Source organism: Anguilla rostrata, chromosome 11 (genome assembly GCF_018555375.3).
Source record: "Anguilla rostrata isolate EN2019 chromosome 11, ASM1855537v3, whole genome shotgun sequence".
NCBI classification, from domain to species: Eukaryota; Metazoa; Chordata; class Actinopteri; order Anguilliformes; family Anguillidae; genus Anguilla; species Anguilla rostrata.
Genome location: NC_057943.1, coordinates 60,238 through 204,416, shown reverse-complemented (window position 1 = coordinate 204,416; position 144,179 = coordinate 60,238). Strand labels below are relative to the sequence as shown.

Genomic DNA, 144,179 nt, shown 5'->3' with positions numbered 1-144,179 from the left:
GTGTGGTACAGGTGAGAGGTATGTACAGGTAGGGGGTGTGGTAAAGGTGAGAGGTGTGTACAGGTGGGGGTGTGGTACAGGTAGGAGAGTGGTTAAGGTGAGAGGTGGGTACAGGTAGGAGAGTGGTTAAGGTAGGAGGTGTGTACAGGTAGGGGGTGTGGTACAGGTGAGGGGTGTGGTACAGGTGAGAGGTGTGTACAGGTGGGGGTGTGGTACAGGTAGGAGTGTGGTTAAGGTGAGAGGTGGGTACAGGTAGGGGATGTGGTAAAGGTAGGAGGTGTGTACAGGTAGGGGGTGTGGTACAGGTGAGAGGTATGTACAGGTAGGGGGTGTGGTAAAGGTGGGAGGTGTCTACAGGTGGAGGGTGTGGTACAGGTAGGAGAGTGGTTAAGGTGAGAGGTGGGTACAGGTAGGGATTGGTAAGGCAGGAGTGTGTACAGGTAGGGGTGTGTACAGTGAAGGTGTGTACAGGTAGGGGTGTGGTACAGTTAGAGGTTGTACAGGTAGGGGGTGTGGTAAAGGTTGGAGGTGAGTACAGGTAGGGGTGAGAACGTGAAAGGAGTGTACAGGTGGAGGTTGGTACAGGTAGGGGTGGTACAGGAAGGGTGTACAGGTAGGGATGTAAGGTAGGAGTGTGTACAGGTAGGGGGTGTGGTACAGGTGAGAGGTGAGTACAGGTAGGGGGGTGAGGAACAGGTGAAAGGAGTGTACAGGTGGAGGGTGTGGTACAGGTAGGGGGTGTGGTACCTATCAGGTTGGTGCCTTGCTCGCGGGTGGTGATCAGCACACGAGATTCACTTCCCTCCTTCACTACCGCAGCATGAGCCATGACAGAGGTCCTGGAGGCCACACCCACAACCACCTGCACACATCGGTGTCATTACAATCAGAGACATCAAAATCAGTGACATTAATGCGTAGACTGCAGATGAGGTTCGGTTAACTGACAGGTGCGAGGGAAAGTGAAGGGTGACTGGGAGGTGACTGATGTCCTGATTTACTGTAGGTGATGTGATAATTATGGCTGGGTTTTTGTCATGGTAGTCGCGGGTTAGGGTTAGGGAAACTGTAAAGGGCCTTTCTGTTGGGAAAGCACAGAATGGTCTAGAATGTACTTGTATGATGTAGCATTAAGATTTGTCTTCACTGGAACTAAGGGGCCAAGCCGCAAACCATGACAAACAGCCCCAGACCAAGGGGTGTCCAGATACTTTTGGTCACATAGTGTCTGTCCTATTCATGAGTGCTGCAGAATCATCAGACACAGATGCGTTTACAGGCTGGGGCCCTGTGGCCTCACCTGAAACTCACCTCTCTGTAGGTGGTCTGCTGTCCAGGGATTTCATAGAACACAGTGACAGCGCCAGCATCGCGAGCCACGCCCACTCCTGTGCGAGGGTCCAACTCCAGCACCCCCCCCACTGAGGAACTCCAGGTGCCTGTGAGCCCTGCAGAGAAAAACAACCTTACAACCTGTACCTGCCCCCACCTGCACCTGTGCCCCATCAAATCACCTTACAACCTGCACCTGTGCCCCAACCAATCACCTTACAACCTGCACCTGTGCCCCAACCAATCACCTTACAACCTGCACTTAAACCGCCCAGTTTCAATAAGGATGTGACCAGCCACCTTCTTGATTGACGAGTTGTGTGTTGAAGCAGATGACATCACCCACGACCAGGCTCTGTGCTTCGCTGGGGTGGATGGCGTGTTGCACTGGCAACGCAAGGAAGTCGGCCACGCTTGTCTGCTCCGTGTCCCACACCCCCAGCAGCGTCACACCCACGCTCACCGTCCGCACCGTCAGCGTAGTGTTGTCAGGCCCTCTGCCGACCAGAACCAGGTCATCCCTGAACAGGAATTGAGAAACAGCACACCCTCAGAACTGAGGAGGCAAAGCTTAATCCAACCCCAAACCCAACCTTGAACTCAACTCCAAACTCAACCCCGGACACAACCCTGAACCCAACCCTGAACCCAATCCCGAACCCAATCCTGAACCCAACCCTGAACCCAACCATGAACCCAACCTTGAACCCAACCCTGAACCCAATCCCAAACCCAACCCCTAACCCAACCCCGAACTCAACCTTGAACCCAACCCCGAACTCAACCCCGAACGCAAACCCCAAACCCAACCCCACTCTGTCAAATCTGCTGGAACAGGTACTCTTCACGCCACAAAAGCAGAGCAGAGCCCGCAACCTCACAGCTACTGTGTAGTGCACCTGATGCTGATTGGTCAGTGTGTGGGGCACCTGATGCTGACTGGTCAGTGTGTCGGGTCCTGATGCTGATGGGTCAGTGTGTGGGTCTCTTGATGTTGACTGGTCTGTGTGTGGGTCTCCTGATGCTGACTGGTCTGTGTGTGGGGCTTCTGGTGCAGACTGGTCAGTGTGTGGGGCTCCTGATGCTGATTGGTCAGTGTGTGGGGCTCCTGAGGCTGATTTTTCAGGGTGTGGGGCTCCGGATGCTGACCAACTAAAATAAATTTTCTTGCATATTCTCATGTTTGTAGTTCTTTCATCACATTCTGATGCCTAAGATACAAATGGGTTATAAAGTAAAATTTAAAAAAAGGAAAAACCAATATAAAGTGTCTGTATGAAATCTGCATGGAATGGCATGGATCTTCATTTGTTATGTTTCTCCACTCAGTTATTCATGTTTTTCCTTTAACTTCCTGTCTGTCTGTGAATGGTAGAGTACTTGACATTCACTGAGATTTCAGAAACGAGCATGTTCTCTCAGATGTCTAGACAACCACAACTTGGAAAAACACGATTTTCTTTAACTTGGAGCTGTAAATAAAACAATAACACTGAATCTTCCCCTGGAGTTCTGAGCAGGGTTCTCTCCATTCGCAACAGGGAGGGAAAACACACTTTTCACAGGGAGAAACCGTACTTCAACCAGACAGGGATGCAGCTTCAAAACGGGTCTCAGAGCTGCAAGGACATCAAAGCACATGCCCTCAGACCACAGCTGTGACCGCTGCAAGGACTCCATCCTCTTCATAAACATCTCAGACCACAGCTGTGATCACTGCAAGGACTCCATCTCTTATAACATCTCAGACCCTTGACACTGCAGGACTCACCTCTATACTCTCAGACCACAGCTGTGACACTGCAAGGACTCCATCCTCTTCATAAACATCTCAGACCACAGCTGTGAACACTGCAAGGACTCCATCCTCTTAATAAACATCTCAGACCACAGCTGTGACCACTGCAAGGACTCCATCCTCTTCATAAACATCTCAGACCACTGTGACCACTGCAAGGACTCCATGCTCTTAATAAACATCTCAGACCACTGTGACCACTGCAAGGACTCCATGCTCTTAATAAACATCTCAGACCACTGTGACCACTGCAAGGACTCCATGCTCTTAATAAACATCTCAGACCACTGTGACCACTGCAAGGACTCCATGCTCTTCATAAACATCTCAGACCATGGCTGTGACCACTGCAAGGACTCCATCCTCTTCATAAACATCTCAGACCACAGCTGTGACCCCTGCAAGGACTCCATGCTCTTAATAAACATCTCAGACCACTGTGACCACTGCAAGGACTCCATCCTCTTCATAAACATCTCAGACCACAGCTGTGACCACTGCAAGGACTCCATCCTCTTCATAAACATCTCAGACCACTGTGACTGCTGCAAGGACTCCATGCTCTTAATAAACATCTCAGACCACTGTGACCACTGCAAGGACTCCATCCTCTTCATAAACATCTCAGACCATGGCTGTGACCACTGCAAAAACTCCATGCTCTTAATAAACATCTCAGACCACAGCTGTGACCACTGCAAGGACTCCATCCTCTTCATAAACATCTCAGACCACTGTGACCACTGCAAGGACTCCATGCTCTTCATAAACATCTCAGACCATGGCTGTGACCACTGCAAGGACTCCATGCTCTTAATAAACATCTCAGACCATGGCTGTGACCACTGCAAGGACTCCATGCTCTTAATAAACATCTCAGACCATAGCTGTGACCACTGCAAGGACTCTATCCTCTTAATAAACATCTCAGACCACAGCTGTGACCACTGCAAGGACTCCATGCTCTTAATAAACATCTCAGACCACAGCTGTGACCACTGCAAGGACTCCATGCTCTTAATAAACATCTCAGACCATGGCTGTGACCACTGCAAGGACTCCATGCTCTTAATAAACATCTCAGACCACAGCTGTGACCACTGCAAGGACTCCATCCTCTTAATAAACATCTCAGACCACAGCTGTGACCACTGCAAGGACTCCATCATAAACATGTACGCCAGACTTGGACCTTTCCCAGAAAACGCACTCGACCTGCCTGTTGATGCGAAGGTGAGGGCGGAGGTGTTCGCTCTACCTGTTGGTGGCAAAGGTGAGGGCGGAGGAGTGGGCGTGGAGAATGTGGCCAGTGCTGTCGTGGCAACACACACTGAAGGTGAGCACGGTTCCCAGGGGAACGGCAGAGAGGGTCTCTCTGTTGGCCGTGTGCAGAACCGGGCTGGGACTGAACCGCACGTACGCTACCGGAACCACCTGAAACACACAGTGTGATTGGACAAGTAAACATTCACAGTCCTGTGATTGGACAGGTAAACACACAAGCTGGGTGATTGGACAGGTAAACACACACAGCCAGGTGATTGGACAGGTAAACACACACAGCCGTGTGACTGGACAGGTAAACACACACAGCCGTGCGATTGGACAGGTAAACACACACAGCTGTGCGATTGGATGGGTAAACACACAGCCGGGCAATTGGACAGGTCTGGTTTGATAACATGAAGAATGGGGAAGCCTGTTCCATCTTCTATGCTAACACTCGGGTGAACATGAGGAATTATTTATCTTCCATATGCAACATGCAGAAACTGCAGTTTCAGTTCTGATTGGTGCATGTTATAATGTAACATTCCCCACTATAAGTGTAACCCCCACCTATAAGGACACACCCTCTCTGTTAAAACTGAGTAGTGATACACACCTTCACAGCAAGGATCAGGGTTTGATTGATGCCAAAAGGCTCCTGAGAGGTGACTTGTAGAGAGGCGGAGCCAGTGAGAGAGCCAGATGACAGGTGGCCAGCTTCATCCACCTGTACCAACCCCCCCTTATCAGGACAATCCAGCACAAGGTATGACAGCTTGCCCACTCCGTCCCTGCAACAGAACAGTCAAAGGACACCAGGAAGTTCAGGGCCCAGTCATTACCCAACAGGAAGTACAGGGCCCTGTCATTACCCAACAGGAAATACAGGGCTCTGTCATTACCCAACAGGAAATACAGGGCTCTGCCTTCACTCACAATTCCAGGAAGTACGAAGCACAGAGACAACACAAATGTCCCCAGATGGTCATTCTTGGTTCTCTTTATCAATGTGGTTGGGCAACTGTCAAATCTACTCAGAAATGCATAAAACCTGTGTATTTTACCTGTTAGTCTGAAGCTTTAGTACAGAATTTGGGGACATCCGAATATCCTCCACCTCCACTTCTGGATTCACTAAATGCAGTCTGTCGTACACCTGCACACGACACAACATATCACACACCTGCACAGTACACGAGATGTCACACACCTGCACACGACACTACACATCACACATGACACTACATCACACACCTGCACACACTACACATCACACACCAGCACACAACACTACATCACACACCTGCACACGACACATCACACACCTGCACACAACACTGCATCACACACCAGCACAGTACACCACACATCACACACCTGCACACAACACTACACATCACACACCTGCACATGACACTACATCACACACTGCACACGACACTACATCACACACCTGCACACGACACTACACATCACACACCTGCACACGAACTAACACCTACATCACACACCTGCACACACATACCAACACTGCACACAACACTACATCACACACCTGCACACGACCTACACACACACCTGCACACACCATCACACACCTGCACACACACTGCATCACAACCGCACAGTACACCAATCACACACCTGCACACAACACTACACATCACACACCTGCACACGACACTACATCACACACTGCACACAACACTACATCACACACCTGCACACAACACTACACATCACACACTGCACACAACACTACATCACACACCTGCACACAACACTACATCACACACCTGCACACAACACTACATCACACACCAGCACAGTACACCACACATCACACACCTGCACACAACACTACACATCACACACCTGCACACGACACTACATCACACACCTGCACACGACACTACATCACACACCTGCACACGACACTACACATCACACACCTGCACACGACACTACACATCACACATGACACTACATCACACACCTGCACACAACACTACATCACACACCTGCACACAACACTACATCACACACCTGCACACGACACTATACTACACACACCTGCACACGACACATCACACACCTGCACACAACACTGCATCACACACCAGCACAGTACACCACACATCACACACCTGCACACAACACTACACATCACACACCTGCACACGACACTACATCACACACTTGCACACAACACTACATCAGACACCTGCACACAACACTACACATCACACACCTGCACACAACACTACATCACACACCTGCACACAACACTACATCACACACCTGCACACAACACTACACATCACACACCTGCACACAACACGACATCACACACATGCACACGACACTACATCACACACCTGCACATGACACTACACATCACACACCTGCACACAAGACTACACATCACACACCTGCACATGACACTACATCACACACCTGCACACGACACTACACATCACACACCTGCACACAACACTACACATCACACACCTGCACATGACACTACATCACACACCTGCACATGACACTACACATCACACACCTGCACACAACACTACGCATCACACACCTGCACACACTACGCATCACACACCTGCACACAACACTACATCACACACCTTGCACACAACACTACATCACACACCTGCACACGACACTACACATCACACACCTGCACACAACACTACACATCACACACATGCACATAACACTACAACACACACCTTGCACACAACACTACATCACACACCTGTGCAGAAGACTGATCTGAGAGTTGTGATCTGTACCTGGATCTGGATCTCATCTGAGAGTTCTGCTCCGTTTCCCAGCAGGTGTCCAGCCTGTGGATCTGAGGCTCGGACCGTCACCTTCAGAGCCGTGCGGCCCTTCGATCGCCCGTGGACACTCATGGAGAAGCTGTGCTCCGGCTGCAGCTGCACAGACACCTGAAGGAGAAAAGCAGAGCTGTGCTAAAACAGAGCTGCGCTAACACAGATCTGCGCTAACACAGAGCTGTGCTAACATAGAGCGACACTAATACAGAGCTGCTATAACAGACAGAGTGGCGCTAACACAGGGCTGCATTAAAACACAGGCTGTGATGTATGGTAAATCAAAAACTGCTAGCAGAAAAACAGAGATATTGAAATTTAAACTTCAGAAGCCTGGTTCCACTGCACAGGGTCTAATGCAGTGAGGAGAAGCAGCTCAGGCAGGAGACAGGAGGACCTCCTCACCTCTGATTGGCGGGTGTGCAGCTGCAGGACGTCCCGCTTGGAGACTGACCAATGGAAGCTTAGCCCCGGCAGCGCAGAACCAAAGGAGAAGGGCGTCTGGCTGCTGGTCATCCCCATCACATACACAGGCATCTACAAGCACAGAGATCAACACCATCACTAGCACAGGTACTGCACAGGGATAAACCATATCACTAGCACAGGTACAGCACAGCACAGAGATCAACACCATCACTAACACAGGCATCTACAAGCACAGAGATCAACACCATCACTAACACAGGCATCTACAAGCACTGAGATCAACACCATCACATACACAGGCATCTACAAGCACAGAGGTCAACAACATCACTAACACAGGCATCTACAAGCACAGAGATCAACACCATCACTAACACAGGCATCTACAAACACAGAGATCAACAACATCACTAACACAGGCATCTACAAGCACAGAGATCAACAACATCACTAACACAGGCATCTACAAGCACAGAGATCAAGACCATCACTAACACAGGCATCTACAAGCACAGAGATCAACACCATCAGTAGCACAGGCATCTACAAGCACAGAGATCAACACCATCACTAGCACAGTTACTGCACAGGGATAAACCATATCACTAGCACAGGTACAGCACAGGTAACAGAATTACCTGGGTCCCAGTCTGCATCCTTGTGATGGGCGCTCGGATTCTGATTCCCCTCAACTGCACAACTTCCACTTCCACCTGATCCTGTTCAGAGAGAGAGAGAGAAAAAATACAAGTCATAAATACCCATAAGTCATAAGTACTTCAATCCCCTTAAATGCACGCAAGCATGAAAATTTACATCCACACGAAAAAAACGAAACAAACCCGAACAACCAGTTTTACGCACACAGAAACACACACTACGCACACATGTACACACACTACGCACACAGAAACACACAGTATGCACACATGTACACACACACTACGCACACATGCACACACACACTCTCCAGGCTGGACTTGTGTTAAGTGTCCTGTTCTGTTAGAGTAAACTAGTTGAGGAAGCACACTGTGCAGAGTGCAGTGTGTGTGGGGCCGTTACTGTGAACTCTGAGCTGGCCGAACCTTCAGGTGTAAAACATTACCTGAGAAACCACCACCTGCTTCCCACTCTCCACATCCACCGCCTGCACCAAGCCGGTCACCGTCACATTGCCCACGGCCACGCCCCTCACGTGACCCATGCGGTTGACCGTGGCGATGCTCCCGTCGCCAATGGAGAACAGGATATTGGACTGCGGTGGCCCCCCCTCTGATGTAATCTAGTAGAAAGCCATAACATGACAAAGCATTTATAAATCACAGCTATTTCCATCGCTGAGCCAACGCTCTTATCCAGACGAATACACAGAACATCAGTGCAATACAATTCCACCAATACCACCCAACTGCATCATGTTACACACACACACACACACACCTGGATCACGTTACCCACACACACACACACACACCTGGATCACGTTACCCACACACACACCTGGATCACGTTACCCACACACACACACACACACACCTGGATCACGTTACCCACACATACACACACCTGGATCACATTACCTACACACACACACCTGCATCATGTCACCTACACACACACACCTGCATGTCACCTACACACAGACACACACCTGCATCAAGTCATCCACACACACACACACACACACCTGCATCACGTTACTTACACACACACACACACAACTGCATTATGTCACCTACACACAGACACCTGCATGTCACCTACACACATAAACATACACACACACCTGCATCATGGCCCCTACAATCACACACAACCTCCGAGGCAGCAGTCTGAAGGGAGGGAACACCTGAAAACAGAAGCGCCTGTCAGAAACACAACCACAGCAGCATCACGCTACAGCTAAGCGCTAGGCTAAACACTGCAGCTAAGTGCTATTATAAACGCTACAGCTAAACGCTATTCTAAACGCTACAGCTAAGCGTTAGGCTAAACGCTACAGCTAAGCGCTATTATAAACGCTACAGCATCACGCTAGGCTAAACGTTGCAGCTAAGTGCTATTATAAACGCTACAGCTAAACGCTATTATAAAGGCTACAGCTAAGCGCTAGGCTAAACGCAACAGCTAAGCGCTATTATAAATGCTACAGCTAAGCGCTATTATAAACGCTACAGCATCACGCTAGGCTAAACGTTGCAGCTAAGTGCTATTATAAACACTATCGCTAATTGCTATTCTAACCGCTACAGCTAATCGCTATTCTAAACGCTACAGCTAAGCGCTATTCTAAACGCTACAGCTAAGCGCTATTCAAAATGCTACAGCTAAGCGCTATTCTAAATGCTACAGCTAAGCGCTATTCTACTTTAAATAATGTTCTATAATTGTATGTTTTTGAATTTATTTTTCTTATTAAAAGCCTAACTAGGGACATGAGTTGGAAACTAGCAATAGCTATAATCTCTGTATGCGGTACATCAGTTACATCAGCTTGTTTGTAATGAGTTGAAGTGGTACTATGTTAACTTGCATTGTCCCTACCAAATAAACTATATGAAATTAAATGAAATAAGTGCTACAGCTAAGTGCTATTCTAAATGCTGCATCTAAGTGCTATTATAAACGCCACAGCTAAGCACTATTCTAAACGCTACAGCTAAGCGCTATTCTAAATGCTACAGAAAAGTGCTATTCTAAATGCTACATCTAAGCACTATTCTAAATGCTACAGCTAAGCACTATTCTAAATGCTACAGCTAAGCGCTATTCTAAATGCTACAGAAAAGTGCTATTCTAAATGCTACAGCTAAGCTTTTGTATAAAAACCCCACCTGCCTAAACATGGCTATAGCTAGTGTTTCCACTAAGAAATCCCTGACAGGAAGTGCAGAGCCTTACTTCCATTTGCTGCGGAGCAGACATGACTCTTCTCCCACTCTTATCCAACACCACGGCAGAGAGAGTGGTCTGGCCGACAGCCGCACCCTGGACCAGGAACACGGCTGTGTCCGGCTCGGATGACTCCGCCAGGTGCCTGCCAGGGAGAGACCTGCTCAGCACCTGCCCACAAACCTCCCTCAACCAATCAGTACTCTGCAGCTCAGGGACAAGGGGCGGGGTCAGTGAGGGACTGAGGACTGAGGGGCGGGGTCAATGTGGGACTGAAGGGCGGAGTCAGTGTGGGACAGAGGGGCGAGGTCAGTGCAGGACTGAGGGACGGAGTCAGTGTGGGACTGAGAGGCAAGGTCAGTATGGGACTGAGGGGCGGGGTCAGTGTGGGACTGAGGGACGGGGTCAGTGTGGGACTGAGAGGCGGGGTCAGTGTGGGACTGAGGGGCGGAGTCAGTGTGGGACTGAGCGGCGGGGTCAGTATGGGACTGAGCGGCGGGGTCAGTGTGGGACTGAGGGGCGGGGTCAGTGTGGGACTGAGGGGCGGGGTCAGTGTGGGACTGAGGGGCGGGGTCAGTGTGGGACTGAGGGGCGGAGTCAGTGTGGGACTGAGGGGCGGGGTCAGTGTAAGACTGAGGGGCGGGGTCAGTGTGGGACTGAGGGGCGGAGTCAGTGTGGGACTGAGAGGCAAGGTCAGTATGGGACTGAGGGGCGTGGTCTTTGCACTCACGAGAGAGACACAATTGCAGAAGCTGCCTTCAGCTTCAGGTTCATCAGAGGAAAGTATTTGGACAGAAAGGGCTGCTTGTGGTCATCCAGCACACGCACATAAGCTCTCACAGTCTTCCCAATTTCCACCTGCAATGCAGTAAATTCCACATCACTGCAGAGACCAGTCAGCACCCCGGGATTTTGCAATTGAAATAATATTAAATTCAATCAATCCCCGCAATAACTGCAAAATCCTGCTCACACACTGACACATGCACTATGTGACACTGCAATCATTGACACATTCACTGACTATGGGACACCGCAATCACTGACACATGCACTGACTATGTGACACTCTCTACTGTGGAAGTATTCATGGATTTCCTGCAGCAGAATGAAAGCCAGTGTCTAAAGATGATACTTTCATACAGTCATATTTTCATCTTATAAAATGAGCATAATGAGAACCAGCTGACACTGCTGCCGCTGCTCGGCCCCGCCCACTCCAAACTCACCTTGTCCACCACTCGGATGTACACCTCAGCGATGTCCGAAATGCGCACAGTGGCTGTGGCAGGAGCGGGGAAGGCCAAGCAGAGGTCGTGCACCATCACCGCCACCTGGCCGGGCTGCAGGGGGCGCACCTGAAACACACGGCATGTCCCATCACCTGCACACCTGCGCTAACCTGCTGTCACGTGCAGACACACGCAGACACACACGCAGACACAAACGCAGACACACGCAGGCACACGCAGACACAGACACACACGCAGACGCACATGCAGGCACACACAGACATACGCAGACACACAAGCAAGCACATGCAGACACACAAGCAGACGCATGCAGACACACGCAGGCACACACACAGACACACAAAGACACACACGCAGACACACGCAGACACAGACACAGCAGCACCAGACACAGCAGCACACACAGACACACGCAGACAACAAGCAGCACAGCAGCAACACACAGCACAGACGCAGCAGCACACACAGCAAGCAACAGACACACAACAGACACACGACACGCAGACACACAGCAGACACACAGACACAGCGCAGACCCACACACAGGCACAGGCACACACACAGGCACACGCACAGGCACACACAGACTGGTTTAGAAACAGGCAGACACACATACATATATAGCTAATTCACCTCTGCAGTTCCTTGGGATTCCCGGTAAACCAAATCTGCTATTCCCCCTGCGCTTGTGTTGACAAAGAAGTACCCAGAACCTTCTTTTAGAGTCAATTCAGCCTGTAGAACAAAAATAGTAATCAATGAGCTGCAAGTTACACGGAGGAACAAAAACTTAGAAGGAACCCACAATGAATCGAGCGCTTTAGAGAAGGGACCCACAATGAATCAGCGCTTTAGAGAGGGGACCCACAATGAATCAGCGCTTTAGAGAGGGGACCCACAATGAATCAGCGCTTTAGAGAAGGGACCCACAATGAATCAGCGCTTTAGAGAGGGGACCCACAATGAATCGAGCGCTTTAGAGAGGGGACCCACAATGAATCGAGCGCTTTAGAGAAGGGACCCACAATGAATCGAGCGCTTTAGAGAGGGGACCCCCAATGAATCAGCGCTTTAGAGAGGGGACCCACAATGAATCAGCGCTTTAGAGAGGGGACCCACTTGTGTTCTAGAGAAGGGACCCTTATGAATCGAGCGCTTTAGAGAGGGGACCCTTATGAATCGAGCGCTTTAGAGAGGGGACCCACAATGAATCAGCGCTTTAGAGAGGGGACCCACAATGAATCAGCGCTTTAGAGAGGGGACCCACAATGAATCGAGCGCTTTAGAGAAGGGACCCACAATGAATCAGCGCTTTAGAGAGGGGACCCACAATGAATGAGCGCTTTAGAGAGGGGTCCCACTTGTGTTCTAGAAAGGAAACCTCAAACGGAACAAGTGCTTTATACACTGCCTGGCCAAAAAAAAATTCGCTGTTTGGATTTTTTTGGACAGTGCCCACAGCCTCTGGAGGCAGTGTTATGATCTGGGGTTGCTTTTAGTCAGGTCTAGACTCAGCAACTTTATGCGGCAATAAAATGAAGTCAGCTGAGTACCTGAATGTACTGAATGACCAGGTTATCCAACCAATGGATTTTTTCTTCCCTGACGGCACGGGCATATTCCAGGACGACAAAGCCAAGATTCATTGGGCTCAAATTGTGAAAGAGTGGTTCTGGGAGCATGAGGAATCATTTTCACACATGAACTGGCCACCACAGAGTCCTGACCTTAACCGCATTGAAACTCTTTGGGATGTGCTGGAGAAGACTTTATGGAGTGGTTTGACTTTCCCGTCGTCAATACAAGATAATGCAATTCTGGATGGAAATAAATGTTTTGACGTTGCATAAGGTTGTCGAAACAATGCCACGATGAATGCGTGCCGTAATCAAAGCTAAAGGCAGTCCACGAAATATTAGAGTGTGCGACTTTTTTTGGGCCAGGCAGTGCAGAAGGTGACTTACAAAGGAGCTAGAAGCAGAGAGTGTATGTACAAAAGGCGGAGGGGCTTTAAGTTCCTCACCTGCACGTCGGGATGGTTGTATATGGTGAGGGCCTGAGGGCTCACCCTCACGTCCTCCACCAGCAGCAGCTCTAACGTGGCGGAAACGGGGGTCAGGGGGTCATACTGCCAACAAGAGGAAGTGACATCACATTCAGGTACAATGTGAACCAGGATACTGTGTGTCCACAGCCACACCTGTACACACCTGCCACTACATAACCCTATCACACTTCGAACCCCACACCCAAAACTGTGACCATATTTCCATTTCAAATTCACATCTCAAAACATGAGAATGGTGGTGCAGGCATAATAAAGAATGTTCTTAACCTCTTCAGTTCATTCAGCATTTTACTACTCCCATGAATTTTGTATTTGAGTGTCGGTGTGCACTTCTGTTTCTCATAACATTGGAAGAAAATGATAGGAAATAACCTTTTCTTATCTGATGTATGTAAGTGTAATGACTGTATGGGTGTGCATTACTGTAGATGTGCAGCACATGCCGCAGTATTCATGCTTCAGTAAACCTGCGCAGCCAGAGAGCAAATCCCACCCAGCCTTCCTTTCACTTCCTGCATCTCTGCTGTTTTTCATAGCAACCTCCATAACAACAGCCCCCATAACAACAATCCCCATAGCAACACCCACAACAACAGCTCCCATAACAACCCCCATAACAGCCCCCATAGCAACCTCCACAACAACAGCCCCCAAAGCTATCCCTATAACAACAGCCCTGACTGCTGTACTATCATAGTAACCCTCCACAGCAATGCCTCCTATATTGGTTCTACCATAGAAAGCACTGTAACAGCCGCCCTAATGTTGGTTCTACCATAGAAAGCGCTGTAACAGCAGCCCTAATGTTGGTTCTACCATAGAAAGCGCTGTAACAGCAGCCCTAATGTTGGTTCTACCATAAAAAACCTCATAACAGCAGCCCCAATGTTGGTTCTACCATAGAAGAGTGATGTAAAGAAGTGTCCCTGTGACATGGCTGCTTACAGCAGTGTGTTCAGTGTGCCCACACTACAGCTTCCTGTTCTGACAGCTTGAACAGGAAGTGACTAATTCTCAGGCTTCCATGTAAAGACAGTGAAATGGCAACAGATGACAGAGCATGTGCATTCAGCAGCACTCTTACCGGGGTCTGCACCCGGGCGGCCTCCATGTGGGGGCGCTGGTACCCCACGGCACTCACGGTGATGGCGGCCACGCCCGACTCCCGGTGCACCACCACCGTCTGCAGGCCTGAGAGAAACAGAGTTACTCTTTAACCACCAAGAAACAGCCCACTCAGCATCAACGGCAGAACCAGTCAAACAAGACTGGAAATGGGGCTGCAATGCTAATTCTGACTAAATCTTGTAGAAAACTAACAAAGCATCTTTTGCCTTTCAAAAGATGAGCTCTAAGCAGAAGTTATATAAATATACTTTATATACATATTTGCGGGGGTTAGGACTAATAAGGGTCAAATAATGTGTCCAACCACAGCTGCACATTCAGGTCATTCTCATTTCTGAAAGACTTCACTGCATCACAGAGACTAGCACAAATGGAGTACCACAGAGTTTCCTCTACTGCATCACAGAGATGAACACAAATGGAGTACCACAGAGTTTCCTCTACTGCATCACAGAGATGAACACAAATGGAGTACCACAGCGTTTCCTCTACTGCATCACAGAGATGAGCACAAATGGAGTACCACGGAGTTTCCTCTGCCCGTTGCGGTCTTGGGTGACGGACAGTGTGATGGGCTGGGTGGGCAGGATGCTGGCCAGCGCCTCTCTGCTGGACTCCCATGCGATGCTCAGAGAGCTGAAGTTATCAAAACGGCGCCCCTGCTGGTCATAGGCCGCTAGGTCCAATATGGGGTTTCGATAATTTGAAACAGGCACCTGAAATTGAGCAAAACAGTATGAATGAAATGCGCCCAAAAGAAAATGTGAAGGGGGGATTATCCCCATGGGATGGGCTGATTACCTCCATGTTATAGGGGGATTACCCCCATGGGAAGGTCTGATTACCCCAATGTTATAGGGGGTTTACCTGCATGTCATAGGAGGGTTACCTGTATGTTATAGGGGGATTATCTGCATGTTATATGGGGGTTATCTGCATGTTATAGGGGGATTATCTGCATGTTAAAGGGGGATTATCTGCATGTTACAGGAGGGTTATCTGTATGTTAGAGGGGGATTATCTGCATGTCACAGGAGGGTTATCTGTATGTTATATGGGGGTTATCTGCATGTTATAGGGGGATTATCTGCATGTTATAGGGGGATTATCTGCATGTTATGGGGGATTATATCTGCATGTTATGGGGGATTATCTGTATGTTATAGGGGGAATATCTGCATGTTATGGGGGATTATCTGCATGTTATAGGGGGATTATCTGCATGTTATGGGGGATTATCTGTATGTTATAGGGGGAATATCTGCATGTTATGGGGGATTATCTGCATGTTATAGGGGGATTATCTGCATGTTATGGGGATTATCTGTATGTTATGGGGGAATATCTGCAGTTATAGGGGTATTATCTGCATGTTCTAGGGGGATTATCTGCATGTTATAGGGGGATTATCTGCATGTTATAGGGGGATTATCTGCATGTTATAGGGGGATTATCTGTCTGTTATGGGGGATTATCTGCATGTTATAGGGGGGAATATGGGTTATGTACATGTTAAAGGGTGGTTAAACTGTGCCCCGCCTCACCATTTGCTTGTTCTGCTGCAGCAGGGGGCAGGACAGGTCCAGGTGGGGGCTGCCGTAAACGGGCACGAGCGTGAGGCGTGAGGGAGGAGCGCACACCAGCTTCACCACAGCTGGCTCCGCCGCCGGGAAGGGGTTAGTCACACTGGCCATGTTCCCCACCGTTATAGCCAGCACCTGCAGGACAGGGCCACGCCTTTACAAACCCTTACACGCCTTTACACACCTTTACAAAGCCTTACACACCGTTACACGCCTTTACACACCTTTACACGCCTTTACACGCCCTTACACACCGTTACACGCCTTTACACACCGTTACACGCCCTTACACACCGTTACACACCTTTACAAACCCTTACACACCGTTACACGCCTTTACAAACCCTTACACGCCTTTACACACCTTTACAACGCCTACACCTTACACACTTACACCTTACACTACACACTTACACGCCTTACACCTTCACCTTACACCCTTATTACACACCTTACCGTTACACGCCTTTACACACCGTTACACCCTTTACACACCTTTACACCTACACCCTTACAGCCTTTACACCACCCGTTACACGCCTTACACACGTACACGCCTTACACACCGTTACACACCTTTACACACCCTTACACGCCGTTACACGCCGTTACACGCCTTTACACACCTTTACACACCGTTACTACACGCCTTACACCCTTTACACACCTTACACGCCTTACACCACACTCTTACACAAACCCTTTACACACCTTTACACACCCTTACACACCTTTACACGCCTTTACACACCGTTACACGCCTTTACACGCCATTACACGCCCTTACACGCCTTTACAAACCCTTACACACTGTTACACGCCCTTACACACGTTACACGCCTTTACACACCGTTACACACGTTACACGCCTTTACACACAGTTACACGCCTTTACGCGCCCTTACACACCTTTACACGCCTTTACACACCGTTACACGCCTTTACAAAGCCTTACACGCCTTTACACACCGTTACACGCCTTTACACACCTTTACATGCCCTTACACACCTTTACACTCCGTTACACGCCTTTACACACCTTTACAAAGCCTTACACACCGTTACACGGCTTTACACACCTTTACACACCCTTACACATCGTTACACGCCTTTACACACCGTTACACGCCCTTACACACCGTTACACGCCTTTACACACCGTTACACACCTTTACACACTTTTACAAAGCCTTACACACCGTTACACGGCTTTACATACCTTTACAAATCCTTACACACCCTTACACGCCTTTACACGCCTTTACACGCCGTTACATGGCTTTACAAACCTTTAAACGCCCTTACACACCTTTAAAAACATTTACACACCTTTACATGCCTTTACACACCTCTACACACGCCTAAACATAACCCTATCATACACGCACATAACTAACCATAACCCTACCACACACACACACCCCTAACCATAACCCTACCATAGACACAGTAATCCTAACACACACACACACACTCAGCTGTACTAGCGCTCTGTGTTTAACACCTTTATACGGGCACACACTCACCTGTTCCCCTAGAGCCCTGCATGTGGCTCGGACCCAGTGCTGGCCATAGTTGCGTGAGGTGGGGCCACACAGCTCAAGGCTAATGCTCTGCGCATCTTCAGCCGTCAGATTTCTGAAGAATTTGGATGGTTCCAAAATCCAGGGTTTAGGACCCCCTTCAAACAGCATGTCTTTGGAGGAGCCCAAGGTTACCACAGCAACAGACACAGGATCAACAGCCTGTTAAAATTGAAAATTTGTGCCTTAAGTATAAAGATATACATCAAGCCTACTGTGTTCTGATTAGACAAGGCACCTGACAACAAAGACCAATAAAGTTTGCTGTAATTTAAAAACCTGAGATTCAAAAGAGAACAGTTGTGTGATTCCTGGAGTAGGAATAAAAAACCAGATACCCTGTCCTGTCTCTCAGTGCTAGCCTAGCGCTCCTGCAGTCCTGTCTCTCAGTGCTAGCCTAGCGCTCCTGCAGTCCTGTCTCTCAGTGCTAGCCTAGCGCTCCTGCAGTCCTGTCTCTCAGTGCTAGCCTAGCGCTCCAGCAGTCCTGTCTCTCAGTGCTAGCCTAGCGCTCCTGCAGTCCTGTCTCTCAGTGCTAGCCTAGCGCTCCTGCAGTCCTGTCTCTCAGTGCTAGCCTAGCGCTCCTGCAGTCCTGTCTCTCAGTGCTAGCCTAGCGCTCCCTCCAGTCCTGCTCCTCAGTTGCTCAGTGCCTAGCGCTCCAGCAGTCCTGTCTCATCAGTGCCATTCCTAGGCGCTCCCTGCAGTCCTGTCTCTCAGTGCTAGCCTAGCGCCTCCTGCAGATCCCGTCGTCTCTCAGTGCATAGGCCTAGCAGCATCCAGTGCCAGTCCTGTCTCTCAGTGCTAGCCTAGCGCTCCTGCAGTCCTGTCTCTCAGTGCTAGCCTAGCACTCCTGCAGTCCTGTCTCTCAGTGCTAGCCTAGCACTCCTGCAGTCCTGTCTCCCAGTGCTAGCCTAGCACTCCTGCAGTCCTGTCTCTCAGTGCTAGCCTAGCACTCCTGCAGTCCTGTCTCCCAGTGCTAGCCTAGCGCTCCAGCAGTCCTGTCTCTCAGTGCTAGCCTAGCGCTCCTGCAGTCCTGTCTCCCAGTGCTAGCCTAGCACTCCTGCAGTCCTGTCTCTTAGAATTGCAATACCAGAAATGTTCCATCAAATGTTTCCCCCAACCCTAAATGAGAGGGGTCTCACTTTGAGAGGCTTGTAGGCAGCGATGGTGATCTTGGCACTGAGGTGCACGGCGCCGTGGGCGTAGGTGACCTGCAGGGTGGTGTGACCCGGCGCAAGAGCCTCCACTCGCACTCCACTGCAGTGCCCCTGGCCAGGGGCCAGTCTTCCTGTAAACACATCAATCAGCCAATCAGAGTTACAAAGCCACCAAATACCTTCCCTCTCTCGAAACAGCAGGAGAGGAGAATCAAGCACATGCTGTTTACCCTGGAGCATAAAACACAGCAAGACACTGAGCAGTGAAAGGCGCTGCAGAGACAGGATCAGACCGTTCACAGAGATCGCCCAGACGGATGTCTAGTTTATAGATTATCCTCTTTGGAAGACAGACAATATAATTTGACGGGGCAAACTTGCTCATAGTCCAAGCAGTGTCACTTGTAACTGAGCAGCTTGCTCTGTTTTGATCACAGGAATGCTCTCTCTCTGTCCCTGTCGTTAGAAGTAAACTTCCAGTTTTCCAAGGTATTCCATTGCTGAGCAACACCTCACCCATTCAGCGTAGCCAGGCTTCCCTCTCATCATTAAGTGCGCATAGGCCAGGAGAAGAGGGGGTGCCCCCCCTCTAGCCACTACATAAAATTGGGGTCTTTCTTTATTATTTTTTTGGGGCTTAACATCAGCCAGTTAGCATCTGTTGCAGTGGACATTTGGGGGGTTGCTATCTGCTGCATGAGGAGAGTCTGACCCTGGGCCCAGTGTGTCTCAGCGTGTGGTGTGCGCAGTCTGATGTCTTTGCTCATCTTTCATTTTTGCATTTTCACCCCTGGTTTTTTGTCACAATCGGCTGCCTTTTGGTTTTTGAAATTTGATCTTGGTACTCCTGGGACTTGAGAGAAACTGGCTGTGGTTTGGTATTTTCCTTCCTTCATTTCTTTTACAACCGTAACTGTAACATCTGTAACTTAATGAATTTCTTCATTTTAATCTAGTTGTGTATTGTACAATTTGACGCAGGTTGCAACAGGTTGCTCTGCCTATCAACAAATATGATGATATAGTTGATGTTTTATAATAATTACCAAAATATATCAAATAAAAATATATTTAATATGTTCGACAAGTGAGGTTTTATTTAACTGTTGATGCACAAGGGTTCAGTATTTAGAGTGCACAACCTTAAACTAGGGTGTTAGCGATAAAAACAGCTGGAATCAGAACATAAACATTTTACTCAATTCTCCAATTCTCACAGTCCCAACAAGCCCAATCAGAGTGGAGAGATCAGCCCGTTCGCAGAGTGAAGAGATCAGCCCAGAGGGGTGAGATCAGCCATTCATAGAGTGGAGAGATCAGCCTAATCAGAGAGGAGATATCAGTCCAACCAGAGTGGAGAGATCAGCCCATTCAGAGAGGAGAGATCAGCCTATTCAGAGTGGAGAGATCAGCCCAGAGGGGAGAAATCAGCCATTCACAGAGTGGAGAGATCAGCCATTAACACAATGGAGAGATCAGCCATTCACAGAGTGGAGAGATCAGCCTAATCAGAGTAGAGAGATCAGCCCAGAGTGGACAGAGCAGCCGGCCTCACCCTGCAGAAGCTGGAATACACCCTGTGTCTCCATCTGCACCTGTAACTGGAAGTGGGAGCAGTCGCTGAGCATGACGCGCTCCTCACTGTCCGCACTCAGCAGCCCAAAGATGCGCAGAGGCAGGTCCAACACCAGGCCCTGCCGCACCTCCACCTGGCATGGGGCAAAGTCCATCCCCACGGGCTCCACCACATACACCTGCATGAGAGGGGAGGGGAGGGGAGGAGGAGAGGGGAGGAGAGGGTAGGGGAGGAGGAGAGGGGAAGAGAGGGGAGGGGAGGGGGAGAGGGAGGAGAGAGGGAGGGGATGGGAGAGGGAAGGAAAGGGTAGGGGAGGAGAGGGGAGGGAGGGAGAGGGAGGAGAGAGGGAGGGGATGGGAGAGGGAGGAAAGGGTAGGGGAGGGGGAGAGGGGAGGAGAGAGGGAGGGAGGAGAGGATAGGGAAAAGGGGAGGAGAGGATAGAGGGAGGGTAGGGTAGGGTAGGGGAGGGGAGGGGAGAGGGAGGGGAGAGGGGAGGGGAGGAGAGGGTAGGGAGAGGGAGAGGAAGGAGAGAGGAGGGTAAGGTAGGGAGAGGGAGAGGAGGAGAGGATAGGGAAAGGGGAGGAGAGAGGGAGGGTAGGGTAGGGGAGGGGAGAGGGAGAGGAGAAGAGGTAGGGGAGAGGGAGAGGGGAGGAGAGAGGGAGGAGAGGATAGGGAAAGGGGAGGAGAGGAGAGAGAGAGGGGAGGGTAGGGTAGGGAGGGAGGGGAGAGGGAGGGGGGAGTAGAGGGTAGGGAGAGGAGGAGAGGATAGGGAAAGGGGAGGAGAGGAGAGGAGAGGAGAGGAGAGAGGGGAGGGTAGGGTAGGTAGAGGAGGGAGGGGGAGTAGAGGGTAGGGGAGAGGGAGAGGGAGGAGAGAGGGAGGGTAGGGTAGGGGAGAGGGGAGGAGAGGGGGATGGGAGGAGAAGACAGAGAAGGGCGGTTATACACAGTTCCAGCACTCCCTTATCCCTGGCAGGTAAACGCAGTGTTACCTTCATCTCTCCGTAGTGCAGAAGGTTCTGCACATCGCGGGCCTGGATCACACTGACTCCAATATCACTGCCAGTGGTCATCACCCCTTTAACCGTAACCGTGGCCACAGCCGGGCTGGAGGAAGACCATGTGAAGTTTCCACTTCCTCCTGTGGCCTACAAAACGCAACATAATTACAAAAACAACTCTACACAAACCCCACCCATCTATGAGTAAGCCCCACCTCATCTCTATCAAGCTCCGTCCATCTATGTGTAAGTCCCACCTCATCACTATCAAGCTCCGCCCATCTATGTGTAAGCCCCACCTCTTCTCTATCAAGCTCCGTCCATCTATGTGTAAGTCCCACCTCATCACTATCAAGCTCCGCCCATCTATGAGTAAGCCCCACCTCTTCTCTATCAAGCTCCGCCCATCTATGTGTAAGTCCCACCTCATCACTATCAAGCTCCGCCCATCTATGTGTAAGCCCCACCTCATCTCTATCAAGCTCCGTCCATCTATGTGTAAGTCCCACCTCATCTCTATCAAGCTCCGTCCATCTATGTGTAAGTCCCACCTCATCACTATCAAGCTCCGCCCATCTATGTGTAAGTCCCACCTCATCTCCATCACCATCTCTTTATGGTGTACTGGTATGCTGTAATATAGCATAATGTATACCTTTATGGAGTACTGGTATGCTGTAATATAGCATAATGTATACCTTTATGGTGTACTGGTATACTGTAATATAGCGTAATGCATACCTTTATGGTGTACTGGTACGCTCCTACTTTTGGTTGCCATGGAAATGTGAGAATCCTGGGACTGAGGATTATGGGATTGTATATTTCCACTTCCTGTTGACTGCGCACTGGGACAGGAATCATATGCACTCCCCCATTCTGAAACACAATCAGATGCATGAGCGTGAGCCAGTTTCCGGCTCAAAATCACACGCAGGGCCAAGCAACCGCGCAGAAACCACAGACCACAGACCACAGACCTGATCGACCACAGACCGAAGCGCGGCATCGATCCCCGTCTGTCCCGCCTTCCGGGTCCTCACGCGGTGGTACGAGCCGTTCAGAGACGATTCCAGGACCTGAAAGTACTCTTTCTGGAAGGCAGCGTCAATCCGTATGTTCTGAAAAGTGTTCACATAAAGGGCATGATTATGGGAGATCTAACCGTGTTCAGAGAGGATGTGATCTAACCGTGTTCAGAGAGGATGTGATCTAACCGTGTTCAGAGAGGATGTGATCTAACCGTGTTCAGAGAGGATGTGATCTAACCGTGTTCAGAGAGGATGTGATCTAACCGTGTTCAGAGAGGATGTGATCTAACCGTGTTCAGAGAGGATGTGATCTAACCGTGTTCAGAGAGCATGTGATCTAACCGTGTTCAGAGAGGATGTGATCTAACCGTGTTCAGAGAGGATGTGATCTAACCGTGTTCAGAGAGCATGTGATCATGTGAGATGCAACAGAAAAGTGCTTAAGTTCCGAAAGACTTCTGAACACCAGACCTGAGAGTATCAAAGATGATTTACAACGTATGGGTGAGTCAGAATTTAAAAGACACATTCATCCTAAATCCTACTCTAAAGACACATTCATCCTAAAACCTACTCTAAAGACACATTCATCCTAAATCCTACTCTAAAGACACATTCATCCTAAATCATACTCTAAAGACACATTCATCCTAAATCCTACTCTAAAGACACATTCATCCTAAATCATACTCTAAAGACACATTCATCCTAAATCCTACTCTAAAGACACATTCATCCTAAATCCTACTCTAAAGACACATTCATCCTAAATCAAAGCTGTAAGATTCTCACAGATTCCTGGACCACATCCAGAGGAACCAAAAGTGGCCAAATTTACACTGGGAAGTTTTTAGTAGACAGCAGAATGGTAAAATTCACAGGATGAAAACGTCGTCCGGATAAAACTCCAGAAAGAAAAGAGAATGGGCCGCTCCGCTGCACTCACATTAGCCAAGTGAACCCTGTTACTGGACTTATCGAACACGAGCACGGTGACCTCATACACCGCCTCCACCTGCAGGGCCCAACGGTCACCCGGCTGAATTTTAAACCCTGCACGAGAGGAATAAATAAAAAGAGTTAAAGCTCAATGTTTAACCTGAACACGGTGTTTAGCTGAACACATTGTTTAAGGTGGTACATTTAGGGTTAGTCGACAGCAACATCTGAGCAAACTAGCTGGTAGGGTTAGTGCACACACTATAGTATTACTTTTTTTAAAATGTCTTAGTTAATTTCAGCTTGAATAATCACTATATCTGAAAAAATAAGTATGTTATGTTACATACTTATATGCAAAAGGACAACATAAAAATGCAATATCAGTTAAATTTTGCAGAAGCTTACCCAGGTATCCTGGCTCTACCACATACAGTGTGCTGTTGGGCAGCCGCGATGCCCCCTGCAGGCCAAGGCCTGAACAGCTTTGGTCAAGGAAAAGGACTGAGAGAGTCTGTTTATATTACCAGCCACACGCGGCTCTTCCCCATCTACCCCCTCAGCGTCCTACCCCCACACGTCCCACCCCCACAGCGTCCTACCCGTCAGCTCCTACCCCACAGCGTCCTACCCGCTCAGCATCCTACCCCCACACGTCCCACCCCCCTCAGCGTCCTACCCCCACACGTCCCACCCCCTCAGCATCCTACCCCCACATCCCACCCCCACGCACCTACCCCACATCCCACCCCCACAGCGTCCTACCCCACACGTCCCACCCCTCAGCATCCTACCCCTCACGTCCCACCCCTCAGCATCCTACCCCCACACGTCCCCCCCCTCAGCGTCCTACCCCACACGTCCCACCCCCTCAGCCTCCCATACCCCCACACGTCCCACCCCACAGCATCCTACCCACATCCACCCCACAGCGTCCTACCCATCACCCCAGTCCTCCACGTCCTACCCCACTCAGCGTCCTACCCCACACGTCCCACCCACAGTCCTACCCCAGCGTCCTACCCGCTCAGTCTACAACGTCCCACCCTCAGCATCCTAGTCCACCCTCAGCGTCCTAACGTCCACCCTCACGTCACCCTAGCGTCCTCCCAGCGCCTACCAGTACTAGCTCCTCCCACAGTCACAGGTCCTTGATGACCTATAGTACCTCAGTTGATGAGAGCGCTGTGTGTAATGTCATCAGCATCTCAGATGGAGTCTGATGGTACACGTCTCCCATCAGTTATGGCAGCGTCATCTGTAATGTTCAGACTGATGCCCCCGCCTCGTTAGTCTAAGCGTCTTCAGTTGATCACCCGATGTTGTAATGTTCAGTTGATGGGTGTGTGTAATGTTCAGTGATGGGAGTGTGTGTAATGTTCAGCTGATGGGTCTGTGGTAATGTTCAGTTGATGGGAGTGTGTGTAATGTTCAGCTGATGGGAGTGTGTGTAATGTTCAGCTGATGGGAGTGTGTGTAATGTTCATCTGATGGGTGTGTGTGTAATGTTCAGTTGATGGGAGTGTGTGTAATGTTCAGTTGATGGGTCTTGATGGTAATGTTCAGCTGATGGGCGTGTGTGTAATGTTCAGCTGATGGGAGTGTGTGTAATGTTCAGTTGATGGGAGTGTGTGTAATGTTCAGTTGATGGGAGTGTGTGTAATGTTCAGTTGATGGGCGTGTGTGTAATGTTCAGTTGATGGGAGTGTGTGTAATGTTCAGTTGATGGGAGTGTGTGTAATGTTCAGTTGATGGGAATGTGTGTAATGTTCAGTTGATGGGCGTGTGTAATGTTCAGTGATGGGTGTGTGTAATGTTCAGTTGATGGGTCGTGTGTAATGTTCAGTTGATGGGCGTGTGTGTAATGTTCAGTTGATGGGCTGTGTGTAATGTTCAGCTGATGGGTCGTGTGGTAATGTTCATCTGATGGGCTGTGTGTAATGTTCAGTTGATGGGCGTGTGTGTAATGTTCAGTTGATGGGAGTGTGTGTAATGTTCAGTTGATGGGCGTGTGTGTAATGTTCATCTGATGGGAGTGTGTGTAATGTTCAGTTGATGGGCGTGTGTGTAATGTTCAGTTGATGGGAATGTGTGTAATGTTCAGTTGATGGGAGTGTGTGTAATGTTCAGCTGATGGGAGTGTGTGTAATGTTCAGCTGATGGGTCTGATGTTGTCGTGATGGATGTGTGTAATGTTCAGTTGATGGGCGTGTGTGTAATGTTCAGTTGATGGGAGTGTGTGTAATGTTCAGCTGATGGGTCTTGATGGTAATGTTCAGTTGATGGGTCTTGATGGTAATGTTCAGTTGATGGGAATGTGTGTAATGTTCAGTTGATGGGAGTGTGTGTAATGTTCAGCTGATGGGAGTGTGTGTAATGTTCAGCTGATGGGTCTTGATGGTAATGTTCATCTGATGGGCGTGTGTGTAATGTTCAGTTGATGGGCGTGTGTGTAATGTTCAGTTGATGGGAGTGTGTGTAATGTTCAGTTGCAGTTGGAAGGATATTGTGGTGGTCCAGCACCACGTTGGTGTGACCGTGCTGAAGGGCATGGACCGTGGAGGTGGCTGGGTCCAGCTGGGCCACGCCCAGAGTGGGGTCTGCTTCGGGATGGATCACACTGTTCTGGAGCTGCAACTCGTACTGTTCACAGGGCATGGAGAGTTCTGGAAGGGTCCGACACATTCAGAGATCACTGCCAGGGACACAATCAGCCACAGTCCTCTAATGCACCCTAACCCCCTGGCACTTTGGAGCACAGTTACAGGAAACACAGCCGAAATAAAGCTGTGCTTAGCTGTGTTTACAGGGACCAGGGGAAAGATACACATTTACTAAAGACGCGTACCCATCCATGACAAAGAACTATAGTACACACAATGCTCAGTACTACTGACTTAGAAATGAACGCATGCAACAAAAGGTTATTAAATATGTACAGGCCTGCACTGCATGATACTTGCTTTTATGCAGTTTCATTGACAGAGGTACAAATATTTGATGCTATGAAACCAACTCGCTTTACTGCGTTAATCCTCATTCAGTTCAGGGCACTTCTAAACCACTTACATTGACTAAAGAGCACAGGCTAACACTGGTTAACTGATCTGTCTGCAGCCATATGGTTCTGCTCCTGTTCCCTTATCCCCACAGCACTGGGGCTGTGCATGATTCTGCTCCTGTTCCCTTATCCCCACTGTGCTGGGCTGTGCATGATTCTGGTCCTGTTCCCTTATCCCCACAGTGCTGGGCTGTGCATGATTCTGCTCCTGTTCCCTTATCCCCACAGCACTGGGGCTGTGCATGATTCTGTTCCTGTTCCCTTATCCCCACAGCACTGGGGCTGTGCATGATTCTGCTCCTGTTCCCTTATCCCCACAGCACTGGGGCTGTGCATGATTCTGCTCCTGTTCCCTTACCCCACAGCACTGGGGCTGTGCATGATTCTGCTCTGTTCCTTATCCCCACAGCACTGGGGCTGTGCTGATTCTGTTCCTGTTCCTTATCCCACAGCACTGGGGCTGTGCATGATTCTGCCTGTTCCCTTATCCCCACAGCACTGGGGCTGTGCATGATTACTCTCATGTTCCCTTATCCCACAGCACTGGGGCTGTGCATGATTCTGCTCCTGTTCCCTTTATCCCCACAGCACTGGGGCTGTGCATGATCTGCTCCTGTTCCCTTATCCCCACAGTGCTGGGCTGTGCATGATTCTGCTCCTGTCCTTATCCCCACAGCACTGGGGCTGTGCATGATTCTGCTCTGTTCCCTTATCCCCACTGTGGGCTGTGCATGATTTGGTCCTGTTCCCTTATCCCACAGCACTGGGGCTGGCATGATTCTGCTCCTGTTCCCTTATCCCCACAGTGCTGGGCTGTGCATGATTCTGCTCCTGTTCCCTTATCCCCACAGCACTGGGGCTGTGCATGATTCTGCTCCTGTTCCCTTATCCCCACAGTGCTGGGCTGTGCATGATTCTGCTCCTGTTCCCTTATCCCCACAGTGCTGGGCTGTGCATGATTCTGCTCCTGTTCCCTTATCCCCACAGCACTGGGGCTGTGCATGATTCTGCTCCTGGGAAGCCGGTGAGGGTATGAGTCCTGATCGTTGCATTAGCGACTCCTACTGGTTGGTCGGGGCGCCTGTTCAGCAGGGAGGGGATTTGGGGGAGATAGCGAGAACCTTCGCGGACGTTGCGCTCTCCCAGTGAAACTCCTCGCTGTCAGGTGAAAAGAAGCGGCTGGCGACTTCACATGTATCGGAGGAGGCATGCGGTAGTCTACACCCTCCCCAGACCAACAGAGGATAGCACATCGACCAGGACTGTGATACACACAGGGAATTGGTATAACAACTAAATTGGGGAGAAAATAGGAGAAAATGGCCACAAAAAAAAAAAACATTTTTTAATGAAATTAAATGAATGGAGATCAGACAGGCGTCTCTATGGAGAACGGGAGTGAAGTGCAGCTCACCGGTCATCTTGCCCTGCCGGATCTTGTGGACGGAGTACCGGATGGAGGTACCCACCAGCAGGTACACGTCTGAGGCAGGGTTCAGGAGAATGTTCTCCAGGATCAGCAGCCTGACCTCCGCAGGAGGCACGTCCTGCAGATAAACAGTTACTGACCGCATCCACAATCACTGACCACACCCACTGACCACAAACATAGTCACTGACCATACCCAAAATGACTGACACTATGAGTCAGACTCAATGACAGAAACCATAATCACACGCACTGACTAATCCCATATACCACCAGAACAGAAGCACAGAATAACATCGCATTAGATTTGAACAATGTTTGTGCCTGCATCAACCATACCAATGCTAGGAGCTTATCACATTACAGGAATGCAAAAAGGCCATAAATGCCTGACAGTCACATTGTAAAAGAAATAAATATGAATATTGTACAACCTTGTAGATCACTTCCTGGATTCTGGCTTTGAGTTTGGCATTTCCTGTTTTGATCCCAGACACCAGAATAATGTCTCCTTGCTTTCCAACTCTCTCCATGACAGAGATGTAGCCTGGTGGAGTGTATGTTGACTCTGAGAATTTGAGGACTCTGAAAAGGACAGATGTCACTCAGAGGATGCACAAGCTTTTGGAAACGAACCAGCGCAAAATGCAGGCTTTTACAATAACTGACTTTAGACCAATTTCATCTGTGCTTTAAACTGATTATTAAGAGTCATCTATTAATAATTCAAAACCTGACAAAGAAAAACCTGACAAAGAGTTTAATATGCATTTTTATAAACAAATTTGATAAATACAAAAGTAAATTGACTTGGGTAGGTAGTTCATTAAAAACAGATATTTTCACTGATACCTTTATAAAGCTTTAAAGGCTTGAGACACAAATACCTATGAATAGAAAAACGTGATGAACTGATGTGTTGATTGCCACATTAGCACTAACAGCGCTAAGCGCTAATGTGGCAAACAAGCTTCATTAGCACTGGGCTCCTAACTGCTGTTTCTGCTCGCTACAGATTTCACCCTCACATAATCAAACTCCCCCGGACATGTCCAAATGTCCAGCTCTTACCTGGGCGTTAGTTTTATTTTCATATTCATTCAGAACTGAAAAGCATAGCCTACAATTTAAATTTCGCTTGTTAATCCACATCAATAAAACAGGTTTTCTTCTTTCACACACTTATTTGATTTCATACATTATTGTGCAAAAGTCTCAGGCACACAAAAACATTCAGTGAAGTGAAGATGCTTTGTGGAAAGATGCTATTATAGCAGCACACAAGTTTCACAGCAACAGGAGAACAAATCCTGATGATGGACAGCCGTCTGTCAAACAGGAGTCCATAGACTCCCAGTACCCTCACCGCAGTGCATTGTGGGAGTCTGAGAACCGGGCTGTCTCTGCATCTTTCACAATCGTCCAATCGAAAGCCAGCCCTGCCAGAGTACTGAAGGTGTTTCCTGTACAAAGCAAAACAAAGACAGACTCAGACACACGCGCGAGACACAGTCAGCGCAACAGAAACAGTATCTACACACCGGTCTCCCTGTGCAGAGCATACACACACTCTAAAACACACAGGCTATACACACACACTCTAAAACACACAGGCTACACACTATAAAACACACAGGCTACACACACACTCTAAAACACACACTCTAAAACACACAGGCTACACACACACTCTAAAACACACAGGCTACACACTCTAAAACACACAGGCTACACACACACTCTAAAACACACAGGCTACACACTCTAAAACACACAGGCTACACACACTAAAACACACAGGCTACACACACACTCTAAAACACACAGGCTACACACTCTAAAAAACACACTCTAAAACACACAGGCTACACACACACTCTAAAAAACACACAGGCTACACACTCTAAAACACACAGGCTACACACTCTAAAACACACAGGCTACACACACACTCTAAAACACACAGGCCACACTCACACAGTCTACACACACACAGGCTACACACACACTCTAAAACACAGAGGCTACACACACAGGCCACATACACACAGTCTACACACACACACAGGCTATACGTGCACAGTCTACACACACACAGGCTACATGCACACAGTCTACACACACACAGGCTACACACACTCTAAAACACACAGGCTACACACACACACACATTCTAAAACACAGAGGCTACACACACACTCTAAAACACACTGGCTACACACACACAGGCCACACTCACACAGTCTACACACACATTCTAAAACACAGAGGCTACACACACTAAAACACACAAGCTACACACACAGGCCACACACACACACAGGCTACACGCACACAGGCTACATGCACACAGGCTACACACACACAGGCTACTTGCACACAGTCTACACGCACACAGTTTACACACACACACAGGCTATACATAAACACATCTGCAAATGGCAGTTTGCCTACACATGCAGAAAGCTTTCAGTTGGATCATTGTAAGGATCAATACTCTATTTAACAACAAACCCTTAACAGCCATTTCACCATGAGGAAGAGGAGCAGAGATCATGGCAACAAAAGTAGAGCTGCTCTACCATTTTAGAAGAATAACAGGAGACCAAGAGCAGAAAATGATCTCATAGTTTTATTGGCCATATCAGTCGTTAGTATGTATTTGACAGGAGCCAAGGAAAGTCTGTCTGTAGAATAAAAGCTTCATTACAGCAGTGCAGGAGCTGCACACATCAGAACCCCTTCTGTTTGTCACGTTATTCATTATTAATGCTAATGCTTAACGTAGCTGTGTCACGTTACTCATTATTACTGCCACTGTTCAATGTATCAGTGATTAATATTTAATGTTTCCCTGGAGCTCCACCTCAGCCTTACTGGTTTTGTGAGTTTCAAACTGAAACCAACTCAACATCATTTAAGCAATATAACCAGTTCCACAACATAAAAGCTCACTGAACTCCCGCCACCTACATCTAATGCTACAAAAAAACTGAACTGAAAAAAATATTCAAGTTTCACTGATAATAGGTTTGATTTGATCATTTTAGTTTGTTTTTATTGGTTGTGGGATTCATATAGATTTTCGAATATATTGTGAGCAACTACTTACAAAATAAAAAATTAATGAATTAATAAAAGGAACGACAAGCCAAGTTGGGCCGAATGACCTGTTCAGTCATAATTTCTCTTATATTTTACTGCCCCACATCTAGAGGTTTCTAGAGCTAAATCTGTAACAAACACCATCCATATTTACTCTCCAAAGTTATCTTGCTGTTGATGTCCTATTGTATCTACCTTCTACAAAATCTCTTTTGGCCTGTAAATGCCATTACAGTCATTAGGATAATTAAAGCTGCAAGCGGCGTTGGGACGGATCCAAGCATTGGCACTATTGCGCCCGCTATGGAGCGATTTTAAAATGGTTTTGTCCTCATGATCATATACCTTAATATATGATCATATATCTACTGAATATCATGATGATTGTATAAAATATTGATGACTCATGGCCAATTTTGTGCTAAGAGACGCGCTTAGAATACTTTATATTCATAATTTTGGAAGAAATAAAGTGCCACAAATGCAATTGTCTAGGCATAAAATCTAAAATGAATTTTCTCTTTTTTAGTTCGCAATGAAATACTGGGAGATTGCATATATACAGCAGGTTAAAATATACATGTCCTGGATCAAAAACTTCTTGACCACAAGTTCATAAAATCTAAGGGTGGATGTGTAGAACTACTAAAGATCTATGAAGCAAAAACTAAGCAGTGTACCCAGCGTATAGCAAGCCGTTTTAGCTTTAATTCATTTCTAGATGATATCAGAAATTCAATTGTAACTCGTTATAATTCAAGCATATTCCCCATTAATGGGACCTTTCATTTTTGATATCAATAATTAAATTTTAACTAGTTAAAATAGGTATTCTTGATATCAAGAATTGTATTTTAACTAGTTAAAATTGGACATTCTAATCAAAACTAGTTTAAATTCTATTATTGATATCAAGAATTCCAATTTTAAATAGTTAAAATTGAATTCATGATATCAAATGGTAAATGGACTGCATTTATATAGCGCTTTTATCCAAAGCGCTTTACAACTGATGGCTCTCATTCACCAGAGCAGCTAGGGGTTAGGTGTCTTGCTCAGGGACACTTCGACACGCCCAGGGCGGGGTTCGAACCGGCAACCCTCCGACTGCCAGACAACCGCTCTTACCTCCTGAGCTATGTTGCCCCATATCAGAAATAGGTATTTTAACTCGTTGAAATTATTTTGATGATTGATTTTCTGATATCAGAAATTGGCATTTTAACTGGGTCAAGTTCCAACTCCCATTGAAATGAATGAGAAAAACGTTTTCAATCTGACTAGTTAAAACAGAATTTCCGATATCAAGAACTGGCATTTTAACTAGTTAAAATTTAATTTCTGATATCAATAATATGCATTTTAACTAGTTGAAATCTAACTTCTGATATCAGAAATACACATAACTAGTTACAATTGAATTTCTGATAAAGAATTTGCATTCTAACTAGTTAGAAATTGAATTTGCGATATCCTCTAGAAATTAATTAAAGCTAAAACGGCTTGCCATACCAGCGTCTCCAAATCTATCCAAAATGTCTAAATTATGCATTGCTGTAAATCACAACAAGTTCATGTATTTCACTACAAATCAACTGTTTTTACTCAAGAAATGTACTGTTGCATCATTTTCAAATGGTAATTACAAGCTTTCTGTCAGTACAGTGGTGTAAAATAGCTAGGGGTCCAGAAACATACCCAAAATCTCTCCAAAAAGGAATATAATGATTTTTGTCCATTGTACAGCATATAAATGAGCCCCATATGAAGGTTTAAGATGAAACATTGATATCAGATTTTAAAATAATGCAAAAATATTGTCACATACTCCTGTATGTATTTCTCTACTCTGTACTCTCGTATGTTTTCTTGTATGGGGATGGGATGATATGAAAACAATTTTCAACCATCCACCACGTTTTGGCAACCTTCCAACACTCTCATCATCACTGTTGCATGCATCACAACTATTCATATAACAAGTACATATGTAATATCCACTTTATAACACTACCTATGTAAATACTCCAATATTAATGCTCCACCATGTACCCTAAAAACACCATGTTGCTGCCACCATGTTACCCTAACCCCACACACCATGCTGCTGCCACCATGTTACCCTAACCCCACACACTGTGCTGTTTCCACCATGTTACCCTAACCCCACACACTGTGCTGTTGCCACCATGTTACCCTAACCCCACACCATGCTGCTGCCACCATGTTACCCTAACCCCAAACACCATGCTGCTGCCACCATGTTACTCTAACCCCACACCATGCTGCTGCCACCATGTTACTCTAACCCCACACCATGCTGCTGCCACCATGTTACCCTAACCCCACACACATGTGCTGTCCACCATGTTACCCTAACCCCACACACCATGCTGTGCCACCATGTTACCTAACCCACACTGGCTGCCATCATGTTACCCTAACCCCACACACCATGCTGCTGCCACCATGTTACCCTAACCCACACCATGCTGTTGCCACCATGTTACCCTAACCCCACACACCATGCTGCTGCCACCATGTTACCCTAACCCCACACCATGCTGCTGCCACCATGTTACTCTAACCCCACACCATGCTGCTGCCACCATGTTACCCTAACCCCACACACTGTGCTGTTGCCACCATGTTACCCTAACCCCACACACCATGCTGCTGCCACCATGTTACCCTAACCCCACACACCATGCTGCTGCCACCATGTTACCCTAACCCCACACCATGCTGTTGCCACCATGTTACCCTAACCCCACACACCATGCTGCTGCCACCATGTTACCCTAACCCCACACACCATGCTGCTGCCACCATGTTACCCTAACCCCACACACCATGCTGCTGCCACCATGTTACCCTAACCCCACACACTGTGCTGTTGCCATCATGCTCGAATAACTCTTCATTATTTCATTTGAATTTGCAATGCTGCCCTATATGGCGAGCTGAACAGCACCTCAGGAAGACAGAATTCAGCTTGTTTCACAGGTAAACTTCACTAAGAAGCTGGTTCTGTTTGACAGGTAAGACTGACCTTCAGAGTCCAGCGCCTGGATCTTCAGCTCAAGGGGAGAGTCCTCCAGGTGCAGCTCTCGCGTGGTGGAGACCACCTGGATCTCACTGATGATGTCAACAATCGCATCACACCTCAAAACCTGTCCCGTTACTGCACACCATACAGCGTCCAATATGGGGAGGAGGGAGGGAGAAAGAGAGGGAGAGAGGGAGGGACAGAGAGAGAAAGAGAGAGAGAGAGAGAGGGAGGGAGGGAGGGAGGGACAGAGAGAGAGAGAGAGGATGAGGCCTGATGTGTGAGGGAAACTAACCACATATTGCCTGTCATCTGTATTTTTCCTCAACTTTAAACATAATAATAATAATAACAAACACAAAATGTGTTTCACTTTGGCGTTTAGCATCTTGGATGCCAAATGATTAGCATACTTAACTACTCAGAATTACTGATACATACTGGCTATTTCATTTATATTTTATACATTAACAAAGGTGTTAAACAGAGCAGAAACAGCCGCAGGTGCAGCTGCTCCGGCTCTATACTAACTAAACCCAGTAAAAGAAGCTGAATTTGAACTTGAAATGAAGAGCGCTTACAGACGTCCTCCGCCAGGATGATGCTCGTGAGTCGGACTGGCTGGGAGGAGCGTGCCTGCAGCACGGCCTTCTGGGAACACAGCCGATCGTCCACATCTACTGCCTCAACGCTGGCCACTTCAGGCCTGGTGGAGGACCTGGGGAGAAGACACAGCCAATATAACCTAATCCTAACCATGCTCTAATACACAGCTAACGCACATAACACACAGCTAACACACAGCTAATGCACAGAGTACACAGCTAATACACAATGCACAGCTAACGCACAACACACAACTAACACAAAACGCACAGCTAACACACAGCTATCACACAACACACAGCTAACACGCAGAGTACACAGCTAGCACACAGCTAACAAAAAATACACAGCTAACACACAGAATACACAGCTAACACACAGCTAACACACAGAATACACAGCTAATACACAGCTAACAAAAAATACACAGCTAACACACAGCTAACACACAAAATACACAGCTAACACACAGCTAACAAAAAATACACAGCTAACACACAGAATAGACAGCTAACACACAGCTAACAAAAATACACAGCTAACACACAGCTAACACACAGAATACACAGCTACCACAAAACGCACAGTTAACAGTGAGTGCACTGCTAATACACAGCTAATCCACAAAATACACAGCTAACACACAGCTAACCCACAGAACGCACAGCTAACAGTGAGTGCACAGCTAATACACAGCTATCACACAACGCACAGCTAACACACAGCTAACAAGTGCACAGCTAACACACAACGCACAGCTAACACACAGCTAATACAGAGTGCACAACTAAGGAACAGCTATCACACAATGCACAGCTCACACAGAATACACGTCTAAAACACAGCTAACGCACAGAACGCACAGCTAATGCACAGGTTACACAGAATACACAGCTAACACAACTAACACACAGCTAACACACAGAGTGCACAGCTAGCACACAGCTAACACACAAAATACACAGCTAACACACAGCTAACATACAGCTAACACATAGAATGCACCAGTAAATACACACAGGGAACTTAACACAGTAAACAAACACAGGAAATGCACTTAGCACAGTAAAGCATACATGGAATGCAGTTAACACAGTAAATACATACAGGGAATGCACTTCACACAGAAAACACACACAGGAAATGCACTTAGCACAGTAAACGTACACAGGGGATCCACTTAACACAGAAAACACACACACAGGAAGTGAAAAGCAAAGAGCTGCCAAACTGTCCAGCCAAAAGCGCACAGATTAAATTCCTAAATTCAGTTTCGTTGAAAATCGCTGGCGGCGATCCTCCCACAGCTCCTGTGACCCAATACACATATGCGCGTCCTTATTTAACCTCAAGCCCCCTCCAGCTAAAACAACAGATGTGCGAAGACCACGGAGGGAAAAAACAAGCTGTTTAACGGAATACTCGCATTAAAGGCACATAGGCAATTTTACCCTGCTGTATGGAGTAAACAAGCACAAATTATACGGAGTAAAACGGATTTACACTCACAATCTCACAACTGCACGGACACGGTATCGCAAACAACAGCATTGCGCTCACTACTTAACACGCTGCATGTTGGTTAATGATATTTTAAGAGATACACTGCAAAAAAGGTGTTCCGTTTGTACCGGATAAGGGAACATTACAGGACCCATTCACACGAATATCATGCAGGCCTGCTCAAAACAGCATTCGGTTACGATAAAAACCAAACGTCTTGCATTATCACCAACAATTCTTCAAGGTTGTTTGTGAAGTTCACTTGATTTCAGGTAAAGAAAGGGTCTTAAGAACTGAACACACTCAATTCGCTGAATTTCTCCGTTAGAATGCTAATATATCGAAGAACCGTGCCCGTTGGGTCTAAATGAGGCTTCCTAAACCGGTAAGGCCGGGGGGTGTGTGTAGCTAGTTAGATTACCCGAGGGCGTAGGACACAAGGGAGGGGACCGTCTAGACGCATGGAGCGTGATTTTACAAGTTACCTTGTGTACCAGAAATACACCGCTATACATTGTCAAATAGCAGATGCGGTGCAGCTGTTGTTATAAAACTTAGTTATGTCGCCAGTAAGCGTTTCATTCACTCTATCCACAATTACGTTAGCTAAGTTAATAATATAATGACAGGAAATGAAAGTTATGACTGATACACCTGTCCTACCCGCTCTAATGTTAAAACTCGCGCTGTGCTCCGCACTAGTGATCAAGGCCATTCCATCCCCTTACTTACCACCTGTAGCAGCCGTCGGTTGCTTCCAACGTGAAGTTAATCCTGGTGCCCCTGGCCAAGGGCAGTAAGACTTTGGGGATGCTGAGTTTGGAGGCGCTTGAGGTATATACTGTACAGCGTATCATCGACAAAACAACAACTACGAACACTGGATAATGAGCGTTTATCGCCATTTCCCTGAGCGAACACAAAGTCTAAAATTAGATAAATGAAAAGCTTGCGTGTATTTACGAGTAATTGTTAATCCCTGGCCGTAGGCTATTCTTTTCACAATTATAGTATGCTAGGTGGAGTTAGTTAATTAAATTTGACAAGAAAACATTCGCTAAATCACTAGATGCTTGCACCTTCTCTTGTGCCCCCGTTTTTGCTGAATATTATTACGTAGAAAGTTATGAATACCGTTTCCAGAATAATCAAATAGCCGCCGGCGTTAGCTAGCTACCCAGCCGGCTGTGTAGAAAGTTTCCGCGCATCGGCAGCATGGAACCCGGCACCGCGCTTGTCATGCCGTTCCTGTTATTAAGCACTTGACGTTAGCTGCCACTGATTTATGAGTAAATTCACACGAACCTTAAAACGCTAGCTGTCGACGAAACAAAAACACACCAAACTGTATTCTAGGTATCAGAATACGTTTTAAAAAATCTCATTATGATTTTAAACTCAGGATTTACGGAGAACCCGCCATTCACAATTATTGAAGCATGCAAGGAACGCTGGGAGATAAGCGACGTCACAACAGACGCACAGCTACCAGGGCTCCGGAAATGGTTTGCCCCCAATGGCCAATCGCGGATGAATTTAATCTACAGCAATATAAAATGATTAAATCCGTAATTCAAAACAGCTCAAAATGTTTCGAATTCAGATGCAACGAAATGAAGTCCACGATGACGTTTCGGTTAAATAAAACTTCAGTGACCATGTCCATAAGCATCTCCTCAGAGCACGCGCTGTGTGACTTTAGGTCGGGTCAGGATGGTGCCAGATCCCTGTGAGATCGTACTGGCACCAGACCCTGTACCCTGTATTTTTCTATGGAATTAATAATGTGCAATGTAGGGGTTTACTGCCCTATAGTGTTCTGTAATTGACAGACTGCCGGTTCATAGCCGTTGACAGAGACCTCTGGATAAATAATTCTGAATAACGTTAAGATCCGTTTACAAAGTTATACCATAATGTACAGCAGTTATACAGAACCAGATATCTTGGAATAAGGTTGTCGCATTCACTTTAATGGTCGCATTAATGTTCCCTTTATACGCAGCCTGCGGGTGTTGATTTTTTAGATTGTCTTACAATATTTCATCGTTTGCTTGTGAAGCAGAAAAAAATAAGTTGATACTGCCACCCGCTGGTAAAAATATGCACGTTCAGTTGACTTCCATTTAGAATATATTACAAATGCTATTTTCAGCAGTTATTGTGCCAAAATCTTCTCATGCTATAGACTCATTGTTAAAATCAGAATTAAGCTGAGTTCCTACTGATAACAATTATGTGATCAATAGAGCATCAAAGATCTGTGGAATTTAAATACACATTTAAAAGCTGGGATTTTAGAAGAATCTGGGAACTGTGCACATGACAGCCTCCAGGTCTCCCCTGCTGGTGAAGGGCTGTATTTGTTAGGAAGGCTGGGGTTGGCCACAGCGTGACGCCAGAGTCTAGCTCAGAGCTGCTCCTCTCCAGGTCCTGCAGGACACAGTGTCTGCCAGTATGTGCTGCAGCCATGCACCTTACCACCTGATCTGACAAAACCAAGCAGATAAATTAACTTGTGAAACCATGTGATGCAATGCATGGTTGGAGCATAGACCTGCAGACCTGTGGGGCCTGAACCTGGACCTGTGTGTGAGTCCAACTGCGCACCCCTGTGTGTGAGTCTCACCTCACACCTCCTCGTGTGAGTCTCACCTCACACCTCTGCGTGAGTCTAACTGCACACCCCTGCGTGTAAGTCTAACCTCACACCCCTATGTGTGGGTCTTACCGCACACCCCTGTGTGTGAGTCTAATTGCACACCTGTGTGTGTGAGTCTCTGTGTGGGTCTCACCGCACACCTATGTGTGTGGGTCTAACCGCAGACCTGTGTGTGTGAGTCTCTGTGTGTGAGTCTCACCTCACACCCTGTGTGGGTCTAACTGCACACCTCTGTATGTGAGTCTCACCGCACACCTCTGTATGTGAGTCTCACCGCACACCCGTGTGTGTGGGTCTAACTGCACACCTCTGTATGTGAGTCTCACCGCACACCCGTGTGTGTGAGTTCAGACTCAGTCAGCAGTGGATAATGAAAAACATCCAAAGCAAGTGTGAAGATTCACCTGAGAAAGAACTGATGGTTTTCTTATCTTTTATTCCACAGGATGAGTGCATGCCTTTCTGACCCATTTTCTTCTTTTATTTCACCAGAAGTAGAAAGATAACCTCAAAGGGGTTTCTTAATAACACACCTCAGCAGTTTCTCATCTTTCTGTCTGAAGTGCATTTCTGCAAATTTGCTGCTAATTAACAGGTTAAAAGTATGATTGTGAGTGTTGTCATTTAAATGATTTACAATGTTGTTCTAAAGCCTTTTGTGCACTTAAACAATGCATCCAGAGTCTGTGCTGCAATGTGTATTTAAAAATCTGATTGTAAATCTTTGCCCTTTGTCACTTAATCCATTACAAAGTCCCTTTAGAGAGATACAAAGCTCCACGATCAAATCCATATTTCAACAGGATCAAAGAAAACAAAGTTTAATAAACAGAGTGTAAAACCTTTAATTTTCCCATGTGTCTATTTTTGTGTCCAATCTAATCCAGCTGCTTTGTACTGTTATTTCAGGAAGTGAGAGCAATGATTCAATACAATGAATAATAAAGGCAATGTTTCTGACACATTGCAATATATACTAAATATGAACGTTTATGTGCATAATAAGAAGACATTTCAATAGAGACAGGCCACATGCAAACTACTTACGTTCGGTAGTGTTCTTCAGACTGTTCTCATTTCTGCTGAAACAGTTCAAGTTCAGTATACAGGTTGGATGTACATTATTTTGACTCCAGGCATACACAGTACATGGTACTTTTGATTGACTGACATAATTAAAATACATTGAAATCACGATCCTAAAGGTTCCAGCACAAACATATCCTCTTACAGATACATTAATCCTAAAGGTTCCAGCACAGGCATATCCTCTTACAGATACATGGATCCTAAAGATTCCAGCACAGATATATTCTCTTATAGATACATAGATCCTAAAGATTCCAGCACAGATATATTCTCTTATAGATACATGGATCCTAAAGGTTCCAGCACAGACATATCCTCTTACAGATACATGGATCCTAAAGATTCCAGCACAGATATATTATCTTATAGATACATGGATCCTAAAGATTCCAGCGCAGATATATTCTCTTATAGATACATGGATCCTAAAGAATCCAGCACAGACATATCCTCTTACAGATACATTAATCCTAAAGGTTCCAGCACAGGCATATCCTCTTACAGATACATGGATCCTAAAGATTCCAGCACAGATATATTCTCTTATAGATACATAGATCCTAAAGATTCCAGCACAGATATATTCTCTTATAGATACATGGATCCTAAAGATTCCAGCACAGATATATTCTCTTACAGATACATGGATCTTAAAGATTCCAGCACAGGCATATTCTCTTACAGATACATGGATCCTAAAGATTCCAGGACAGATATATTCTCTTATAGATACAGGGATCCTAAAGACACAATTTGGGGAAGTCAGCAGTGTTTGATATTAAGAAGAGACCAATATTCTGCCTCATAGCACAGGAGATGGCTCCCCTGTGGATTCTTTATTGGTTAACTGACCTAGAAGAGTACAAACTGAGAGTGGCTTAAGAGGCCAGGCTGCTTCAATATAAGTATATTCCCATTAAAAACAATTCTAGACTCAAGGTCAAGGTCAAGGTCAAGGTGAACTTTAATATCCCACAAGCGGAAATTCATGTGGTCTTACATGTCCCATTTAAAACACAGAGGTACACTGTACATATACTAAAAAACACGCACATGCACGCACACACACACACACACACACACACACACACATATCCGCACACGTCAACAGAATATCCTGTGAAATGGTAGCAGTATAAAATATACATCATATACAATCTAAATATACAGTATACACAATCAAAATACCCAAACCTTGTAATATAGGTGCACATCTATCTATCATTTAGTAATCTAATTGCTGCAGGCACAAATTATTTGCTGTACCTTATTGTTCTAATTTTCTGCTGCAGGATTCTGCCATTTGATTTGCTACTCCTTCGGAATTTCAGGTGGAGAGGATGAGTCGGATCATTAAGGATCTGATCAGCCTTTTTTAAAATAAGGTAATTGTACAGCTGTGGTGCAGACACCTGATCAACCCCAATGATCCCACTTGCTGTCTTGATCATGCGCTGCAGTTTGGCATGATCTTGAACACACATGTTTTCAAAGGTGCAGATCAGGCCGTAGTACAGAACACTCTGCAAAACAGATTTGTAGAACATATGGAGGATACGACGGTCTACTCTAAAGTGATTCAATTTCCTAAGAAAGAACAGCCTCTGTTGTAGTTTCTTAGACTTCATTCATGCGCATTCATTGAATCTTAAGTGATCCTCAATCTGACATGTGTGAAGCTGGTATGAGACTGAAGCTGGTGTAATGTGTGAAGCTGGTATGAGACTGAAGCTGGTGCAATGTGTGAAACTGGTATGAGACTGAAGCTGGTGTAATGTGTGAAGCTGGTATGAGACTGAAGCTGGTGTAATGTGTGAAGCGGGTGTAATGATTGAAGCTGGTGTGATGTGTGAAGCTGGTTAAATGAGTGAAGCTGGTATGAGACTTCAGCTGGTGTAATGTGTGAAGCTGGTGTGAGACTGAAGCTGATGTAATGAGTGAAGCTGGTATGAGACTGAAGCTGGTGTAATGTGTGAAGCTGGTATGAGCCTGCAGCTGGTGCAATGAGTGAAGCTGGTGTATTGTGTGAAGCTGGTGTAATGTGTGAAGCTGGTGTATTGACTGAAGCTGGTGTAATGTGTGAAGCTAGTGTATTGAGTGAAGCTAGTGTAATGAGTGAAGCTGGTATGAGATTGTAAAGTTGGTGTAATGTGTGAAGCTGGTGGGATGAGTGAAGCTGGTATGAGATTGTGAAGCTTGTGTAATGAGTAAAGCTGGTATGAGATTGTGAAGCTGGTGTAATGTGTGAAGCTGGTGTATTGAGTGAAGCTGGTTTAATGTCTGAAGCTGGTGTATTATGTGAAGCTGGTGTAATGTGTGAAGCTGGTATGAGATTGTGAAGCTGGTGTATTGAGTGAAGCTGGTATGAGATTGTGAAGCTGGTGTATTGAGTGAAGCTGGTATGAGATTGTGATGCTGGTGTGAGACTGCAGCTGGTGGGATGAGTGAAGCTGGTATGAGATTGTGAAGCTTGTGTAATGAGTGAAGCTGGTATGAGATTGTGAAGCTGGTGTAATGTGTGAAGCTAGTGTATTGAGTGAAGCTGGTTTAATGTCTGAAGCTGGTATATTATGTGAAGCTGGTGTAATGTGTGAAGCTGGTATGAGATTGTGAAGCTGGTGTATTGAGTGAAGCTGGTATGAGATTGTGAAGCTGGTGTATTGAGTGAAGCTGGTATGAGATTGTGATGCTGGTGTGAGACTGCAGCTGGTGTAATGAGTGAAGCTGGTATGAGACTGCAGCTGATGTAATGAGTGAAGCTGGTGAAATGAGTGAAGCTAGTTTAATGAGTGAAGCTGGTATGAGATTGTGATGCTGGTGTGAGACTGAAGCTGGTGTAATGTGTGAAGCTGGTATGAGACTGCGGCTGGTGTAATGAGTGAAGCTGGTATGAGATTGTGATGCTGGTGTGAGACTGAAGCTGGTGTAATGTGTGAAGCTGGTATGAGACTGCGGCTGGTGTAATGAGTGAAGCTGGTACAAGACTGCAGCTGATGTAATGAGTGAAGCTGGTTTAATGAGTGAAGCTGGTATGAGATTGTGAAGCTGGTATGAAACTGCAGCTGATGTAATGAGTGAAGCTGGTTTAATGAGTGAAGCTGGTATAAGATTGTGATGCTGGTGTGAGACTGGAGCTGGTCTAATGTGTGAAGCTGGAGTGAGACTGCAGCTGATGTAATGAGTGAAGCTGGTTAAATGAGTGAAGCTGGTATGAGATTGTGAAGCTGGTATGAGACTGCAGCTGATGTAATGAGTGAAGCTGGTGGGATGAGTGAAGCTGGTTAAATGAGTGAAGCTGGTTTAATGATTGAAGCTGGTTAAATGAGTGAAGCTGGTATGAGATTGTGAAGCTGGTATGAGATTGTGAAGCTGGTATGAGACTGCAGCTGGTGTAATGAGTGAAGCTGGTGGGATGAGTGAAGCTGGTATGAGATTGTGATGCTGGTGTGAGACTGAATCTGGTGTAATGTGTGAAGCTGGTGTGAGACTGAAGCTGGTGTAATGTGTGAAGCTGGTAAGAGACTGCAGCTGGTCTAATGTGTGAAGCTGGTTTAATGAGTGAAGCTGGTATGAGATTGTGAAGCTGGTATGAGACTGCAGCTGGTGTGAGACTGAAGCTGGTGTAATGTGTGAAGCTGGAGTGAGACTGAAGCTGGTGTAATGTATGAAGCTGGTATGAAACTGCAGCTGGTGTAATGAGTGAAGCTGGTGGGATGAGTGAAGCTGGTTTAATGAGTGAAGCTGGTATGAGATTGTGATGCTGGTGTGAGACTGAAGCTGGTGTAATGAGTGAAGCTGGTGGGATGAGTGAAGCTGGTTTAATGAGTGAAGCTGGTATGAGATTGTGATGCTGGTGTGAGACTGAAGCTGGTGTAATGTGTGAAGCTGGAGCGAGACTGAAGCTGGTGTAATGAGTGAGGCTGGAGTGAGACTGCAGCTGATGTAATGTGTGAGACTGTAGGCGGTGCATGGTGCTACAGGCAGCTCCTGTCAGGTTGTCTGCATTCCGTACTGGCCGCAGTCTCCAGCTCTGCTCATCTGCTCGCCCGCAGGGGCAGCAGTAATAACCCTCCCTGTGTTCTCTTTCCAAAACCCTCTTCTTATCTGGAACACGTAGGTGCGCTTCTTGTGTTTACCCCCACAGCAATTTCCGTTTAAGCAACATCTTCTGATAAACTGGCACATCTGCCAAGTTTAAGAGTGAACACCCAGTGCAAATTTATGTTCTAAATAAAAGAGAAGCTTCAATTTGATATATTCTGTGAATTACATGATGATTTGTGCATCATTCATGTACATTAGATGATGTAGAATTGATTGAGAACCTTAGCTGATTATTATAACTTCTAGATGAATACTATTTTCCTGTTGACACTTGTGAGGTTCTTTTTCATAAAGGTGTGTTTATTTGTGAAATGTTAGCATATGGCGTACGTCTTCAATAGTACCAGTACTTTCAGGTGAATTGTGTGAGTCTGTTTGATCGATGATCACATCACTGGTTATGTTTACATTAAAGTGACTTCACTTGGACACACTACTGTACATATATTTAGAAAATCCACTCTGACTTTATCTGGGAAAACACAATACAGGAAGGAAAAACATGGAGCACATTTGTTTCTCTTGAGCGTGGTGTGCAGCATTAACAAACTTACTGTCCATAGTGGACTTTAGCACCTCAGATAGAGACACGTTATCAGACTGTCGGTCCTGTAGGAGCTCAGGTCCCAGCAGGACTATGGCAGAAGCACAGAAAGGAAGTGCATCTCAAGGAAAAGCACACAAACAGAGCTCTGATCTGAGTAAAGCACACACACAGAGCTCTGATCTGAGTAAAGCACACACAGAGCTCCGATCTGAGTAAAGCACACACACACACAGAACTCTGATCTGAGTAAAGCACACACAGAGAGCTCTGATCTGAGTAAAGCACACACACACACACACACACACACAGCTCTGATCTGAGTAAAGCACACACACAGAGCTCTAATCTGAGTAAAGCACACACACAGAGCTCTGATCTGAGTAAAGCACACACACAGAGCTCTGATCTGAGTAAAGCACACACACACACACACAGAACTCTGATCTGAGTAAAGCACACACACACACACACAGAGCTCTGATCTGAGTAAAGCACACACACACAGAGCTCTGATCTGAGTAAAGCACACACACACAGAGCTCTGATCTGAGTAAAGCAACAAGGTCAGAAGGGATGCATATTAAAGCAGACATGATAAAACAATGCTGCACGAGGAGGCAGGAGAGGACATTATACCATTAAATCTCAGAAAAACTGGTTTTGCGGTGGTGATTACTGAGTACTTATCATTTTGGGTTATTCTGTTGAAGTTGCCACTACATTGCCATAAGTGTTTCTGTTCCTTTTTATTGACTGTCTTTACATGCTTCATACAGCTACACATGGTCTTGGGCATGACAGGATTATTGGTGCCTGTGAGATGCACTGTCGAGTCTATTCACAGTTCTCAATAAACATTCCCATTTTAAAAGCGATTAACAGAGGGGATTATGTAGGGTATATTATGCTTAGTTGTCGGTACAACAGAGAGCATAGGAATAAATGAATTCATAGCCAGTTTTTTGCTGATGCCAGATGTCATGCTTTTCCATACAGAAATCTCTTATGTACAGCACAGCTCACTAGAGGATCTGTAGTTGAAACAGACTGTTGGAGCGTTCAAGACCAGGCTTGACATGGAGCTAGATACTCCGTAGACAGTAGGTAAGATTACAAGCCCAGATGTGCCCTTGTTGCCATCAACACTTGTATGTTCTTACGGTTGGAAAATACCTTTATATGAACAAATATTTGAATTCTTTTGATTTGTGCAGTAAGAGTGCCTCTGCCAGGACAGCGGGTTTCAGCAGTGAGATTTATGAGTGCGCTGCCTCTCCAGACAGCAGGATTGCTGCACTCGTGGTCCTGCAGGCGACGGCAGCCTGGCTGAGCTTCGGCAGGAATGCGGCCCGCAGCCTGGAGGCCCGAGCTAGCTCCGCTTCCAGAACATTCTGAGGGGGATAGCAGATGCACAGAGAAGCTAGTGCTGACTGCATTCTGGAAACATAAACATTCCTGAAATACATACTGTGGATTTCTAGATGTGTCATTAACTACTTTCATTGATTAAAGATTTCAGGACAAACAACAGAAGCTGAAGTCCTCACAATCTGTGTTTAAGGTTTAATTTTTTTTAAAATATTAAAATATGATAATAATTATTATTTTCACTGTTTTTAAACATTGGCACCATTATTATTATTATTATTATCGACACCAATTAATTGAACCCAAAATCATGAATCGGAAAATACATAGACAAGACAGTAACAATCATAAATGCTACATGTTCAATAAAAATAAACTCCTCTCAAGTACAGAAAAATAAATCTGGCCTAAAAGATGAACAGATGAAAACTGGAAGATGCTCCTGAATTTTCTTTAAAAATCTAGTTTGAATCCTCCAGCAAAAAAAAACTTTAATTCAAACCTGACCTCCCTTTTAAAGCCTGCACATATCCTTGATCCCCCTTCATTTTGCTCTGAAGCTTAGATAGCGACGCCGCCAGTGAAATGGACGGGTAGCAGCTTGTCTGTGCTCATGAGTGTAGTCCTTAAGGGCAGTGTTTGCCCAGCTCGTCTGCGGTACCTGCTCATGAGTGTAGCCCTTCAGGACGATGTTTGGCCAGCTGGGCTGCAGGACTGCAGAAGCTGATGACTCAGGTTGTGGAGGGTGGCACATTGCTGTCTGCTGCATGACTCCTTGCTGCATGGCTGTCTGCTGCATGGAAATGAAGGAGCAAAGCACAGAGGAATAAGTTAATATAAATTACAGCCTTAATTAAATTGTATTACATTAGGACGTATTATAAATAATGAGGTCATACATTATTGTTATATTGCCTTGTACTGAACGCATTACCATGTAATTATACACATAAATATATAATGTCTATTCCAGTAAATATATTATTACTTTCAGATAGGTGTTACTTAAAGAAAAAAGCGATTTCAGGATACTGTGGCATTTTTGTTGAGGGGAGTTCAGTAATCTCCCCCTGAGGACAGCAGCCATAGAGCAATGATCTGCTGAGATTAAAGTATTCATGTAGAAACACATTATGATTACGGACCCACTGCCAAAATAATTACTGCAGGAATCCACCTTCTACAAATTAGGGAGAGCCCCAGAGCTACTGAGGGGGGGGGGGGAGAAAAAGAGGGGAGAAGAAGAAAGGACAGAGAGAGAGGGATATGTGGAGAAGGGCAGAGACAGGGGGAAAGAGATATGGAAGGGGTATTTATGTGTTGTGACTGGTTGAATGGGTGAATGTAATTAAACTGATCTGAAATATAGACAGATGGAAAAGGGGGCGGAGACAGAATGATTGTTGTCATGACTTGAGCTGAGAGGCAAAGCGAGGGAGGGAGGCTGGGAAAGAGAGAAAGAATGAGAAAAGGAGGAGTTTGGGAAAATTTAAGATAGCAGGAAATTGATGAACAGCTAAAGCTTACCTGGGTCAGCACATGTAGAGACAAACACCAAGATATAAAATGTTTGCATAGATTAGACCAGCATCTCTCCAGGAGAAATTAAAAATCAGACTACTTGTGAACATATTTCTCACATATTTAAAGGTTTGTTTCTGTATATGGATCTTCAGATATTGATAATGATAAATGGACAGCTGGATACAACCTGGCCGATAGTAATGGTGTGATTGCATCTTTTTAATGAATAAATAAAGATACATGTTCTACAAAACATACCGTAAAACAACAAATTAAATTAATTGCTTATTCTGACAATAAGCATGTGCTTTGTGGTTTTAGATGCACTCAAGGACATAAACATTTTTCAGGTTCTTTGATTTATTTTGTGTTTATGTTAAAATCTTCAGTTGATGACACTTCCCTCTGCTGAGAGGCAGGAATAACAGCATCTGTCTGTTTGGATTTTTACATTTAACCCCTGAACACAACAGACATGGAAAGTCCAGGGGAAAGTAAAACGTTCTGCCCTGTGTTTCTAACACCCCTGAACTCAGCCAGCTAATTTCATGAATTAGATCTACCGCCTGGCTGAATAATTGTGCTAATTAGCAAACCCAGGTGATTGGAAAAAATACTGGGAGGACTTTCTGAACCTGGATTTTCCACCTCCGGAAAACAGTTAGGGATCTATGAACATACAAGTAGTGTTTCAGTGAACAATTTCCCCATAAAATTACTTTTATTTTAAAAGCTGCAAAGAGAAATCTTTTACTACATATATTTACATTGCTGTAAATTCACAATTCCAGGTTTTGTTTTGTCAGCATAACCTGACATGACAAATGCATCCTATACATATACTAAATACAGAGGCTGATTTATTGATATAAAAAAGTTTTTTTTAATAAGAAATCCTATAAAAAAGTAAATTAATCTTTTTTAAAACATATTGAATGTAATTGTTGATATTATATCTGTGTTTTACACGTTTATTTAAAACATCCCGTCCCTTCATTTCACAGGTCTTGTCGCATTCGCCTTAACAGTAACACTGAAGATTTTTACTGTGCCCATGTCTAGCTCTAGTGCTGCTTTCTTACCATGTAAAATGAACTCTGGTACGTACCTTTGGGAAAACGTGTCCACAAAATGACTGAATGTAAGTTTTTATACCTGATAGGTGCATGTTCTTGCATGAAGGACAATTATCTGGCTAATTTGGGGAAGGGTTGCATCCTTGTTCTTATTGGGAGTAATCATAAATGTATGATTTTTTTTTCACAGTCCATTCTAAGGTGTATGTGATATGATGTGTCTTGCTTTCCAGCAATGTACTATGGAGCAGTTTCTTAATAAGCCTGTTACACTAAGTAAACTGTATTTGATTTATTTTGACTCATTATATAAATAATGACTAAGTTGTCAGAAGGCCAGACAGTGAGTTTTGATTGAAAACCAGCTGGTCTGGGACAAAGATAATGGAGTTTCATTACTCAAACTGATCCTGCCAGCAGAATATTAGTTCAAGGGGAAGGGTGCAGCATACGCACAGACACACACACACATACACATACACACAACACAAGCACACATGCACACACATACACACACAAGAGCACGTTCACACGCACACAGACACACACATGCACACACACACACACACACAAGCGCACATGCACACACCTGTGACAGTGCCAATAATATAACTTGGCACCGGTCTGTCTCCCTGGAAGTCTAGTTTTAGCTTGTTAGAATCTGTCTCTGAAACAAGCCCCTCAGTAGTACTGACAGACGTCTGCTGCTAACGTACAGCAGTGGAAACACAAGCCACACCAAACACAGCCTCAATCTCCACACCAAACACAGCCTCAATCTCCACACCAAACACAACCTCAATCTCCACACCAAACACATCCCCAATCTTCACATCAAACACATCCTCAATCTCCATACCAAACACCTCAATCTCCACACCAAAAACAGCCATAATTTCCACACCAAACACAATCTCAATCTCCACATCAAACACAACCTCAATCTCCACACCAAACACCACCTCAATCTTCACTCCAACACGACCTCAATTCACATCAAACCAACCTCATCCCACACCAAACACAATCTCAACACCAAACACACCAATCCACACCAAACACAACCTCAATCTCACACCAAACACAACCTCAATCTCCACACCAAACACAACCAATCTTCACACCAACACAACCTCAATCTCCACAAACACAACCTCAATCTCCACCAAACACAGCCTCATCTCACACCAACACAACCTAAACTCACATCAACACACCTCAATCTCCACACCAAAACAGCCTAATATCCACACCAACACAATTCAATCTCCACACCAACACAACTCAATCTCCACACCAACACAATCCAATCTCCACATCAAACACAACCTCAATCTCCACACCAAACACCACCTCAATCTTCACTCCAAACACGACCTCACTCACACAAACACAACCTCAATATCAACAACACAACCTCAATCTCCACACCAACACATTCAACACCAACACAACTCAATCTCCACACCAACACAACCTCATCTCACACCAAACACAACCTCAATCTTCACTCCAAACACAACCTCAATCTCCACACCAAACACAATCTCAATCTCCACATCAAACACAACCTCAATCTCCACACCAAACACCACCTCAATCTTCACTCCAAACACGACCTCAATATTCACATCAAACACAACCTCAATCTCCACACCAAACACAATCTCAACACCAAACACAACCTCAATCTCCACACCAAACACAACCTCAATCTCCACCAACACAACCTCAATCTCCACACCAAACACAACCTCAATCTTCACACCAAACACAACCTCAATCTCCACACCAAACACAACCTCAATCTCCACACCAAACACAGCCTCAATCTTCACACCAAACACAACCTCAATCTTCACATCAAACACACCCTCAATCTCCACACCAAACACAGCCTTAATATCCACACCAAACACAATTTCAATCTCCACACCAAACACAACCTCAATCTCCACACCAAACACAATCTCAATCTCCACATCAAACACAACCTCAATCTCCACACCAAACACCACCTCAATCTTCACTCCAAACACGACCTCAATCTTCACACCAAACACAACCTCAATATTCACATCAAACACAACCTCAATCTCCACACCAAACACAATCTCAACACCAAACACAACCTCAATCTCCACACCAAACACAACCTCAATCTTCACACCAAACACAACCTCAATCTCCACACCAAACACAACCTCAATCTTCACACCAAACACAACCTCAATCTCCACACCAAACACAACCTCAATCTCCACACCAAACACAGCCTCAATCTTCACACAACACACCCAATCTTCACATAAACACCCTCAATCTCCACACCAAACACAGCCTTAATATCCACACCAAACACAATCTCAATCTCCACACCAAACACCTCAATCTCCACACCAAACACAGCCTTAATCTCCACACCAAACACAATTTCAATCTCCACACCAAACACAACCTCAATCTCCACACCAAACACAATCTCAACACCAAACACAACCTCAATCTCCACACCAAACACAACCTCAATCTTCACAAACACACCCTCAATCTCAACACCAAACACAACCTCAATCTCCACACCAAACACAACCTCAATCTTCACAAACACACCCTCAATCTCCACACCAAACACAATTTCAATCTCCACACCAAACACCTCAATCTCCACACCAAACACAGCCTTAATCTCCACACCAAACACAATCTCAATCTTCACTCCAAACACAACCTCAATCTCCACACCAAACACAACCTCAATCTTCACACCAAACACAACCTCAATCTTCACATCAAACACAACCTCAATCTCCACACCAAACACAACCTCAATCTCCACATCAAACACAATCTCAACACCAAACACAACCTCAATCTTCACTCCAAACACAACCTCAATCTTCACACCAAACACAACCTCAATCTCCACACCAAACACAACCTCAATCTTCACACCAAACACAACCTCAATCTTCACATCAAACACAACCTCAATCTCCGCACAAAACACAATCTCAATCTCCACACCAAACACAACCTCAATCTTCACTCCAAACACAACTTCAATCTCCACACCAAACACAACCTCAATCTTCACTCCAAACAGAATCTTCAGAAAGACGGGCGGACTATCTGAACTCTATTGCTCCAATAGATCTTATGGAGTTTAATGCCATAGTTAATTCCTCAAAATCTTCTACTTGTCTTCTAGACACTAATCCTACAAAGCTTTTCAAGGAGCTACTACCAGTGATTGGAACACCAATGTTACATATTGTCAATGCATCTTCAGCATCTGGACACATACCACAGACTCTGCAGTCATCAAACCCCTTCTTAAGAAGCCAAACTTGGATGTGAATGACCTGTCTAACGACAGGCCTATCTCAAATCTCCCGTTCCTTTCTAAAATACTAGAAAAGGCCATTTCAAAACAACCTGGTTCATTTTTGCACTCCAATCATATATTGGAAGTTTTTCAATCTGGTTTTAGACCCTCTCCCAGCACTGAAACAGCCCTGGTCAAAGTACTCAATCACTTACTCCTCGCTTCAGACAATGGCTGCATCTCTGTACTTGTGCTTTTAGACTTAAGTGCAGCATTTGACACAGTTGATCACCTCATCCTTCTGGATAGACTTGAAAATCTTGTAGGCCTCCGTGGACAGGTACTCTCTTGGTTCAGATCATACCTATCAGACTGATATCAATTGGTGCATTTTAATAATGATTCCTCTTATCAATCCAGGGTTAGATATGGAGTACCACAAGGATCTGTGCTTGGGCCTTTGCTCTTCTCTCTTTATATGCTCCCCCTGGGACAAGTTATTCGCAAACATGGCGTTAGTTTCCACTGCTATGCAGATGGCACCCAGTTGTATATATCAGTTAAACCTGATGTACTTGTCCAGCTGTCAAAGATCAAAGCCTGTCTTATAGACATAAAGGAATGGATGACCCAAAATTTTCTCTTGCTAAACTCTGATAAGACCGAGATAATGGTAGTAGGGCCCAAGTCCCTGAGATGCAAACTATCTGACTATATGCTTAACATTGATGGAATCTCCATTACTTCAAGTGCTGTAATCAAAAATCTTGGTGTTACCTTTGATCCAGATCTTGCATTTGATATACATAATAAAAACATCTCTAGGGTTGCTTTTTATCACTTGAGAAATATCTCAAATATTCGGAAAATACTGTCCTTACATGATGCAGAAAAGCTAGTTCATGCTTTTGTTACTTCAAGATTAGATTACTGCAATGCTCTTTTGTCTGGATGTGCAAATTCCTCTCTGAAAGGGCTCCAGCTAATTCAAAATGCAGCAGCTCGTATTCTCACTAGAACAAGGAGATTCGAGCACATCAGCCCAGTATTAGCATCGCTTCACTGGTTGCCAGTTAAATTCCGAATAGACTATAAGATACTACTTCTTACCTTTAAAGCCTTAAATGGGCTTGCCTTTGTACTTAAATGATTTACTTCTTCCTTATATTCCCCCACAAACGCTCCGTTCACAGGGTGCAGACCTCCTTGTTATTCCTAGAATAGCTAAAAGTACCATAGGTGGTAGAGCCTTCTCCTATCGTGCTCCCCTCCTGTGGAACAAGTTGCCTGTCCATGTTCGGGGCAAAGACACCATCACCTTTTTTAAAGCTAGGCTCAAAACATATCTTTTTAGTCTCTCCTATATTTGAGAGGCAGGAGTGGGTGGCAGGCATAGCTATAGTCTCTGGCAGACTGAGTGGTTAGTGCTGTCACTGGATCATCATTGGGAGTGCTGTGTTAAGCTGAACCGGTCATGGTCTGGTGATGACTGTCCCAAGCCTGCCCTCATGGCTGCGTTGGCCCCTGCCTCTGTTTCCCTTAGCTATGCTGCCATAGCCTTATTCTGCCGGGGTTTTCCTTATCGCACGCAGGCACCTCTGTCTCTTCTGCTCTGCTTGCTAATCTACCTTTTGAACCCCCAACAATGTTTTTTTCTCGTTTTCCTTGGCTCTGGGCACCTGCCCGGAGCTCTAGCCCAAGTTTGCTGAGCACCCCCCCGGCCCAGAGCTCCAGCCCTAGACCAGCTAGACCAGCTGGGCATCCCGCCTCCTGCCACTACTGACTTTCCATAACAAACCGGTGCCTGCCCGCAGCAGATGGGTTCCCCCTCTGAGTCCGGTTCTGCTCAAGGTTTCTTCCTGTTTTCCTTGCTACTGTTGCCGTAGGCTTACTCTTTGGGGGCCGGTTCTCTGTAAAGCTGCTTTGTTAAAAGCGCTATACAAATAAAATTGATGAACCCCTGTGGATCTGCTGGGCGTACTCCTGTTCTAGGGCTCAAATTCAGGAGAATGAAACCCTTCCAGTCTGTCTAGGGTTTATAATTTTTAATACTCTCTAATAGTCTACACTGAATAGAAAATCACATTCATGTTAGGTGTCTCAGAATTTCTGAGAACAATAAAAATGAGAGTTAACCTTTTGACCGAATGGGTGCTCTCCTTGTTCAAAAACCAGTTGCATCTGGGACAGCACTGTTGCCTCACAGCACGAAGGTCTTTGGTTTCCTCCCACAGTCCAAAGACATCCAGGATGCGTTTTGTACAAGGAATGCATTCCATTGGAGGAAGGATTAGGGTTAGGGTCAGCAATCAACATTGCACAGGGTTGCCCTTAGTAGGGTTTGCCTGTACAAGAAAGTACGATGAAACCTAACCAGCTGTCCCCAGGGACACATATTTAGCCCTTTGAGTTCCTGTCCCCAGGGACACATATATAGCCCTTTGAGTTCCTGTCCTCAGGGACACATATTTAGCCCTTTGAGTTCCTGTCCTCAGGGACACATATTTAGCCCTTTGAGTGAATCTGGGTATCACTTCTTTTATATTCTGAGCACAACCTAATCCATTACCACATACTTTTTGCTGTGATTTGTAGTTAAACAGAGTATATTATTCCAAGGTGTTTTGTTTCTTTTCATATATGTGTATTTGTATTTCATCTGCATTCACAACAATCAATCAAAATATTCTGCAAGCAAAGCTACAATGGTGCCATCACAAAACAAATCGACAGTTGGTTCAAATAAATTACTTTCAATAAAATTAAATAACTACGTTACACCACTAATTATGCCAAAAGCACAATTCATTTTCGTCCCATGACTGAGTCTGTATATATAAACATAGCATACATACATATATATATATATATATATATATATAGCAATCTCTCCTATACCAATGTTTCTGCTCGAGTGTATGTGCTGGATCACTGTGCTGTAACCATTGTGTTTATGCTGCATTCACTGTGTCTGTGATATATGCACTGTGTCTGTGCTCTACACACTGTGTCTGTGATGTATGCGCTGTGTCTGTGGTCTACACACTGTGTCTGTACTGTATGCGCTGTGTCTGTGGTCTACACACTGTGTCTGTGCTGTACACGCTGTGTCAGTATTGGCAGTACTGCAGGCCCTGTGATAGGGACAGTGCCCCTGAGGGGATGCGAGGCACTACTGCAGAGTCAACTGGGTTCATGCCCATTCTCCCTTCCATCCACATGAGCAAATGAGCCCGCCAGTTTGTGAAGAGTTCCCTAAAGTCATTTACAGGTGTGCACCTCTGTCCTCTCACTGCAGGTGTTACACCTGACATAGCAGCACCACAGGAACTTGCAGTTGCACTGCCACACGTGGGAGTACTGGTGCGTGTTGTAACCCCGCCCACAGCACATGAGGTCACAGCTGTTGGTCTGCTGGGCCGTCCTGTTGCAGACCCGCCCCTGAGTGCCTACACTGCCTGTCCTCCAGTCCTCCTCGCAGTAGTTGGGTGATTTCTCGATGTAAACCAAGTCCGTGGCCGAGGGCTTCCTGTAGGAGTGCGGCCTCCTGATCTTCAGGAATGTGGGCCGCCTGGTCCGGCGCGCCCTCACCGCCTCCACCTGCACTGCCTGGATGTACTTCTCCTTCAGGAGGAAGCCCAGCTGCCGGAACTTGGGCAGCGTGGTCCAGCAGGTCCGGGTGGTGCAGGATCCCGACACGCCATGGCACTTGCACTCCAGGCGCATGTTCTTCTCCAGGACCTGCCCAAACCAGGCGAGAGAAACCTTAACCTGTCATCCCCTCCCAGGACCTGCCTAAACCAGGTGAGAGAAAACTTAACCTGTCATCCCCTCCCAGGACCTGCCCAAACCAGATGAGAGAAACCTTAACCTGTCATCCCCTCCCAGGACCTGCCTAAACCAGGCGAGAGAAACCTTAACCTACCCTCCTAGGACCTCAAAAAGGTGAGGGTCCCCTAGTCTTCAACAACAACATAGATTTGGATAAAACACTTTGCTAAAAAAAGGTTATGTAAACCTTTTGTAATCTTCACAATTTGCACATTTTACTAAACATTAAGTTGGAGTTTGTTGTGCTAGCATGCTGAAGGATTGTGTGGGGGGGGTTAGCGTACCTTGCGTCCCACCTCATTGTTGTGCAGATTCATCAGGGTCCTGGCGTTCTGTTTGACCTCTCTGGCGTCCATGAAGACTTTGGAGAAGCCCAGGCCGTAGTGGATGTCTGCAGAGCAGCCCCCCCACCTCCAGCCGTCCAGCGGGGAGTACTGACCCTGCTTCTCCTGATCGCAGCCACAGCTGCTGAGGCTGCCCTGCGTGCAGGCCGCAGTGAGGGCATGGGCCACGCCTGCTGTGATGACGGCGTAGGAGAACGCCGCCTCCTTACTGCCTGAAATTCACAAGTCACTATCAGAGACTCTTTGACATAATGCCACCTTTTATACCCAACATAGCTTTGAAATGTCATGAAGCAAATGTGAAATGGAATGTGAATATCACTAATATCATTACACACCACACTGCGATTATTACACGCCACACTGCGATTATTACACGCCACACTGCGATTATTACACACCACACTGAGATTATTACACACCACACTGAGATTATTACACGCCACACTGAGATTATTACACGCCACACTGCGATTATTACACACCACACTGCGATTATTACACACCACACTGAGATTATTACATGCCACACTGCGATTATTACACGCCACACTGCGATTATTGCACAGTTCACTGCGATTATTACACGCCACACTGCGATTATTACACGCCACACTGCGATTATTACACAACACACTGTGATTATTACACACCACACTGAGATTATTACACACCACACTGCAATTATTGCACAGTTCACTGCGATTATTACACACCACACTGAGATTATTACACACCACACTGAGATTATTACACACCACACTGTGATTATTACACGCCACACTGTGATTATTACACACCACACTGAGATTATTACACGCCACACTGAGATTATTACACACCACACTGCGATTATTGCACAGTTCACTGCGATTATTACACGCCACACTGTGATTATTACACACCACACTGAGATTATTACACGCCACACTGCGATTATTGCACAGTTCACTGCGATTATTACACGCCACACTGTGATTATTACACACCACACTGAGATTATTACACGCCACACTGCGATTATTGCACAGTTCACTGCGATTATTACACGCCACACTGTGATTATTACACACCACACTGCGATTATTACACGCCACACTGCGATTATTGCACAGTTCACTGAGATTATTACACACCACACTGCGATTATTACACACCACACTGTGATTATTACACACCACACTGAGATTATTACACACCTCACTGAGATTATTACACGCCACACTGTGATTATTACACACCACACTGAGATTATTACACGCCACACTGCGATTATTACACGCCACACTGCGGTTATTACACACCACACTGCGATTATTACACACCACACTGAGATTATTGCATAGCACACTGCGATTATTACACACCACACTGAGATTATTACACGCCACACTGCGATTATTACACGCCACACTGCGATTATTACACGCCACACTGTGGTTATTACACGCCACACTGCGATTATTACACACCACACTGAGATTATTACACGCCACACTGCGATTATTACACACCACACTGCGATTATTACACACCACACTGAGATTATTACACGCCACACTGTGATTATTACACGCCACACTGCGATTATTACACACCACACTGAGATTATTACACGCCACACTGTGGTTATTACACACCACACTGCGATTATTACACGCCACACTGCGATTATTACACGCCACACTGCGATTATTACACGCCACACTGCGATTATTACACGCCACACTGCGATTATTACACGCCACACTGCGTGTAATGGAATGTGCATCTACACAACAGTGAAGAGACAGTTGTAAACAAAATGGTTTGGATCTGAATTTTTTTTTTTTTTTTTTTACTATGTTCATAAGGACAGGCTGTATGATATATAGTTCAGATAACATGTTCACATACACCTAGGCTAAAGACATTCAAACTCAATTTTTCCTCAACTCCACACATTTAATGTTACCAGTCATTACCTGTGTTAAGTCAGTTAGGGTATCTACTTTATTTCCATAAGAGGTCATTTCAAAATAACAGCTAAGAGACATATTTATTTCAGCTTTTATGTACTATATCAGATTTTCAGTGGGTCAAAAGTTTACATACACTTTGTTAGTATTTGGTGGTATTGCCTTTTAATTGTTTAACTTGATTCAAATGCTTGGGGTAGCCTCCCACAAACTTCTCACAATACTTTGCCGGAATTTTTGCCCATTCCTACAGACAGAACTGGTGTAACTCAGTCAGGTTTGTGGGCCTCCTTGCTCGGAAGCGCTTTTTCAGTTCAGTGCACAAATTTTCTATGGGATAGGTCAGGGCTTTGTGATGGCCACTCCAATACTTTCACTTTGTTGTCTTTAAGCCATTTTGTTACAACTTTGGAGGTATGCTTAGGACCATTGTCCCGCTGGAAGACCCAATTGGGACCAAGTTTTAACTTTCTAGCTGATGTCTTGAGTTGTTGCTTCAGTATTTCTAGATAATCCTCCTTCCTCATGATGCCATCTATTTTCTGAATTGCACCTCTTCCAGCAAAACACCCCCACAACATGATGCTGCCACCCCCATGCTTCACAGTTGGGATGGTGTTCTTCGAATGAAAAACCTCACCCTTTTTCCGCCATACATAGCGCTGATCATTATGGCCCAACAGTTCAATTTTTGTTTAATCTGACCTGAGATAACTCCTCCAAAAGGCTAGGTCTTCATCCTGGTGATCACCTGCAAACTTCATTCTGGCTTTTTAATACTGATCTTGGAGTAGGGGCTTCTTCCTTGTGTGACAGCCTTTCAGGACATGGCGGTGTAGGATTCTCTTAATGGTGGATGTAGAGAATCTGGTACCTGATGCCTCCAACTCCTTCACAAGTTCCTTTGTTGTTGTCTTGTGGTTCAGTTGAACCTTTCGGACCAAAGTTCGTTCAGCCCTGGGAGTTTATTTTTGCCTCCTTCCTGAATGATGAAGTGTCTGTGTGGTCCCAAGATTTTTATATTTGCATACAATTGTTTGTACAGATTCTCAGTTGTTTGGAAATTGCTCCTAAGGAGGAACCGGACTTGTGGAGGTCCACAATTTTTTTTCTGAGGTCTTGGCTGAGTTGCTTGGATTTTCCCATGGTATCAAGGGCAAAAAGGCAGTAGCTCTAAAGGTAGGCCCTTAAATACAGCCACAGGTGGCAATTAACTCCTAATTATGACAATTGGCCAATCCGAAGCTTCTAATAAGTTATTACATCAATTTCTGGAATCTTCCAGACTGTTTAAAGAGACAGTCAACTTGGTGTATGTAAACTTTTTACCCACTGTAATTCTAATATAGTGAATTAAAGCTGAAATAAATCTGTTTCTAATCGATTGTTTTAAAATGACCTCTGATATGAACAAAGTTAGATGCCCTAATTGATATGCCAAATGAAATGTATGGTGACATGAAATGTTCAGAGTTGTGAAAAATATATTTAGCCTAGGTGTATATGAATATAGCATACATGCATATAAACACAGCGTACAGTACAAGGATACACACAGCTACAGAGTACAGCATATACAGACCTTTTTGGTATTTTCTAAGATATGTGCCAACATGTTTTGATGAACATCTTGGATCTCTGTATGCCCAATTCTAACAAGAGTCAATTATGTGGAAGTTTCATTGATTTAATGGGCTCGTTGCCAAAGGTGTGTCTTCCAAAGTGTTTGTGGTTTGTCTTTGTTATGAAAACTAAAGAAAAATATTTCTGGAATAGTGGCAGTATACTGTGTCAGATGAGATGCAGTAGGAGTCTAAATAGGACCAGGACATCTATAAAGGAGTACGGTACTCTTTAAGAATACTGACACCTCTCTTTAGGGGTACTGACACCTCTATTCAAGAGCACTGACACCTCTCTTTAGGGGTACTGACACCGCTCTTTAAGAGTACTGACACCTCTCTTTAGGGGTACTGACACCTCTATTTAAGAGCACTGACACCTCTCTTTATGAGCACCGACACCCCTATTTAGGGGTACTGACACCTCTCTTTAAGGGTACTGACACCTCTATTTAAGAGCACTGACACCTCTCTTTATGAGCACCGACACCCCTATTTAGGGGTACTGACACCTCTCTTTAAGGGTACTGACACCCCTATTTAGGGGTACTGACACCTCTATTTAAGAGCACTGACACCTCTCTTTATGAGTACTGACACCTCTCTTTAGGGGTACTGACACCTCTATTTAAGAGCACTGACACCTCTCTTTAGGGGTACTGACATCTCTCTTTAAGAGCACTGACACCTCTATTTAAGAGTACTGACACCTCTCTTTAGAGATACTGACACTCCTTCGGAGTACTGACACCTCTCTTTAGGAATACTGACACTCCTTCGGAGTACTGACACCCCTATTTAAGGGTACTGACACCTCTCTTTAAGAGCACTAACACCTCTCTTTAGGGAGTAATTCCAACTCTTCAATCAAAATCATTACATTACAAAGAAATACATTGCATCACTTTGCAGACACTCTTTTCCAGAGTGACTTGCAGAAGTGGAGATATCAGTGATGCAGTCAGCAATGTGACAGGCACAAATGGACCATTTATAATCAATAAAGTGTAACATTAACCAAACAAACCATGTGCTATAGAACATCAGAATAAATAGGATTCCCTTTCTGTTGTGCTGAATAAAATCACAAAAACCAAAAGTGAATAGCACTCATCGTAGTTCCCCAATAAACCATGTTACAATGGATTTAAATTTTACATCGCACATGCATGCTCTGTGGAAAAGAGAAGAGTTCCCTGATAGATTTGTAACATACCCACTTTCAGTTCTTTTCCAAAGACGGTTCTCTGTCCAAGAGCAGAGCAGTTCCACCGCCCGTTCCTAAACTGGAACTGGCACTCTTTAATGCCCATCTGCACCCCCTGTGCCATCACCACGATGGCGTCCGGCCGGCTCTGGCAGATGGTGCGCTGCCGGGGCGCTAACCCAGGAATCCTGTTGCAGATTATGCCCGCTCCGAGCGCCCACACCGAAGACAGGCCGCTGCGGAAAGCAGAGAGAAACACTCAATATTAAATGAAGCCAAATGTCCAAAATCTTCCCAAACAAGCAAGTCTAGGATTATTCTTTACTTACAGTATTCAAGTCTAACTTAACATACAAGTGATCTCATTATTCCATCTGTGCTGTAATGAGGCAGTACAGTCACTCAAAGGTTTAACTTTGGTTGCCAATAGCACTGTAGACTTTTCCATCTCTAATATTGGAGATTTCGCATCCTCTCACAAACACTGTCCAGGAAGTCAGGCAATGCAGCCACGAGGCAGTAGAGCTGCTTATGCGCTTGCAGTTTAACTCCTCCTTTGGAAGCTTTGGCACTGGAAAGGGCACACTTTTCACTGGGATTTTTTTGACTCAATAATCTGGGTGAGGGAGTTTTACTGCTTTGTGAGTCCTGGTATTCACAGAGCTGAATTCCCAGATGGATCACTGTAAATCCAACGTTCAATCCTTTAAACAAAAAAATAACGATGGTTGGCAGACCCACCTATTCAGAAACTGTGTGCAAACTGAGCAATCCCCAGCATCCAGCACAGCACCCCTGCTGCAACTTAGCACTAGTACAGCAATCATTAAGCGCTTGTTCATATGTGTTGTATTGCTAGCATAGCATTAGCAGTCTTATCCAGCGACTCACCGTTCTAGATCTCAATCTGAATATCAACCAATCAAAAACAATCTCGAAAATTCGGTTACAGCGCAGTTAACATCTGCGCACTCGTCCTTGTTAGTCCAGGCCTAGATTTTACTGAAATTCTAAACATGAAGAGGCTGAAAACCTCTATTTTACTTGCTAGCTCATATTGGTTGACCTGTACCGCTGTGCTAGCTAGCTAACTGATGCATTGGGTAGCACTGCACATTTCTAACTTCTGCGAGGTGGAATAAATGTAGCTCGCTAACTACCGTTACAGAACTGTCTTAATGTCTTAGACAATCAAGACAGAAAGTGTTCATGCGGGTCAATAATTTTACATTACATTACATTTTTAAATGGCAAGACATTTTTAAGAGAACACAGCTAATAGTTCCAAATGTAATGGATTATTACTGCTCTCCCCCCCACCACTAAGGTGGAGAATGAACAGCTCAAAGTGAGTATACATGTTTGTATGCGGCGTACTGTTTGACTGTGGTTTGATTTTGGCCAAATTCACCTTCATACCAAGTATACTGCCACCTTCAGCATTGCACTGTAGCATGAAGGTAAAAAGTCTGCTACATGCTTCATGGACACGCTTGTTTTTTTGTAAATTCAATTTATTGCACATATTTCAGGAATACATGCAGTACAGGGGTCACTACCTGTTCCTCTGGAGGCTGTTCTGGGGTTTGGTGGTGCTTAGCACCGACCTGCTAAATACTTTCAGACAAAACCCGCATCTGCTGGTTTCTTGAAGATATTTGTGAGTGATTTAATTGTAATTAATATAATATATAATGAATGATTCCATCTTTTAAGGCTTCCAGGAAATTTACAGTAAACCGATGCATTACTACCTAAGCACAGTTTATCTGGAATTTATTTAAATGCTAAGAAATGGTCACACCCAGTATGAACCTTGTTGAAATGTAATATTGAGCTTTATAGCAGAATCATAGAGATTTTCATCAGTAGTTGACTGCCTGGCAGATTATATGTATATACATATATGCATACACACACATTTAAAAAGTGTAATATATAAAGTAACAAAGTGTAAAGTTTTCAGTGTTCACATAAGAACACAAATACGTTTATCAGATGGGGTCTTTTGACACCTTTTGTTAATTCAGCTTTAACTGTTAATTTGAGTGGAAAGGGGTAAATATGCACCATAGCTTCAAATAAAACCGTTTAAACGCTGAACATTCTGCTGGGGGGGAATTTGAACAGTGCTGGTTTGCATTATATGTGCCAAAGGCTTTATTTAAAAACACATGGTAAGATATTAACCTGTTTAAATGTCTAATACATTTGTATTAGTGAGCGTTTTATCCCGAAGAAAAGATTACATCTTGTCTGATTCAGGGGTCAGTATTATGCAGGCGTGTATGTTAAGTGTAGAAGATGCAAAAATGTCTTTTATGATTTTAATATCCTTCAGTGTAACCTTTCTGTTCTGTCAGAGGGAAAAGTAGAAAAAAGCATCAGGTCTGAACACGTTGGAATTAAACTTACCCAATTTTTAAATACACAATCCCAAGGCAGAGAAAGATGTGAAAAATCCACAGTCGTGTTTTCTTGGTCATGCTGTCCACCTCGTTATCTTAATGGATAATTGGAAATGCAGTTTTCCAGATGGGTCAGTTAGTCACAGTGCATTCAGACACCGTAAGGGCCCTCAGCGAATGCTGCAGACTCCATGCTTCCCTCCCCAGGCTGATGAACGGCTCTGCCACAGTGCTGCAGTTCTCTCCAGGTGTTCCTGCCGCACCACAGGTTCTATATCTACCTCACCTGTCTACCTCACCTGTCAGGGCGTGTTCTGGAAAGAAGCCCCATTTGTGCAATCACACACACATGGTCCCGTGTGCTGCATTCACCTGTTTATTAAGGAGAATATGCAGTCAGATTTGGTGACTGAACCGAGAGAATTTAAATGTATGCATAAATTTGGATGTTGGATAATAGTGTGGTCTTTTGCATAGATATCCTTTATGCAAGCATAGCTAGCCTGAACAGTGGGGGTTCTGGAGGGTCGTGTGAGAGGTTCTGGGGAGGGTGTCCTGTGGGGGAGGCGTGTCTGTGTAGGGGCTTCTGTTGGAAGGCGTCGTGTGGAGCTTACGAAGGGCCGGTGAGGAGGTGTCCGGTGAAGGTCCTGTGAGGGCGCTGTGAGGAGTCTTGGGAGCGGTCTTGGGGGGCGGCTGGGAGGCTGTCCTTTGTGAAGCGTCCTACAACAGTCCGTGGTGGGTTATAGGAGAGGCGTGTCCTGTGTGGGGGAGGCGTGTCCTGTGTGGAGAGGCGTGTCCTGTGTGAGGAGGCGTGTCCTGTGTGGGGAGAGGCGTGTCCTGTGTGAGGAGAGGCGTGTCCTGTGTGAGGAGGCATGTCCTGTGTGGGGAGAGGCGTGTCCTGTGTGAGGAGGCGTGTCCTGTGTGGGGAGAGGCGTGTCCTGTGTGAGGAGGCGTGTCCTGTGTGGGGAGAGGCGTGTCCTGTGTGAGTAGAGGCGTGTCCTGTGTGAGGAGAGGCGTGTCCTGTGTGAGTAGAGGCGTGTCCTGTGTGGGGAGAGGCGTGTCCTGTGTGAGTAGAGGCGTGTCTGTGTGAGGAGGCGTGTCCTGTGTGGAGAGGCGTGTCCTGTGTGAGGAGAGGCGTGTCCTGTGTGAGGAGAGGCGTGTCCTGTGTGGGAAGAGGCGTGTCCTGTGTGAGTAGAGGCGTGTCCTGTGTGAGGAGGCGTGTCCTGTGTGGGGAGAGGCGTGTCCTGTGTGGGGTGAGGTGTGTCCTGTGTGGGGAGGGCATGTCCTGTGTGGGGAGGGGTGTTTTGTGTGGGGAGAGGCGTGTCCTGTGTGGGGTGAGGCGTGTCCTGTGTGAGGAGAGGGGTGTCCTGTGTGAGGAGAGGCGTGTCTTGTGTGGGGAGGCGTGTCCTGTGTGGGGAGATGCGTGTCCTGTGAGGAGGCGTGTCCTGTGTGGGGAGAGGCGTGTCCTGTGTGGGGTGAGGCGTGTCCTGTGGAGAGGTTTCTGTTGAGCTGCTGGAGCGTGTCTTGAGCCCCACCTTCAATTTTTGGATTTCTTAAGCTCATTTCACTTATGCAGCATCATCATGTGAATTTTCTTCAATAAAATAATAAACAATGCAGAAAATATTGGGTTAGGGTTATAAAAAATTCTAAGAGAAGCAACAGGGACAGCAACTACCTTGGGGTTTGACGACACCTTTCCGCCAGCCAAGTCGTTACCCAGTATAACCGACACACCTTTAACAGGGAGGCCAGGCCGCACGCCGACAACAACACATCCAGTCACTAAAGTAGAGCTCAGATAAATCTGATGCAGAGGGACGTTTACAAACCCCATCTCCAAACCCTGGGCAAGGACACTGGAGCCCAATGAAGTGTCTTCCGGGGACTAAGGGACGACGCAGCACCTGTATCACACAGTATCCTCACTGGATACTGAACACTGGGCTCATCAGCCACAGACACAAAACCATCCGTAATGAACGGTTTAAAAGTTTGATCACTAACTTCATGATCTTTACTAAGTGACACATCAAATTTAGGCACAGTCTGTGAAAATATCTCCACAAAAGCCACAGACTTAAAAGACTGGTCTTTCTTTTTTAAAGAGAAACAATCAGCTAAAACATGTCCTCGCTTCTTACAATAAAAACAAACCAAAGGACCCCCTTTTGCTGGAGCGTCTGTATGTGTGTTTTTGACTGAGGACGGCTTGGACTTAGGAGGAGCAGACATACCACTAGACAGACTGGAAGCGCAGGTGGATTGGAAGCGCAGGTGGATTGGAGGCGCAGGTGAATTGGCGGAGGTGGATTGGAGGCGCAGGTGGATTGGAAGCGCAGGTGGTTTGGAAGTGCAGGTGAATTGGAAGCACAGGTGGATTGGCGCAGGTGGATTGGAGGCGCAGGTAGATTGGAAGCAGCTGCAGGAGGTTCCTGGAACCTCTGCAGGGCTTCCAACACACTGAAGCCTTAGCATCCAAACACCGCAAATCTCGCCCATGACTCCTGCTACAACAGTGACATTCAGCCCCGCAACTGCGTCTACACTCTGCTGCCCACCTGCGTCTACACTCTGCTCACCCCCAGCCTGGCTCTACACCTGCTCACCCAAACGCGCTGACTTGCGCCCTCCCAACTGCACTCTGCATTGCTCCACCCCAACTGGTCTACACTCTGCTGCCCCAACCTGTGTTACCTTGCCCACCCAACGCGCCACACTGCCCGTGTGTTGGTCACCTCTGTGAGGCTGGTCATCTCTCCGACTCCACTTTTCTCCTCTGACCCAATGGAAGAAACGCCGCCCCTGTGATTGGCGCAACCCCTTTCTTCACTTGCACTCACTGAGCATCTCTGAGCGTCAGCAAAAAGGCTAAAATGTAAACACAAAGAAAATTAATTGTGAAAGACCCCCCCCCAAAAAAAACCAGCTAGGTAAATGTCACAATTTGTTAAATGCTGTCTTTCTATGGTGAAAAAGTCTCCTTGTCACCATTAGCGAACTACTGCATTTGCTTAAAAAAATGTTCCAGGACACGATATTGCATTTATTTGCTTCATTTGGTCATTGAGACACGTGTACCGGAAAGCCCGTCACTTGGATGAGCTATTCTGTGTTAGGCCTGTCTTGCTCATCCAGTCTCAGAGTCGCCAGATTTCCATGGATTTTGAGAAAATGGTGCCTTCTGCTTTACAATACTGCCACCTGCAGTATCCATGGTTTAATGCGTATTAATATAGATAAATTAGAAGATGCATCACTCTTACAATCTCCCGACCACGGTTATTCTCTATGAATGCATGTAATAATATGATAATTCTCATATATTGTTGTAAGAGTGGATATACAAAAAATTAAATAAAATAATGAAAGTTTGTAACAAACTTTCTGTTATTTCAAGAAAGTTTTACAAGAAATGGTCTTGCCAGTAAAGTATCAGAACTTCATTTTACTAGCCAGGAACTTTATTGAGGTTGTTCTCTATCTGATAAAACAAAATAAATCGCGAGAAGAACACAATACTCTAGCTATATTGATAACATAGACAATACTTCTCTATGGCAAAGGAGTGTTTCAGGAATGTTTAGCTCAGATTCAAAGCGGCTGTTTTAACGAGAGAGAATACTTTTGTTTGCCTCAAACTAACGTTTATTGGCCATTACACCAGATCCTTCATAACATCATTAAGGGCCTGGACCCAACAGCTAAGATCCCAGTTTATACATTGAACTCCATTCATACAATCCATTCACAGGAACTGATTGAACTGTTCAGACCGATATACTTTGATATCGCAGTGCAATTGATTTCTCGTATTGTTGCTGATGCTTAACCTCTTATCGCAAAGCCCCTAGTGGTCGGCACACCGGCATGCCAAGATTACTGAACTCAGACATTCAGTGCTACTGCAACCAAAGTATGAGTTAAAAACAGAAACGCGTTGTTTTAGTTTCATTAGTAGACAATTCACGACAACTATGCCGAATACGGAGTTTCGCAGTGCCACCATTGTCGCACTGGTCGTTCATTTAACACATACCCCCTCCCTGCAGTCTCATCTGCAACTACACCCCCCACCCATGACATAATGGACAATATTGTCTATCTTGGCATTTCATCACTAAAAAATTGTACTCCGTCCTAGCAACAAGATATCTTAGGGCTATTGTCTGGTTTATGTCAATACAGCAGTGAAAATGCTGCTCACTGAATAGCTAAATAAACGAGAAAAAGTTTTTAAAAATGATACCATGTCATTCCACAGTCAATATCTGGGACAAAATATTGAATAAATAAACAACTTTATCATTGGATTTACGCATAGAGATGTCCCTTTTGAGACTGAGTGGCCATATATTGTCTTGTGAAATATACGCGCATTTGTGATGCCTGGTTATATAAGTTATTTTTGAAATTGATTGTCTTTAAATAGGTTAGTGGTATTATATAATGAGGATATTTCACACTGTAATGTAAGCGTTAGTTAGTAGTGTAATAGTTTTTGTGATGCATGCAACAGTGATGATGTGAGAGTTGGAACAAAGCCAAAACGTGGTGGACGGTTGAAAATTGTTATGTTGTCCCACCCTCATACAAGAAAACATACGAGAGTACAGAGTATAGAAATACATACAATAGTTAATTATTACACATGTAGGTACTGTACAGTATTGTGTGACAATATTTTTGCATTATTTTAAAATTTAATATCAATGTTTCATCTTATACCTTCATAAAGGGTTCATTTATATGCTTTACAATGGACAAAAGGCATTTTATTCCTTTTTGGAGGGATTTTGGATATGTTTCTGGACCCCTAGCTATTTTAGACCACTGTACTGATGGAAAGCAAGTAATTCCCACTTGAAAATGATGCAACCGTGAGTTTCTTGAGTAAAAACAGTTGATGTGTAGTGAAATATGTGAATATGTTGTGATTTACAGCAATGCTTAATTTAGACATTTTGGGTAGATCTGGAGACACTGAATACACTGCTTAGTTTTGGCTTCATAGACTTTTAGTAGTTCTACATATCCATCCATAGATTTTATGAACTTGTGGTAAAGAAGTTTTTGATCCAGGACATGTATACTTTAATCTGCTGTATATATGCAATCTCTCAGTACTGCAAACTAAAAAAAGAGCAAATTCATTTTAGATTTTTTGTCGAGACAATTGCATTTGTGGCACTTTATTTCTTCCAAAGTTATGAATATAAACTAATCTGCGTTAGTATTGTAAATTGTACAAATGTCTTGCTTCATTTAAGCCATTTTTCAAGTCTCTGTGGTGTTCACATCTGGAGTTATAAGGCTTTAAATAGGGTACCCCCTAAAGGGGCAAGGACTGGCCAGATCTGGCATGTGCGCTAAGGGGTTAATACTTGCCACAGTAACCCCATACAATTTACCTTTATAGTCACTTTAAAAATGTAAAAAGAAATTGTAAAGAATTCATTTCTGAAAGTCCTTTACAAAACATTCATTTAAAACATTTAGTAATAAAAAATACAATTAAATAAAATACAGGAAAGTTAAAATCAAAAATACAAATAAAAATTGTAAAAGAAAAAATATAAAAATGTAAAACTGTCCTAGCCAATCAAAAACATTTTCTGAAAACCCCAGAGAGCAAACTCCGGTTCAGCATTTTTACAGCATGACCACTAGATGGTAGAAGAGGCTAATAAAACTGATTCCAGAACTTGCTCTTTGAAAGAACAACTAATTGTCACAATCTCTTCAGGTTTCAGAGGAATATGGAACCCTGTACATAATATCAGTATCATAGTGAACTTTAATATTTAGCTTCATGAAAGCCTCAATAGAAGCAGCATTTCAGCAAAATGAGCAAGAAATAAAATTTTGTATTTCGCAAATACTCATATCCAAGCCATTTACACAGATTCTTTTTTTTAAAATATATATATATATTTTTTTTTTTTAAAGTTCTATATATACGATTGGATATTTTTCAAAAATTCTGATTGATGAAGGGTACAACAGCACAGCTGGGAATTAAACCTGCAATCATTAAATTATAAACCCAGTTCACTAACCACTATACTGCACAATAATTGTTGGAATTAAGAAAATCCTCACTATACATTTGTAGGCCAGAGTATGAGTATTACACCTGTAATATTGGACCTATTTATGAATATTAAAATGGTAATATTAGAGAAGAGCCCATGCTCGCTCTTTGCTGAATCATTCAGCTACAGTGGCACAGAAACAGGTCCCACCTGACAGAAAACCTTGAAAGCTTTCCAGACTGCTGTGGGGAAATATTGACACAAGGCCATGTTCACTGTGGCAGAGGGAAGCAGGCCTTATAAGGGCAAAGTCCCACCTTTAAACTCTGATATGATCAATACGCTGTGATTTCAATCTGCAAAACCCGCTCACAGCCCTCTGTACAGAGTGAAGAGAAATTTCAGCTTTCTCTCCAACTGTAGCAAAGGCCAGACTCAGCTCCAGCACACAGACACTCAGCTTTAGCACATGGAACCAGAAAGCAGCCTGTCTGTAACAGATTTTATTTCTTTCACAGCATTTAAGGTGTTTTCAGAGATCTCAGAGTTCATAATCCAATGTAAGCACTGAAAAGTAACAAATGCATTCCTAAGGTAATTCTCAGTCATAATGGGAAGGACAATACCTGCTTCAGTTAAACCATGCTGCCCCATACTGGTGCTGCGTTTTATTCACTTCTATCAAAAGGAATGCATAAACATGTTTTAAAGTTCCTGCTCGAAAATGCCAGAACAGATGGTTTCAGGATTGGAGATGAGATGAAAATGAAAAATGTTTGCATCATAAATTATTTCCATTTGCTGGAAAGGGTCATTACTGAAATACCTGGCATCAGTTCTATTGTTTTCAAACAAGGTGACACATTTTACCAGTATTTTGCCCTTAGCTTTCTTAAACTAAATAATTACCCTGAGCAATCTTAAGGCATACTGGCTGTAAGACAACCTTGTAATGTTGATAAAGTTCCATATAACCGGTTTACATTTACGTCAGGAGTTCCCTTTCACACACAGAGCTTTCAGGAAGGATCACAGAATGTGTAATCACACTGATTCCAGACGATAACGCACATTGTCCACACCCTTTGCTCGTCATTTGCCTCCTAAACTATGCAGACAATTTAAACTTCAGGAAGTTGACATTACCTGTTATTCTGCTTACCTGCAGAATTATATTTTTTCCTCATACACATTGTGTCTGTTGCTCATACACATTGTGTCTGACCCAGCAGGGTTTTGAACAGTATTGTATTACATCAGGTTAGGTACCCTCCTGCCATTTCCCTTGACCAAGGCATTGGCCTCAGAACTGGAGCTGATCCCAGGGCATTGCACTGTGGCTTCCCACTGCTCTGAAGCAGTAAAATGTAGAGGACAAATTACCCCACATGGCCAGTTGTCCCAGCATGGCTTGGAATGGCTCAGTTCTGTCCCAGCATGGCATGGAATGGCTCAGTTCTGTCCCGGCATGGTTTAGAATGTCTCAGATGGCACAGCGCACTGTGAGCATGTGAGAATGCAGATTCAGGCCTCCCCCCAGTCGCTGGGGCATGCGAGTCTGATAAAACACATACAAAACATTTGTTTATAAAGACTGTGATCATTAGATCATGCAACAAGGGCAGTTCAGTCACAATATGCTTAGAGCATTTACTTTCACAGAATCAATGGCAGAGCAGCACTGACATTCACAGAATCAGACTGCAGCACTGACCCACAGAACCACTGTCTGCAGCACTGACCCACAGAACCACTGTCTGCATCACTGACCCACAGAATCACTGACTGAGGCACTGATCCACAGAATCACTGTCTGCAGCACTGACACAGAATCACAGACTGCAGCACTGACACACAGAATCACAGACTGCAGCACTGACACACACATTCACAGACAGCAGCACTGACACACAGAATTACTGACTGCAGCAGTGACCCACAGAATTACTGACTGCAGCACTGACCCATAGAACCACTGTCTGCAGCACTGGCCCACAGAACCACTGACTGAGGCACTGACCCACAGAATCACTGTCTGCAGCACTGACACACACAATCACAGACTGCAGCACTGACACACACAGTCACAGACTGCAGCACTGACACGCAAAATCACAGACAGCAACACTGACACACAGAATGCAGCACCGACATTTGCAGAATCACAAATGGCTGAGCAAGTGCAGTAGTTGAGTGTAGCTTTTTTTTTAAAAAACCTGCATCAATCTAGTTTTATTCCCAGCCATGTTACATGTTAGCTGCCTGCTACCTCTTAATCATAAATTATATTGTGAATGCAAAGAATAAAATTTTCAGCGTCATTTATAGACCTATTAAAGAATTTTGATGTGGTTGACCGCTCAGTTTTATCGAGCAGATTGTCCTCCATTGGCCTAGATCATGAAGCACAAAATTGGTTCCATAATTATTAAACAGTATAGAAACAGATGAGGTAAAGTCACCCCTTTCTGAAGGTCAATATAGGGGTCCCACAGGGATCCATTCAGGGCCCTCTATTGTTTACATTTATATAAATGAAACTGCCACTGAACTTCAAAACTGAAATGTTAATTTCTATGCTGACAGTACTTAATAGCGCCTATGTGAAGCCAGGCTCACTAATATTTACAAGCTGCCTTTAACAGTACAACACTGGCCAGTCTGATACTAATCTTAAATCCTAATAAAACAAAGTATATGATTTTTTTTTCTCGCACAAAACATTGACCTCACAGATTCACATTATCTACTTTGAATGTTGAAATTTAATGAGTCCAACAATACAAACATTTGGGAACTTTGTTAGATTATGTTTTCTGTTCCAAATCAGATTTGAAATTGAACAGAAAAGCTGAAATTGACTTGATTTATAGGAATAAATCCTGTGTTTCTATGGGTAGCAGACTAAGGTAGTGCAGGCTACATTACTCCCAGTTGGTGGAGAGTCTATATATGCCTGCCCCCACTATAAACCCCTGGATCTCTGAACCCATCATAACGCTCTGCGATTCATCACAGGCCATGGGTTCCATGCTCACCATCGTGCTCTGTACCAATCAGCGGGTCAGTATTCCCTAGACCAGGACTGCCCAATCCCGTTCCTGGGGTTATACTGTCCTGTAGGTTCACACTCCCACCCTAACAAACACATCATTCAACACCTAGAGGTCTCTCTGAACTGCTAATGAGTAGAACCAGGTGTGCCAAATTAGGGTTGAAATAAAAACTTTCAGCATGGTAGATCAGCAGGAACAGGGTGGGGCAGCATGGTATTTATTTATAAAGCTTTACTTGCGAAACTTCCTCTTTATTTAAGCAAGCTTCTCATGGTTGGATTACTCAGCACAACTCATGATTTAGAACTAAATTGGGAAAAAATGTTTTTAGTGATTTTCCACCCTATGCATGAATGTATTTCAAAAAACATTTAAGCTGACCTGGTATCTTTTGTACATTTTAATGATCTGGTAGCCAATTTATTAGAGAAGGAAGGTGTTTGTATGTATAGAACAACCTACTATGTCATCAGTGTTCAGAATGCACATTTTATGAACCCAAGTATATACATTTTTTTATTCCTGTATATCTTAACTCTGTATTTGAATTGGGATTGAGTTTTGTATAGATGCAGGGCCTCTCTGGATAAGATGTTTCTGTTTCTCCTGCAAAAATAAAGGATAATTCAAATTAAAAAAATTAGTGTTTGTGTGCAGCATACTGTCCCTATATGATACAGAAGACAGAAGCTCTGAAGCTTCTGAAGCAGGAGGATGAAAGCACTGTCAGTTACTCCCGTGAACACTGAATGGTGGTTGTATTGGTTTATATTAATATTGATGGAACTACACCATAAATCATGAATTACCCTTTAAAGATAAAAAAACAACTATTGCTTTCATTTTTGATCATATAATCATTGAACAGTCAGGCTGTACTTTACATACAGTAACATCAATTATTACATGTCATAGTAACACTTTTTTTTTAATCATCTTGGCACAATTCCTCCAGTGCTTCAACCAAAAACAGCTTATTCAATAAAGCTCAGAGCCAGGCTGAAAGCTTAGATGTTTCAGGACCATCACATTATTGCAGGACACTGCAGAATAATGCAATTACAGCTCAATAAAGCAGAACAGTAGCATTACAGTACAGCCTTTTAGTACAGGTTTTACTGGCATAGCAGGTTCCTACTCTGAACAGGAGCGACCAGAAAGCAGGAAGAACCTGCCTGTCAGCCAAAAACAACACACCTGTGCCAACATGTCTCCGGCGTGACGCAACAAACCCAATCTGGAGAAAGGAACTTACTGTGGAGTCAACCTGTCGCATGTCAATGACACAGTGAGCATTTTTCATTTGCAGCACATCCTTTCCTTTTAAAGCCTGGTTTAGCTTTTTTTCAGGGGTGGTTACCTCCTCGTCTCTCAGGAACAGGACACAGTAGGCAAGCTTTCCCAAAATTTTCCCTGTTTGGAATACTGAATCACACCTGTACATCTGCCACAAATCACACTAACACACCTGTACATTAGCTTCCAATTACACCTGTGTACACCCGCAGGCCCTTTATATTGCTGCGACATCCAACCATCATGCTTGTGCACTTTCATTAGAACTAGGCCTACATTAAGCTACTTGATTCAAATGATTAAAGGTAATGGGTGAACTACATTAAGTTTTTACTAAAGTTTACCAGTGTTTTACTAGAGGGGAGGTTACTAATAGACTGAAAAGCATATTCAGTACTCAGAATGTCATAGCAGATATTGCTATAAATATATAGAGGATAAAGAAATACAGGATACATTACATAAACTAAAGACAAATAAGGCCACCAGCCCTGATGGCTTAAACCCAAGGGTATACACAGATTTCCAAAAAGCATTTGATAAGGTACACACGAGAAACCTATTCACAAAATTACGAGAGTAGGAATGTATTTCAGTGTGGGTTCTGAACTGGCTACAGGGTAGAACACAAAGAGTATTATCTGAGCAGGGTACTGTGGGAAGTGGAGTCCCGCAAGGAGCAGTGCGGGTACGAAGCTCTTCCTCATTTATATCAATGACTTTGACAGGGACATTGAAAGCACATTAGTTATATTTGCACATGACACAAAACCGGGAGGCCCCGCTAGTTTGGAATTTCCAGAAGTAATCCAAGAAGATTTAAGCAAAATCCAGAAGTGCGCAGAAACCTGGCAAATGAGAAATTCTATACAACTAAGTGGTGGTAAAAGTACTCAAATATCATACTTTGAGTTAAATGAATAGGTATGACTGTCATGTGATGACCCAAGCCACGTGACTGCACATTCACTTTCACTATGAGCTGAACAAGGTAAGGCGGGTTGTAGCAAATGGTAAATGGTAAATGGACTGCATTTATATAGCGCTTTTATCCAAAGCGCTTTACAATTGATGCTTCGAATTCACCAGAGCAATTAGGGGTTAGGTGTCTTCCTCAAGGACACTTCGACATGCCCCGGGCGGGGGATTGAACCGGCAACCCTTCGACTGCCAGACAAGCGTTCTTACCTCCTGAGCTATGTCGCCCCACAATAACAACATTAGGTTTCATTCCTTTATTGAGTAAACACAGATGTTATGTTAACCTAAAGTGTCGTTGTCATAAAAATTTTTCCCGACCGTGAAAACTGCCTTACTTGTTTACATTTTGGACAGATGTGGTTAGTGGGTAAATCTATCGCTGTTTCCGTCGCAGCACTTCCAACACAAGCAAAATCGGAAGTAAGTAGCTAAGTAAGTAAGTAAATTTTATTTATAAAGCACATTTAAAACTGGCGTTGACCAAAGTGCTGTACACAAATAAATAATACGCAAATAAAATAAAAGCGCTATCCTAAAACGTCTTATTACCGTGAAGAGTGCCTGACCCGCAACCGTAGTAATGTGTTAACACGGTGGCACAATTATATCGAGAAATACCACCTTTGGAAAAAAAGTCTATATGCTATAACTGCATTTAGATCAAACCTACTAGACTATGCATCACGAAAAAGAATGTTGGTCAGTCTCGCTCAATTTGATAATAGTAGGCTACCTTCATAGCATGGAGTGTTTCAAACCATATTGCGCTGCACCCCCTTAGAAATAAAAGGAAAAGAAAAGAAAAACTGTGAACTTGCCTACATGTGAATTTAAAATATAAACCCACTACTCTGACTTTGACAATTTTGGGCCTAAACTGGCTCATGTTTTAGTTAATAAAATTCAAAAGTGACTTAATTAAGCTAAACATCCAGTCAGAACTAGTGGCTTAATAGCCTACTAGTTCAGTAATTTAGTATAATTTTCTGGAGCCTACGTGAGTATGTACTAAAAATGTACTAAAAGTTGTAAAGAAGTTCAAGAATAATTCATCCCTAGTTAGTATATTAGTAAAGTTAAGTGAGCACCAGCCATGTTCTTCGGTTAATGAAACTGTTTGCACAGGCGACCATGTTATTATTGATAAATCATTGAAAATGTATGAAAATAGGACAGCCTTATTCCTGAACTCCCCTCAGTGGAAGAAAGACCATCAGACACCCAAAAATACATCCCAGTTTAAGTAAGCTTCATGTATTCATGCCTCTTTGTATATGAAGTTCCCAATATGCCATTGTCCACTCCTAAATCTTTTGGAATTGCTCAGGTGTCTGAACCATTTATACTGGTCGGTATGGATCTTGCAGGGAAACTGACAGGAACTCCAAGAGGAAATACGTACATATGATTGACTGAAATACAAAGTGGGCCTAGGCATATCCACTAAAGTCTAAGCAAGCGTAAGATATAGCATAATGCATTGTGGATATTGTCTATAGGATTGGGGCACTTAAAATAATTATCACTGTCTGAGGAGGGGAATATATATATATAGGTATACACACACATATAAGCACACTAATATAGGATACTTTCGTAAAATAAGAAAGTGTGCATGGTTCACTTTTGGACATGTATACACATCAGGAAAATATACTTAACCTTATACTTGAATTTATTTGCAACCTTTATTACACTAAGTATTCTTAAGTAGGCTGCAGAAATAATAAAATACTTAACTAGTAGTAACTCACTAGTGGTCAGAGGATGTTTAAGTTTTAATTTTATTAACTAAAACGAGAGCCAGTTTAGTCACAAAGCTGTCAAAGTCAGACTAGTGGGTCTATATTTAACGTTAACGTGTAGCCTACAGTTTAAATGTAATTACATTTTTTGGTAAGGGGTGGTTTTGTGGTTTTAAACACTCCGCGCTGTGATGGCATTATACATAGAAGTGGGTGACTGACAAGCGTTTTAATGTTTTATGCATGGTAGGTTTGATCTAAATGCATTTACAGAATATAGCGTATTTCGCAATATAATTGTGCCGCCATGTTAACACATTACTATGGTTGCGGGTCAGGCACTCTGCACGGTAAGAAGAAATTTTAGGATACCGCTTCCGATATTGCTTGTGTCGAAAGTGCTGCGACGGAAACAACGATAGATTTACCCAGGAGCCACATCTGTTCAAAATGTGAACATTCTTCACGGTCGGGAAAATTTTACGACATCGTCACAACATTTAGCTAGTTAAAGTTACAATCTCGAAGAATTCTGTTTCGCTCTCTTTGGCGGTACCAATGGCGAAAAGCAGTAATTGCAGGTGTGTTTTTGGACCTCACTTCCCAGAGATCCAACCGGATCCAACCAGTGTCGCCTGTGTGACGTCAGTCAGTTGGCACCTGGGCCACGCCAACTATAACACTTACGCCGGGCACCCACCGCACGCGTCGCGTAAGCGTCGCGTAAACAGCAGGGCGAAGCAGCACGACGCGACGCGTAGGGTGTCTCCACTGGTTCCGTTTGTGTCGCGCAAAGGCTTGCGTAAAAGCTATATATTCCCAGTAGCTCTCGCAGTCTGCAGTGGGCTTACATCGTGTATTTCACGTTTGTTCAGGACTTTTGATTATGGGTTAAGTGAATACTTGGTGAGAGACCTTTTTCATTCTGTTAATTTGGTAATATTTCGTTACCTCGTAAATACGTGAGAAAGCAAACGCTTTCAAGAATTACCATAAACTTAAATCGCAACGTAGCCTGCATAACAATCAATCTCAAACTGTATTAATTTATTTGCTTGGTCAACAAGCGTGCCAATTTCACGAAGAATATGTAATGATCATAATAATAATAAATAATCCGTAATTAACCATTGGGAATTCCTGTGTTGTCTTGTCATTCACGTCAAAACATTTATATGATCAGATTTAGTAAAATCAGCTAATCATGAAAAAGACAGTAACAGTTTAATCTTGAAGGGATATGAACACCACAACGCCATGAACACCGGAAGCTTTGAAGTACAAGTGCGATAGGCTACGTCTTTCTGTGGTGTATTTTCAAATTTACCCCACCCCCTCCGCAAAATAAGACAGCGAAACTAAGTTTGCCTTTCCCCCAGGTTCCAGTTATTTATTTATTTTTACAAAACGAAAAGGCTTGTATTTTTTTTTAGCTGCTTAAAAAATATCTGGGAGGTAACTAGGGACACACCCCCAGTAATATAAGAATGAAATATAAATCAGAGCATGTATACCTAGCATTTTAGAGCATATTTCTGTGTATAAACAGGCCAACGTGACGCGCGACAAGCCGAAAAAATAGAACAGAAGCGAAAAACTACGCTTCAGGTCGCTTGTGTCGCGCGAGCTTCGCAGCCGGTACGCGACGCGTTCGCATCTGGTGGAGACGACGTCGCCCGCTGCCGTTGTAATAACAGTACTTCAACTACGCTTCAGTTACGCGCGTAATACGCGCGTAGTGCGCTCGCGGCCGATACGCGTGCGGTGGGTGCCCGGCTTTAGCCTACTATTTACTGAATAAAAAATGGTTGTTATAAAAGTAACCTTATGTACACACTCATTCATTGTCTAACATTAGGCTAATTTAAGCTGCCTTTACACTACCGAGCTGGGTTAAAATGCTGTAGCAGACCTGGGGTAGAATTAGTGATGATCAATTTCCACAGACGTTCTTTATCCACCTTTTGCCCGGTATGAACATCTTTACACTGCAGAGAAGAATTTGCGGGATTCGCTGTGGCTCGTACAATTATGTATCTCGTGCACACAAAACAGTCTTTCTCGTGAATGATTGTTGTGTGATATTTTTGAAACAACTGCCTTGCAAAATGTTACCGCTGGTGTTTCCGGTTTTGCTATCAAACTGTTCGAGAATAAAGCGGAGCTGGGTGTTAAAATAGCAATCAGAACAATAATAATAAAACAAAAACAAAGGAGATTTCATTCAAAAAACGGCATGGCTGAAGGACCATATAAGGTAGCGTAATAAAATAATAACGCTAATCCACTGCTGTATTCTTTTATTTAGTTTTCTCCGGTTTGACATCTTTACACTGAAATCAGACCTGGCTCTGCTCCACCTATACCCCTGGTTAATGCTCTGCGTAAAGATGGCTTTATTCCGATCATTATAATATATTAATGAACTTGGTGGCAATGTAAATAGCGGTAACCATAAGGCCAATTCAGATCAATGATTCGCAACGAGACAAAACGGTTTTAGAATGTTGCAGAGAAAATTGCAGCGGTGTGAACTGGTTAGTTGCAGAGCGTCTGAAGCCTTTGCCTGGGGTCTCAAAAGACTCACCTTGTCAAATCGCCAAGTGCAGTTAGAACGTTTACAATCAGACGTCTTGGAATTTTGCAAGTTGCACCCAGTCTCATAGCGAATCATTGATCTGAACTGACCTTTAGTTAGCTACATTGCAACGTTGCAACAAGGTAGCATTGCATTCGAGAAACGTTTTGCGAGGTCGGTACCAGTCGGTAGCATTAGCTAGCGTTTTTTCTAATTGTTAGCTGACATTAAATTGTGTTAATTACATTAGCTAGCTAGCTAACGCAACGTTACCTGATATGAGAGATGGATACTGTGCGCAACGTTGTCTAAACTAATGTTGCCTTTCTTGACATGATCCGGTAGCTAGCGTTAGCTGTGCAAATAGCTAGGCTATGTAATTTAGTAACGTTACATTGTCATTAAATGTAATACGAAATCTACATCAACAAATAATATGACCTCTCATGTTACACAAAAACTTTTTAGAGTTCCATAACCTCCCCGCCTCACCTTTCTCTGTTATTGTAACGCTAGCAGACACCACAAAAAACAGTACCGCTCACACGCAAGTGAGTTTAAGAGCGAGCCTGTTGCGATAGCTCCGTCTACCCTCTCTGGCGGACCAACCACTGATGGGTGATGGAAAACGCGTCACTAACTATGCGCCGCTTGTGATTTTTTCCCGGGAATGTCGCCACAGACACCCAGTTCTTTAATCATAAATTATTATATTAATAATAATATGAATTAATATAATAATAGGCTCAATCACCATTGTGTTACCTAATTCGGCGATAGATAGTGACATAACAGACATTTATTTTAAAATCTTCGAGATTATTACTTTAATGTTTGCGGTACTGTAAGTTCAAAAAAGTTCTGGTCGTCAATGAATGTGCTGTACGTTAAAGGCCATCACTAACTTTAATTCAGATTAACTTCATGTTTTGTATAAAACCCCATGGAAATCGCCATTCAAAAATGTTCATGCTTACAGACAGCAGCAGCAAGCACTTTCCTGCATAGCTAATAACCGCGAGCTAACATTAACTAGCTAGCTAGCTTAGTTCATCTCGGGTTGAAAAGGCAGTTGCAGTAGCCAGCGTTATTAAGCTTACCTCTTTGTGCTCCCTCAAATTTTATGGCATTTATTTCCCTGGGTCGTGGCAAACAAAGCAGACACTTCATCTTGAGTCGTTTTGCATGCCAACAAAGGTAAACATTTCTTTTAAATAAGGCCATGGATGGTCAGTGACTGGCACTGGAAATGGTGGGTTCGTGGTCGTTCTGAGCAGCCATCTCCATTTCAAAGTCTGGCTACTGATTTTAGCGTATAGGTACAATCAGTGACTTTTTAGCCAGCCAATACACTCATGTTGGTGCTGTGCAGCGTACATGCAGGGTCAAGTCAGCGCACACCACATACAGCTGATTGATGTACACGATGGCACACGACCTCAATTAAATCCTGCCGGCAGTACTTGTCTAATAACACAATGGCCTGTAGATGGGGGCGGGGATTACCGTGCATGTTTTCACCACCAGCCAATCCAGAGAAAATTCTGCTGACGACCAACCGTACGAAAAGTAACAAGTAACGACGGTTGTCAATAGAGATGTATTTGTGTAACAAGTACATAATTTATTCATAGATGTAGTGGATTAGAAAGTGAAAGTTGCTAAAATTGTTCATACTCAGAAAATGTACAAACTTCATTGGGAAATAAAAACATTAGGCATGATTACTTTATCGGAGGAACAAAATTGGAATGTTCTCAATTTGAAGAAGACTTGGTAGTAATGGTAGATCAAAGCCATTCTGGTTCTGTGCTGTGCTGTAGCAATATAAAAAGGCCTACAGGATGCTGGAATAGCCAAAAGGATCGAGTATAAATCCAAGGAAGTTATACTTATCTTATACATTTGTTAGACCACACTCGGGGTACTGTATGCAGTTCTAGGGACTGCACTACAAGAAAGATACAGAGGCTCTGGAAAAGGTTCAAAGAAGGGCAATCAAACTGATTCCTGGTATAAAAGATAAAAGCTATGAGGAAAGACATAATGCTTAATCTCTTTGCGCTTAGTAAAAAGAGACTCGGGGGTGAATTGATAGAGGCTTTTAAATTCATAAAGGGGATCAACAAAGCTGCTCTGCCAGCTTTCAGTATTCACCCAACCCTCCATGCATGGCCAGAGTCCCATTTTGAAAGTTATCCAAACAATCTGATCAATATGCAATCCACTGAGGCAGGGGCAAGGACATGGACATTTCATCAATTACATGAATGTTGCAAGAGCGTATTTGAGCCTTTGGAACATGGGGGTGACGGTGGCTCAGTCGGTAAGCTCTTCTGGCCGGCAGGGAGGAGGCTGTTTGAGAGCTGAAACAGGACGTTACACATGCAGGACTCAGCAACGACTGGTGCAATCAGCCCTTTATAAACACAGGTTCTCTTATTGCAGACTGTGCAACAGTGAAATTGCGTTCGGCCATTTTCACAGGAGGGTGACCAGGGGCCTCGTTTACAAACTGGTCTCAAAATCAAATCTTAAACAGATACAACACTTACACTGCTGAATAAACCAGGCTAGGCCAGGCTAAACCAGGCTACACCAGGCCAGGCCAGGCTAAACCAGGCTACACCAGGCTAGACCAGGCTACACCAGGCCAGATTAGACTCAGCCAGGCTAAACCAGGCCAGACCAGGCTAGCCTCCCGGTGCTCAGATTTCATTGGCCATCTCACAGAAAATCCTTTAAGTTCCACTTTGTGTTCTTTCAATTACTGCATTATAGAATTTTTATACTGACTTCATAGCAGTTATGACTCACACCATGAATCACACACAGGCAACGTTCCTCACTTTTATTTTCCAGACCATGTGGAACATGGAATTATGCATCCCAATAAATTACATCATTTGATTAAAAAAAGAAAGAACGAAAGAAAAAGAAAAAAGAAAGGTATGGGAGCCCAGCTCAGGCGCTGACGAAGATTGCAAAGATGGGAGGCGGGGTCCGGCACTGGCGGGAGGCGGGGTCAAGCTCTGGCAGGAAGCGGGGTCAGGTGCTGGTGGAGGCGGGGTCAAGTGCTGGCAGGAGGCGGGGTCAGGTGCTGGTGGAGGTGGGGTCAGGCACTGGTTAAGATGGGAGGCGGGGTGAGGTGCTGGTGGAGATGAGAGGTGGGGTCAGGTGCTGGTGGAGATGGGGTCAGGTGCTGGTGGAGATGGGAGGCGGGGTCAGGTGCTGGTGGAGATGGGAGGCGGGGTCAGGTGCTGGTGGAGGCGGGGTCAGGCACTGGCAGAGATGGGAGGCGGGGTGAGGTGCTGGTGGAGGCGGGGTGAGGTGCTGGTGGAGGTAGGGTCAGGTGCTGGTGGAGATGAGAGGTGGGGTGAGGTGCTGGTGGAGGCGGGGTGAGGTGCTGGTGGAGGTAGGGTCAGGTGCTGGTGGAGATGAGAGGTGGGGTGAGGTGCTGGTGGAGGCGGGGTCAGGCACTGGCAGAGTGGGAGGCGGGGTCAGGTGCTGGTGGAGGTGGGGTGAGGTGCTGGTGGAGGCGGGGTCAGGCACTGGCAGAGATGGGAGGCGGGGTCAGGGAGCTGAAGAAGGCTTTTTCTCTCTCGCTCATCAGCTCAAAGTGCAGTGGATGGTGGCAGAAGCTGCACTCCTCTGCCGAGTGAGGCTTCAGCTCCAGCCCAACCTGCTTCCAGGTGCTCAGCAGCTTCTCTGTGGGAGGAAACACACCACACCACTCACACCTGGCCTGCAAGGGGTGCATGTCGCAGCAGTGCACCTTCTAATCACCCACTACTTACCCACAAAGTAGGCCATCATCTGGGGCGTGTGGTGAGGTGTGGGCGCGATGCGCAGAAGCTCCTCCCCCCGTGCCACGGTCGGGTAGTTGATGGCCTGAACGTAGATGCTATGACGGCTCATCATGATGTCACAGATCTCAGTGTTCTTTGCTGCATCAGAAACCTGCACTCAAGAAGACAAAATGTCTCAGAAGTTAATAACACCATCCGTCTGTGCTATACCACTGCTATACCACACACCCCTGCTACACCCCACACCCCCACACCATCTATCCATGTACTACACCACTGCTACAGTACTGCCACACCACTGTCTGTGTGTGTCTGTGTGGGGCTCACCCTGATGGGGATGATGTGGCTGGGGCAGTGTGTGTGTGTGGAAGTGTGTGTGTGTGAGTGTGTATGTGTGTGTGTGTGTGGGACTCACTCTAATGGGGATGATGTGGCTGGGGCAGTGTGTGTGTGTGTGTGTGTGTGTGGCTCACCCTGATGGGGATGATGTGGCTGGGGCAGTGTGTGTGGCTCACCCTGATGGGGATGATGTGGCTGGGGCAGTGTGTGTGTGTGTGGCTCACCCTGATGGGGATGATGTGGCTGGGGCAGTGTGTGTGTGTGTGTGTGTGTGTGTGTGTGTGTGTGTGGCTCACCCTGATGGGGATGATGTGGCTGGGGCAGTGTGTGTGTGTGTGTGTGTGTGTGTGTGTGTGTGGCTCACCCTGATGGGGATGATGTGGCTGGGGCAGTGCACCACAGGCAGGGCGCAGTCCATCAGCATGCAGCGCAGCAGGCGCACGTTGCGTTGGTGCATGCGGCGCAGCGCCCGTCCCTCTGCGCTCTTCAGGATCTGCAGGGACTGCAGCGCCCCCGCCAGGAGCATGGGCGGCAGCGACGTGGTGAAGATGAATCCCGCCGCGTATGAGCGCACTGCGTCCACAAGTGCACTTGTGCTGGCGATGTACCCGCCCACGCAGCCAAACGCCTTCCCTGCGCAGACCCACAGCGCAGTTTACCATCAACAGCACAGCCAGCAGTTTACCATCAACAGCACAGCCAGCACAGTCTCACATGAACAGCACAGCCAGAACAGTCTCCCATCAACAGCACAGGCAGCACCCTCACTTGAACAGCACAGCCAGCACAGTCTCACATGAACAGCACAGCCAGCACAGTTTACCATCAACAGCACAGGCAGCACAGTCTCACATGAACAGCACAGCCAGCACAGTTTACCATCAACAGCACAGCCAGCACAGTCTCACATGAACAGCACAGCCAGCACAGTTTACCATCAACAGCACAGCCAGCACAGTCTCACATGAACAGCACAGCCAGCACAGTTTACCATCAACAGCACAGCCAGCACAGTCTCACATGAACAGCACAGCCAGCACAGTCTCACATGAACAGCACAGTCAGCACAGTTTACCATCAAGAGCACAGTCACACATGAAGAGCCAGCACAGTCAGGCACTGCTTCTGCTGAAGAACACGTCTCATATTTACTACAGCAGCTGAGCAGTAATAGCATCACGCGTGTGACACGCCTGTGAAACATTCAGACACTAACAGTGTTACACGCAGAGAGAGAACACAGCTGGTGTATCCTTAAGCAAGGCACTGTGTTTGCTTTTCATTTACTTGTTCAGTAAATAAGCAGTGGTGTAAACAGACATTTAAAAAGTAATCTGTGTAAACTGGATTAGAGTCTCTGCTGAAATCCTAAATGTAAACATGACATGATGCCTTTATACTATAATTTTAAAATCTCCTAATATTAAAATAACATTCAATTTAGCAGGTTCCCCCATCCAGAGTGTCTTGGCTCTTAAAAATATTTTATTTACTTAATTTTTTTTTGACCTAATCAATTTAAACTGTTGGATATATACTGAAGCAGTGCAGGTTAAGCACCTTGCTCAAGGGTACAACAGCAGTGCCCCACCTGGGAATCGAACCTGCAGCCAAATGTTCTGAAGCTGGTTTGGGGAGTGCCCCTTTGACTTACCCAGAGTTCCGGAGATGATGTCCATCTTGTGCATGACACCGTCGCGGTCACCGATGCCCCCGCCCCTCGCCCCGTACAGGCCGACCGCGTGCACCTCATCCACAAACGTGATGGCGCCAAACTCGTGTGCTACATCACACATCTCCTCCAATGGACAGACCGCGCCTGAGGGGAAAAACAGCTTCAGCATCCTACTCCATAGAGCCCTGCCTCCCAATCCCACCCCCTACCCCTCCATAGAGCCCTGCCTCCCAGTCCCACCCCCTACCCCTCCATAGAGCCCTGCCTCCCAATCTCACCCCCTACCCCTCCATAGTGCCCTGCCTCCCAATCCCACCCCCTACCCCTCCATAGAGCCCTGCCTCCCAATCCCACCCCCTACCCCTCCATAGAGCCCTGCCTCCCAATCCCACCCCCTACCCCTCCATAGAGCCCTGCCTCCCAATCTCACCCCCTACCCCTCCATAGTGCCCTGCCTCCCAATCCACCCCTACCCCTCCATAGTGCCCTGCCTCCCAATCCCACCCCCTACCCCTCCATAGAGCCCTGCCTTCCAATCTCACCCCCTACCCCTCCATAGAGCCCTGCCTCCCATCCCACCCCTACCCCTCCATAGTGCCCTGCCTTCCCCCATCCCACCCCACCCCTCCATAGAGCCCTGCCTCCCAGTCCCACCCCTACCCCTCCATAGGCCCTGCCTCCCAAGTCCCACCCCTAACCCTCCATAGGCCCTGCCTCCCAGTCCACCTACCCCCATAGTGCCTGCCTTCCCCACCCTCACCCCTCCATAGTAGCCCTGCCTCCCAGTCCCACCCCCTACCCTCCATAGTGCCCTGCCTCCCAGTCCCACCCCTACCCCTCCATAGTAGCCCTGCCTCCCAGTCCCACCCCCAACCCTCCATAGTGCCCTGCCTCCCAGTCCCACCCCCTACCCCTCCATAGTGCCCTGCCTCCCAGTCCCACCCCCTACCCCTCCATAGTGCCCTGCCTCCCACCCAGTCTCACCCCCTACCCCTCCATAGTGCCCTGCCTTCACCCCAGTAACACCCCCAACCCCACACCCTGCCTCCCACCCCAGTCCCACCCCCAACCCCTGCCTCCCACCCCAGTCCCACCCCCAACCCCTGCCTCCCACCCAGTCCAACCCCCAACCCCGCCCCCAGCCTCCCACCCCAGTCCCACCCCCAACCCTGCCTCCCACCCCAGTCCAACCCCCAACCCCGCCCCCAGCCTCCCACCCCAGTCCCACCCCCAGTCCCACCACCTGCAGGCACGCATGAGGGGGCCCTGGGTCGGCCCGTACCGTCCATGGAGTGCACGGTCTCGAAGGCGACGATCTTGGGCGTGGCGGGGTTGGAGCACTGCAGCAGGCTGCGAAGGTGCGCTGCGTCGTTGTGGCGGAAGATGAACTTGGGCGCTCTGCTGTTCCGGATGCCCTGGATCATGGAGGCGTGGTTCCCAGCGTCTGAGTAGATCTCACATCCTGGAGCACAGTGAGAGCGCGTGAGCGCAGCTGCGACTGCAGACGATTGCAACCACACAGTGCAGCAGCAGCTGCAGAGCAGCACAGCATGCAGACAGCAAGACACAGACTGCAGACACACAGACACAGACATGCACACAGACGTGCAGACACACAGACACAGACATGCAGACACACAGACACAGACATGCAGACACACAGACGTGCAGACACAGACGTGCAGACGCACACAAACAGACGCGCAGACGCAGATGTGCAGACGAAGACACGCAGACGTGCAGGCACACAGACGGGCAGACACACAGACGTGCAGACACACAGACGGGCAGAGACACAGACGAGCAGACATGCAGACACGCAGACGCAGACACACAGACACGCAGACGTGCAGACACAGACGTGCACACACAGACACACAGAGGTGCACACACACAGACATGCAGACACACAGAGGTGCAGACATGCAGACACACAGACGTGCAGACATGCAGACACGCAGACACACACAGACACGCAGACGTGCAGACACAGACGTGCACACACAGACACACAGAGGTGCACACACACAGACATGCAGACACACAGAGGTGCACACACAGACATGCAGACACACAAACGTGAACACACACAGACGTGCAGACACACACACATACACACAGACAGACACACAGACGTGCAGACACGCAGACGTGCAGACACACACAGTGGTGATTGGTGGCAGAAGCCTTACCTGGCAGCATCTTGGCCAGGGTGAACAGGGTGGAGTCGTTGGCCACGAAGCAGGAGGTGAAAAGTAGGGCAGCATCCTTCCCGTGCAGATCGGCCAGCTCCCGCTCCAGCTCCACGTGGAACTTACTGGTCCCTGAAATGTTCCGGGTCCCTCCGGCCCCCGAACCATGCTGCTGCAAGGTGTCCCTAAGAGAGGGAGAGAGAGAGAGAGAGAGAGAGATCATCAGAGAGAGAGAGCGTCAGAGGGAGAGAGCATCAGAGAGAGAGAGAGCATCAGAGAGAGAGAGCGTCAGAGGGAGAGAGAGCATCAGAGGGAGAGAGCATCAGAGAGAGAGAGAGAGAGAGAGAGAGAGAGAGAGAGAGATCATCAGAGAGAGAGAGAGCGTCAGAGGGAGGGAGCATCAGAGAGAGAGAGCATGAGAGAGAGAGAGCATCAGAGAGAGGGAGAGAAGGAGACAGGGAGAGAGAGCATCAGTACCAGCGGCCGGGCAGGCGGGCACAGCGGCAGCTCAAATGCACACTCACATGACGGCGCTGAGGACGCGCGGGTGGCGGCTCATGCCCAGGTAGTCGTTGCTGCACCACACAGACACGTCCCGCCTGGAGGACAGGGACTCCGTGTAGTCGTCGGCCATGGGAAAGGACGCGGCACGTCGGTTGACCGTTTTAAAGACGCGGTACGTGTGATCGCTCCGCTTCGCCTCAATCTTCCGCTCAAAGAATCGGTCATAATGGAAGCTGGACACGGCTGAAAATAAGGAGGACAAAAGGCCTTAACCTTTATGCTCAGGGCCACACCTGGGCTAACAACACACCTTAACCCTTACGCTCAGGGCCACACCAGGTCTGTACAGGTGTGGCCCTGAGGTGAGGGTGTTTGGGGTTTACAGGTGTCCAGGGTAGGGTGTTGGGGTGTAAAGGTGGCCAGGTTAGGGTGTTTGGGGTCTACAGGTCAGGGTGTTGGGTGGACAGGTGTCAAGGTGTTCTCACCTTTGGGCATGTTGTCCTGCAGCAGGTGGGACACCCGTGGGGGGCGCTGTTTCAGCAGGTCCTGGAGAACGCGGGCCGGCTCCGGGGCTTTGGGGGATGTCCCGGCCGTGGGGTTCCCTGGGGAGAGCAGCACAGTCAGCACACAGCCCTGCACCCACCCATGTGACATCAGCAGCGCAGGGCGGAACCAGGCAGGGGGCGGGGCTTACCGCTGCGCACAGCCTGCATTTCCTGCACGTCCTCCTGCAGCTCCACACTGGCCTGGCGCACCACCCCGCGGCCTGGGCCCATGCCCATCTCCGCTGCCAGGAAGGGGCATTTAGAGCCCGAGTCCTGCCCTGGGGGGGGCAGGGGGTGGCCCGGGGGCAGCCCAGCAGGGGCCTCAGGGCCTGGGAGTGTTCAACACACCATGAGTAATTAACACACAGTCCCCATTTTAATGCCTACTGTCCTGGTATTTAATGGAAACAGTGTTGATTTAATGTGCAGTGTTATTAATGAATGGATATAGCCCTTTGGGGGCTGGTGAAGCCTGCAGTACTCACACTGTCCAGTGGGTGGGGTCTCTTTGGTGGGCAGGGTCTCCTGGGTATTCTGGCAGTGGGTGGAGGAGGAGGAGGAGGACAGGGCTCGCAGGGGGGCGATGGCCAGGGGGCGGGAGGCCAGGTCCATCATCACAGGGCAGCGGAGCGCGAAACCCAGCACAGACCTCCCTGCCTGCTGCAGCAGAGCCAGGGGCACGCGAGAGAGGAAGGGGCAGCGACGCATCACACTGGCCATGGAGGACTGTCTCAATCTGCAACATAACCAAACAACCCTCAAACAACATCTCAATCTGCAACATAACCAAACAACCATCGAACAACGTCTCAATCTGCAACATAACCAAACAACCCTCAAACAACATCTCAATCTGCAACATAACCAAACAACCCTCAAACAACGTCTCAATCTGCAACATAACCAAACAACCCTCAAACAACATCTCAATCTGCAACATAACCAAACAACCCTCAAACAACATCTCAATCTGCAACATAACCAAACAACCATCAAACAACGTCTCAATCTGCAACATAACCAAACAACCGTCAAACATCTCAATCTGCAACATAACCAAACAACCCTCAAACAACATCTCAATCTGCAACATAACCAAACAACCATCAAACAACGTCTCAATCTGCAACATAACCAAACAACCGTCAAACATCTCAATCTGCAACATAACCAAACAACCATCAAACAACATCTCAATCTGCAACATAACCAAACAACGTCTCAATCTGCAACTAACCACCAAACAACATGTCTATGAAAGAATGACTCTTTAACCATGAAATACTACAATAACCGAACAGATAATACCACATAATACCACAACCACTCTAACCATCAAATGAGCATCAAACAGCAAAATAGTAATTACTGTCAAATACTACCAGCAAAATACTGTCAAATACCACCAAATCCTCAGCAACAAACATCACAGGAAACTGGAACATCACAAAGGAAAACTGTGAACTGTGAAAAGAAAGCATGTTAACCTAAAACACAAGTAACTAAGGCTCTGAATCCAAACAAACTCACCTGAGTGTTTGCCAGTCCACTGTGGACCACAAACAGAACACCCTTCTGAACATGACTGGACACACTGCGCTGTGCAGGAAAGAGGAGCGGGAAAAGAGGCTCTCTCTCTTTTCCTTCTCCCTTGCTCTCTCCCTCTCAAACTGATTTTGCCAAGGTCAGCTGTGCCTGGCACTGCCACAAAACCCACTCAACTCAAGAGCTCCTGGTGTGCGTGACCAAGCTCTAAGGCTTAGTAACAGAGCACCTTCCAGAGACAGGCCCATCTGTCCAACAGCCATGGGTCAGATGGGTCATGCTCACAAGGACAGAGGCACGCACGCACGCACACACACACACACGCGCGCGCATGCGCACACACACGCACGCACACTACACACGCGCACACACACACACACACACGCGCGCGCATGCGCACACACCGACGCACATACACCGCGCACATACACCGCCACCACAACACACACACCACACACGCGCACACTACTACCCACACACACGCGCACACACACACACACACACACACACTACCCAGACCACACACAGCACCGATGCACACACACACACACACACACAACACACACACACACCACGCACGCACACACACACCGCACACACACAGCACGCACGCACGCAGCGAAACCCCGCCCGCGCACCACACACCGCGCACCAACACACACACAGCACGCACTCACACACGCGCGCATCACACACCCACATACACACCCACACACACACACACACACACTACACACACACGCACACACACAGTTTTCTTTTGTATTCCCACTGTAAAGCCTCTGTGTGACAGCGTCTCTGTAAAAGGCGCTAGACATTTAAATGGAATTGAATAGAAAAATTAAGCCTTGTCAGTGCAGCCACGCCTCCTTAAACACGAACACACCCATTGGGCACAGAGGTGGGAAAACCCAGGTTCAGGAAGTAAAAGTCCTCCCAGTGTTATGTTCCAATCACTCAGATTTGTTAATTAACACAATTCTTCAGCCGAAAGGAAGATCTACTTACTGAAATCAGCTGGCTGATTTCCTGGATGGGAGAAACACAGGGCAGAACTTTTACTTTCTGACCCCTGGACTATCCACCTCTGAAAGGCGGTTAGGACGTGTGATCTGTGCAGTTCCTAGAAATTAGTGGGCAGAGCTGTGAGGTCAGAGCACACATCTAAACTGCGGTTTACAGCACTGATTGCCTACCATTCACAGCAGCCCTAAGCAATGAAATGCAGAGCTGGATAAGACCGTCTGAATGGCTGCAGTACACGAGGGAAATAAGATAACTGCATTCATAGCCCGTTTTCCCCGTAATTCCCAATCTTTCAACGCGAGTTCCTTGGTAAAATTAAAACAGATACATAAATGCATTCCGGCACAAGAATGGCATTCTGAAACATCAGCTGCACGTTTGTGTGGCTGCTGAATGTTGTTTATTTAAGGATATCCGCCTGATCATATTTCAACAAAATCTGTTTGCCAGTGCACAAACAATCATTCAGAATGCTGCGGCTCGTCTGGTCTTCAACCTCCCCAGACACTCCCACGTCACTCCCCTGCACACTACCCTACACTGGCTGCCTGTTATAGCTCGCATCAAATTTAAAACATTGGTCCTAGCATACCAGGCAGTCAAGGGATCAGCCCCAGCATACCTCCACAAGATATTCAAACCCTACATGCCAGCCAGATCCCTCCGTTCTGCTACCTCAGGACGCCTAGCACCTCCCCCTCTTCGCACCTGCACTTCCAGAACACGTCTCCTGTCTGTTCTGGCCCCACGATGGTGGAATGACCTCCCTGTGGAGGTCAGAACAGCTGAGACACTGACCCATTTCAAACGACTGAAGACTCACCTCTTCAGGCTGCACCTCTCCCCATCCCTCCCTACCCTTCTGTAAATGACTGTAAGCTTAGGGTTGTAACTAGGCAGCTGTTTCGTAGGTGACTTAGGTGTATTAACGGTCTTAACTACTGCTTGTATTTTTTCCATAGACTGCGTTGTTGCCGTTCTCGTTGTTAGTGTTAATCAGTTTAACCTTCAGGGTCCAAGTTGAACTATGCGATTGTTCCCTGCACTTGGACCGGTACTTCTCTCTAGGGGTTTCGTCATACTTGTTCCTGGTTTTGGTTATACACTTTGTTGTACGTCGCTCTGGATAAGAGCGTCTGCCAAATGCCTGTAATGTAATGTAATGTAACAACACCATTTACAACGTGTTTTGTTATTCGTTAAGGTGAAAATATTGCGCTAACACGCGCGTTCTTCAAAAACTGTACGCACACAACCTCGTGCCCGGCCGTTGTATTCTGCATTAATTCTACCCGGAAGTCAGACAGATTAGGAATGTTTAACAAACACGGCTGAATTCCTCAAGCCCCCATCTATGACCTCCACGCTCACGAGCACGGCACCGGTGACTCCGGGACACAGGCGCGCCCTCCGCGTCACGCGAAGTGCATCTGAGGTGACGGGCTGCAGGGAAACAGCGTTGCCAGATACACTATCTCCATCTGCTGCGACATGCGTCCAGTCCAATGGCCAGCCAGTGCGCACATTTTTATAAAATCCTCTTCATTTTATTTTCCAAGTGACACAAAAATCGCTGCTCCAGACCGCGCCATTACATTAGCGTTGCATTTTCTAGTTGCAGAAACACCTGTTAATATCACTGACAACCTACAAGTTAGCCAATGTTAGCTGGCAGACTATGGACTTAAATTAGAAGGAAGCTCTAACTGGAGGAAAGTGACCCATACAACCCGTTCATCCCGTACTGATGCTTTAAAATGACTACCCCTAGATTTCTATTTAGAGACACTTTTCGTTTTACTGTACACCAAGGCTGAGAGAGACATTGGTAAATGTCTTCATACGTTCCACCTTATCCTTCCGTTCGTACGCACAGGTTTGGGATGGAGACAGGGATACATGTCTCCACCCCCAATATTTTCATATGAATTCATCACTAGACAAGCTGTTATGCTTCTGAAACTGTGTTTGCCTACGCGGTCCAACAGAGTGTCTGCACCAAAGTTGAAATGAAACCTATGTCTAACTGGCTATGCTTCCGCTAGTTCTACGTCCGGGGTCCTCAGTCTTATCCAGTGTACCCACACTGGCCCTTTATGGATAAGACTGAGGACCTCTGGTTTAGGTAAATCCCACAGCGTACGGTGAGTGATCATTCCCTGTCCCCGGTCCCCTTCCCCTCCTCTCCGGTTGGTTAGAAACGCATCCCAGTAACTTACTCAAACCAAATACAAATCACTACCTTACCATAACAAGTCGCAGCTCCAGTCTCAAACAAATCTAAACACCTTCACCTGCTTGGGAACCGCGTTCGTTTGCAGATGTACTGGGTGAAGTCGCGACTCACGTCTCTACTGATGGCTACCTTGTAAACTATCACGGAAAGATGGATTTAGCTACTCGAGACACCGGCTCGCCAAATGTGAGCTTTACGTCAACGAACAAAATGTTTTTGTTTTTTTCACCTGATTCTTCGCAGTCAACGTCCGTTTTCTTGCACTTAGGCCACTAGATGTAAGACGACACAACTATGTGTTGTGTTTAAGTGATGTTACTCGAGAAGCGAGGGTTTCGTTATCCTACACTGAGGACGAACGAAGAGGACCGGTCTGCGTAGCCGGCTATGAAGACTTTACCAGCTCACAAATCTCGCGAGAACATCGCCCCAGTTCTGTCGCATTTTATGTACCCCAATCAGAGGACAGTATGTATAAGATGCAAATCAGACTATCTTGCCCATAGACGTATGTCTATGATCTTGCCCATTTACGACAATTTCAAGTCCACTTCCGTAGTTTACAGCCAAGGAGATGCAGTACAAATAATAGCGCTTCACATGAATGGCTTGAAGTGTGTGTTGTTAGCTCGCGCTGTACCGCGTTTTATATCTCTGATCCAAATCCAGGACTTTATGTTGTGACTAGCCCATACTGTAATAAACTGGAAATGAAATACATTGGTCAAATGAAATTATTATTTTGTCTTGATTCATGTACGTTATTTTGGAATCAAAGCTTTCAAAACAGAAAAGCTCGTGTACTTTTTGTCTGCACTGAGCGCGAGATGCGGTTCCACATATTACTCATTTTTTGACGGATCCGAAAGAAAACACTTCCTAAATATGATAGTAACTGGAAAATTTAATAAAGCGGAATGCAAGATGAACAGAAACCTATGGTGGTTGTGGCTGAAGCTGTAGAATTTAAACCAAACATTATGGATTTTATGTATCTGTGAACATCAGTTGTTTATAATACAACTAAAAATATGTCAATAAGTTCCCCTTATTTTCTATTAACTGATATAATTTGTTTTCTTTGGTCTATACTGCCACCACGTGGTGGGATGAAGTACTTCTAGTGCTAAATCTGCAAGGTTATGACACATCTACAACATAGGTGCAAATGAGAAATCACAATAGCCATAATTTCATAGTAAGGCAGTATAATGGAGTGGTCATCTAATAAAGTTCGTTGTTCAACCTTAAATTTAGTAACAGTCAGGGGTGTAACCAGAACCTAAAAAATACAGATGTCAAGAGACTCAGCAAAGGTGGAGGGTGGTTTGGCCACGGTTTACATTTTACCCCCTTTAATTTGTGCATTTTAGAGGATGCATTTTACAGAGTAAATGCTGTACATACAACATACAACTCCAGTTTAGGCTGAAGCACACACAGTCTGGCTGAAACATACAGGCTGAAGCACACACAGTCTGGCTGAAACATACAGGCTGAAGCACACGCAGTCTGGCTGAAGCACACACAGTTCGGCTGAAGCACACACAGTCCGGCTGAAGCACACACAGTCCGGCTGAAGCACACACAGTCTGGCTGAAGCACACACAGTCCAGCTGAAGCACACACAGTCTGGCTGAAGCACACACAGTCCAGCTGAAGCACACACAGTCCGGCTGAGGCACATGTAGTCTGGCTGAAGCACACACAGTCTGGCTGAAGCATACAGGCTGAAGCATACACAGTCTGGCTGAATCACACACAGTCTGGCTGAAGCACACACAGTCTGGCTGAAGCACACACAGTCTGACTGAAGCACACACAGTCCAGCTGAAGCATACACAGTCTGGCTGAAGCACACACAGTCTGGCTGAAGCATACAGGCTGAAGAATACACAGTCTGGCTGAATCACACACAGTCTGGCTGAAGCACACACAGTCTGGCTGAAGCACACACAGTCTAACTGAAGCACACACAGTCTGGTTGAAGCACACACAGTCTGGCTGAAGCACACACAGTCCGGCTGAAGCACACACAGTCTAACTGAAGCACATACAGTCCGACTGAAGCATACACAGTCTAACTGAATCACACACAGTCTGGCTGAAGCACACAGGCTGAGGCACACGCAGTCTGGCTGAAGCACACACAGTCTGGCTGAAGCACACACAGTGCAGCTGAAGCACGCACAATCTGGCTAACTCGGGGCCAACTCTTTGCGATATTCCCAAATGAGTCGATTTGTTTGGACAAATCGGGGAAGATGGTTCTATCTAACACTACCCCCCCCACACACACACCCCCGCCCCACCCCTGCCCCTGCACATGCCTGTGTGTTTAAGCAGCAGTGTAGTGTAATGGGTAAGGCGCTGGTCTTGTAAACTAAAGGTCACAGGTTCGATTCCCAGGTAGGACACTGCCGTTGTACCCTTGAGAAAGGTACTTAACCTGCATTGCTTCAGTATATATCCTGCTGTATAAATGGATGATTAAGATGCTGTGTAAGCTCTGGATTAAGAGTGTCTGCTAAATGCCTGTAATATAATGTAACGTAATGTTTAGAAGCATGTGTGCATGTATGAGCTGCTGCAGCACACCTGTCCTGCCAGTAGAGGGAGACAAAGTTTCAGCTCTGAACAGAGCTGCTTATATTAAATGATTCTTATAAACCTCTACAAGTTGATTTATCATGGAAGAAAGTCTCAATGATTTCAGACACTGAAATACATAGCGACGTGATCTGGCACAAAATTCAACGTGCCTCAAGAATCCCTGGTCATCTATTTATAAATGATCACTTGACTGATGGAACATCAAGGACCACGATGAAAATAAGTCCAGGACTATTTCATGTTATCCATGACAATTTCTTCACATGCAAGTCTTTTGATACATGTGTTTTAATTTTGTCAAATAAACTAAACTAAACTAAACTAAACTTGTTCATAGGCTTTATATCTTATTCAACGTAAACTTCTCAACAAACAGATTCCCAGCCCAATGTACTCCTTATACTCCCCCCCTTTGAGGAATTGGATTTATATACTCTATACTCACATTTTTTCGTATATTCAACTTTTAATTTGAAACAATAAAATTTTGATTTGGAAAAAATGTATTATTACATGTAAAAGTAATTGTAGAATATGGTTTACAGAATGCTCTTCAGACCTACCTTGTACTCCTTGCTTGCATAGAGACACCACAGTGTAAATAAATTAATTACACACTCATACATTTGTGCATTAAATGAGCAGTAATGTAGTAACTGTGCAGAAGTACCGCAAAATGGTCAGAGCATAGAGCTCAGACTGTAGCTCATAATGATTAGAGAGCTCAGGCTGTAGCTCATAATGATTAGAGAGCTCAGACTGTAGCTCATAATGATTAGAGAGCTCAGACTGTAACTCATAATGATTAGAGCTCAGGCTGTAGCTCATAATGATTAGAGGGCTCAGACTGTAGCTCCTAATGGTCAGAGAGCTCAGACTGTAGCTCATAATGATTAGAGAGCTCAGACTGTAGCTCATAATGATTAGAGAGCTCAGACTGTAGCTCATAATGATTAGAGAGCTCAGACTGTAACTCATAATGATTAGAGCTCAGGCTGTAGCTCATAATGATTAGAGAGCTCAGACTGTAGCTCATAAAGATTAGAGCTCAGACTGTAGCTCATAATGATTAGAGAGCTCAGACTGTAGCTCATAATGATTAGAGCTCAGACTGTAGCTCATAATGATTAGAGCTCAGACTGTAGCTCATAATGATTAGAGAGCTCAGGCTGTAGCTCATAATGATTAGAGAGCTCAGACTGTAGCTCATAATGATTAGAGAGCTCAGACTGTAGCTCATAATGATTAGAGCTCAGACTGTAGCTCATAATGATTAGAGCTCAGACTGTAGCTCATAATGATTAGAGAGCTCAGACTGTAGCTCATAATGATTAGAGCTCAGACTGTAGCTCATAATGATTAGAGCTCAGACTGTAGCTCATAAAGATTAGAGAGCTCAGACTGTAGCTCATAATGATTAGAGCTCAGACTGTGGCTCATAATGATTAGAGAGCTCAGACTGTAGCTCATAATGATTAGAGCTCAGACTGTAGCTCATAATGATTAGAGAGCTCGGACTGTAGCTCCTAATGGTCAGAGAGCTCAGACTGTGGCTCATAATGATTATAGCTCAGGCTGTAGCTCATAATGATTAGAGCTCAGACTGTAGCTCATAATGATTAGAGAGCTCAGACTGTAGCTCATAATGATTAGAGAGCTCAGACTGTAGCTCATAATGATTAGAGAGCTCAGACTGTAGCTCATAATGATTAGAGAGCTCAGACTGTAGCTCATAATGATTAGAGAGCTCAGACTGTAGCTCATAATGATTAGAGCTCAGACTGTAGCTCATAATGATTAGAGCTCAGACTATAGCTCATAATGATTAGAGAGCTCAGACTGTAGCTCATAATGATTAGAGAGCTCAGACTGTAGCTCATAATGATTAGAGAGCTCAGACTGTAGCTCATAATGATTAGAGCTCAGACTGTAGCTCATAATGATTAGAGAGCTCGGACTGTAGCTCCTAATGGTCAGAGAGCTCAGACTGTGGCTCATAATGATTAGAGAGCTCAGACTGTAGCTCATAATGATTAGAGAGCTCAGAATATAGCTCATAATGATTAGAGCTCAGACTGTAGCTCATAATGATTAGAGAGCTCAGACTGTAGCTCATAATGATTAGAGACTCAGACTGTAGCCATCATAATGATTAGAGACCTGGATTAGCTCTAATGATTAGAGAGCTCAGACTGTAGCTCATAATGGTCAGAGAGCTCAGGCTGTAGCTCATAATGGTCATTTTCCCAGCCAGGAGGCTGCCATTGTATTCCTGAGCAGAGCAGTCCTGATCTGCTTCAGTAAATGTGCTGCTGTATAAATGGATTGTATGTATTAAAAAGTCATCTGGATTAATGCTGCTGTAAATGCTAAATTTAAACCGAATATTTTTTCAATAATGTATTTAGTCCCCAGGATACCAGCAGGTGGTGCTTTCACAGCTTGCAATTCAGTGGTCAGAACCTGAGGGGAATTCTCTCCCTTCCTCCTCCGTATGCAAAATGGTCTCAGGACCTCTGTTTTTTTCCTCTTAATGAGGACTTGGACAGTAGTGGCTGGTCTGGCCGTTTGAGAGGAAACATGTGGAAGAGATCTGCAAGCTGGCCTGAGCCTCCATTGCCACGTCTCAAATCTGCTCATCTGCTTACACCTGCTGACCAAATATATACGCCAACCTGACCCAACACACACCAACCTGACCCAACACACTCCAACCTGACCCAACACACTCCAACCTGACCCAACACATGCCAACCTGACCCAACACACGCCAATCTGACCCAACACACTCCAACCTGACCCAACACACGCCAACCTGACCCAACACACACCAATCTGACCCAACACACGCCAACCTGACCCAACACACACCAATCTGACCCAACACACGCCAACCTGACCCAGCACACACCAATCTGACCCAACACACTCCAACCTGACCCAACACACATCGACCTGACCCAACACACGCCAACCTGACCCAACACACACCAACCTGACCCAACGCATGCCAACCTGACCCAACACACATCGACCTGGCCCAACCTGACCAAACACATACCAACCTGACCAAACATACATCGACCTGACAAACACACACCAACCTGACCAAACACACATCGACCTGACCCAACACACACCAACCTGACCAAACACACATCACCCTGACCAAACACACATCGACCTGACCAAACACACCCTAACCTGACCCTACACACCCTAACCTGGCCAAACACACATTGACCTGACCCAACCTGACCAAACACATACCAACCTGACCAAACACACATCGACCTGACCAACACACCAACCTGACCACCTGACCAAACACACCCTAACCTGACCAAACACATACCAACTTGACCCAACACATCCTGACCTGACCTATGCCGCTTCAACATCGGCATATAACACATGTAACAGATCACTGGATCTGTTCTAAATCTTGAAAGTTATATTTTTCCAAACACGCTTTTTAATAATTTCACTCCATTAAAAAAGCAGTTCAGCCTGGTTTTCAAACACACATCCATTCAAGAGGGCTGTCCTGGAACAGTCATTAAAAATAACACTTATTCAGCTAAAAATGGAAAAGAAAATTTTATTACGTATTTATTATGTATTTTCCAAGGCAGTCTTGCTGGCTCATTCTTCTGTCACAGGAAAATGATGGACAATAAGCAGGTTGTCCTCAGTGTGCAGCATCTTCCAGCACATTACAGAATGGAAGCTAGTTAACACAAAGTCTCTCATTGCTAAGCACAGTACTGCACCCAGACTGGCCCCAAGAAATGATTTGTTTCTAAAAACATATATCTGAATAATTGCAATCAAAATATTGTCTTTCTGTATAAGACCCTGAAACATCATCACAAGTTGTTTCACAACCATTACATTTATTTGGCAGGTGCTTTTATCCAAAGCGACATACAAAAAGTGCATTTCATGGTCATGGACAACTACAAAACACAGGTTCAATAAGATACAATACTTATTTTGTACAGTTATTTCTAGCCAAGAACACAGTTTAGTTCAAACAGGGAACACTATTCTGACCTAACCGCTGCAAAGCCAACTAGGCAGAAGAACAAGCTACAGTATTAGGACAAATACAAATTACCAAAAAGTGCTGGGATGGGGGAACATGTAACAGGTGTCATGAAGGGGGTGGGGGGGTTGTGGATTTAGAATGAAATATACAGAGTGGTGGTAGTTAGTCCAGGTATAGTCTGAAGAGATGAGTCTTCAGACCACGGTGGAAAAAGGGTAGTGAGGGAGAGGTTCGAAGAGGGACAGGGAGTTCGTTCCACCACTGGGGAGCTAGGGTGGAGAAGCCCTGTGATCCCTTTGCTCGGGTGGGAGGGGGTATAAGGCGCCCTGCTGCTGCAGAGCGGAGTGGTCAAGCAGGCGTATAGGATCGAATCATGACATGCTCACACCGTGTACGTTCACACAATAACCCAACAGCACTTCCCAACCCTCTACAGACATACTCACACCGTGTACGTTCACACAATAACCCAACAGCACTTCACAACCCTCTACAGACATGCTCACATCGTGTATGTTCACACAATAACCCAACAGCACTTCACAACCCTCTACAAACATGCTCACATCGTGTACGTTCACACAATAACCCAACAGCACTTCACAACCCTCTACAGACATGCTCACACCATGTACGTTCACACAATAACCCAACAATAACCCACCATGTACGTTCACAAAATAACCCAACAGCACTCCACAAACCTCTACTGTAAGCAACACAGTGAAAATGTGCAGCTGGTTACATTTAAAAGCAAGTTGTGTTGAATCATGAAGAGGAATTCAGATGAAGGGATGGATGCAAAAAAAAAATAAAATAAAACTATCTTATTTAGATTAAACTGAAATAAATAAAAAAGTGATTAATTTCACACCAAAATGCAGAGTGCCATATTGCAATCCGGACAGAAATGTTCTGTTTATTTAAAGCGTAAACTACAAAACCAAAACTAGTAAATGCAGCCAAACAAATATATTAGGGAGATCCGAAAACAGCCTGATGTGAACCAGACACAGCATAGCATGAAAAGACAGATTGTTTTTCCAAAGCATTTCTATTCAATTATTCCTAAAATTAATAATCCTGCAGACAGGCTCCATGTGTTTGTAATTTGAGAGAGAGAGAGATTGTGAGAGAGAGAGAGAGCGCATGAAAGAGAGAGAGACATCAAAAATGTTACCATACCCAGTGGGTGGAAAGGCTTCAAGCTAATTTGTCTTCAATTTTGCTGTATGGTTTTCAATGACAGAGTGCAATGAGCATAGCACACCTGGAAAAGAAAACAGTCAAACTAATCTGTATGTCTCACGGAGTCAGCCAGCCAGTAAGTTAGCTAGATCTGGAGCAGGTGATTAATGCATATTGAGCACCGAAACAGGTCCACAGCATAGATGAGCAATGTACCACAACATTTTCAACATCCTTAAACAACTATTTCTACTATACTGAAACTAATACTCAACACTCGGTCCAATACTTAAGAGTCAACCAATATTAACATGGGCCGTCATTCTGTGCCTGCAGCTAAGTAGTAATTTAATGATTACCGGTGATCTGGCACCTATTTGAAAGGCCCTCATTACCCCTTGGTCACCGAAATACAGGTGAATTCTCTCAACCCCAAGTATGAGCAATACTGTCAGGAAACACTTCTTCTCTTTTTTCTTTTTTTGGGAACTCAAAGTTGAATGGATTCCATTACTCTGCATTTACACGACTGAAAGAACGCATCCTCATCCACATCCAGAGGTGGTTTCGAAGATCTGATAATCGGATGTATGTGGGTCCTTTGTGTCTGATGACATTTGATCTGGCCAGATGTGGCTGCAGATTCGTTGAGACGCGCTCAGATTTCTGATTAAAATGGAGCCTTTCTTTAGCAATGGCCAAGAGGCTGGCGAAACTAGGCTATATAAATATTTCCTCAAAGAAGGAATTTGTGAAAAGTCAGTTTTAGAGGAAAATGGAATTTTGTATCCTTTATTTATTCAGGGAGTCCCTTTGTGACATATGTCTGTTTTACAAGAGCCCTGATTACAAAAGTTCAAAGAACAACAAAATATACAAAGTAACAAAATATACAGAATAATGGACAGTAGAGAAGCGAGGATAAACACACATACATTCCTCTGTGGCCAGGCCCTGTAATACGGTGTGGGAATGGGTTAGGGTTATGTAATGTAAATGTAATGAATGACCCTCTAGGACTAGGAACTACAGCTTCGGTTTATTTTGGAGGACATTCCAAGTCTGTGGTGAATAGAAACTAAAAGCTGCTCTCCACAGGTTCAGTGGGGCAGAGGGACTGTAAAGAACAAGCCAGTTTTGAGGGAAGGATTCCTGAGCAGTAAAGACTTGACCGATAAATGTGAGGTAGGCAAGGAGTTTCTGAAGAAGAGCCTTGCACAAAAATGAAACTAACTCTGAGCCCTTCTGCTGGACCAGGACTTCCAGCTTACACTGTTATGTAAACCGCAATGGTGATTTTTAAAGTTGTTACCTGTAATAAAACGAAGTACTCTATGATCCAGAGGTTTCAGTGTAGTGGAACACACATGCATATATAATATATCCCCATAAACAGTCTGATTTGTACATTTTTGGTAAAATTCTAATTTATTACATATTTATATTTTACTAAATACGTGTCTTAAACAGATCCATAATCTATGATATGATATCGCATATCCGCCTGCCTGAGTGACATCCAGAGCTGGATGACCAAACACCAGCTCAAGCTCAACACAAACAAAACGGAACTTCTCCATATTCCTTCTCTTACCTCTCCCACTTCTCATCTCCCCATTTCTTTAGGAGACACTCCCCTACACCCTTCACAGAGTGCCCGAAATCTTGGAGTTGTGCTCGACAACAGGCTGTCACTCTCTGAGAATATCGCGGCAACCACCCGGTCGTGCAGGTTCATCCTGTACAATATCCGCAGAATAAGACCACTCCTCACCAATTATTCCACACAGCTCCTGGTCCAGGCCATGATACTGTCACGTCTGGACTACTGCAACTCCCTCCTGGCTGGCCTCCCAGCATCAGCCACCAGACCCCTTCAGCTCATCCAGAATGCAGCAGCACGTCTGGTTTACAACCTCCCTCGTGACTCCCACGTCACTCCCTCCTCATCTCCCTCCACTGGCTACCAGTGCAAGCTCGCATCCGGTTTAAGACACTGGTGCTTGCTTTCCAAGCAGTCAAGGGGTCAGCTCCTGGTTATCTGCAGAAGATGATCAGACCCTACAAGCCGGCCAGATCGCTCCGATCGGCTACTACAGGGCGGCTGATTCCTCCCCCTACACGAGCAGCAACAAGGTCTCGACTCTTTGCAGTTCTGGCCCCACGATGGTGGAACGATCTTCCAGTGGAGGTCAGAACAGCAGAGTGTCTGAGCACCTTCAAACGGAAACTCAAGACGCACCTCTTCTCTGTGTACCTCTCTCCTCTTCCCTAAACCCCCTCCCATAACTATAAAAAAAAAAAAAAAAAAAAATTTTTGTTCAGACTATCTTGTTTCTCCTTATTGTATGCATCATAGTAAAGGCTTTTTATCTACATGTTGTTCAATGGACTTAAGCGGACTTGATCCTGAGTTTGGTTACTCTGTTGTAAGTCGCTCTGGATAAGAGCGTCAGCTAAATACCTATAATGTAATGTAATGTAATGTAATATTTCAGACATCCTGTCCATGTACTGGTTCAGTCAAGCCTGAAGTAGTTTGACTATCAAAGATGGAAATCTTTCTCACAGTTATAAATGAATGGTTAACACACAGCTTTCTCTTGCTGAATTTTGACAAAAGGGAGATAATGGTAGTTGGACCCAAGTCTCTTAGGTGTAGACTACCTGATTACATACTAAACCATGATGGACTCTGTGTTGCTTCTAGTGCTGTTGCAGGGTGGTGATAGAGCCTTTACTACAGGTGATAGAGCTTTTACTACAGGTGAACAGGTGACAGAGCCTTTAACTACCGTGGGTGATAGAGCCTTTTCCTACTATGGGTGATAGAATCTTTACCTATCGCAGGTGATAGAACTTTTACCTACTGCAGGCGATAGAGCCTTTATCACAGGTGATAGAGCCTTTACCTAGAACCTGAACGTGCTCATATCATGCAGAACATGAACATGCTCATATCATGCAGAACCAGCTTCGAAAGCAGAATGGATTGTCCTGGGCCCTAGAAGGTGTGGGTGTACCTGTGTTCTGTGTTCTTACTGAGGCAAGAGGGAGGAATATTTACTGAAATAAACTGCTATTCATTCACACAGAAACTACTGTTATACAGCAGGACTCAGAGAACGACATTTCAGACTCATTAATACAGCTTATTATTTACGGCAAAAACACAGGCTGGTTACAACAGCAATGTCCAGGCAGGATGCACCCTCTTATCTGTGCTTTAGAGCATTATACCCCATTCCCACTGTAGAGCTGGAACCAGGCTGGGTCATTATAGCCCTTTTCCCACTGCAGAGCTGGAACCAGGCTGGCTCATTATAGCCCTTTCCCACTGTAGAGCTGGAACCAGGCTGGCTCATTATAGCCCTTTCCCCTTGTAGAGCTGGAACCAGGCTGGCTCATTATAGCCCTTTCCCACTGTAGAGCTGGAACCAGGCTGGGTCATTATAGCCCTTTTCCACTGTAGAGCTGGAACCAGGCTGGGTCATTACACCCCTCTCCCACTGTAGAGCTGGAACCAGGCTGGGTCATTGTAGCCCTTTCCTACTATAGAGCTGGAGCCAGGCTGGGTCATTATACCCCTTTCCCACTGCAGAGCTGGAACCAGGCTGGGTCATTATACCCCATTCCCACTGTAGAGCTGGAACCAGGCTGGGTCATTGTAGCCCTTTCCTACTATAGAGCTGGAGCCAGGCTGGGTCATTACACCCCTTTCCCACTGCAGAGCTGGAACCAGGCTGGGTCATTATACCCCATTCCCACTGTAGAGCTGGAACCAGGCTGGGTCATTATACCCCATTCCCACTGTAGAGCTGGAACCAGGCTGGGTCATTGTAGCCCTTTCCCACTGTAGAGCTGGAACCAGGCAAGGTCATTATAGCCCTTTCCCACTGTAGAGCTGGAACCAGGCTGGGTCATTACACCCCTTTCCCACTGTAGAGCTGGAACCAGGCTGGGTCATTGTAGCCCTTTCCTACTATAGAGCTGGAGCCAGGCTGGGTCATTACACCCCTTTCCCACTGCAGAGCTGGAACCAGGCTGGGTCATTATACCCCATTCCCACTGTAGAGCTGGAGCCAGGCTGGGTCATTACACCCCTTTCCCACTGCAGAGCTGGAACCAGGCTGGGTCATTATGCCCCATTCCCACTGTAGAGCTGGAAACAGGCTGGGTCATTGTAGCCCTTTCCCACTGTAGAGCTGAACCAGGCTGGGTCATTATAGCCCTTTCCTACTATAGAGCTGGAACCAGGCTGGGTCACTACACCCCTTTCCCACTGCAGAGTTGGAACCAGGCTGGGTCATTACACCCCTTTCCCACTGCAGAGCTGGAACCAGGCTGGGTCATTATACCCCTTTCCCACTGCAGAGCTGGAACCAGGCTGGGTCATTACACCCCTTTCCCACCGCAGAGCTGGAACCAGGCTGGGTCATTACACCCCTTTCCCACTGCAGAGCTGGAACCAGGCTGGGTCATTATACCCCTTTCCCACTGCAGAGCTGGAACCAGGCTGGGTCATTATAGCTCATTCCCACTGTGGAGCTGGAACCAGGCTGGGTCATATAGCCATTCAGACATTCAGATATTTCTAAGCAATCTTTCTGTTTGGATGAAGTATTAACCAGTAAATAAACAAATATTCTCCTGAAATCCCCTTCACATCCTGAGAATGGAAAAAAAATCCCCTCTGTTTTACAAATTATTTCTTCAAATGCAGACAGAGCAGATTTCAGGATTACATTCCAGCACAGTGCCAAGGATCTGAATGGAAAATGGCTTCGTCTAACCTTTAAAAAAATGAGGGGGTGGGGGTGCAGTGGAGGAATGTTGCTTCCAACTTTGCATTCTCTAAAGAACCCCTAGATTCAGTCTCAGTGATGATACCTCAACCAAGCAGCCAACCCAAGTGAAACGGGCACATGGATCGAGCCCATATATCTGGTTGCACACATGAAGTGTGCAGGGAAATGCTGGTAATCAGGCAAAACATGGCACAGACTGATTCTACTGCAGGGTATAAAGAGTGTTACTCACCATTCTGATATTCCAACAAATTTAAAATACCTTTTTGTAATGCAGCATCTCTTCAGATTGCTCATTCCGTATGTAGCTTTGACTGCCTTGGACCTTTGGATAAATATGAATAAATACACGCACGCACGCACGCACGCACACACGCACACACACACACACAGGTAAGCACGGCACATTTTCAGGTGAGTTTTAAAAGTAACCAGTTCTTCCAAGTTCAAGGCTAAATGTGAGGTCACATTTTTGCATGCTTTTGTAATTGCATATCTCTTGTATTAGTTGCACTGTACTACTGTAAACACTGACATATGGATATTATATACAGCAGCATATATTGGTGAAAATAACAAAGTGCAAGATACAGTGGAGATGGCTGTGGGGGGGTGCTGGTGGGGGCGAGGGAGGAGCGTATGTACTTCAGATGGCAGCTGTGTTTTCAGTTACACCACACTACCGTCTCTGGCCATGGGCCAGGGGCGGAGAATGTTTTTACAGTGTTAATGTTCTGTAGTACGCCTGTGTCAGGGTGTTATTCTCCGGGTCGGACTTATTTCGTGACATTAATGCTTCTTTAATGTGAACCATATGGTCTGGAAAGGCTCTCCATGCTTCCATCTGTGAGACTGTGAGTCTTCAGCCTGGCAGTGTTTACACCACAAATTATATGAACTCTGGTCTCAGGGTTACGTTGTGAATATTAACTCTGGGTGCAGTATTATATTGTGAATAGTAACTCTGGGTGCAGTATTATATTGTGAATATTAACTCTGGGTGCAGTATTATATTGTGAATAGTAACTCTGGGTGCAGTATTATATTGTGAATATTAACTCTGGGTGCAGTATTATATTGTGAATAGTAACTCTGGGTGCAGTATTATATTGTGAATAGTAACTCTGGGTGCAGTATTATATTGTGAATAGTAACTCTGGGTGCAGTATTATATTGTGAATATTAACTCTGGGTGCAGTATTATATTGTGAATATTAACTCTGGGTGCAGTATTATATTGTGAATAGTAACTCTGGGTGCAGTATTATATTGTGAATAGTAACTCTGGTGCATATTATATTGTGAATAGTAACTCTGGGCTTCAGTACTGTGATATATTGTGAATATTAACCTGGGTGCAGTATTATATTGTGAATATTAACTCTGGGTGCAGTATTATATTGTGAATATTAACCTGGGTGCAGTATTATATTGTGAATATTAACTCTGGGTGCAGTATTATATTGTGAATATTAACTCTGGGTGCAGTATTATATTGTGAATATTAACCCTGGGTGCAGTATTATATTGTGAATATTAACCCTGGGTGCAGTATTATATTGTGAATATTAACCCTGGGTGCAGTATTATATTGTGAATATTAACTCTGGGTGCAGTATTATATTGTGAATATTAACTCTGGGTGCAGTATTATATTGTGAATATTAACTCTGGGTGCAGTATTATATTGTGAATAGTAACTCTGGGTGCAGTATTATATTGTGAATAGTAACTCTGGGTGCAGTATTATATTGTGATATATAACCTGGGTGCAGTATTATATTGTGAATATTAACCCTGGGTGCAGTATTATATTGTGAATATTAACCCTGGGTGCAGTATTATATTGTGAATATTAACCCTGGGTGCAGTATTATATTGTGAATAGTAACTCTGGGTGCAGTATTATATTGTGAATATTAACTCTGGGTGCAGTATTATATTGTGAATATTAACCCTGGGTGCAGTATTATATTGTGAATATTAACCCTGGGTGCAGTATTATATTGTGAATATTAACCCTGGGTGCAGTATTATATTGTGAATATTAACTCTGGGTGCAGTATCATATTGTGAATATTAACACAAAGAGCAGAATAACCCCAGAATATCACATAAATGCTGGATTGGGTGAAGATGCTGTAACTCAGGCAGACATGACACATGGATAATATCAATGCCAGACTCCACAAATCGCTGGATGAGATCTCCTGTGGACAGGGTTAGGGTTATCTCATCGCTGGATGAGATCTCCTGTGGACAGGGTTAGGGTTAGGGTTATCTCATCGCTGGATGAGATCTCCTGTGGACAGGGTTAGGGTTAGGGTTATTATCCTGGATAAAGTCTCCTGACAGTTACTACCTACATACCTGATGAGATTCCTGTGACAGTGTTAGGGTTATCTCATGCTGATAGATCTCCTGTGCATTAGGACAGTTATCTAAAATTGTGCTGGTTTCTCATGTTCATGAGATCTAACCATAACATGATGTTGCAGGTCTACCATATATTTATAGAAAAATATGCATGAAGACTGTAAACTTCTGATTGAGATTATGTACGCAACAGCAGCTGGCTCAGTTATATCAAACCTATTGATGTATTTCAATGAAATGATAAGATTTATGCTGATAGCAATGATTTCAAGAAATGTATGATATGTTAATACAAGGTTACCAGTATTTGCTGTAATAAAATTTGGCTGGGTGTAAACCCATTTCTGTATATTATGAAGATACCTGCACATGAATACGCATAACCAGCGAGGGCACAGTTATATCGACTTTAGCAACTGATTTCCAGATTTGAACAGGATAGAATTTTACATGCTGGCATGAGGCACTGGCAGTTCTGCAGAGCTACAGAGCTGGTGGCATGAGGCAGTGGCAGCTCTACAGAGCTACAGAGCTGGTGGCATGAGGCAGTGGCAGCTCTACAGAGCTACAGAGTCCTGTCATAGGCATGGCAGCTCTACAGAGCTACAGAGGCTGGTGGCATGAGGCATGGCAGTTCTACAGAGCTACAGAGCTGGTGGCATGAGGGTGGCAGTTCTAAGAGCTACGAGCTGTGGCATGAGGCAGTGGCAGCACTGACAGAGTGACAGGAGTGGTGTGCATGAGGCAGTGGCAGCTCTACAGAGCTACAGAGCTGGTGGCATGAGGCAGTGGCAGCTCTACAGAGCTACAGAGCTGGTGGCATGAGGCAGTGGCAGCTCTACAGAGCTACAGAGCTGGTGGCATGAGGCAGTGGCAGCTCTACAGAGCTACAGAGCTGGTGGCATGAGGCAGTGGCAGTTCTACAGAGCTACAGAGCTGGTGGCATGAGGCAGTGGCAGTTCTACAGAGCTACAGAGCTGGTGGCATGAGGCAGTGGCAGCTCTACAGAGCTACAGAGCTGGTGGCATGAGGCAGTGGCAGCTCTACAGAGCTACAGAGCTGGTGGCATGAGGCAGTGGCAGCTCTACAGAGCTACAGAGCTGGTGGCATGAGGCAGTGGCAGCTCTACAGAGCTACAGAGCTGGACAGGAGTTTTATAAGCAGAAAGGAAATGATATCCAGCCTCACGCTTCAGAGCCAAATAGAGGGAATATCCCGGTATGGCCAAAAGAACTTTTAAAAACTTTCAAATAAATTAGAATAACAAATGCTGTTTGTGGCACAGATGTGATGTGATGAGGCTTTAGCCTTCAAAATTCACCACAGCACACAGCACACATAGGCAGGTTTTTCCCTAAAACATAAACATCACAAGCAACAGCTTCAGCACCTGATATATACATTATACTAAATCAGAAACACACAATCAGAAGCTCCAGGCTACCAGTGTATGTAGTGATAGTTCAGATGATCTGCCTATGACTCCAATGACAAGTGGACAACTTGTCATTTACAAATATTCTCCACCTCACACGTCCCTTTAGAGCCTCCTGAATCAAAGCCATGTCCACAGGTGACCCAGGTCTGAATGTACATGGGAAATTCAAACAGGTCATGGAAAAAACTGTCATGAAGGATGCCATCTGGCCAATGCTCAATTTTTCAAAGTTTATAAAGTAGAACACTTGGTAAATGACTTAAAAAAATGTAATTTAAAAAGTCATAAATTAAAATTAAAGTTAAAAGTTCAGCATATAAATCATCAGACATCCTGTCAGCTCTTTCCTGGCTGGGGCGCAGTGGCCATTTATCTTGCACAGTCTCACTAGATGGATCAGGCTGAAATTTAAATGGCAACAATACATGGCATCAAAATTAATGATAATATTATTTTATTCACTTTTAAATCATGCTAAGAGATAAAGTTGTATTTTATGTATCTTAATTTGTGAAGATTTCCATACCTCACTGTAATTACAGTTTGATTTTTATTAAAATAAGCCACTGAAAAAAAAAAAAAATCTGAATGTCAATGTTTAAAATTCCAGAATGAGTTGTGTTGCCTTTATGCGAAACGGAGATGCACTCTTTAAAGCAGGAAACCTGGAGACAAACACAGCTGTTCCCCTGCTCTCTGTTCGGCAGGTACAGGGTTAAAAATCCTCCAGAAGAGCAAGTATTCCCTGGCAGCAGCTCATAAAGGCTTGAAATTCTGTTTTGGAAAAGATCGGACTTTATTCTCAGGCATTAAGAGAGTGCACAGCCGTACCTGCTCTCAGACCACACTGAGCACGTGCGGAGAGAGAGAGAGCGAGCAAGAGAGAGAGAGAGATGGAGCTCAGAACCATGCTTTTGTCCCTGCTGCTGGTGCCCGGGGTTGTGTGCTATGCAGGTAAAACCCAGGACTGGAGCCCTCTGTACAAACACACACCTGCGAGCCGTAGTCAAGAGGATGCCTCACTCCGTTCCGGCATTTTCAAGGAGGCTAAGAAACCAAAGGTACTGCAGTTTCATTTGGGATTCTCTGGGTGACATTTTGACTCCATGCACCATATGCCAAGATCTCTGACGGGAACTATAGTTTCATTTCTCACAGAACAATCCAACAATTATTGTAAAGTATACAAATCCAACTTTACTGGGCATTACTGTAACTACAGAGATAGGTGTAGTGTAACTACAGAGCATACGCACACACAATCGCGCACACACACACACACACACACACACACGCACGCGCACGCACGCATGCACGCGCGCACACACACACACTTTGTTATACAATTACTACACAAGATTTACATCAATGTTGAATGTCTGCCATTGGTTTAATGGAGGGAAGATTAATTGGCTGTTTAGCAGGAGTTCTGCCTGTGGAAACTTGGTGGGAACTCCACCGAAGGACCATAATGACTGGAGTGGGTGAAAAGCACACATATCCGCACTACCTGGGAAATAGTGACCCAGGTCTTTTAGCAACTATTCACCTGAATGTGATCTTCCGCATACAAGTATGTTGGGTTAACAGAGAAAGAAATGATTGCAAAACAAGAACTGTTTCACATAAAAAATGACCTGCCCTGTGTAATTAGTTGTTTTTACAGAGAGAAATATTTATACAATTCCAATAGCCATGTTACTTTAAAATGTCATTCATTCTAAATGGCCCAATTATATGAATTGAGATTTTATGTTTTTCCATGAAATATTGAGATAGTACTTTGCTGGTCCAATGGTTCCTTTGTTTAGCTATTATAATTCTTGCACCGGTATTCATGTCTCAGATTTAAATGAATGCTTCGTAAAATGATAGGAAAACCTCAAGAGTAAACTAATGCAGCAGAGATGATACTGCATGCTCTTTATGCTCAATCTTCTCTAAACTGCATCCTCTTTATTCTCAACCTTCTCTAATCTGCATCCTCTTTATGCTCAACCTTCTCTAAACTGCATCCTCTTTATGCGCAACCTTCTCTAATCTGCATCCTCTTTATGCTCAACCTTCTCTAAACTGCATCCTCTTTATTCTCAACCTTCTCTAAACTGCATCCACTTTATGCTCAACCTTCTCTAAACTGCATGCTCTTTATGCTCAACGTTCTCTAAACTGCATCCTCTTTATGCTCAACCTTCTCTAAACTGCATGCTCTTTATGCTCAACGTTCTCTAAACTGCATCCTCTTTATGCTCAACCTTCTCTAAACTGCATCCTCTTTATGCTCAACCTTCTCTAAACTGCATGCTCTTTATGCTCGACCTTCTCTAAACCGCATCCACTTAATGCTCAACCTTCTCTAAACTGCATTCTCTTTATGCTCAACCTTCTCTAAACAGCATTCTCTTTATGCTTGACCTTCTCTAAACTGCATTCTCTTTATGCTCAACCTTCTCTAAACTGCATGCTCTTTATGCTCAACCTTCTCTAAACAGCATTCTCTTTATGCTTGACCTTCTCTAAACTGCATTCTCTTTATGCTCAACCTTCTCTAAACAGCATTCTCTTTATGCTTGACCTTCTCTAAACTGCATTCTCTTTATGCTTGACCTTCTCTAATCTGCATCCTCTTTATGCTCAACCTTCTCTAAACTGCATCCTCTTTATGCGCAACCTTCTCTAATCTGCATCCTCTTTATGCTCAACCTTCTCTAAACTGCATCCTCTTTATTCTCAACCTTCTCTAAACTGCATCCACTTTATGCTCAACCTTCTCTAAACTGCATGCTCTTTATGCTCAACGTTCTCTAAACTGCATCCTCTTTATGCTCAACCTTCTCTAAACTGCATCCTCTTTATGCTCAACCTTCTCTAAACTGCATCCACTTTATGCTCAACCTTCTCTAAACTGCATGCTCTTTATGCTCAACGTTCTCTAAACTGCATGCTCTTTATGCTCGACCTTCTCTAAACCGCATCCACTTAATGCTCAACCTTCTCTAAACTGCATTCTCTTTATGCTCAACCTTCTCTAAACAGCATTCTCTTTATGCTTGACCTTCTCTAAACTGCATTCTCTTTATGCTCAACCTTCTCTAAACTGCATGCTCTTTATGCTCAACCTTCTCTAAACAGCATTCTCTTTATGCTTGACCTTCTCTAAACTGCATTCTCTTTATGCTCAACCTTCTCTAAACAGCATTCTCTTTATGCTTGACCTTCTCTAAACTGCATTCTCTTTATGCTCAACCTTCTCTAAAAGAGACGGTGTGAAACCTGAAGTAATAGACGAAACAGCATGCTAGTTTTGACCATAGTTCTGGTGAGGCAGGCTTAGGGTTAAAGAGTTAACACAGAGAGGAACCAAAGCCTGATGTGGTGTCAAGCACTGCCCTAAATACAGGAGAATATTAAGTTTGCAATTAATTTGAGGAATTTACCAAACTAAAAATTTATTTCTGTGATTATGCATATGATTCTATAATTTTCTATGTTTTCTATGAATTTGCAGGCGATAATGATTGATCATTTTGAGAATAAATTATTAGTGTAGTGTGGAGTTTGAGGAGAGTAATCGATTGATGCAATGTGGATATTGAGAGTAATTGATGATGTAGTGTGGATTTTGAGAGTAATTTGGTGTAGTGTGGATTGAGAATAATTTGTTGGTGTAGTGTGGATATTGTGGGTAATTGTTGGTGTAGTGTGGATTTTGAGATTAATTTGTTGGTGTAGTGTGGATTTTGATGGTAATTTGTTGGTGTAGTGTGGATTTTGATGGTAATTTGTTGGTGTAGTGTGGCTATTGAGGGTAATTGTTGGTGTAGTGTGGATATTGAGAGTAATTTGTTGGTGTAGTGGGGTGTTGTGAGATCAGCATTAATGAATTCTGGCTTCATAACCTGGACAACAGAAGCCTCAGGGAAGGTATTTGGGCATAATTATGTCAGATGTCCAGTACCGTAACAGATACCAGGTTATTCAGAATCATGTCTGATATCCAACACTTATCAAGAGGTTCCTATGAGAGAACATGGATCTCAGTATTTATTCCTGTGTTCACTTTGGTCATTTGCCTTATACTCTCAATGAATTTAAGTGGGTGTTCCTAATATCATGGAATTATGAAATGCATATGTCACCACAGACTTGAATCGTTGATCTGCTATCCAAGACGATTTCCCTCAAAAACATGACGTAGGCGGAAATCACCAGAGAGTAAAAGCTTCACTGATATTGGGCCGAACCCTGAATAGGAACAGAAGTGCGGAACAGCTTGCTAGGACACATTGAAAATGGAGTTCCTTTGGGGTTTCAAATCATGGTCTGACACAGTAATGGAGGCTACTAGACAGCAGAAGTCTAGATGGGTCTAATGCAGTGATTCTCATCCCTGATCCTGGGGGGCTGTAATGTCTGTGGTTTGCATTTTCACATTAAAAATAGTAACTGCAAAAATCTACTTAAAATCAAACCTGAGAAAATCGGAGAGATGAGTTAACCATTAATTGAGGTACTTTAATTGACTAATTAAATGCTGTTAAATGCTAAATAAATAATTATAATAATATATAATAATAAATAATATAATAATAAGAGCATACGTTGTATAAATAACTGTATGAGTCTCAGACTGACAGCATGCAGTATATTATGGTCAGCTTGTGTAATTTGCAGACTCCGGCCATCAGCATCCTAGACTCAGACCAAGGCCCTGCCCACCTGCAGGCAGACGAACCTGAAAGCACCCCAGCAGCTGTTAACAAGGACGATGCAGGTGAGACTGACCTGCACTCACACCTGTGGCACGCCTTGCACAGACAGCACTGTGACATGCCTTGCACAGACAGCACTGTGACACGCCTTGCACAGACAGCACTGTGACACGCCTTGCACAGACCGCACTGTGACACGCCTTGCACAGACAGCACTGTGACACGCCTTGCACAGACAGCACTGTGACACGCCTTGCACAGACAGCACTGTGACACGCCTTGCACAGACACGCCTTGCACAGACCGCACTGTGACACGCCTTGCACAGACAGCACTGTGGCACGCCTTGCACAGACACGCCTTGCACAGACCGCACTGTGACACGCCTTGCACAGACGGCACTGTGGCACGCCTTGCACAGACACAGACACGCCTTGCACAGGCACTGTGACACGCCTTGCACAGACAGCACTGTGCAGCCTTCACAGGACACGCTTGCACGGGAAGCACTGTGACACGCCTTGCACAGACAGCACTGTGACACGCCTTGCACAGACAGCACTGTGGCACGCCTTGCACAGACACGCCTTGCACAGACAGCACTGTGACACGCCTTGCACAGACCGCACTGTGACACGCCTTGCACAGACGGCACTGTGGCACGCCTTGCACAGACACGCCTTGCACAGACAGCACTGTGGCACGCCTTGCACAGACGGCACTGTGACACGCCTTGCACAGACACGCCTTGCACAGACAGCACTGTGACACGCCTTGCACAGACAGCACTGTGACACGCCTTGCACAGACGGCACTGTGGCACGCCTTGCACAGACAGCACTGTGTCTTTTGTCTTGTTTCCTCAGTTTCCCTTTGTCTGAACATCTGAAACCATTCAGTGTGACAAATATGCAATAATAAAGGAAATTAGGTACTTTTTCATGGCACTGTACGGCAACCACAATAAAATGACAAAGGTGATAAATATTGTCCAGATACTGGTAAAATATTTAGACACTCACTCTCCCACGACAGTTATCTGGCTTGCAAAGTTACAAATTCCTAAAAAGCCCAACAAAGTACTCGCATGGCAAACCATTTCTTGCACAGTCCAAGCAGCAGAATTAATACAATGGACAGGTTTTCCAGGAAGACAAAATAAGTTCAATCTTTGAAATTAAAAATTTTAGTGTTCACTAATATTTTGATTTAATATGCTGATGCATTTGATTTGAACAGTTACTGATGTGTGTTGTTTTCCTGCTCATTGACATATTTAATCTGACCGACCCGTGTCCCTGTGTCCCCGCAACCCCGTATCCCCATGTCCCCGTATCCCTGTGTCCCCGTGTCCCTGTATCCCCATGTCTCTGTATCCCTGTGTCCCCATGTCTCTGTATCCCCATGTCCCCGTATCCCTGTGTCCCCGTGTCACTGAATATTTTGATTATTGCTGTGCATTGATTGATACTGTGTGTGTTGTTTTCCCCATGTCATATTATCTGCCGACCCGTGTCCCTGTGTCCCGCATCCCCCGTATCCCCATGTCCCTGTATCCTGTGTCCCTGTTCCCTGTTCCCCGTTCCCTGTTCCCTGTATCCCCATGTCTCTGTATCCCCATGTCCCCGTATCCCTGTGTCCCCGTGTCCCTGTATCCCCATGTATCTGTATTCCTGTGTCCCTGTATCTGTGTCCCTGTGTCCCTGTATCCCCATGTCTCTGTATTCCTGTATCCCCGTGTCCCTGTATTCCTGTATCCCTGTGTCCCTGTATCCCCGTGTCCCCGTGTCCCTGTATCCCCATGTCTCTGTATTCCTGTGTCCCCGTATCCCCGTGTCCCTGTATCCCCGTGTCCCTGTGTGCCCATGTCCCCGTATCCCTGTATCCCCGTGTCCCTTTATCCCCATGTCCCCGTATCCCTGTGTCCCTGTATCCCCATGTCCCTGTATCCCTGTTCCCCATGTTCCCGTATCCCTGTGTCCCCATGTCCCTGTGTCCCTGTATCCCCATGTCCCCGTATCCCTGTGTCCCTGTATCCCCGTGTCCCTGTGTCCTGGTGTGTAACACCGTCTCAGAGCTGCCCACATGCCTGATGTGCGTGTGCCTGACGGGGTCGGTCTACTGTGAGGAGGTTCTGCCAGACATGACGGCTGTGCCCCCTTTGCCCAAGGAAACTGCCTACCTCTATGCCCGCTACAACAAGATCACCAAGATCACCAACAAAGACTTTGCTGACATCAGTGAGCTGCATTCTGAGTGCTTTTACAGGCGCTGTTCAGATCACATGACGCAGGTCGGCCCCTGAGGCCAGGCACGGCAATACTGCCAAACAATAATTCTGTTTTATAACACCATTCATCTCATTCACTGTTCCCAATCTACTGGTCTTCTGTCATTTCCTGTGTTGCTTCAGAAATTGAATATTACAATTTTTCTAATGAACATTGCTCATTTTAGTGACTACTCAAAAGGGGTAATTTACCCTATCAAAGCAGATAACCCAGGCTGCAGTAGCATGCTACAGAAACCCTCTCTCTCTCACTGCAGCAACACTGAAGAGGATTGATCTGACAGGAAACCTCATCTCAGAGATTGAGGACGGAGCATTCTCCAAGCTCCTCCTGCTGGAAGAGCTGACACTGGCAGAAAACAGGCTGGTTAAGCTGCCCATGCTGCCCTCCACGCTCACCACCTTCAATGCCAACAACAACCAGCTCAAAACCAAGGGGGTGAAGGCCAACGCTTTCAAGGTGCCCCCTGCAGGACCCACACAGAATAACATCTCCAGCATGAAGCACTAATGAGTCAGTGGCCTAGAACCAGTGAACTATCACTCAATCACATTGTGATACATAGCACATTTTACACAGAATTACTGCGTAAAACAGCAGTATGGTGCATTGTATAGAGCAGAAGTGTGACACAGATACTGTTAATGTGTTGGTACTTAGTTGTAAAGTTGTGAGAATCACCTTGTGAAAAGGCAGACTTTTTCCAAATGGATTGGAGCTGTAACTGTGGGAGATGCAGATGTGCTGACCCCTTGTCCCTCTGTGCAGAAGCTTACCAAGCTGGCCTACCTGTACCTGGCCGACAACGAGCTGGAGGCCGTACCACACCTTCCCGAGAGTCTTCGTGTGGTACATCTGCAGGTAAGCCCCTAAACACCCTTCCCTGCCATCAGACACCCCTATGCACCCCTAAACACCCCCTCCTGCCTCTAATTACCCCTCCCTACCCCTAAATACCCCTCTAAAGTGAGAGAGAGAAAGAGGGGTTGGGGGGTTATACACTGATGTTTAGGGATGAGGAGTGGTGCCTATTTCTCCATTACAGACAGAACCCCATCACAGCCCTGTCCATCTGTTTCTTTCCATCACACAGAACAATAACATCACGTCCATAAATGACATGACCTTCTGCAAAGGGAACACCACACGCTACCTGCGCACCAACATGAATGTGATCCGACTGGACGGGAACCCCGTGGGTCTCGGGATGTACCCCAACAGCTTCATCTGCCTGCGGTCACTGCCTATTGGACGGTACTACTAAGCCAGTGCTGTGTACATTAGGAGGGCTAACAGCTAAGGCCACCTGCCAGCACCATGTCCTGCTGTGATATTCGCAAACAGAAAAGGTCAAAGTATTTTCAGCAGAGGTTACTTCTGGTCAGAACTGACATTTTTATTTCTGGCTGTTGGGACTTACATTTTGTAAGCATACACTTCATACGCTCTATAAGCATACACTTCATACATTCTGTAAGCATACACTTCATACACTCTGTCCACTTCATACGTCATGTAAGCATACACTACATATGCTCTGTAAGCATACAATTAATATGCCCTGTAAGAACTCACTTCATACACTCTAAGCATACACTTCATACACACTGTGAGCACACACTTCATATACTGTGAGCACACACTTCATACACTCTGTGAGCATACACTTCGTACACACTGTAGATACCAGGGGGCATCTGGTTCAACTGCAAAGTCTAAAACTGCAGTTTGAGTTTCTTTTAGCATTTTACACAATTGAATGAGCCTCAGAGTCTAAAACTGTGGTATCATTACAGTCATATCACCACCAAGTCATGATGTCAGATTCATATCTTTGTGCCGATGGTGGAAACAGAGTTCAGGGTAGAGACAGTATTAGAAAGAGAAATCATGTCCCAAACGCTACCGCCCTGAACACACAGAGTTTAACTCTGAATTTCCCACAATTCTGTGAATTACCTTAATTTCAACTGTTTTTAATGTTAAAAGCAAACGTAACAAGTAATAATGTGCATAAATTCAGTCTATGTTCTGTGCAGTAATCAATAAAGTACAGCAATGTTGACCTTACCTATGAGATAGTTTACATTTGAAATGGATAGAGTAGTATAATCAATACTATATCCTTTCCATATGAGTATGTACCATAAGTCACAAAATGACTTCAAATAATAACAGCAATATTTCTTAGAATTTTTACTTTTCTGAACCAATGAACAGAGACTGTACTTGTGTCATTCATCTTTTAATAAAAATGACATTTTCTAACTTAAGACAGCCTGTCATCATTATTATTACTATTATTTTTTATTGTTGTTGTTATTGTTAAATAGGTCAGTCTAATTAGCCAGTAGCACTGATCCCTGATCCCACATGTAGACTAGTTAAGCTAGCAGCTCTGCCCAATACTGGATATCGAACTCTAGTACTACACTCAAAAAATGTAGGCTGTTGGAGTGTCTTCAGTGTGTTTATTATATATGTTTATTATTATTATTATTATACATATGTTTGTTCTGTGTGTCCTCAGCTTATCCTCAGTGTGTGTTCTGTCTGTCCTAAGGATGTGCTCAGCGTGTGTCCTGTGTGAGTTTAGCCGGTGCTTGGTGAGTGTCCTGTGTGTCTTCTTCGTTGTCAGCTGAGAAAAAAATAAAACCAATTTTTAACTTTTTTAAATTAAAAAAAAAAAAATTTTCATGTTAAAAAATACTTAGTGTTAAATCTAAGCAAAAGTAAGTAACAATAGGATGGTATCTCTGGCACTGCGCTGGACTGGTTATTTTCCTGTAAATCAAACTGTGCCAATCTGACACTTTAAATCAACAACTTCAGTGGTCTCATGTGGTGTACCTCAAGGCTCAATTCTTGGACCAGTATTGTTCTCCTTATATATCCTACCACTAGGCCATATTATCCATCATAATATCTCTCATTGCAGTGCAGAGGATACATAGCTGTACTTCTCTGTAAAGAAAAATGATTTTAAGAAGTTAGCTACTTTACTTGACTTTACTTAGCAGCAGTTTAAAAGCTGGATGTCACAGAACTATTTTACAACTAAATACTGACAAGACAGAAGTCCTTATTATTGGCCCTAAAATCACTTCCAAAAATGATATCCATTCAATCGTATGGATATAATCCTCTCTTTTATGCTGCTTCAATTGTTTCCTTGTGTAGTAATCTTATACCACATTCTTTTATCTTTTCAAGAAAGCACTTTGTGCTCTTTGCTTGAAAGGTGCTGTATAAATAAAATAAATTGCCATTTTCTAAAAAAACATCAACAGTAAAATAAAGGTCAACAAAAATGGCAGTTCAAAGGAGCTATAGTACAAATGAACAGTGTTCAAATAAAACAAATAATAAAACAAATAGGTTCTTTATTTTTCCTGCACAATCTTAAAATCTTGAATTATCAATAAGGAGAAAAATGTCAACTGTCATCATGAAGTGGAACCTCAGGCTTTCAGTCTGTTTCAATGAGCGCCTGAAAAATTGCGCATTTCAAATTCAGACCCTCTCTGGCAAAGGCTGCTCTTAAGCAGAGCACAAAAACCACCCTTTAAGACTGAACACATTCTATCATACACATTCATCAGGATTTAACCCTGAGACCTAAACAGGCAAAATCTGCTTTTACAATCTGACCTGCTCGGGGAGTTTTACCTTTGAAAAAGAGGCATTCCCCTTGCAGGAAATGGCTTAAATCGCACAGTTTATTTGAATCTGTGATGAATGTAAAAGCATGTATTCTCAGATGAGCATGAGGAGACAGGATTGTGCGAGAGAATGTGCAGCTTCCCCCTCCATGCACCAGGATAAACGCTCTCAGACACTCTATAAAAACCAGATGTGTCCCGGGGCAGTCACACAGCAGAAACCCATCTCCCCAGAACACTCCCAACATCTGAAAAGGTTCCAGCATTTACAGCTCATTCTTGTAACCAATTCATGAAAGAAATCTTTCTTCACCAATAAGTTAGCTAGTGATCATCCAATTTTGTAATGCCCGAATGTCAGATGCAGGTATCGTTGAACAAATTATACTATAATATAAAGGGATAGTTAACTTCGGGTTCTTGATATTATGTCAGTTTTGTGCTTGGCTCGGGATTTGTATTTACCCTTTCCCTGGCTCCAGGATTTTGGCCCTAAAAAACATTGGGGAATGAACCGATTGTGGACCTGGCGGATGTCAGAACAGATTGCCGGGTCAGACATAAATAACAATGCAGTTCAATTAAAATATCTCACAAAAAACACGTTCAACTTCAATCTTGCGGCCCAGGGATGGTTGTGGCCCTAAAGGACTGCGTAGAGTGTTTGCGCCAGCAGCTGGCTCCGCCCTGTTCTGTTTTTGGTTTTCTTACTCATTTATTTTTCTGGTTTTTTTTTGTTAAATTTTGGATGTGGATGAAAGTGCAGAAGTAACAGAGGAATTCTGCCTCAAACTGATTATGGAATAAAACAGGGCTTTAAAAGTAAAAGTGTGGAATAAAACAGGGCTTTACATGTAAAAGTGTGGAATAAAACAGAGCTTTAAATGTAAAAGTCTGGAATAAAACAGGGCTTTAAAAGTAAAAGTCTGGAATAAAACAGGGGTTTAAATGTAAAAGTCTGGAATAAAACAGAGCTTTAAAAGTAAAAGTCTGGAATAAAACAGGGCTTTAAAAGTAAAAATCTGGAATAAAACAGGGGTTTAAAAGTAAAAGTGTGGAATAAAACAGGGCTTTAAAAGTAAAAATATGGAACAAAACGGCTTTAAAAGTAAAAGTCTGGAATAAAGCAGGGCTTTAAATGTAAAAGTGTGGAATAAAACAGGGCTTTAAAAGTAAAAATATGGAATAAAACAGGGCTTTAAAAGTAAATGTCTGGAACAAAACGGGGCTTTAAAAGTAAAAGTGTGGAATAAAACAGGGCTTTAAAAGTAAAAGTCTGGAATAAAACAGGGCTTTAAAAGTAAAAATCTGGAACAAAACGGGGCTTTAAAAGTAAAAGTGTGGAACAAAACGGCTTTAAAAGTAAAAGTCTGGAATAAAGCAGGGCTTTAAATGTAAAAGTGTGGAATAAAACAGGGCTTTAAAAGTAAAAATCTGGAATAAAACAGGGCTTTAAAAGTAAATGTCTGGAACAAAACGGGGCTTTAAAAGAAAAAATCTGGAATAAAACAGGGCTTTAAAAGTAAATGTCTGGAACAAAACGGGGCTTTAAAAGAAAAAATCTGGAATAAAACAGGGCTTTAAAAGTAAATGTCTGGAACAAAACGGGGCTTTAAAAGTAAATGTCTGTCTCCCGCAGTCTCTCTCTCAGCAGGAGAAACCTGGCGTCCCGCTGGATCACACAAGACTCTCCACTCTAATGGCTACTGTGAGCTCTTCCTGTGCTGTATACTCCAAACATTACAGCATCGTACAGCTATGAATTATGAAGGGGTACTTGCTTTCATATAATGAGAAGGTTTTATAATGAAAAAGTGATTTGAGATGTTAAGGTATATAATAAATGTACAAGCCTCCCTATGTACATGTACATACTTCCCTGTACAAATACACACACACACACACACACACACGCACACACCCCTGCACACACACACAAACACACACACATCCCTGTAAACAGCATCCCTACTGTAATGATTGTGGCTCCACAGATCAGCACAATTTACTGACAAATGGAAAACAGATGAATCAAGCTATGCTGCCAGCACAACATTAAAGCAATTCTAATCATGTTTATAATGCACTTCAAGTGATTGGATATTTAAAAATAGCATACACATAAGATATAATATTCTATACGCTGATACTCACTCAGACTTTTCCATGAAGTCTTTGCTGGGGCCTTTTTTGTTGTTGTTGCAGTTTTATGAACAGCTTTCTATAAGAGTCTTTTGTAATTGGTCAACTTTCTATAAGAGTCTTTTGTGATTGGTCAGCTTTCTATAAGAGTCTTTTGTGATTGGTAAGCTTTCTATGAAAATGTTTTGCAATTGGTCAACTTTATATAACAGTATTTTGTGATTGGTCATATTGCAATAAGGGATGTAGAGGAAACAGCCATCATAACCACCTCTCAACCAGGGACATACCTGACCACTGAGCACAGTCACACACCTGACCACTGAGCACACTCACACACCTGACCACTGAGCACAGTCACAAACCTGAACACTGAACAGTGACACACCTGAACACTGTTCACAGTCAGACACCTGGCCACTGAGCACAGGCAGACACCTGACCACTGAGCACAGTCACAAACCTGAACACTGAACAGTCACACACCTGAACACTGTTCACAGTCACACACCTGGCCACTGAGCACAGGCAGACACCTGACCACTGAGCACAGTCAGACACCTGAACACTGAGCACAGTCACAAACCTGAACACTGAACAGTCACACACCTGACCACTGAGCACAGTCACACAGCTGAACACTGAACAGTCACACACCTGAACACTGAGCACAGTCATACACCTGATTACTTAGAAGTCACACACCTGAACACTGAGCACAGTCAGACACCTGACCACTGAGCACAGTCACACATCTGAACACTGAACAGTCACACACCTGAACACTGAGCAGTCACACACGTAAACACGGAACACAGTCAGATACCTAAACACTGAGCACAGTCACACACCTGACCACTGATCACAGTCAGACACCTGAACACTGAGCAGTCACATATGACAGTTATCAGATTGGCCTATTTAATATAACACTGCATAGGTTCCAGTAGTTTAGCTCATCCAAGTATCCATATAAATATAGATTTGTACAGAATGTGCATATAGAGCTCAAACTGTCATAAAGCACCTCCCATTCACTCCATCTCTCAGCCCAAGGTCTGCTACAGCACAAAGCAAAATAATGAATGTGCATTTTTTCTTCTTCTTATCAAAGAAAAAACAGACAGCAGCATGTCAAGATTCTCTGCACTCAGTTCCTGTTCTTCAGGCTTAAACCATTAGAAATAAAACCTTGAGGCATCTTCTCAATTTGACAGACTTATACTGCCCCCTGGAGTTTTCACCACTGCTCTCACTGCACAGGGAAAAAAGATTAATTTTGCTTTGAATTTTGTGGAGAGGGCTCCCTCAATCATGGTCAGGTTTTTAAAAAACTACAAATAGGTCCAGTTCCATCAAGTTTACAGTCGTCTTCAAGTAGGAGCCTGAGGCCACGCACTACGTTCTGCACTCAGCTTGTGTCAGTTAAAGTTACAACAAGGTTTAATCATTAGAATATTATTATTTAAAATGTGATGCTCCTCATATTCCCTCTCGGAACACGAGGCTGTCAACTGCTCCACTGTGAAATATGTAAGGTCTGCATACTTCGTTACAAACACAGTGTTACAGGCACACTGCTTTAGAGACACTGCATTAGAGTCACTGTGTTAGACACACTGCGGTACAGACACAGCGTTAGAGACACTGCATTAGAGTCACTGTGTTAGACACACTGAGGTACAGATACAGCGTTAGAGAAACTGCATTAGAGTCACTGTGTTAGACACACTGCGGTACAGACACAGCGTTAGAGAAACTGCATTAGAGTCACTGTGTTAGACACACTGTGGTACAGACACAGCGTTAGAGAAACTGCATTAGAGTCACTGTGTTAGACACACTGCGGTACAGACACAGCGTTAGAGAAACTGCATTAGAGTCACTGTGTTAGACACACTGCGGTACAGACACAGCGTTAGAGAAACTGCATTAGAGTCACTGTGTTAGACACACTGAGGTACAGACACAGCGTTAGAGAAACTGCATTAGAGTCACTGTGTTAGACACACTGCGGTACAGACACAGCGTTAGAGAAACTGCATTAGAGTCACTGTGTTAGACACACTGCGGTACAGACACAGCGTTGGAGACACTGCATTAGAGTCACTGTGTTAGACACACTGAGGTACAGACACAGCGTTAGAGACACTGCATTAGAGTCACTGTGTTAGACACACTGAGGTACAGACACAGCGTTAGAGAAACTGCATTAGAGACACTGTGTTAGAGACACACTGTTAGAGACGCACTGCATTACAGACAAGTACAATGGCTAGTACAATAGAAGTACTAGTCATTACTCTTTGAAAAGTAGGTTTTTAAAAATTCTATGTCAGTGTTCTAGAAATCCACTGCTTTCATTTACCAGTAGTGATTGTGACATCAGCATTAGAATGTGAGGAACATTTCAATCACATACGTGTGCTCTCACACCTTAAAGGGTTAAAGTGAAAGATACTAATTACAGTGATGAGGGCAACGTACCGCGGGTTGTAACTGCTTCCATTCGATGAGGGTTAAATGTGATGTTGGGAATGCAGTATGCTGTGTTTGATTTAGAGGTGCCCTGCGATTGTGGACCAGAGTATGTTGGTGATGGGGACTTCTGCAATGGAAACTTAGCCAGTGTTGAGGCCACCAACACTAACTTTTATTTGTTTTATTTATTTTACCTATTTTATTTATTTCATTATGTTTGTCTACTGTCTGTGTTTGTTTTTTAAAATTGTGTCAAGATGGATGACTCTACTGTAAACCAAATCTATCTACGGGTACAAATAAAGTAACCTGAACCTGGACCTAACTTCTCTGTTTCCTACACTGTGAGTACATCTCTCTCAAATACACACCTGTGCCAGTTCTTTACATTCCACTCCATAAGCGCATCCTTCAAAAGTTTCTCTAATTCTGTAAAGAAACAAAACACGCTAGTGTGGGATTGGTCCAGAGAGCATCCTAGCTGATTAGTATTGCATTTGAATGGCTGTTTATCTGTGTGATTATTGCTCAGCTTAAATGGCTGTTTCTCCTGCTGATTTTTTTTTTTTAACACTTTATTTATTGAGACAAGACATTAACATAAGGTATTATCTCAAGGTACAAATATGTACAGAAAAATAAAGAATACCGGAAAGAAACAAAAAACATCTCCTGCTGATTTGTGCTGAATTAACATTACACTACATTTATTTGGCAGACGCTTTTAGTCCAAAACGACTTACAATAAGTGCACATAATTTAAAAGCCCTTTTTTCTCATTATGATGAGGAGTTTGAATGGCTGTTTCTCCACACACTGCTGCAGTTGGCAAGCTCTTCCAAGGAGGGGGAGGGACGGATGGACTTCCTGTCCACCCCTCCCTCAGGACTCCGGCTTTAACACAAACCAGGTCACCCTATCCCTTCTGCTCAAACACAAACCATTCAGCATCCACAAACATCCACTCTGCATGACCAGAGCATAAAGTAATGATGTCTCAATGCTTTCCAACTTTGACTTGGAGAGCCACAGAGCACCACATTTCCACCAATAACAGCCTTTGTTTCTATGGTAACCTGGAGAACGGCACTGTTGTTCAATCCCGACTGGGATACAACCTATATCCATATCCACTGCCAGCACCATCTCCAGCAGTGTGAGTCCTACCTGTACACACACAACCTGATAAATACAGGATTAAATAACAATAACACAATCTGTCAGTGCAAAGCAATCCTAACATAAATTAGAAACTGAATTTGCAGGCTCTCCTAAATATAGATTTTCAGTTGAGAATCCTTAGATTTTTTCTGTGATTCTTTTCGTATCTGTCATATTTGGTCGGTATTTCAATATTCCGAAGCCATATGCTAATTTGCCCACACAGTACACCATTTGTACTGTGATCCATTCTCTGTAAAAAAACAGCACATAATCTTGAACCATAATGCAGTTTTTTTAATGGACAGAGAAGAGATCACAGTGCAATGCTGCCCTCTGCTGGAGGATATTTTATACATTAAGAAATTATTCAGAATGCACTTCAGTTCACTTTAGTGAAGAAGTGCAGCTAAGCTATGCAGCATGAGCTGTGGTGTGAAAAACTGTAGAGGCTTCTCTCCTACACAGGTCTCATAGTCATCTAAACTGGTGAACAGCCAGCGAATCATAGCCTGGGACATCCCTGCAACCAATGGAATTATCCATGTGATTGAGGGGCCTTTGAAAGCCCCACCCCCTGCTGTAAGTACTGAAGAAACTATTTTCCCACATTACATTACATTACATTACATTACAGGCATTTGGCAGACGCTCTTATCCAGAGCGACGTACAACAAAGCGTATAACCATAACCAGGAACAAGTATGACGAAACCCCTAGAGAGAAGTACAGGGAACAACCGCATAGTTCAACTTGGACCCTGATGGTTAAACTGATTAACACTAACAACATGCTACTTCTGCCTCCACACACCTCTACCTGTCAATCTGACATTTCATGCCACCCCACTGCTAAACGGGTGAATTCCGTTGAATTCCATCACCACACACCATCACACCCCACAAACACACCCCACAAACACACCCCACAAATACATTCCACAAACACACCACACACACCCCACAAACACACCACACAAACCATCGCCCCATGGGCCACACCCAAAGATGAATTCTGTTCCTTTCCTCTGCTTCTCTCCTTCCTATCCCGTTTCCTAGTGACGTGTTCAAAGGTCCCAGGTGAAGAAAAGCTTTTATAGAATTTGAGCAGATGTTGGGCTGTGTGGGCACTGGGGACTCCCACAGTGTAGTGTTGGCATGGAAACAGCAGGTTTGGGTTTGAGGGCCTTCTCACAGGCTGGTGGTCCCTGATGTGGGCACAGACAGGGCCTACTGCCCCCCTCCCCCCCCCCGGCACCAGGGTCACAGGCCCCATGCTCACTGTGTGCCTGCTGATTGGAGCTGGCACTGGGCTGGCCTACTACTTCTCAAGTGCAAGAAGGACCCCTATCAGTTCCACTTCTTCAGAGTAAGAAAACCCTGCACAGCTTGTGAGGTTATGAGCCATTGAGAATAGGACCCTGAGCACAGGAGTGAAATTATTGCCTGTATGTATGTCTGATGCTCCACAGTGCTGAAATGAAACAAATGTTTTTTTGCATCACACTTGAAAATGATGCAATAGTGAGTTTCTTGAGTCAAAACAGTTGATTTGTAGTGAAATATGTGAATATGTTGTGATTTACAGTAATGCATAATTTAGACATTTTGGATAGATTTGAAGATGCTGGGTACACTGCTTAGTTTTTGCTTCATACATCTATAGTAGTTCTACATACACACCCTTAGATTATATGAATTTGTGGTCAAGAAGTTTTTGATCCAGCACATGTATAGTTTAACCTGCTGTATATGCAATCGCTCAGTATTTCATTGCAAACTAAAAAAGTGCAAATTCATTTTTGATTTTTTGTCTAGACAATTGCATTTGTGGCACTTTATTTCTTCCAAAATTATGACTATAAACTAATCTGCATTACTATTGTAAATTGTACAAATGTCTTTCTTCATTTAAGCCATTTTTCAAATCTCTGTGGTGTTCACATCTGGAGTTATAAAGCTTTAAATAGGGTACCCCCTAAATGGGCAAGGATCGGCAAGATTTTGCATGTGCTCTAAGGGGTTAATTAAGCGATATGCATTTGAATTACATTTAGTTTGGCTTTTGTGAATGGGATTTGTTCATTTAAGTTTCTTTAATTCATTTGAACAATAAAAATTTTTTTAAAGGATTTTTCACACGACACACCTGACCTCGCCTGACGACACACTGGTTGGGAAACGCTGTGCTACGCTAGCAGCCCCACAGAGATGCACTGTGCACCAGTGTGATACGCTAACGACCCTGCAGTGCACTATGCTAACAGCCCCACAGTGATGCACTATGCACCAGAGTGCTACGCTAATGGCCCTGCAGTGATGCACTGTGCACCAGTGTGCAACGCTAACGACCCTGCAGTGCGCTATGCTAACAGCACTGCAGTGGCACTGGCACCACTGCTCGCTACAGCCCTCAGTGATCATGCACAGTGTGTACACTAACAGCCCTGCAGTGTGCATGCTAACGGCCTGCAGTGATGCATGTGCACAGTTACTAGCCCTGCAGTGCGCTATGCCAACAGCCCTGCAGTGATGCACTGTGCACCAGTGTGCTACACTAACAGCCCTGCAGTGTGCTATGCTAACAGCCCTGCAGTGATGCACTGTGCACCAGTGTACTACGCTAATGGGTCTGCAGTGCGCTAAGCTAACGACCCTGCAGTGCGCTATGCTAACAGCCCCACAGTGATGCACAGCCCAGTGTGCTACTAGCCTGCAGTGCGCTAGCTACAGCCCTGCAGTGATGCACTGTGGCACCAGCTGGCGCTAGCTACAGCCACAGGTCCTGCAGGTGCTAAGCTAATGACCCTGCAGTGCGCTATGCTAACAGCCCCACAGTGATGCACTATGCACCAGAGTGCTACGCTAATGGCCCTGCAGTGCGCTATGCTAACAGCCCCACAGTGATGCACTGTGCACCAGTGCGCTAAGCAAACAGCCCAGCATTGTTAAAATTTAAATGTGGAGAAATGTTATGAAGTTCTAAAAAAAAAATGTACATTTATAAAAGTGTCCACAGATATTCATTTGCCAGATCAATTTAAGCTTGTAGTTTTTTCCTGAATATTTGTGGATAAAGCAACTCTTACAGGTTTAATTTTAGAAAAGGTCATTTCAAAAAGGTACTTTTTCAGAATGGTCCAGAGGTGGAGTCGCATTCTTGACTGGAATTACATTGACACGTAACTTTTCTTTGTTGGGAATATCACTACACCAACAGTGCACTGAATATGTAATCAATTACTAGCCTTTCAAAATGCAGAGAGGCTATGACAGCTTGCCATCAGATCAGTCAGTCAATCAATCAATCAATCAATCAATCAAACAAACAGTCAATCAGATCAGTCATGTTCTGACCTTTGGCTCAGTGCACGTTTCACCCTCAGGCACTTCCTGAAACCCAGTAGTCTTTCTGCCTTTCATGTCTCGCTGTGATGCATTCCAAACAATAAAGTTACTGGCGGGATTTATACTGTGATTTTGAGCTAAACAGAAGTGTTATTCAATACACAAGAAGCACCAGGAAAATATCTATTTTCACAGTAAAGGTTTCAATCATTACACTTGAAATCTTCCTCTTTTATGCTCTTACATTTCACCAGAACATTGCATGTGACACGCCTCATATATATGTGTGTGTGTGTGTGGTCATAAAATATTTCAGATGTAAGGAAGACACAGACATTTCAGGGTCCGTCACTGTCATGCTGTGTTATAATGGTCATCTGAACAGGAGCAGGAATTCTGCTCAATGACCACAAGGAACAAAGAGTAAGGAATAATTATTCACAGTAACAGTCCACTACACACGTTATTCCACGTTTACGGCCACTTGGCTCCCGTCTCCCCGGGAACAATCAGTCCATCATCGACCTTCTGTTGGTACTCCCTCTCAGATCGCTTTCTCCGGTATACATCATCTGCGGAATAAAATAAACAGCGTGAAATAATGTGCTACTTCACTACTGTAAGGTACGATATGCATATCTCAATGAGCGTGCCCTTTTTGAACACCCACCAGTAGGTGGTCTTTTTATTATACTCATTTCTTGACAATGCTCATGATTAGCGATACAATGGACGCATTATGAATTTAACAACTTTCTGGAAATTTTCTTAAGTAGTCCAACTGCTTTAAAAGAAGTAGTTTTTTTAGCCAACTTAACCAGAACTTGTTGGCCAAAAACAGAACACACCCGAAAACGTTAATGACGAATCAGGTCAGAGCAATCTAAATAGTTTGTAATGGCGTATAACCAGGCCAAAATATCACGCCGTGTACCAAAGATGTTAGCTAATTAACTCGCTATTGTTATCTGAAATCACACTGATCAAAAATAGACAGCCAGCAAAATAATGCTAGTTTAACAGAGCAACATAGATGGATAGCAATTGCTAACCTCAACACACACTTACAAAATGTCTCTTTTCCGATTCTCACGTTAATCATGATCCACTCCATCACTCCTCCGAGGCAGAAGAAGAACGGCAGAAACCGGTACGTACCGAAGCGACGCTTGCCGGGTACTAGACTTAGTATGTATTTAATGTTTCGATTCTTCCGCAGAAGCATGTTTGCTTTTCACAAGCCGGGAAAACCACATGGAAAAGAAACGTTAACCTAACTGTCAGTGCAGGGAGATTTGACATAGGTTTTCAAGAGATTCCTTCACATTCGCTGTGTTAAGGTTTAGAGGATCTTCTGGTGTATTCACTAGTGTATTCGTGACCTCTACTCACACACTGTCCTCAGAATCAGCACTCACGGCGCCATTAGTCTGAACTCCGGTTTGCGAAATATTCATTGGTCCTCTGTCAGAAACTGGTTACGTCACCGCGGAAATGCGGAGTTCAGAGGAGGAGGAGTCTGGACCATCGAGATATACCAGGGGCCCACGGATTGCCATTCTGTAGATGGGCCATACAGTTATTTTCAGTGTATTGAATCAGTCGAATCAGTTCACTAAAAAGATTCATTCAAAAGATTAGTTCACCGAATCAATTGCGTGACTGGGGGTGGGGCAAGTGTACTGTTGTGTCGTTGGCGAACAATTCGGGCGTAGTATGTTCAGTGAACAAATCACTGAACTGATTCGTTCACTGAGTCTGCGAACTATAGTCAGTCAGTGAACGACCAGGAGGCTCCTCTGTGAACACATGGCACAGAGTTATGTGCAGCTAAAAATCTGGGCTTCATTGACAACTGGGACAGCTTCTGGAGACCTGGATTCAATGATTTCGTTGTTTCCCATGAATTGGATTTCATGATGTGAACAGACTTGGCTTAAACAGAATGGACAGTAAAATGAATGAAGCTTGCCCTTCAAATAGCTGATTAATAACAGGCCTAGACAAAGTGGTAGAGGATTGGCTGTGATCAGGTCAGTCTGGGTGATTTCCCACCTTTTGAATTAATAACTTTATTAAGACTCTCAGCCCCTTTATGCAGTTAGTTACTGGCCTTCAAAACGAAATCCCTTATTCTTCACAGAGTTTGGGGACTTTCTTACCTTGGTTGCGTTGAAGTACTCTTGCTTGGTAGTTTTAACATTCATGTCCATAATGCTTCTAATTCATATGCTGTCAAATTTTTTAATTGAGTCTTTTAGTTTTGTACGTTCAGGGCCTACTCATTCTAATGGTCACACTCTGGAACTGGTTCTGACACATTGTCAGGCTTTGAGGAGTTTGGTAAAGAGACACGGGCTCTGACACATGATCTAGCTTTGAGTTTAGTAGAGACACTGGTTCCTACACAAGGTCTGGCTTTGAGGAGTAAAGTAAAGAGCCATTGGTTCTGACACACGATCTGGCTTCGAGTTCAGTAGAGGATCTTGCAGGCTGATTATCTCAGCATTAGCTTTGATGCGTTGCCCCTCCTCATTAAAAGCAGTGTTCTCTCTGTGGTCGCCCATGCCACAGGGACAGCGCGTTCTGCCTACCTGGTGCTTAGCTGACCCTCATAGTCTCATTCCACTCTCTCTGAATTCAGCTGCACTGTCAAGGACGGAAGTGCAAAGTAAAACTGTCCAGCTTTAATAGCACATTAGATAACTGACAGTATCCAGGAAATCAAGAGTGTAGTAATGCAGGCCAGAATTAGAGTGGCTCTCAATTCCCCAAATACTTTATTATAAATGCAGGGCCTTATGCTGAAATGAAATGGTGTAAATATTCTAAGAGCCAAATATTTATCTGCCATTATATTTGAAAATAATTCTGGAGCTTAGTTTTGTTAAGCACCATTGGTCATATAATTAATTCTTCCTCTAATGCACATTGTAATTAATCAGTTATTATTCATTGAAATGGTTACTAACCTAAGGATTCAGATTCTGCTCTCAAGCCTTGATTTTAATGGCATAGCACCTCAGATTGGAATAAAGCCAAGGAGCTGACTGACAGTGTCATGCATATGAACTCAACCTGCTCTTTGGATGCCATTCCTTTACAGCACACTTTCATCACAATCAACAGGATACTAAGCTGACCACACTGCAATCAGAACTACACTAATTTGGTCTTCTTGATCTTGCACATTTCCGCAGTATGTGCGCACGCTGTATTTCTGCGCCGCATGTGTATGCTGTGTTTCTGCGGTGCATGCATACGCTGCGTTTCTGTGGTGCATGCGCACGCTGCGTTTCTGCGGTGCATGGGTACGCTGCGTTTCTGCGGCACATGCGTACGCTGCATTTCTGCGGTGCATGGGTACGCTGCGTTTCTGCGGCACATGCGTACGCTGCGTTTCTGCGGCGCATGCGTACGCTGCGTTTCTGCAGCACATGCTGCTGGCTCTGTAGCCTGTTTACAGAGAGCCTATTGAGGGACAGCAGTAAGAAATGAGATCGCATGGTTCTCCTTCCTCCTGTTGTTTATTGAGTTTAAAATTACACTTCTATATTCTCAAAGTTGCATTTACCGTCTGACAAACCAAGTACAAGCAAATTATATATATTTTTTTTTACAGTGGTCTACATGACATATACAAAAATAAGATTTGATTTCTGTGGAAAACATTTCATAATTGGGGTTTTATTTCTGCAGATGAAGGTTTTGCTTCTCCCACGAAAAAGGGACTTCTGGGCACATTTACTCCTGAAACATGTGCACAGGCACCATTTATAACTCAATTAAGGACATCAGTTTCATTTATCTTTTCATACCCAGAATGTAGCCAGTTAATTAAGATAACATTAGAATTTAGGCAGTTTATTAGAACATTTAGTTGCTGTTAACACCCACCTATTTGTACAGCTCTAAAACATGTTGGTCATAAGCTGCAAACTGATCTCTTACACACACAAACGCGCATGCACACACACGGATGCGCGCACACACACACGCACACACACACACCGATCTGACTGACCCCTCCCTAACCCCTATGTACGTGGGGGTTAGAGCACCTCTACCAACCTAAACACATCTTTTGTACTGAATGCAGTCCACTTTCCACCCCTTTAACATGTCACAAGCTCACTGGCCTGGGTCTGGCCTGGAACCAGCCTCCGTGGGCCATACTGTAGCCAGCTAAGCTGACAGAGAAAATAAGTGTGTGTGAGAAAGGAGAGGGGGGGAGGTTAGGCGGTGGCTTCGATGGAGCACTCCTTGGCCAGGTGTCCGGTCTTCCCACAGTTATAGCAGCTCAGCTCGCTCACCTTGCTGCACTGCATGGCAACATGGCCAATCTCTCCACACCTGCAAGGACAACCACAGAGCAGTTTAGCCTCTATTCACCACATCACCACCCTCTCAGTCACTCTGCCTGCCTCTATTCACCACATCACCACCCTTTGTCAGTCTGCCTCTATTCACCACATCACCACCCTCTCAGTCAGTCTGCCTGCCTCTATTCACATCACCACCCTCTCAGTCACTCTGCCTGCTTCTATTCACATCACCACCCTCTCAGTAACTCTGCCTCTATTTACCACATCACCACCCTCTCAGTCACTCTGCCTCTATTTACCACATCACCACCCTCTCAGTCACTCTGCCTGCCTCTATTCACCACATCACCACCCTCTCAGTCACTCTGCCTCTATTCACCACATCACCACCCTCAGTCACTCTGCTTGTCTCTATTCATCACATCACCATCTTTTCAGTCTCTGCCTGTGCTTTGTAGTGAAATATAATTATGATTTACTGCATTGCTCGATTTATACATTTTGTACAGATTTGGATACACTAAAGGACACCAGGGTACACTGCTTACTTTTTGCTTCATAGATAGTAGTTTAGTAGTTCCACATTTCACCCTCAGATTTTACATACTTGTGGTCACGGAGTGCATGATCCAGAAAATTTAACTTCATTTTTGCAAAGATAATTGCATTTGTGGTAATTTATGTAAATTATGAATATTATCTCAAATAAGACAGTATGATAGTAAATAGTACAGGTGTCTTGCTTCAGTAAAGCCATTTTCCAAGTCTCTGATGCTCACATATGGAGTTATATAGCCTTAAATAGGACACCCCTAAATGGGCAAGGATTACGCATATTTGATATCAGCATGAATAGGGTAAAATTATATCATTTTTTCATGACTTCCTAGGGCATGTAGCAGCAGCTACAAAAGGAGCTATATTTTATATTAGACAAAATAATACAGGTAGCCTCTTTATGGAAATACTACCTTTTCAACTAGGTAATGTTACTGGTTAACCTCACAGGACATTTGGATACGCTATGAAAACATTAATTAGTGATTTTGTAAATATTACCATTGTGAAACCCTCTTGCAAATTATATGAAATTTACCTGGGACTCCAAAGAAACCTTCCTTAATGTTCATCCTTGCATGGCCAGGAAATCCAACGAAAACACTGATACTGTACTTCTTTTGAATGTAAGGTACACTTTCCTGATTTTGATTTTAGATCTTAATTTTAAGATATTAATATTACTTTTTGTCTCTGTCCAGTTTTAATTTCCTATTTTACTACAGTATTTATTGTTTAATCTTGTGTGGTTTTGTTCTCGGTTTTTGTTAAACCTGAGGCTTTGCAGGTTTGGTCTTAAGACACTGTTGTCCTGTTAACAAGTACAGATAAGCTGTGAACATGCTTTGTAAACCAGAAAATCTCAAACCAGAGTTTCTCAAAGTGTGAACAAACAAATTTGGTTAATCAAGTTAGCCACATGCGTGAAACAGGGCCCAGGTTTTACATGTCAGTTTTCTGTTTCATTGTCCCAAACGCACCACTTACAACTCATGACAGGCTCACAAACAGCCTTGCCCCAACATAGAGAGATACAGCGAGCTGTGAATTAATGTCACGTGGCAACAAAAAGTGCAGAACCTTTAACCATCAGATGCTAATATTCAACTTAAATTCAGTTCTTTTATCTCATTCTTAGGGTCCAATGTGAACTACCATCACAAATGGTTTCCAGCTGAAGAGAACTGGTGGCAAAATGGTAAAATGCCAAAACAGGTGTAACTAATCAGTAAGAGGAGGACTCACAGCTGGAAATACCCAGACAGACAGGCAGACAGAGTCAGGCGGGCAGACAGACAGGCAGGTAAACAGACAGACAGACAGAGGTAGACAGACAGACAGGCAGGCAGACAGACAGACAGACAGGCAGACAGGCAGACAGAGGTAGACAGACAGGCAGACAGACAGGTAGACAGACAGACAGGCAGGCAGACAGACAGACGGGCAGACAGGCAGGTAGACAGATGGGCAGACAGACGGGCAGACAGGCCGACCTGTAGCACTTGACTTTCTCGCAGAGTTTCTGGATGTGACCGAAGCCCCCGCAGGAGTAGCATTTCTGCTCGTTGCCATGGTCACAGTCGCGTGCGACATGCCCCGCCTTCCCGCAGGTGTAGCAGCACTGCTCGCGCTTGGGCTCCTTGCAGTCCCTGGAGATGTGCCCACTCCGGTGGCAGTTATAGCAGGCTGGGGAACATGGGTCAGGTCATACAACCGCACACAACACACGGATCGGGTCATACAACCGCACACAACACACGGATCGGGTCATACAACCGCACACAACACACGGATCGGGTCATACAACCGCACACAACACACGGATCGGGTCATACAACCGCACACAACACACGGATCGGGTCATGCAACCACACACAAGTAAAAAGCAACTCTTACCATCCTCTGTCTGCTCACAATCTCGTGCGATGTGACCCTGCTCTCCGCAGCGGTAACAGAACAGATCTGTGAGGGAAAGGGACCAAAAATCAACTCTGCCCTACATTAATGCTCCAGTGTTGCTGTATGTTTTTATTCACTAACAGCTTTGTATGTTTTCTGTATGTGGAATGTTTGTCTTTTACAGCTGCAGCATGGGTGGAAGCCAGCAAATTTTCACTTGGGGACTAAGTTAATCTTGAATCTGAGTGCCTACATTAATTTCATGTGCCCAATTAGTGGGCCAATAAGTATCATGTCGTGTGCCCTACATTAATGTTCAGTGTGCCCCACATTAATGCTTCAGTGTGCCTACATTAATGCTTCAGTGTGTCCTACATAAATGCTTCAGTGTGCCCCACATTAATGCTTCAGTGTGACCCACATTAATGTTTCAGTGTGCCCTACATTAATGCTTCAGTGTGCCCCACATTAATGCTTCAGTCTGCCTACATTAATGTTTCAGTGTGCCCCACATTAATGCTTCAGTGTGCCCCACATTAATGCTTCAGTGTGTCCTACATTAATGCTTCAGTGTGCCCTACATTAATGCTTCAGTGTGTCCTACATTAATGCTCTGCATGTTGTGTCCCTACATTAATGCTTCAGTGTGCCCTACATTAATGCTTCAGTGTGTCCTACATTAATGCTTCAGTGTGCCCTACATTAATGCTTCAGTGTGCCCTACATTAATGCTTCAGTGTGTCCTACATTAATGCTTCAGTGTGTCCTACATTAATGCTTCAGTGTGCCCTACATTAATGCTTCAGTGTGCCCTACATTAATGCTTCAGTGTGCCCTACATTAATGCTTCAGTGTGCCCTACATTAATGTTTCAGTGTACTCATTCATTGAAACATCCCCAGAGAACATCATGGGCTTATTCCAATACGCTAACTAAATTTCAATCCACCATCTGAAATTGAACATGGAACGAGCCCCAAGCCTGTTCCGTAGGAAGGGCTAACTGCGTCCGCTAGGAGTGTCAGGTGTGTTCGGGAAATTGTTCTGTGTAATCACAATTAGGGTGTGACTTAAAACTGTACAGCTGCTTTACCTTTCCCACGCCCACGCCCCCGACCACGCCCACGTCCTGCTTCGGGGCAGTTCTTGATCCAGTGTCCGGGGCGGCCACACCTGAAGCATTCACTGCTGCTCATATCCATCTCTGGAGCTCCCTGCAAATAAAGCACAGCTCAGGCTCATCTCTGGAGCTCCCTGCAAATACAGCACAGCTCAGGCTCATCTATGGAGCTCCCTGCAAATACAGCACAGCTCAGGCTCATCTCTGGAGCTCCCTGCAAATACAGCACAGCTCAGGCTCATCTCTGGAGCTCCCTGCAAATACAGCACAGCTCAGGCGCATCTCTGGAGATCCCTGCAAATACAGCACAGCTCAGGCTCATCTCTGGAGCTCCCTGCAAATACAGCACAGCTCAGGCTCATCTCTGGAGCTCCCTGCAAATACAGCACAGCTTAGGTTCAGCCCCAAACCACCCGCTGTATTCTGTAAAACCAAAACGAGTTTCTCACTGTCACCATAGTTGTTTATTCTGTCAGAGGACACCTCTTCACTTTTTAAGTCAGAAAAATACATTTTGCAGGTCTACTTGGCCTCCATCAATTTCCAGGAGAAAATTATCATGCCACCAAAATCAATCAGGAAAAAACATTTGATAATTAATGCTCAAAGGAAAATTCTACAATGACATTCGGAGATTAAGAAACACTTTACAGAAAATTCAAAGAATGTGTGCCAGAAAGCAGAACTACAACAAGCACCCCACTACAGTGGTGTGTGTACTCGCTCCTAGACCTGCCATGGGCACTCATCACACATCAGCTGTGTGGGAGGATCCTAAATTGGGAAACTGGGTAGGTTCTGTCACACATTTCCAAAAGGTGTCTTCGGTGCCATTAAGCTATTAAAACCTTTGCTCAAATACAATTTTCACATTACATATTAAAGTAGGTGTAAGTTTAACAGTACTGTGGTCATCGCTGGACTGTATCATAGGTAGCCAGCAGGGGCGTGCATAGACTTTTTGGAGGGCACATATAAAATATCAAGCCCTGGCTCTAGCTTTTGTACAGCCCTAGGGGAGACTGTCTGCCAGACGTCACTAGCTGGAAAAAGCAGAGAAAAGACTACAGCTTGTTCAAAACGCAGCTGCAAGAATGCTGCCCAGGACACGAATGAGCTCACATTTCCCCTGTCCTTGCTACCTTGAATTGGCTACCTGTGGCTTTTAAAGTTCTTTTACTTGTTTTTAAAGGACTAAATGGCTTTGCACCTAAATATATCAGCTATTGTTTATCTAAATATGTCCCAAAATGAGTCTTAAGATCCTCTAGTGCTGGTCTGCTCAAGATTCCAAAGGCAAAGCATACACGAAGTGGAGAGTTAGCCTTTTGTTTTTATGCCCCAAAGATGTGGAACACTCTTCCAGAAATACCAGACTTGCACCGTCAGTTGACAGTTTTAAAACACAGCTGAAAACTCACCTATTTAGGATGCCTTTTAGTTAGTACATTTGTTTTATTATCGGCTTTATGTTGTATTTTTATGTATTTTAATTTTTTATTATTGTTTTTATATGCATCTTATTATTCTCCTATTTTATGTACAATGCCTTGTATAATTGTGTTATTTTTATTGTATATATTTTCCATTGCCTTATTTTTTCTGTTTTCCATTTATTTTAATTGCAAATGCTCTTCTGTGAAGCACTTTGTAGCATTGTATGAAAAGTGCTATATAAAGTGATTATTGTGATTATTATTATTATTATTATTATTATTTAGGATGTCTGTTTAATTGCTGAAGGCTTGAATGGCATAGTTAAAAGCATAACACTGGGCTACTTTTAATAATAATTATTAGTACAGTAGTGAGTATGTAGCAAGTAGTAGGTATGTAATTGGCAGCAGCCTAGAACAAGTTTGGGAGGTTGATTGTGTGTGATGGAATTCTAGGATCTTACCCCCACCATGGAGGGAAGCTTGCTTAATTAATAAGCCCCTGACATGTACACTTAATTTCCCCACAAATTAAACGGCAGGAAAATAAAATAAAATAAAAACAAATGTTAACAGAGCAACTTATGAACCATTTAGGGGCAAAGGTGTAACACTGCTATAAACGGCCGGGGGATCTCGCTGACAGGGCAGTGATGTAAGCAGGTGTTTTCTCTGTCCACGGTGGACTTTTAAAGCAATGACCATGTAGGGAGGCTGTAAGAACACGCGTGTCGCTGACGAACAGGGCACAGCTGTGTCACACACAGTAGGGATCTACACCACAACCTAAATACACAACCGTTACCGGATTTAAAGATTTAATGTTACGCGAGTTCAATCGTACAGTATCAAGATGCAGATAAACTAACACCCAAAACGAAATGATAAACACCGGAATTCGCTAAACATTAAAATTCTCGTTAGATTTTAAGGTATCGTACAAAGGCACATAGAGTTTCATAATCTTAGCTCGTGAGAATTTGGAAAATAAGCTGAAAAACTTTTTTTCTAGCAATGATCAGCTAGCCACAGCCCACGTGGAATAAAGTTCGCTGCTAGCCAACCACGTTAACCAAATCACATAACCAGCTGACGTTAACACTGGCACACTGCCCTATATTACCTAGCCAACAAGTACAATCGTGGACTATATTTAACTAGGTTAGCATCGCTGGCCTTGCTAGCTAGCTAGCCAGCTAACACCAGCATAAACCCAGTGAACGCGTTAACTAGCTAGCTAGCCAGGCCCTAGAATGTTAGTACTTCCTAGTTGACAGTGTGGTCAAATCCTAACGTTTAAACTTAAATAAGCACCGAGCCGGCCCACATAGACTACAATAATAATAATAATTTGAAAGTGAATTCGCAGAACTGCAAAAAATCTCCCTAGGAACAAATAATTTGCTAGCGAGTTTTGCTACTGAGCGTTAACGTGTCTAACAGACACGCTAAGGCTAAGTGAAAAAAACGTGCACTACTCCACTGTTTTTTTTCCTAGTTAGATTTAATTTTCGTGTTACAGCGAAATAGGTTTGGTTGGTGTAACTTGGCCACGCTCAAAACGAAAGTCCCCGACAGCTTGGCGAACGTGCTCATTACACAAAGCGAAGTCGGTTTAGTTTAGATAGTTTAATACGGTTAGCTATCTAGTGCTGCCGGGTTACAGTGCGTTAGCTAGCCCTCCACACGACATGGTTCCTGACTAGTTAACATCGTTAATCTGTTGCACGTCCTACAGTCACCGAAAATATTTTATGCTCGTCCACCCAGCTCCGCCACGGACCGTGAATTCAGTCCATGGATTCCTGCATGTGAGTGCCCAGCGCTGGACCCTCAATTCGCCGCCTACACTGCGTCAGTTGCGGCCTCACTACTACCTAGACCTCACACAACCTCCAGCAACGACCTTTCTGGCGACGCAGTTTCCCTCCGACCGTGGCTTTTCGGCTGACCGGCGACCCTCGATTTGTCCAAATAAAGAAAAGCAGTCTATAATAAAAAAACTACTGATTAGCTGCGACTTTCCCGCCCGGCCCTGGCGGAGTAGCGTTAGGCCACGGGCGCCTTAAAAACGGCACTTTCTTCGGTAGCTATTCACCAAGAACCCATACTCCGAACAAAACGTATACATCTACTCAGTGTCTATGCCAGTCTAAATATGACTAAGAAAATTATGGATCGCATTAATACATTTAACACATTTCAACCACTTACCTTGGATAATTAGCTAGCCTTGCCTGTCCGATCCCCGTGTCACACGCGGTTTGCGCACGGGCCTCTGTGCTTGGCCCCTCCTCCAGACCAGACCCACAGGGCGCAGTTGCCTATGGACCAACCATAAACGAAAAACAGCAGGCACCGCCTTCGTATAGGGCCCAACCACTGGGTGTATGTGCAATACTGTCCCGCCTCCTCCTGATCTGTCAAAAGGCGTAGACTGTAGAAAAAATATGGACCAAGTCACTGTGACGTCCCCTATTGACTCTCCACGGGCTTGGTAAAAACATTTTGAAGCCTGGGAAGTGCAGTTTGTGGGCACCGCCATGTTGTACACATTTCAACGACAGACTGCGTAGTAGCGAAAAAGCGGATCCTTATATGGGCATGAAGTCCGGTCGTCCACTAAGCGCTTGAAATTACAGTGACTCCAGCACTTCCTCATTCATGCAGGAAATATTACAATCATGTTAAAATAAGACATTTTACATTTTCTTCTGGAGAAATGATTGAATTTGCATTTTGGGCACAGAGGTCCATTTTTAATCAGTAAGTATAATATTAACCAATCATACAAATATTTGTATTTTGATAAAATATGGCAACACTACAACGCTATCTTCACACTCCTATACCAATGACATTTTCCAAAAGGAAATCCAGAGAAAGGACAATGAAAAAGGGGAGCCATGGTGCATTCTGAAGAAGGGAATAAATACAGGGAGACTTCAGTCTGCATTGGGAGATGGGCAGGGTCTCTGCCATCTTAACTGCAGTGGAAAGCTCATTCCTACACCAGGGAGACAGAACAGACCGGAGATGTGACCCTGAAGTGCAGGCATGCAAAGGGGGAGGGGCCAGACACCAGAGGTAGCAAGCAGAAGGGAGGGGTCTAGTAGGTGTGATGGGTCAGATGATCTTTTGAAGATAAAATGCAGCTGTCTCTTTAGCTACCTGATAGACTAGCACCCAAGTTTAGAACTGGATGTGAGCTGATATAGGTGGAGGAAGAGGAGAAGGGGAGTGACATGGCTGAGTCTGGGGAGGCTGTAGATCAGATGAGTAGCAGCATTCTGAATTAGTTGCAAAGGTCTGATGGTGGAGGCAGCGAGGCCAGCAAGGAGGGAGTTGCAATATTGCACTGTGCTGCAGAGGATTCATATTGTTGTGTCATACCCCATACTTCTACAGTACAGGTGCTTTACAGTGTTTGGCACTGTTACAGTGCCCCCCCAAAATTACTGACAAGCAAAACAAGCAGTATAAATTAAACAACCCAGCTACTGTGGGACCTGTGACTAGACCTGCATGCTGGCATAAAAGGTTTGACAGAACACTGCAGGAAAAAACATAAAACCCCACAAATTGTCTTGTTTTTTTTCATCTTGAATTGACAAAGTGCCCGCATTAAGTTTGTTCTTATGCTGTGTTTCAGACAAAGTCGGATTTGGGAAGTTCCAACATTATTTTTTCTACTTTGGACCACCAAGCGTTCCAGTGATTAGAGCTTGGAAAGATGACGTTTAAATAAAAAATGGCTGAACCTGGAGAAGCTGATACTTGTTAGTAAATGGTAAATGGACTGCATTTATATAGCGCTTTTATCCAAAGCGCTTTACAATTGATGCCTCTCATTCGCCAGAGCAGTTAGGGGTTAGGGGTTAGGTGTCTTGCTCAAGGACACTTCGACATGCCCAGGGTGGGGTTTGAACCGGCAACCCTCCGACTGCCAGACAATCGGTCTTACCTCCTGAGCTATGTCGCCCCTTAGTGATTTACTGTGTAGTTACACACCTGTCTCTGCAAGCATAACATTTTATTGTCATGCCATTTCGGAAATCTTACTCAACGGTGTATTTCAATAGCGTGAAATAGTCTTGAGATGACTGTTTACCATTCACGGTGTTGTTTACCATGCATGCCACCATGTTTGCATGACGTCATGTGACACCTCTCGCTGAAGTCAGGGTTGTTGAATTCTGCCCAAGTTTCCTAGTTGGAATTCCAACATCACGTAGCATTCCATTGCACATTTCCAAGTAGGAGGTTGGAAATTCCGACTTTCCAAGTTACCTGGAATGCAGCATTATTGTAAATGGTAAATGGACTGCATTTATATAGCGCTTTTATCCAAAGCGCTTTACAATTGATGCCTCTCATTCACCAGAGCAGTTAGGGGTTAGGTGTCTTGCTCAGGGACACTTTGACACGCCCGGGGGGGGCAACCCTCCAACTGCCTCAGACTCCCAGACAACTGCTCTTACCTCCTGAGCTATGTCGCCCCATGCTCGGAGCTCGCCTTCAGCTCTGATTTTGCTGTGAGAATGAGGTCTTCCCCTGTATGCAGTTTTTCTGAGAACATGAAAGGTTCTCAGCTGAATATTGCTGCTACACAGCCTGCTGTTTAATCTCGTTCTGACTGAAGTGTGGAGAAGCTTGTGTTTGCATGGTGAGAAGGTTGTGTTTGCATTGTGAGAAGGTTGTGTTTGCATGGTGAGAAGCTTGTGTTTACATGGTGAGAAGGTTGTATTTGCATGGTGAGAAGGTTGTGTTTGCATGGTGAGAAGGTTGTGTTTGCATGGTGAGAAGCTTGTGTTTGCATGGTGAGAAGGTTGTGTTTGCATGGTGAGAAGGTTGTGTTTGCATGGTGAGAAGGTTTTGTTTGTATAGTGAGAAGGTTGTCTTTGCATGGTGAGAAGGTTGTATTTGCATGGTGAGAAGCTTGTGTTTGCATGGTGAGAAGCTTGTGTTTGCATGGTGAGAAGCTTGTCTTTGCATGGTGAGAAGGTTGTGTTTGCATGGTGAGAAGGTTGTGTTTGCATAGTGAGAAGGTTGTCTGTGCATGGTGAGAAGGTTGTGTTTGCATAGTGAGAAGGTTGTCTTTGCATGGTGAGAAGGTTGTGTTTGCATGGTGAGAAGGTTGTGTTTGCATAGTGAGAAGGTTGTCTTTGCATGGTGAGAAGGTTGTCTTTGCATGGTGAGAAGGTTGTCTTTGCATAGTGAGAAGGTTGTCTTTGCATGGTGAGAAGGTTGTCTTTGCATAGTGCAAAGTGTTGTGCTGGGCTGTTTCTGCTCTTTTGTTGGTT

The 144,179-nt window shown here is 44.8% G+C and overlaps 6 protein-coding genes and 1 long non-coding RNA gene across 24 annotated transcripts in view; 2 read left to right on the top strand and 5 right to left on the bottom strand.

Moving 5' to 3' along the window:
* Positions 1–38,114, bottom strand: part of nup210 (nucleoporin 210) — a 49,232-nt gene extending 11,118 nt beyond the window's left edge. For all 8 annotated transcript variants that reach the window (XM_064300320.1, XM_064300321.1, XM_064300322.1 and 5 more), the window contains exons 1-34: positions 37,371–38,114; positions 35,111–35,247; positions 34,533–34,664; positions 29,742–29,838; positions 28,810–28,960; positions 28,361–28,493; positions 26,393–26,551; positions 24,294–24,362; positions 23,893–23,999; positions 22,896–23,036; positions 22,657–22,794; positions 21,907–22,062; positions 20,897–21,095; positions 19,327–19,472; positions 18,131–18,349; positions 16,566–16,739; positions 15,545–15,737; positions 14,978–15,084; positions 13,849–13,953; positions 12,459–12,560; positions 11,802–11,930; positions 11,303–11,430; positions 10,582–10,717; positions 9,467–9,529; positions 8,786–8,962; positions 8,319–8,399; positions 7,657–7,788; positions 7,207–7,365; positions 5,464–5,555; positions 5,016–5,190; positions 4,389–4,564; positions 1,633–1,853; positions 1,312–1,448; positions 748–862 (exon numbers count right to left, since the gene is read on the bottom strand). In XM_064300320.1, coding sequence (XP_064156390.1) covers positions 748–862; positions 1,312–1,448; positions 1,633–1,853; positions 4,389–4,564; positions 5,016–5,190; positions 5,464–5,555; positions 7,207–7,365; positions 7,657–7,788; positions 8,319–8,399; positions 8,786–8,962; positions 9,467–9,529; positions 10,582–10,717; positions 11,303–11,430; positions 11,802–11,930; positions 12,459–12,560; positions 13,849–13,953; positions 14,978–15,084; positions 15,545–15,737; positions 16,566–16,739; positions 18,131–18,349; positions 19,327–19,472; positions 20,897–21,095; positions 21,907–22,062; positions 22,657–22,794; positions 22,896–23,036; positions 23,893–23,999; positions 24,294–24,362; positions 26,393–26,551; positions 28,361–28,493; positions 28,810–28,960; positions 29,742–29,838; positions 34,533–34,664; positions 35,111–35,247; positions 37,371–37,543 — 4,759 coding nt within the window. In that variant the 5' untranslated portion in view covers positions 37,544–38,114. The remainder of the gene's footprint in view (positions 1–747; positions 863–1,311; positions 1,449–1,632; positions 1,854–4,388; positions 4,565–5,015; positions 5,191–5,463; positions 5,556–7,206; positions 7,366–7,656; positions 7,789–8,318; positions 8,400–8,785; positions 8,963–9,466; positions 9,530–10,581; positions 10,718–11,302; positions 11,431–11,801; positions 11,931–12,458; positions 12,561–13,848; positions 13,954–14,977; positions 15,085–15,544; positions 15,738–16,565; positions 16,740–18,130; positions 18,350–19,326; positions 19,473–20,896; positions 21,096–21,906; positions 22,063–22,656; positions 22,795–22,895; positions 23,037–23,892; positions 24,000–24,293; positions 24,363–26,392; positions 26,552–28,360; positions 28,494–28,809; positions 28,961–29,741; positions 29,839–34,532; positions 34,665–35,110; positions 35,248–37,370) is intronic.
* A 13,811-nt stretch (positions 38,115–51,925) lies between these two features.
* On the bottom strand, positions 51,926–82,092 carry LOC135235120 (protein Wnt-7a-like). 2 transcript variants are annotated; one of them, XM_064300316.1, is made up of 5 exons: positions 80,498–82,092; positions 71,125–71,299; positions 61,308–61,534; positions 56,452–56,723; positions 51,926–56,077 (listed from the first exon to the last, which is right to left on the bottom strand). In XM_064300316.1, exons 3-5 carry the CDS (start codon positions 61,420–61,422, stop codon positions 55,598–55,600), a joined length of 867 nt encoding a protein of 288 aa, XP_064156386.1. In that variant the 5' UTR covers positions 61,423–61,534; positions 71,125–71,299; positions 80,498–82,092; the 3' UTR covers positions 51,926–55,597. The 2 variants fall into 2 exon arrangements, with proteins under 2 accessions (XP_064156386.1, XP_064156385.1); XM_064300315.1 differs by lacking the exons at positions 71,125–71,299; positions 80,498–82,092 and adding an exon at positions 63,714–64,115.
* Positions 82,093–82,233: 141 nt separating this feature from the next.
* On the bottom strand, positions 82,234–93,666 carry LOC135235119 (5-aminolevulinate synthase, non-specific, mitochondrial-like). 9 transcript variants are annotated; one of them, XM_064300306.1, is made up of 15 exons: positions 89,992–90,288; positions 88,947–89,197; positions 88,611–88,790; positions 88,402–88,518; positions 87,937–88,159; positions 87,413–87,597; positions 86,503–86,682; positions 85,200–85,364; positions 83,910–84,178; positions 83,195–83,357; positions 82,946–83,105; positions 82,750–82,851; positions 82,677–82,705; positions 82,565–82,625; positions 82,356–82,506 (listed from the first exon to the last, which is right to left on the bottom strand). In XM_064300306.1, exons 1-15 carry the CDS (start codon positions 90,042–90,044, stop codon positions 82,491–82,493), a joined length of 2,154 nt encoding a protein of 717 aa, XP_064156376.1. In that variant the 5' UTR covers positions 90,045–90,288; the 3' UTR covers positions 82,356–82,490. The 9 variants fall into 9 exon arrangements, with proteins under 9 accessions (XP_064156375.1, XP_064156376.1, XP_064156377.1 ...); XM_064300305.1 differs by lacking the exons at positions 82,565–82,625; positions 89,992–90,288 and adding an exon at positions 93,498–93,666 and having other exon boundaries at positions 82,234–82,545; XM_064300313.1 differs by lacking the exons at positions 82,356–82,506; positions 82,750–82,851 and having other exon boundaries at positions 82,545–82,625; positions 82,924–83,105; positions 89,992–90,282.
* On the top strand, positions 82,464–83,004 carry LOC135235121 (uncharacterized). The gene is made up of 4 exons (XR_010324285.1): positions 82,464–82,545; positions 82,597–82,705; positions 82,750–82,851; positions 82,924–83,004. It is a non-coding gene; the product is annotated as an uncharacterized LOC135235121 (long non-coding RNA).
* A 16,768-nt stretch (positions 93,667–110,434) lies between the features above and the next one.
* ognb (osteoglycin, paralog b) lies at positions 110,435–119,018 on the top strand. The gene is made up of 6 exons (XM_064300304.1): positions 110,435–110,803; positions 114,417–114,516; positions 116,530–116,694; positions 117,002–117,204; positions 117,514–117,606; positions 117,839–119,018. Exons 1-6 carry the CDS (start codon positions 110,636–110,638, stop codon positions 118,007–118,009), a joined length of 900 nt encoding a protein of 299 aa, XP_064156374.1. The 5' UTR covers positions 110,435–110,635; the 3' UTR covers positions 118,010–119,018.
* A 10,689-nt stretch (positions 119,019–129,707) lies between these two features.
* Positions 129,708–130,996, bottom strand: LOC135235117 (ubiquinol-cytochrome c reductase complex assembly factor 5). Its single transcript, XM_064300303.1, has 2 exons — positions 130,607–130,996; positions 129,708–130,110 (listed from the first exon to the last, which is right to left on the bottom strand). Exons 1-2 carry the CDS (start codon positions 130,761–130,763, stop codon positions 130,013–130,015), a joined length of 255 nt encoding a protein of 84 aa, XP_064156373.1. The 5' UTR covers positions 130,764–130,996; the 3' UTR covers positions 129,708–130,012.
* Positions 130,997–133,046: 2,050 nt separating this feature from the next.
* cnbpa (CCHC-type zinc finger, nucleic acid binding protein a) lies at positions 133,047–141,247 on the bottom strand. Of its 2 annotated transcripts, none has more exons than XM_064300301.1 (5): positions 141,091–141,247; positions 137,414–137,534; positions 136,318–136,383; positions 135,915–136,107; positions 133,047–133,891 (listed from the first exon to the last, which is right to left on the bottom strand). In XM_064300301.1, the coding sequence occupies exons 2-5, from the start codon at positions 137,520–137,522 to the stop codon at positions 133,774–133,776; spliced, it is 486 nt and encodes a 161-aa protein (XP_064156371.1). In that variant the 5' UTR covers positions 137,523–137,534; positions 141,091–141,247; the 3' UTR covers positions 133,047–133,773. The 2 variants fall into 2 exon arrangements, with proteins under 2 accessions (XP_064156371.1, XP_064156372.1); XM_064300302.1 differs by lacking the exon at positions 141,091–141,247 and adding an exon at positions 140,760–140,865.
* Between the last annotated feature and the right edge of the window lie 2,932 nt (positions 141,248–144,179).

What these genes read in the sequence shown, in the direction of transcription:
- LOC135235120 (XM_064300315.1), bottom strand. Translation starts at nt 63,784, where the DNA reads ATGACCAAGAAAACACGACTGTGGATTTTTCACATCTTTCTCTGCCTT. An exon ending in ATTGTGTATTTAAAAATTGG is followed by an intron (nt 61,535 to 63,713) that starts GTAAGTTTAATT and finishes TGCTTTCCGCAG; the next exon opens with CGGCCTGTCTTCGGTGTGGG. An exon ending in ACAATGAGGTGGGACGCAAG is followed by an intron (nt 56,078 to 56,451) that starts GTACGCTAACCC and finishes TGGTTTGGGCAG; the next exon opens with GTCCTGGAGAAGAACATGCG.
- LOC135235117 (XM_064300303.1), bottom strand. Translation starts at nt 130,763, where the DNA reads ATGCTTCTGCGGAAGAATCGAAACATTAAATACATACTAAGTCTAGTA. An exon ending in AATCGGAAAAGAGACATTTT is followed by an intron (nt 130,111 to 130,606) that starts GTAAGTGTGTGT and finishes TTTATTCCGCAG; the next exon opens with ATGATGTATACCGGAGAAAG.
- LOC135235119 (XM_064300305.1), bottom strand. Translation starts at nt 89,181, where the DNA reads ATGGCCAGTGTGATGCGTCGCTGCCCCTTCCTCTCTCGCGTGCCCCTG. An exon ending in GCCACATCATCCCCATCAGG is followed by an intron (nt 83,358 to 83,909) that starts GTGAGCCACACA and finishes TCTTGAGTGCAG; the next exon opens with GTTTCTGATGCAGCAAAGAA. An exon ending in CCTCTCATCTCCACCAGCAC is followed by an intron (nt 82,706 to 82,749) that starts CTGACCCTACCT and finishes CTCCACCAGCAC; the next exon opens with CTCACCCCGCCTCCCATCTC.
- ognb (XM_064300304.1), top strand. Translation starts at nt 110,636, where the DNA reads ATGGAGCTCAGAACCATGCTTTTGTCCCTGCTGCTGGTGCCCGGGGTT. An exon ending in AGGAGGCTAAGAAACCAAAG is followed by an intron (nt 110,804 to 114,416) that starts GTACTGCAGTTT and finishes TGTAATTTGCAG; the next exon opens with ACTCCGGCCATCAGCATCCT. An exon ending in TGAAGGCCAACGCTTTCAAG is followed by an intron (nt 117,205 to 117,513) that starts GTGCCCCCTGCA and finishes CCCTCTGTGCAG; the next exon opens with AAGCTTACCAAGCTGGCCTA.
- cnbpa (XM_064300301.1), bottom strand. Translation starts at nt 137,522, where the DNA reads ATGGATATGAGCAGCAGTGAATGCTTCAGGTGTGGCCGCCCCGGACAC. An exon ending in TTGTGAGCAGACAGAGGATG is followed by an intron (nt 136,108 to 136,317) that starts GTAAGAGTTGCT and finishes CATGTTCCCCAG; the next exon opens with CCTGCTATAACTGCCACCGG. An exon ending in GAGAAAGTCAAGTGCTACAG is followed by an intron (nt 133,892 to 135,914) that starts GTCGGCCTGTCT and finishes TTGTCCTTGCAG; the next exon opens with GTGTGGAGAGATTGGCCATG.